Source organism: Bubalus bubalis, chromosome 9 (genome assembly GCF_019923935.1).
Source record: "Bubalus bubalis isolate 160015118507 breed Murrah chromosome 9, NDDB_SH_1, whole genome shotgun sequence".
Classification (NCBI taxonomy): Eukaryota; Metazoa; Chordata; class Mammalia; order Artiodactyla; family Bovidae; genus Bubalus; species Bubalus bubalis.
Window position 1 is genome coordinate 106,838,390 of NC_059165.1, and position 142,600 is coordinate 106,980,989.

The window sequence follows — 142,600 nt, forward strand, 5'->3', positions numbered from 1 at the left end:
AGAAACTAGTGATTTTGGACTATTATTGAATAATGTTTGATGCCATCCTGAGATGTTCTCTAAAATTTTTTTTAGAATTTGTCACTGGTATTTATGTTCACCAATCTATAGAATGCTAATATAAAGGTCAGTTCTTGGTTGCTTAAGGAAAGTAGGATGTGTGTTTTCAGTAAAGAAGGTATGAGGAATGAAATTACATTTTATGAAGGGAAAAGGAAGTAGTTCTGACTTACAGATGGCAGTTTCAGGATGGGAGAACAGAGTAATGGGTACAGAAAGTGATAAGAAGGTTTTATGGAAAGTGGACCCCAAAGGAAGAGTTTTGGGCATAAATACAAGTTTTATTGAGATGTTGAACTGCCTTTGATAATGGATTTTAAGTTTCTTTACCTCTGAAGTGATCTGTTCTATGTTTACCTTTGAAATCTTCTTTGTTACTTTGGCTAAGTGAATATATTTTTTTGCAATGATCTATATGATTCTATCTGACTGAGTATTATAAACCCTTTTGATATTTATTGACAAAACTTCCTAAATAACTTGATTTCTAGCTAACTTTGGGATGCTTCAGAGGGCCCCTGAGACATCCCAAAGAGCTATTAAACTACCTGGGTTCATTGGACATGTTAAATCACGTGGGAAGTACTGTTGAAGGGGTGATAAATCTTCTCAGATTGTATTGTATGGTTGATGTTACTAATATAGATATCCTAGAAATTATGTGAAATTCATGAAAATCTGATATGTCCTGGTAAAATGTTGTCAGTTATAATTCTAGTTATCATGTTAAAGTGTTATAAGTCACAGCAATGACCAGGTTACTTTGTCAATTACAATTTAATCAGATTTTAAACCTGCCTTCTATGGTTTCACTCTGATGCCTTTGCAGGAATACTGCTACTTCAAGATTTATGGAAAAGACTTTTCTAATATTAAGTGATAAACAAATTTTGTTTGTTATCTGGTAACAGACTGGAATTTAGTCTACTCTCTATGTTAAGAGAACAAAGTTTTCTTAAAAAGCAGCTTTTGATAACACATTATGAATTTCTTTGCCTTTAAGTGGTTTATATTTGTTTTAAAAGTCTTTTGTTACTTTGGTAAACTAAATAAACATTATCTAAGATTATGGTACATGTAGACAAAGCTTATTCTGCTTCTACAAAAAAATAAAAAATAAGCCCTCACGGTTAGACTTTTGCTATCCTGATGTCCTTAAAACATGGCAACAGTCTACTCCTGAATTGGGGAATTAAAAATGGGTGAACAGTAGCTGTAAATCAAAGCGTTAGGGCTATGGGAAATCCAAGACGGCTGCTTGGCTTTTCCCGGCTCCCTGACAAACCTGATTTTTATTTGATGGGTTAAAGCCTTCCCTGGCTAAGGGTTAATGCCCTCATAATGAAAAATTATGTTTAATTGAACGTTGAGTTTTGTTAATTGTTAAACTAAGTTTCTAGTTTTTTTAATTAAGGTCTAGTGTTTACTAAGACTCACTTATGAAATAGTTCCTTGTTGTTATGTTATATTGATAAAAGATTTAATAAAGTTATTAAGGACACTCTAAGTTTGTTTCTAAAGCTTATCTCAGTAACCAGTCTTCAGATAAAGATCAGATGCTCTATAATGTACAACCAGGAGATTAACACCAGGCTGTAGTCATTTAATATGCCAGAAAATTTGGAAAACTCAGCAGTGGCCACAGGACTGGAAAAGGTCAGTTTTCATTCTAATCCCAGAGAAAGGCAATGCCAAAGAATGTTCACACTACCACACAATTGCATTCATCTCACATGCTAGCAAACTAATGCTCAAAATTCTCCAAGCCAGGCTTCAACAATATGTGAACTGTGAACTTCCAGATGTTCAAGCTGGATTTAGAAAAGGCAGAGGAACCAGACATCAAATTGCCAACATCCGCTGGATCATCAAAAAAGCAAGAGAATTCCAGAAAAAACATCTACTTCTGCTGGATCACAATAAACTGTGGAAAATTCTGAAACAGATGGGAATACCAGACCACCTGACCTGCCTCTTGAGAAACCTATATGCAGGTCAGGAAGCAACAGTTAGGACAGGACATAGAACAACAGACTGGTTCCAAATAGGAAAAGGAGTATATTCAAGGCTGTATATTGTCACCCTGCTTATTTAACTTATATGCAGAGTACATCATGAGAAACGCTGGGCTGGAAGAAGCACAAGCTGGAATCAAGATTGCCGGGAGAAATATCAATAACCTCAGATATGCAAATGGCACCACCCTTATGGCAGAAAGTGAAGAGGAACTCAAAAGCCTCTTGATGAAAGTGAAAGAGGAGAGTGAAAAAGTTGGCTTAAAGCTCAACATTCAGAAAACGAAGATCATGGCATCCGGTCCCACCACTTCATGGGAAATAGATGGGGAGACAGTGGAAACAGTGGTAGACTTTATTTTTTTTGGGCTCCAAAATCACTGCAGATGGTGACTGCACCCATGAAATGAAAAGACGCTTACTCCTTGGAAGGAAAATTAAGACCAACCTAGATAGAATATTAAAAAGCAGAGATATTACTTTGACAACAAAGGTCTGTCTAGTCAAGGCTATGGTTTTTCCAGTGGTCATGTATGGATGTGAGAGTTGGACTGTGAAGAAAGCTGAGCACTGAAGAATTGATGCTTTTGAACTGTGGTGCTGGAGAAGACTCTTGAGAGTCCCTTGGACTGCAAGGAGATCCAACCAGTCCATTCCGAAGGAGATCAGCCCTGGGTGTTCATTGGAAGGGCTGATGCTGAGGCTGAAACTCCAGTACTTTGGCCGCCTCATGCGAAGAGTTGACTCATTGGAAAAGACTCTGGTGCTGGGAGGGATTGGGGGCAGGAGGAGAAGGGGACGACAGAGGATGAGATGGCTGGATGGCATCACCTACTCAACGCACATGAGTTTGGGTGAACTCTGGGAGTTGGTGATGGACGGGAGGCCTGGCGTGCTGCGATTCATGGGGTTGCAAAGAGTTGGACACTACTGAGCGACTGAATTGAACTGAACTGAACTGAATTGATATATATAATATCCTTTCCCTCTTGAGCCTCCATCACCTGCCCCTGATATCACCCTCTAGACCATCACAGACTGACAGCCTGGGCTCCCTGTGCTATACAGCAGCTTCCTACTACTATCTATAGCTATCTATTTTACACATTGTAGTGTAGACCTGGCATCACTGACTCAATGGACATGAGCTGGAGCAAGCTGCAGGAGATGGTGAAGGACAGAAAAACCTGGTGTGCTGTGGTCCATGGGGTCACAAAGAGTCAGACACGACTGAGTGACTGAACAGCAACAATGACAACAAATATATACACGTCAGTGCTACTCTCTCAATTCTTCTTATCCTCCTTCTCCCACTGTGTCTACCAGACCTCTGTGTTTTTTTTTTTTTTTTGAAAAAGACAAAAAAGTATTAAAGAGCAGTTTTAGGTTCACAGCAAGATTGAGAGGAAGATAGAACAATTTTTCACTTATTTTCTACACCAATGTATCATAGCTTCCCTCATTATCAACATCATTCGCTCCAGTGGTATGTTTGTTACAACTGATAAACCTACAGTGACATCCCACTTACTCAAATTCTGTAGTTCACTTTAGGGTTAACTCTTGGTTTTGTATATTCTATCAGATCAGATCAGTCATTCAGTCGTGTCCAACTCTTCGCAACCCCATGAATCGCAGCACGCCAGGATTCCCTGTCCATCACCAACTCCCGGAGTTCACCCAGACTCACGTCCAGCGAGTCAGTGATGCCATCCAGCCATCTCATCCTCTGTCGTCCCCTTCTCCTCCTGCCCCCAATCCCTCCCAGCATCAGAGTCTTTTCCAATGAGTCAACTCTTCGCATGAGGTGGCCAAAGTACTGGAGTTTCAGCTTTAGCATCATTCCTTCCAAAGAAATCCCAGGGCTGATCTCCTTCAGAATGGACTGGTTGGATCTCCTTGCAGTCCAAGGGACTCTCAAGAGTCTTCTCCAACACCACAGTTCAAAAGCATCAATTCTTCTGCGCTCAGCCTTCTTCACAGTCCAACTCTCACATTCATACATGACCACAGGAAAAACCATAGCCTTGACTAGATGAACCTTTGTTGGCAAAGTAATGTCTCTGCTTTTGAATATGCTATCTAGGTTAGTCATAACTTTCCTTCCAAGGAGTAAGCATCTTTTCATTTCATGGCTGCAGTCACCATCTGCAGTGATTTTGGAGCCCAGAAAAATAAAGTCTGACACTGTTTCCACTGTTTCCCCATCTATTTCCCATGAAGTGGTGGGACCGGATGCCATGATCTTCGTTTTCTGAATGTTGAGCTTTAAGCCAACTTTTTCACTCTCCACTTTCACTTTCATCAAGAGGCTTTTGAGTTCCTCTTCACTTTCTGCCATAAGGGTGGTGTCATCTGCATATCTGAGGTTATTGATATTTCTCCCAGCGATCTTGATTCCAGTTTGTGTTTCTTCCAGTCCAGCGTTTCTCATGATGTACTCTGCATATAAGTTAAATAAGCAGGGTGACAATATACAGCCTTGACGAACTCCTTTTCCTATTTGGAACCAGTCTGTTGTTCCATGTCCAGTTCTAACTGTTGCTTCCTGACCTGCATACAAATTTCTCAAGAGGCAGGTCAGGTGGTCTGGTATTCCCATCTCTTTCAGAATTTTCCACAGTTTATTGTGATCCACACAGTCAAAGGCATTGGCATAGTCAATAAAGCAGAAACAGATGTTTTTCTGGAACTCTCTTGCTTTTTCCATGATCCAGCGGATGTTGGCAATTTGATCTCTGATTCCTCTGCCTATTCTATAGGTTTGAACAAATATATAATGAATGACATATCTATGGTTACAGAGTAGTTTCACAGCTTTAAATCCTCTGTGCTCTGCCTGTTCATCCCTCCCTATCCCCTAACTGACAACCACTGATATTTTTACTGTTTCCATAGTTTTGCCTTTTCCAGAATGTCATATAGTTGGTATCACACAGTTTGAAGCCATTTCAAACTGGCTCCTTTCATTTTGTAATATGCATTTATGTTTCCTCTGCATCTTTTTGTGACTTGATTTTGTTGTGACTTGATTTTGTTCACTGAGTTTTAAAGCTGAATGATATTACATTGTCTGAATGTACCATATTTTTTATCTTGTCACCTACTGAAGAGCATCTATATTGCTTACGAGTTTTGACAATTATGAATGCAGCTGCTTTAAATGGCCATGTGCGAGTTTTTGTGTGGACATAGCTTTCAAATTCTCTTTTGAGCATGACCCTTTGGTCATATGAATAAGGAAATGGCAACCCACTCAGTATTCTTGCCTGGGAATCACCACGGACAGAGGAGCCTGGTGGGCTACAGTCCATGGGGTCACAAAGAGTCAAACATGACTGAATGACTAATACTTTCACACCTAGATCATATGGTAAGAGTATGTTTCGTTTTGTAAGAAACTACTAAACTGTCTTCTAAAATGGCTGTCCCATTTTGCATTCCCTTCTGCAAAGTATGAGACTTCCTCTTGCTTCACATCCTTGACAGCATTTGGTATTGTCAGTGTTCTGGATTTTGGCCATTCTAATAGGCATGTGAAGGAATCTCATTGTTATTTTAATATACATTTCCTTAATGACATGTGATGAAGAACATATGATGATCTTTTCATATGCTTATTTACCATAAAAGTCTTTGGCCCATTTTAAAAAATCTTATTATTTTCCTACTACTGAGCTTTAATGGTCTTTGTATAAATAGTTTTTTGCAGATTTTCTCCCAGTCTGTGGCTTTTATTTTCATTAGATTGATGGTGCCTTTCACAGAATAGACATTTTTTAAAAATTTATATTATTTTTGGCTACAGTGGGTCTTCATTGCTGCATACAGGCTTTCCCTAGGCGCAGCAAGCGAGGGCTACCCTTCATTGCAGTGTGTGGGCTTCTCACTGTCGTGGCTCCTCTTGTTGCAGAGCACAGACTCTGGGTATGCTTCAGTAGTTGCAATACTCAGGCTCAGTAGTTGTGGCCTGTGGGCTATAGTTGCTCTGTGGAATGTGGAATCTTCCTGGGCCAGGGATTGAACCTGTGTCTCCTGCATTGCCAGGTGAATTCTTATCCACTGTACCACCAGAGCAGACAGTTTTAATTGTGATGAAGTCCAACTTTACAATTATTTCTGTCACTGATCATGTTTATGGTGTTGTATCTAAAGTCATTACTTTACCCAAGATCGTCTAGGTTTTCTCCTATGTTATCTTTTAAATTTTACATTTTGCGCTTTCATATAGGTTGATTTTGAGTTGATTTTTGTGAAGGATGTAAGATCTGTGTCTAGATTCATTTTATTTGTGCGTGTGTGGATGTTCAATTCTAGCACCATTTGTTGAAGAGACTGTCATTGCTCCATTGTATTTCCCTTGCTCTTTGTCAAACATCAATTGGCTGTATTTATGTGGGATTTCAAGAGTGAACATCAACATTTTAGAAATCAGTGAACTAAAATGGACTGGAATGGGTGAATTTAACACAGATGACCATTCTATCTACTACTGTGGGGAAGAATCCCTTAGAAGAAATGGAGTAGCCATCATAGTCAACAAAAGAGTCCAAAAGGCAGTACTTGGACGCAATCTCAAAAATGACAGAATAACCTCTGTTTGTTTCCAAGGCAAACCATTCAATATCACAGTAATTCAAGTCTATGCCCCAACCAGGAATGCTGAAGCTGAAGTTGAACAGTTCTATGAAGACCTACAAGACTGTCTACTTCTGTTTGGCCTGCAGAATTTCTGCTGAGAAATCAGCTGACAGCTTTATGGGAGTTCCCTTGTATGTGACTTGTTCCTTTTTCCCTTGTTGCTTTTAATATTCTCTTTTCATTTAATATTTTGCCATTTTAATTGCAGTGTATCTTGGTGTGATCATTTTTGAGATGATCCTGTTTGGATTTTCTGTATCTCCTGGACCAGATATCTGTTTCCTTTCCCAAGTTACAGAAGTTTTCAGCTATTATGTCTTGAAATATGCTCTTTACCACTTTTGCTCTCTCTCTCTCTTCTCCTTCTAGGACCCTTATCATGTGAACGTTAGTATGCTCGATGTTGTCTTGAAGAGAAGTCGCTCAGTCGTTTCCGACTCTTTGCGACCCCGTGTACTGTAGCCCACCAGGCTCCTCTGTCCATGGGATTCTCCAGGCAAGAATACTGGAGTGGGTTGCCATTTCCTTCTCCAGAGGATCTTCCCAACCCAAGGATCGAACCCAGGTCTCCTGCATTGCAGGCAGACGCTTTAGCCTCTGAGCCACCAGTTCCTGGCTCAGGAACTGTCCTCATTTCTTTTTTATTTTCTCTGTTCGATTTCAGTGATTTCCATTACTCTGTCTCCAAGTTTACTCATCTGTTCCTCTGTATTGCCTGTTCTCCTGTTGATAACTTCAGTTATTGTATTTTTTCAGCTCTACTCGATTCTTTTTATATCCTCCATGTCTTTTTAACTTCTGTGTTTAATCCATTCTTTTCTTGAGTTCTTTGATCATGTTTACAATCATTACTGGCTTTTATCTTGTTAGCGGTGCCACTAGTGGTAAAGAACCCGCCTGGCAAGGCAGGAGACATTAGAGACGTGGGTTCAATCCCTGGGTCAGGAAGATCCCCTGGTGGTAGATGTGGCAACCCACGTAGCATTCTTGTCTGGATAATCCCATACAGAGGAACCTGGCAGGCTATGGTCCATAGGGTCACAAAGAATTGAGCATGACCGATGTGACTTAGCACAGAGCACACCTCCGTCACCTTTTCCCCTAATTTGCAGTTTATTTCTGTATGTATGGTAGTTTGATACATTTCCCAACCACAGAGAAGTGGCCTATTGTCGGAGATGTGCTGTGCGTGCAAACAGCTCACTCTGCTCTTATCAATAAAGCTAATGCTCTAGCTAATGCTCCCCCTATGTGGGCTGCTCTATTGTGGTGGGCAGATTACTGTGGGTCATCTGGTAGGCGTGACTGGCCTCTGCTCCAATTGGTTGCCAGGACTTGCCTTGTGTGGAGGTTGCTTGCCACTTGTTGGTGGGGTCAGGTCATGAAGCAGGTGGGTGTGGAACCCCAGGGAATTCCAGGGCTAGGCTGACCCACTGGTGGACAGAACTGGGTTCTGGAATGGTAGTTAGGGATGGATTCCTGTATCTAGCATTGGCCTGCTGGTGGGTAAGACCAGTTCCTGACACAGTTGGCTGTGGCTTCTGGGTGCCTTAAAGCTATTGCTGATCCACTGGTGAAAGTGAAGTCGCTCAGTCGTGTCCAACTCTTTGTGACCCCGTGGACTGTAGCCTACCACGATCCTCCGTCCATGGGATTTTCGAGGCGAGAGTACTGGAGTGGGTTGCCATTTCCTTCTCCAGAGGATCTTCCTGACCCAGGGATCAAACCTGGGTCTCCCACATTGTAGGCAGATGCTTTACCTTCTGAGCCACCAGGGAAGTCATAGTCCACTGGTGAGTGGAGCTCTATCCAATATTGGCTGGATGAGGGGTCTAAGGTATCTAGGAGCTGGTATTGGCCTGCTTGTGGACTAAACCCAGGGTCCAGTGGGTCCCCAGGCTAGTTCTGGCTCACTGGTGGGTAGAGCTAGGTCCTAGAGTCACTGACTTCAGGTTCCTGGGGGCCTCAAAGCTGGTCTTAGCTGACCGGTTGGGTGGGGCTGGATTCTGGGCTACTGTTTGAGGGGTCCAAGGTGTTTTGGAGCTGTTGTTGGCCTGCTGTGTGGGTGGATCCAGGGCCTAGGGATTTCCAGGTCTCTTGTCAGCCTGTTGGTGAGCAGGACCAGGGCACAGGAATACCAAGGTTGGTGCTGCCCTGCTAGAGGTTTGTCTGTGTCCTGACATGGCAAGCTGTGGATTGCAGTAGCCTTGGGCTGGTTTTCACAGGATTAGTGGCTTAAGAATTTCTTTTTTTAAACTTTTGGCCATGCTGCATAGCATGCAGAATCTTAGTTCCCTGACCAGAGATCAAACCTGTGTCCCCTGCAGTGGCAACATGGGATCTTAACCACTCCACCAGGGAAGTCCCAGTGTTCAGGGATTCTGGGGCTGGTGCCAACTCACCAGTGGGTGAAAGTGGGTCCTGGGGCTGGTGCTGGCCTACTGACGCGAAGAGTTGGGTTCTGGGCTCTTTGTCTGAAGGAACCTGGAATCTCAGGGCTGGTGCTGGACTTCTGGTTTGTAGGGCTTACACCTACAGTGTTCTGAGGTTAGTACTAGCTCAACCTTTGTTGAATTGGTTGGGACAGTGCTTCCTTGGCAAGACAACGCCAATGACAAATGCTTAATGGTAAAAGAGACCAATCCAGTCAAGGATGGCTGCAAAGAGGGAGCTCTAGGCCATTTAGTGAACTACCCCTATGTGGGTGGGAGGTCTGAGGTCTCTGCCGCACCCTTTCTCAGGACAATAAAGCCCCTCCCTGGGCTGACCACATAGACTTTCAGTAAGTGTATTTACAGAGTGGCAGAGGTCAGAATAGTCATAAAGACATCCACTGAGTACCAGAAGAAAAGCGGAGGGGGAAACAAAGACAGTAAAAGTTGTCTGATGAGCAGAGCTGGAATTTGGAATCTCTGGCTGTAACTCTGCCCTTCTTGCCTGTATTGTTGTGATTCCTTTGTTATATATTTAGTTGTAGAAAATCTTTTCTGCTAAATTTCAATCTTTTTTTTAAATTTTATTTTATTTTTAAACTTTACAATATTGTATTAGTTTTGCCAAATATCGAAAAAAATATGGAACACTTCACGAATTTGCATGTCATCCTTGTGCAGGGGCCATGCTAATCTTCTCTGTATCGTTCCAATTTTAGAATATGTGCTGCCGAAGCGAGCACTAAATTTCAATCTTTATCTTCAATAATTGCTTGGTAACGAGTTGTAATTTTGGTGTGCCTACAGGAGGAGTTGAGCTTAGGCTCTTCCTACTTTGCCATTTTGGCCAAACTTTTGCTAATAATTTTATTAGGATTGTTGTATCTGTGTTCATGAATAAAATTGGCCTATATATTTCCTTTGTCACATTGTCTTAATAGGATTTTGATACCAAATTTTTGTAATCATAAAATTAATTGGGATATGCCCTCTTTTTATATTCCCTAGAAAAATTTCTGTTGGTCAGATTTATATTTTTTCCTTAAGTGTTTAGATAGTTTACTGTTTAAGCTCTCTAGACCTGGGGTTTTCTTTATGGTAAAATTTTCAATTAAGGAATTTTTTTTATTCATTATTCAGTCAGTTCAGTTTAGTTGCTCAGTTGTGTCTGACTCTTTGTGACCCCATGGACTGCAGCACACCAGGCTTCTCTGTCCATCACCAACTCCTGGAGCTTGCTCAAACTCATGTCCACTGAGTCAGTGATGCCATCCAGCCATCTCATTCTCTGTCATCCCCTTCTCCTCCTGCCTTCAATTTTTCCTAGGATCAGGGTCTTTCCCAATAAGTCAGTTCTTCACATCAGTTGGCCAAAGTATTGGAATTTCAGCTTCAGCATCAGTCCTTCCAATGAACACCTAGGACTGATTTCCTTTAGGATTGACTGGTTGGATCTCCTTGCAGTCCAATGTACTCTCAAAAGTCTCCTCCAACACGCCAGTTCAAAAGCATCAATTCTTCGGCATTCAGCTTTCTTTATGGTCCAGCTCTCACATCCATACATGACTACTAGAAAAATGATGGCTTTGACTAGATGGACCTTTCTCAGCAAAGTAATGTCTCTGCTTTTTAATATGCTGTCTAGGTGGAGCTGCTGTTGGGCTTCTCTTGTAGCTCAGTTGGTAAAGAATTGGCCTGCAAAGCAGGAGACCTGGGTTTGATCTCTGGATCAGGAAAATCCCCTGGAGATGGAAATGGCAACCCACTCCAGTATTCTTGCCTGGAAAATCTCATGGACATAGGAGCCTGGCGGGCTACAGTCCATGGAGTCTCAAGAGTTGGACATGACTTAGCTACTTAGACTAGACTAGACTAGGTTGGTCATAGCTTTTCTTTCAAGGAGCAAGTGTCTTTTAATTTCATGGCTGTAGTTAGCATCTGCCGGAGAAGGCAATGGCACCCCACTCCAGTACTCTTGCCTGGAAAATCCCATGGACGGAAGAGCCTGGTAGGCTGCAGTCCATGGGGTCGCGAAGGTTCGGACACAACTGAGCGACTTCACTTTCACTTTTCACTTTCATGCATTGGAGAAGGAAATGGCAACCCACTCCAATGTTCTTGCCTGGAGAATCCCAGGGATGGGGGAGCCTGGTGGGCTGCCGTCTCAGGGGTTGCACAGAGTTGGACACGAATGAAGCGACTTAGCAGCAGCAGCAGTAGCAGTTAGCATCTGCAGTGATTTTGGAGCCTGAGAAAATAAAGTCTGTCACTGTTTCCATTATTTCTCCTTCTATTTTGCCATGACGTGATGGGACTGGATGCCATGATAAAAAAAAATTCAATTTTAACAACTTTGATAAATTTTTACAATAATTTGCCCATTTATAATCATTTTCACAATTTTAGGAAGTTGTTCATAGCCCTCATATTTTAAAGACTACTGGATCTTTAATGGTTTTCCTTTCTGATTTCCTTTATTCATTGCTGCTGCTGCTAAGTCGCTTCAGTCGTGTCCGACTCTGCACGACCCCATAGACGGCAGCCCACCAGGCTCCCCCGTCCCTGGGATTCTCCAGGCAAGAACATTGGAGTGGGTTGCCATTTCCTTCTCCAATGCATGCAAGTGAAAATTGAAAGTGAAGTCGCTTAGTCGTGTCCGACTCTTAGCGACCCCATGGACTGCAGCCCACCAGGCTCCTCCATCCATGGGATTTTCCAGGCAAGAGTACTGGAGTGGGGTGCCATTGCCTTCTCCGCCTTTATTGATTAGTTGCTCTCTTTTTCTTTGGCCTTGTTTCCTGTAGTCAAATTTGTTATCCTTTTCAAAGCCCTATTTATAGTTTTATTTATTCTCTCAATGAGGGGTTTGCTTCAGTAATTTCTAATTTTTTGCTAGAATCATCTTCCTTCTTTTTTCCCCTCAAAAGCAGAACGCTATACAAGGAGACAAGACTGAGGGAACAGGGAGATTGAGACTGAGAAAGCATGAAGGCAATGAAGCATATACTATTTTGCTATTTACTTCTGTGGTCACTATGGGCTAAGTGCTACTGGGGACCCTCTAACATGTGGAATACACCTCAGAATTGTCACCTCAAAGAAGGGAAACTATTTGTCTACTCCTACCCATTGCTTGCTACAGTCCATGGGGTCACAAAGAGTCAGACATGACTGAGCAGCTAAGCACGGCACAGCATTGCTTGATGGTTGTCCCTTGGGCATTAACTCTCCTGCAGTACAGGAGTTGTAGTTTGGTTAGGTCTCGGGGGTTCAGAAAGAGTCCTAAATTAGAAAACCAAAAGATGCAGCAGATATTTGAAGTGGAAAGCCCCTAAGATAGGTAAAACTATTACAGCTGTAGCTGCAGTGAAAGATGGACCAATGAATTTAGAACTGGTCATGGATAGCACCTGCTATTGTTACTGAAGCAAAGCTTGCTGTGCTCACCAACAGCAGGCCAATAAATGTGAGAGACATAGTGTTGAGGCAAGGAATACAACTTTATTCAGAAAGCTGACAGACTGAAAAGATGACAGACTAATGTCTCAAAATAACCATCTTATCGGGGTCTGGAGGCCAGGTTCTTTTATAGAACAGAAAAGGGGGGAGGTGAGGAAATAAAGTAAAAAGACCATTAATCTTCAAATATCTCCTGGAATAGCCAGATTTGGGCAGGGGATGTGTTAATTTCTTCCTTTCTGGAGCCATCCACACATGGACAGGGTCCTAAACAAAGGCATTCTGGTTTAACATTCAGGCAGAGGGGCAGGGTTCCCTGAGGCAGACAGTTATGTATGGACAGTATCCTTGTAGTGAACAAAAGCAATGGGAAGCAAACGTTAAAGTAAAAGAAATGGATCCAACATGGAGTCAAAATTGGCTCTTCTCTGTAATTAACCCACCATTCTTCTGGGGTATCCTTGCCATGGTCTCCAGTATTAGGCTACCAGACCAGCTGTTCACACTGGGTATTGTGAGTGTTCTGAAGTTGGTCTTGGGTGCCAGACTACTTGGTTGACAAGCTGCCTGTCCTTTCTGATCCAAAAGTAGCCTCAGGTATTGAGCTGCTGAATTGATCAATTGTCCATGCCAGGCTTCTTGGGTTTCTTGGACTTGATCTTGGGTGCCCGGATGTTGGGTTGAGAAGCTTCTGTTCCAAGCACCCCAGATATGATCTCATCCACTGGGGTGCTGGGACCTAGACTTGGTTTCCAGTATCATGCTGCCAGGTTGGCTGGCTGTCCATCCCATGCAACTGGGCCTCCCAAGTCAACCATCTGTGACACCCATAGTGCCCTAAACTTGGCCTCCAGTGTCAGGTGGCTGCAGCCAGCTGTGCATCCTATAGCATCTCTGACTTGGCTTTAGGCATCAGGCTTCCAGTTTGACCAGTTGTCCATCCCAGGGTTCCCAGACTTAACCTTTGGAGTTGGGCTTCTGGGTCAACCAGATGTTAGTCTCAGTTCAATTCATTTCAGTTGCTCAGTCTTGTCTGACTCTTTGCGACCCCATGAATCGCAGCACACCAGGCCTCCCTGTCCATCACCAGCTCCCGAAGTTTACTCAAACTCATGTCCATCGAGTCGGTGATGCCATCCAGCCATCTCATCCTCTGTCGTCTGCCAGGGTCCAGCCCCGGTGGATCCAGGGAATTTGAAGCAGGGACGGCATCAGCGATCAGGAAACAATAGATCAATTAAGAGTTAATTAAAGATATAAAGAGTGGTTAAGTAAGGATAGCTCAGTGAGAAAATTCAGTGGAGAAAAGAGGCTGAATAACTTGGTTTACGTGGAAAGGTAATAAAATTCCAAGACAAGGAATTTGCGTCACCTACGTAGGCCGCAGGTGTCCTCCCATTCTCCCAAAGGAGAGGAGACACTAAGGCCTCCCAGGTCAGATCTTAGAAGCTCAGGCATAATTAGTAGGCTTGACGAGCCTCCACGCTCCAGATGGGAATTCAGCCAGAAGGTGAGAGAAAGAATGACATGGGGAGACAAAGCTTCGGTGAACAAGGCCCGCACTTTATTTTCCAAAGTACTTTTTATACCTTAAGTTGTGCATAGGGGATAATGGGGGAAGGTCAGCAGTCCTTGATCCTTATCGAAGCCAGGCTTTCAAACTTATCATATGCAAAAGTTTAGGTGATTTACATCATCTTCTGGCCAGGGGGCCTGTTAACATTTTATGATCCTTTCTTCAGAAAACTTATTTTTCTCTAAAGGTGATTATTCTAAAGTCAGGCGCCAACCTCCAAAAGCATTAGATAAAGTTGCATTCCTATAGGGCAAAGGTGTGCTGGCCTATAACAAGAAAAGAATTAACTCAAGGGTCCAAGGTTACAAACATTAAAGCTACTACTTACATTCCTATACACCAATTATATTAATCAATACACTCCCAGGGACACAGTAGGTAAGGGATACGGAAACTCAGCAGCAAACATTGGCCCAAACAAGTGAAAAACCCTTTACCAATACAATTTCTAATCAATCTTTTAACTGCTCAAAGGAATATGTATTTAGACAGTTTAGAACATCTCATGCCTCTCACGGTTGGGAGGCTGTGAACAATCACGTGTGGCCAGAAGAACCTGTTCAGGCAGGCTAGAGGACTTCCAAAGGAGTTTGTAGGTTGAAACACTCTTGTCACGCCCAAGAACTTTATTAACTGGAGCTGTAAGTTAACTCTTTTTCAGAGAGAGGTGGTGGGGGACAGCCCCCCATAAAGTCAGAGGTGTAGGTGAGAGCACAAGGCAGTAAAGTAGGCAGACTCTGGTTTTGGGGGTAGATGCTCGAGAATTTCCAGGGGGACCCCTGAGGCTTGATCCCGCCTTTGCGTATGCCGAGCCTCCTTCCTCATGACCTTTGCCATGGGTGGAGTTCCTCATGCTGGCTCCCGGCAGTCGTCCCCTTCTTCTCCTGCCCCCAATCCCTTCCAGCATCAGGGTCTTTTCCAATGAGTCAACTCTTCGTGTGAGGTGGCCAAAGTATTGGAGTTTCAGCTTTAGCATCAGTCCTTCCAATGAACACCCAGGACTGATCTCCTTTAGAATGGACTGGTTGGATCTCCTTGCAGTCCAAGGGACTCTCAAGAGTATTCTCCAACACCACAGTTCAAAAGCATCAATTCTTCGGCACTCAGCTTTCTTCACAGTCCAACTCTCACATCCATACATGACCACAGGAAAAACCATAGCTTTGACTAGACGGACCTTTGTTGGCAAAGTAATGTCTCTGCTTTTGAATATGCTATCTAGGTTGGTCATAACTCTCCTTACAAGGAGTAAGCGTCTTTTAATTTCATGGCTGCAATCACCATCTGTAGTGATTTTGGAGTCCCCCAAAATAAAGTCAGCCACTGTTTTCACTGTTTCCCCATCTATTTCCCATGAAGTGATGGGACCAGATGCCATGATCTTCGTTTTCTGAATGTTGAGCTTTAAGCCAACTTTTTCACTCTCCTCTTTCACTTTCAACAAGAGGCTTTTTAGTTCCTCTTCACTTTCTGCCGTAAGAGTGGTGTCATCTGCATATCTGAGGTTATTGATATTTCTCCCAGCAATCTTGATTCCAGCTTGTGCTTCTTCCAGCCCAGCATTTCTCATGATGTACTCTGCATATAAATTAAATAAGCAGGGTAACAATATACAGCCTTGACATACTCCTTTTCCTGTTTGGAACCAGTCTGTTGTTCCATGTCCAGTTCTAACTGTTGCTTCCTGACCTGCATATAGGTTTCTCAAAAGGCAGGTGGTCTGGTATTCCCATCTCTTTCTCTTTCAGAATTTTCCACAGTTTATTGTGATCCACACAGTCAAAGACTTTGGCATAGTCAGTAAAGCAGAAATAGGTGTTTTTCTGGAACTCTCTCACTTTTTTGATGATCCAGCGGATGTTGGCAATTTAATCTCTGGTTCCTCTGCCTTTTCTAAAACCAGCTTGAACATTTGGAAGTTCACGGTTCACGTATTGCTGAAGCCTGGCTTGGAGAATTTTGAGCATTACTTTACTAGCGTGTGCTGCTGCTGCTAAGTCACTTCAGTCGTGTCTGACTCTGTGTGACCCCATAGATGGCAGCCCACCAGGCTCCGCTGTCCCTGGGATTCTCCAGGCAAGATCACTAGCGTGTGAGATGAGTGCAATTGTGCGGGAGTTTGAGCATTCTTTAGCATTGCCTTTCTTTGGGCTTGGAATGAAGACTGACCTTTTCCAGTTCTGTGGCCACTGCTGAGTTTTCCAAATTTGCTGGCATATTGAGTGCAGCACTTTCACAGCATCATCTTTCAGGATTTGAAATAGCTCAACCAGTATTCCATCACCTCCACTAGCTTTGTTCGTAGTGATGCTTTCTAAGGCCCACTTGACTTCACATTCCAGGATGTCTGGCTCTAGGTGAGTGATCACACCATCATGATTATCTGAGTCATGAAGATCTTTTTTGTACAGTTCTTCTGTGTATTCTTGCCACCTCTTCTGAATATCTTCTGCTTTTGTTAAGTCCATACCATTTGTGTCCTTTATTGAGCCCATCTTTGCATGAAATGTTCCCTTGGTATCTCTAATTTTCTTGAAGATATTAGTCTGCTGCTGCTGCTGCTAAGTCACTTCAGTCATGTCCGACTCTTTGCGACCCCATAGATGGAAGCCCACCAGGCTCCCCCGTCCCTGGGATTCTCCAGGCAAGAACACTGGAGTGGGTTGCCATTTCCTTCTCCAATGCATGAAAGTAAAAAGTGAAAGAGAAGTCGCTCAGTTGTGTCCGACCCTCAGCGACCCTATGGACTGCAGCCTTCCAGGCTCCTCCATCCATGGGATTTTCCAGGCAAGAGTACTGGAGTCGGGTGCCATCGACTTCTCCAAGATATTAGTCTAGGGTGTCCCAATTTCCCAGACTTGGCCTTGGTTGCTAGGATTTCAGATTGACCACTTATCAGTTTTGGGGTATCATGAAACTTGGCCTTGTCCACCAGGTCTTGGGGTTCACCAACTGTCAATCTCTGGCATCCTAGACTTGGCTTTGGGTGGCAAGAGTATTGAGTTGACTAGCTTACTCTCCAAGGCATCCAAGAATTGGCTACCAGCATTGAGTTACTGACTCCATCGGCTGTCCATCCCAAACATTCTAGCCTTTTTATATCTGTTTTCCAGTGTCAGGTTGCTGTATCAACTGTGTCCTAGGCATCTTGGTTGTCTCAGACTTGGCCATGAAGAGTGGGTTGCCTGGTCAACCAGCTATCTGTTCAGAGGATCCTGGATCTGGTTCCTCAGTGGGCTGCCAGGTCAACCAGCTGTCCATTTGGGGGTTCCCAAACATCGCATTTGGCATCTGTCTGCCAGGTCAACCAACTGTCTACCCCTAGATGACTTGGCCTCTGGCACTGGCTGTCAGGTTGACCATCTGTTCCTCCAGGATCCAAGACTTGGCCTCTAGCATTGGTCTGCCACATCATCCACCTATCTGACCCAGGATGTCATAGACTTAGCCTCATACATTAGGCTTCTGGGTCCAGCAGCTGTTAATTTGTGGCATCCCAGACATGGCTTGCTGGGTCAAACAGCTGTCTGTCTAGGGTTTCCCAGTCTTGGTCTTGAATGCCAGGGTGCTGGGGTGACCAGCTGTTCATCTCAGGCATCCTTGACTTGGCCTTTAGCATCAGGCTTGTGGGTTTAACATCTGCCCAACTTAGTGATGTCCATGCATCACTGACTGGCCTCAAACACTGAGCTGCCAAGTCAACTTGCTGTCTATTTGTAAGGTCCCAGCCTTGGCCAATATTTTGGTCACCTGATGCGAACAGCTGTCTTATTGGAAAAGACTCTGATGCTGGGAAAGATTGAAGGAAGAAGGAGAAGAGGGCATCAGAGGAGAGATGGCTGGATGGCATCATTGATGTAATGGACATAAACTTTGGCAAACTAGGAGATGGTGAGGGACAGGGAGTGCTGCAGTCCATGGAGTCACAAAGAGTTTGACTTAACTGGGCAACTGAACAACAACAAGCCTTGGCTTAGGGTGTTAACCTACTATGTTGACTAGCTGTCCCTTACGGAGGTCCCTGATTTGATCTCCATGGTTGCAATGCTGGGTCAGCCACCTGTCAGTCCAAGGTTTTCTGGACTATGCCTCAAGCACTGAGCTTCTGAGTTGACCAGCTGTTTGGGGTGGCCCAGAGTTGGCTTTGGTTGCCAGACTGCTGGACTGACAAGTTGTTTATTTTAGGCATTCCAGATGTCCCAGATTTAGTCTTAAGGCTCCAGGTTGCAGAGTCAATCAGCTGTCCTTTTCAGACATCCCAGACTTTGCCTTGGGTGCTGGGGTAACCAAATATTCATCCTAGAAGAGCCAGGCTTGACCTTGGGGGGTGGTAGCCAAGTCAACCAGCTGTTCATTCAGGAACTTGGCACCAGGCTACTGAACTGTCCAATTATTCATCCCAGGTGACCTGAGCTTGGCCTTGGATTCCAAGATTCCAGGTCAATCAAGTGTCCATTTCAGACTTTCCAGATTGACCTCTGGTGTCAGGCTGGCAGGCCCACCAACTCTTTGACCCAGGTATCCCAAAATTGGTCTCAGATACCACTCTGCCAAGTAACTAGCTGTCTTGTTGGGCATCCTGGATTTGGCCTCAAGTGTCAAGTTTCTGGATCAACCACATATGAATCCCAGGCATCCCATGTCTAGTACTCAGACTTGGCCTAGCATACTAGACTATCAAGTAAACCAGCTGACAATCCTAGGAATCCTAGACTTGACATCAGGTACTGGGCTGCCGGGTTGACTTGTTATTCATCGTGGATGTCTCATGTGCCTTGGAAGGTCCCAGACTTTGCCTTGGGCACTGAGCTGCCAGGTCAAGCTATCACTGGTATCTCAGGTTTCCTGAACTTACCCTTGGACATTGTACTGTTGGTCAACCAGTGTCCTGGACCTGGCCTCTAGTGCCAGATTTTAGTTGATCATCTGTGTGTCTTGGGCCTCTCAGACTTGATCTTGGGTGCTCGATCATCCAGCTCTTTGTCCTAGGTGTTCTAGACTTGCCCTTGGGCACTGAGCTGCTATGTCTACCAATTGTTTTCCCCAGGCCTCCCAGACTTGGATTTGGGTATTAGTCTTCTGGTTTGAAGAGCTGTTCATCCTGGGCACCCCAAACTTAGCCTTGGCCACCAGGTTGCTGGGTTGGCCAGCCCTTTCCAGGGTGTCCCAGACTTGGTCCCTTGTGTCAGGCTGCTATGTCAACAACCTATCTAAAGTCTCAGCCATCCTAAACTTGACCTCTAATACTAGAGTGCCAGACCAGCTGTCCTTCACAGGAGTCCTGGAGTTGGCCTTAGGCATTAAGCTGCCGTGTTGACCTTTTGTCTAACCCGATCATCCTAGACTTGGCCTCAAGCACCTGGCTACTAGCTCAGTCACCTGTCTTTCTAAAGTGTTTCAGCCTTGGCCTTGGCCTAGGATGCCTACCTTCTAGGTTGACTAGCTGTCTGTCTGAGGTATCAGTGAGTTGTCCTCAGGTTCTGAGTTGCCAGTCAATTAACTTCTATAACAGTTGTCTCAGATTGACCTTGGCTGGAAATAAAGATGTTTCTTACAAGCTACTTTCAAGGTGCCTTCAGCACAGTGTTCTTTCAATGAATTAAATAATACCCATTTTGTAATGCATGTGGTGAAATGTTTGAGACTTGAAATGGTTTTTAAACAGTCAGTGAAATCTGCAATTGGTATAGTGTTCCATCAGTAAATGGAAGTGTCACCCATTCTATAATGCCTGTAGTGAAGATTTAAGGGACTTGAAATAAAGGTGTTTCTAGAAGCTACTTAGAAGCTGTGTTCCAAACAGTGTTTTGTTAGTGGAAGTGATATTCTGTAATGTGTGAAGTGTTTATAGAGACTTAAAATTGTTTCTAAACCTAACCCTGACCCTAATTCAAATCCCTAACCCCCAATCCATCCCCAATCTAAAATCTAATCCAAACTTTGATTCTTATCCTGATCCTAACCTGAGGCTCAAAGCCAAAACCTGACCCTGATCCTGACACTATTCTTAATTCTGACCCTAACCTACATCCTGATCCTGACCCCCTTAACCCAATTACAAACCCAAGCACAAACACAAACTCAAATCTTAATCTCAGATCTCAATCTTGATCCAGATTTCAATACTGACCCTGACTCTAATGTCCTACACTTGATCCCTAATCCCAACCTCTTATGCCCAACTCTTATCCTGATACCCTTAGTCAACCACTCCCATGGGTTATGTTTTAAGAATGAAATTCAATAGGAATCTGGTGGATTCCTGTTCACCCTCTCCTTAATGGGCCATATTCCTTCAAGTATCCTTCCAATACACACAGAGACTTCCAGGTGGGCATCATAAGTATGGGGGGCAGAGGAAAAGTACACACCTGAAGGTGATAAGAGGAAAAAGAGGTTGGGGGAAGCTCTCTTATGGGGTAGGGACATTTAATCTCCTAGCAGCATGTCCACAGGCCCACAGCATGGGGAGGGGGAGTGATACCAGGCCGATAGGCAGAGGTCCCCCAGGGTTCTGGAATTGGATACCTGTAGAGCATCCTAGACAGGACAGTGCCTGGGGTCTTCTGTCTACTGATATAGGCACCTGGAACTCTTGTTGCTGGGGTCTTGTGTCTACTGATATAGGCATCTGAGCAAAATCCCTTAGTGTGGAGGGGGCTACAGAAATCTTGTTTTCTCCTCTATAAGTTGGGTGCATGGAGTGATCCCAAGAGTTCCACTTCCAAGAGAAGTATCTTTTGGACTTGGTCCTCCATTGATGGTCCACTGTGCTAAGGACACTGGCAATCCTCCAAGCAGAATAGCTTGAGGGCATGGGTGATTGAGGACCAGATATAACTCATAACATAGTTAAGTCCAGAGACATGCCCATCTTTGCTGGAGGCTTGGGGTCCTCATTTGGAAGTGGAGTTAGGTTTACTGTCCAGGCTTGTGAGGTCTCATGAGTGAACTGGACATCCAGGGCCAGAGGAAGCTAATACAGAGACAAGGGAAGATTGAGGTCCTCATCACTCCTGGAGTCTGCACGTCCCACTCCTCTGCCCTGTGAAGGGCCCAGGGAACCACTGTCTGATGACATCCAAAATTGTGTTTTGTTCTCTGGTTTCTTGTCTGGATTATAGTTAGAGTACTGACTTTACCAGTGGGATGGGCTGTACCCACTGCACTCAACAAAGCAACAGTGGCAGGAATGGGACACCCAGGGTCATTCTGGGTAACCCCAAACTTTGTTTCTGACTTTAGTTGTGTCTTCTTTACATTTTTCTTAGCCAATTTATCTAAATGTTTGTCAATTTTTTCATTTCTCCAGAGAAACAATTTTTAGTTTGTTGATTTTTCTCCATTGTTATGTTGTTATTATATTCATCCCTCCTTTTAGTTTTTAGCCTTACTTTGCTCTTTCTCTGGTTCACAAAGGGCATCTTCTGACTCCTGACAGTAGCCAGCCTCAGGATCACCCTCTCCAGAGTGAATTAAAAATTTCCAGACTGAAGTGGCCCAGGTCAACCAGACACTATGCTCCCAACCTGACACCCCAGGCCACCTCCAGGCTTGTTTCACCCCTGAACCTGTTTTCTGGCTGGGCGGTTCACAGGCTAACCTGGCCTCCCATCGGTTTTATTGCCTTAGGTGCCTTCTGCTCTCTGGGAACCAGAAGTCTAGTTAACTTTGGCTGAGCACTGCCAGTGGGCACAGTGCCCTGCCTGCTGCCAGAAACTGCCCTCTATACAGTGCCCTTTACAGGTACCACTCACTGCCAGCTGTGCCCACAGGCTGCCCAGAACCCCATTCACCCACTGGGTCAGACGACTGCAGTTCTCTCCTGTTTTACAGCACCTGCCTATGACCTTTCCAGGGATCCTGGTCCTACCTCCCACTACTTTCTCAGGCTAGATGGAATCTCAGAGATTCTATCATCAAGGCCAACTGAGAGTGACAGTCTTACCCACTTCCCTTCCCCAGTAGAGGAGAGACCCCACTTCACATATCTTGCTCTTCATCTTCATCCCACTGATGTTGTCTGGTGCCACTGCAAGGGCCAAGCACCAAGGACTTACGAGACCACAGGAAAAGGGGCAGTGGGAAGATTTCAGAGGTGAGAGAATAACTGCTTTTTTTTTTGTATAAAAGGTGAAGAAAAAAGTTTTTTTTTTTTTTTTTTTTTACAACTATTGTTGTAAATAGCCAAAGCTGCACTTGAATATTGTACTAAACTCCCATTTTCTACTATAGCCTAGGAGTTGTGATTGTTTCATTTTTTGTGTTTAAAAAGAGACAGACACTCTCATTCCTCATTCAGTAAGTCTTGCAAGGCCATCAGTTTATTGTATGTGGAAGAAAGAAGCATCAGTTATTCTTCTCTGAAGGACATGTCCACATCCATCTTTCACAGAGATGTTTATTTCAGTATCATTAAACTGGACAAGGAGCTGAGAAAGCCCCCTCAGAACTTGGGGAATTTGGAAGCGGAAGGTATTTTCACAGGCATAGCAACAACCACTGAAATGTGGGCATCCTTAAAAGTTAACTCTTGCCAGGATCACTTCCTACCCCAGGACAATGGCTGATTTCTACATTATGGAGGGAGAACTTTCTGCTTCTGTTTTTGAGATATCTTTTGACCACCAATTGGGAAACTGTTGGTCAAACTCTGCAATTCTGTAAGCCCTAAGTGGAGAAACTTGTGAAAAAGAGAAAACATACACCATGGAAAAGAAAAAGGCAGAGGAAGGTTATTAGGAAACAAACTGAGGGCAGGCAAGATTTTCCATCACCCCACTTTGCCAAGGTCAGTACTTCACATAAATTGGAATACTCCTCTGACCTCAGGATTCCTTTCCCTGCTTATTTCTTTTCCAGGGAAAGATTTGTGATGTCATTCTACCAGCACTCCTGCTGCCTGTGTACAAGGATTCCCAGCATCCCTGCAGTGCCCTGCAAACTTTTAATGCAGAAATGTCCTAGATGGTCCCCAGTCCCATATCAGGCACACCAATGGCCACTATTCTCTGCCTGGGGCTTGGTTATGTCATGGAGATGTCAAGCTTTCCTGTAGGAAGGGCTCCAAGATGCAGCCTGATAGGCAGGGAGAAGGTATACCACCAGGACCAACAATCCATGGACAGCACAGACACAGCTCTACCAATTAAACATGAGACTGCTTCCAACCTGGATGGGAACACACATTGCCCTGCCCTCACCAGAGTGCCCTCCTGAGGCTTCTCCTAGGATTGGAAACTAAAGGGTTAATGTCAGGCACAGTGAGGGAGCCCCTGGGATCCTACACAGCCTTCAGACTATACTGTCACGTATTTTCAATACCCTCCCCTGAATATATAGCCTTTAAAGGCAAGAAACAGATGAATTGTGGGGCAATTCTGAGTTACCTTTTCCTTTCTGATGGTTCTGTCACTCAGACACAGTAGGGCTCACCTCTGCCAGGCCCTAAAGGATTCGCGCAAGTGACTGTTGAATGCAAGCTGGAGTGCAGGAAGACATAGGATGAGGAAGATAGAGCTCACCCTACGTCTGATGGCTGAACTATACATAACGACCATAACGGAGTTGACTATTGATGAATGTGGATGGTGCAGAACTAATGTGCAAGGAAAGACTGATAAATTCACAGAAATGTGCAGAGTAGTTGTTTTGCAGTGAGTGTGCAAGCACTGTTAAATGGCACACATGGCTGTGTAGGAGGGGAAGCTGGAAGAGTGAGGGGCATGGGGGGCAGTTGATAACCTGGCCCCAGTGTGTGTGCAGTCTTGCACAGTGTGTGTGCAATAACTTTATAGACTAGCACACAGTAGTGTGTGAGAATAGAAAATTTGATGGTGAGCATGGGAGGAGCGATTGTTAATGCTACAGGAGTGTGCTGGAGTGAAAGTGGGATGCACACGCAAAGACTGGTTGGTGAACTGCACATGGAGAGTATGCAGTGACTCCAGATGGCAAACAGATGTGCAAAGTGACCTGGAAATGACAGTCACCAGCTTTTTAATTACACAGTGAGTGTGCAAGGAGATATTGTTGAGTCTGAGTGGGCATGTAAGAACGGGGCACTGGATGAAGCAGAGTGACCAGTGAATATGTGACGAGTGATTGCAATGGTCCACTTTATGTGCCAGTGTGGTTAGGTCATGGTGCTGTTATTTGGCTAAATGCGTGTCTGGATGTTGCTGTGAAGGCATTTTTAAAATGTGATTAACATTCAACTCAAGAGATTTTAAGCAGATGATCCTCCAAAATGTGGGCAGACCTCATTAAATCAGCTTAAGATCTTAACAGCAAAGGACCTAGGTTTCCCAAAAAGGCAATTCTGCCTCTAGATTGGATCACAGAAGCCCTGCCTGAATTTCCAGCCTCTAGACTCAAGACTGCAATGTCAGCTCTTCCCTGGGTCTGCAGCCTATCATGCAAATTTCACACTCACCAGCCCTTAACACCTCTTTTTCTACATATATTCTATTGGTTCCATTTCTCTGGAGAATCCTGAAACTGTGACTACTGCATATAATATAGGTGTGCAACAAGTGGAAACTGGATGGTACAGACAAGTGTGAAAAGAGTGCAATGATAAATTCTGGACAGGGCAGAATGAGTGCACAAAGAATGGTTGTTGAATCAGTTTGCAAAGTTACTTTAGATGGCCAATAGTGGGTGTGCAATGAATTGAAGTGGGATGATGTATAAGGTGTCGAAGAGACCCAGGCTCCAGCTGGCCTTTGAGTCCTACCTGGCCCGCAGGGAGACCTCAGACAAGGCATTCTCCCTCACTGGGCGTGCAGCTGCAAGGGTGGGCTCAGTCTCTGCAGGGGAAACGTATTGCTGTAGCAAGCAGGAGGGAGACAGACTTTGCCTTGCCCTATTGCCAGGGCCCAAAGAGCACCTGATGTACCTATGACATCTGGGAGACCTGCATGAAGGACAGCACATGAGGCCTGGAGCTCTGACTAACAGGCATCTCAGGATCCTGCTGGGGAGAAGAGGGTCATAGGCCAGAAGAGGGAAGGAACGCTCTATTTAAAGTGATTCCAATGTGGGATGGAGACATAGGCCTTGGATCTTGGGTCTGCCTTGGGCCTCAGTCTCTACCCTACACTGAGGGCCTTCTAGTGGGAGATGTGTGGACTCATGCAGGGCTGTGGTGCTACTGCAGAGGGCCCTGCACTGCTGAGGATGGGAGGTTGTCAGCATGGGTGCTGGCCTTTGCTGAGGGAAGGCTGGCGGGGGGAAGAAGGGGGAAAAAAACCTGGCCCTATGCCACCCCCACTCCTGAGTCCCCAGCACATTCCTAACCTCCTTGCCCTGGGTCCAAATGACCAACACTTCCCCATGCACCCACAAGATCCAGTTCCCAGTCCTGGCTGAGCCTCACAAGGACAAGGGGCCTGGACCTTCTGGATAGGCGTCAGGGCCCCAGGGATGCCAAAAGAGAGCCAGGACATACCAGACCCCTAAGAGCAGGATCTGTGCCTGGGACACTGAAGTGACAGTTCAACGGGGAGGTGACAGGTCCCAGGCCACACAGGAGGGCAGAGCTTTATTTCCAGAAGGGATCCTGGAGCAGGATGACTGCTCTCCACACTGGTGCCTCCAGCATCCCCCAAAGACGTGCTTCACCCAGTCCTCAGAGCACGCACTAAAGGGATGTGGTGGCAGCTACAGCCTCTTGCAGCTGCCGCAGTAGTACCTCTGGCCGTGGTGAGAATGTGCTAGTATCCACCCTCTGGAAGTCAGGGTGGACCACCACGGACTCCAGCACCTCAGCTATGCGGCCAATGTCAAATGCGGACTGCTGGGGGCCCAACCCACTGTCCTCGCCACCCTCTACCTGGCCAGGGCTCATCCCCTTCGCAAGGAGGACAAGCCTCCTTTCAGCAATGATCTTCAGGAAGTGATAAAATTCTTCGAAATTAATCCCAGAGCAGGACTTCATGATGACCTGGGTCAGAAAGAAACAGCCAGTGAGCTGCTGCTCACTCATAGCTCTGGGCAAGCTCTGTTGACCCTATACTGAGTCTAAGCTACAAAGGACCCTGACACAAGTCCAGTCCTTGAGGATGTAGAGACACACCTGGGGGTCAGCCAGTGATCAAAGGGGTCTGAGTCCTGCAGCCTGGAAGCCCCAGACCCTCGCTCGCATAGGTAGGCCTACTTGCCACTGGGCCCCTAAGACTGCAGCTCCGACCTCAGAGACCACACCTCCCTTTAGATTGCAGGCTGTCCCGGGGTTTTTCCCACACCTTTCCCCGACTGAGGCCTTGGCCTAGTGAGCATATTCTTGCCCCGACTGTGGCCCTGGCCCAGGTAGGCCCCTACCCACCTCCTACTCCTACATAGCTGTGGCAAGCCTCACTTACCCTGTGCCCCCCTACTGCTCAGACCAGTTGTCCCACCTGGCAGTGGTGATGCCAGTCAGGCATGGTGTCCCTCCACTCAATGACCTCTTGCTGCACAGCACTGAGCTCCTGCTGCAGGAAGTGCCACATATTGGCCAGGTTACAGCCGTTGACCCAGTTGTGGTTGATGGAGATGGTGTCCTCCTGGGAGGGGCAGGGCACAGGCTGTCCTCATGATCCCACAGGGGGCACTGCCCCCTCCCCCTGTCCTGAGATCCGCTCAGACTTCCTCAGCTGGGAAGAGCCACTCCTATCTCCCAGTGGGAGCCAGCAGAGAAGAGGGAGCTGGGGCTGGGATCATCCTAATCCACAATTATTAACCCATAGTGGGGCTCCCCAAAGGCTGGGACAACCCCATGTGTGTGGATCCCTTGCCCACTGTCACCCAAGAAAGTAACATGTAAGGGAGGCAAAGAGGCTGGGGGCCGTCAGCAGTGCTGCGTGCAGGAACCAACATGGCTACATGCAGCACCAGTCTTGCCCATGGCCTGCCCGCTCCCATACCCAGGCTCTCCCTGCCCACTCTGCAGGATTGCATTCAGGAAGGTGCTGAAGGCAAGGAGAGCTGCTGGGCAGGCCAAAGTGCCCAGCTGAGTGGGTTAAGACTCAGCCCAGTGTAGTACCGTGGTCTGTTTCCCTGACCTGCCCGGGCCATAGGTCGTGGGGTGTGGAGTGCCATCCTACCAGGTTGTGGACTTGGTGGTGCCACCCACTGGGCACAAACACCATCTCGCCTGCCTCCTGTGTGACCTCCAGTGGTGGGCCACAGCGATCTCGCATGGGGTGTATGCGGCTATCCAGGAGGGTGGGGGAGGTCACGTCGTAGGGCAGGCCACCATGGCAATCCCGCAGGGCTTCTTCTTGCCCTGGTGGGAAGAAGAACCACTTTTTCCTCCCGCAGATGTTGACGGACCAGCTGAAGGAGCGGAAAACGTCAGCATGGAACGGCGACCTGTGCAAGAGCTCCTGTTGGTGCCATGTGGCTCGGGTGTGGGCTATGCTTCTTCAGAATAGACTGGCCAGGCTCAGAGGCCTCAGTGGTCCCCAGTTCTCACACCTGGCCTGTGAGCCAGGTGGGAGGGCCAAACCTCCCCAACCCCAGAACATCACAAAGGAGGTGTAGGAGCTCTTTCCATTTGGCTAACAGGGATCTCTGAGAGGCTTTTGGCAAGAGCCAACAGACCAACAGGAAGGTTCAGGAGAGTGACCGGGACAGGGGTGTAGGACGGCGGATGGGAGCAGACAGGCGAGGCAGTTACCAAGTGCCGGTGGGCCCCATGTAAACGAAGCGGTAGTCATCCACGTCTAGGGCGTCCCAGTACTCGTTGAGCCAGTCAGATGAGAAGTATATGGGCAGGGTGAACACGCCTTCTGCCAAGAAGTCCCTTTAGAAAGTGGCATGAAGCTGCAGCATAAGTGGCTACAAGCCAACCTCCCAGCACCCACATCCTGAATACATGAAATATCATGAGAGTTTTGAAATTATGTGAATGACCCCGACCTGCCTTCTGGTCAGCACCAGGAGTGGGGCCACCTCAGACCATCCAGCCATAGCCCAGCCACCAGGTGACTACAGCCCCAAGTGACCCTAGCTGATCCCTGCCCAAATGACTGAACCAGAGATGTAAGCAGATAAAATGGCTTTGGGGGTGCTATGACAGAACCTAGATAACTTTTACAGGCAGTGACCTAGATGTTTAGGGCCCCTTCCACACCCATTCCAGGATCTCAGCCTCTGGCTGAGCTGGCGTTATAAATGCGTCATTTGCATCATGATGGCTTCCCGAGTTTGGGAGCTTCCACTTTTTTACCCACACCAGTGACCCTGACCATCAAGCAGATTCAAAGCCATAAGCCCAGCCATGAGGACAGCCCGGGTACACCAAGCTCCTTTCTGCCTTGTTTCTCAATCCCTCACTCTCCTGGTTCACCCCCACAGCCCAACCGATGGGATCCCAAATAGAGGAACATTCCAAACCAGCCCAAGGGAGAGTGCGCATCTATCTACACGGTCATACAACACTGTCGGTCAGAGGCCATGCTAGGGTACAGCCTTAGGGGTGCCAAACGGCTGGTAGTTTCCCCAACACCACGCAGATTCCTCCGCTGCCATGCCTCTGTACACTAACAGACACCTGCTTACCCTTCAAAACCCTGCTCAGGTATTATCTCCCCTGTGGCTACCCCTGCCTACCTGATGCAGGTCTTCCTCTGCTCTTTTTATTTTTGGGTTGCCCAGGAAAACGCAAGACACTCTGTCAAAACTGAATTTCAAATAAACAGTGAACAAGCTTCTAGGATAAGTATGTAAAAACCACTCATTGCTTATCTGAAGCACAAATTCACAGGACATGAGCGTCTGAGTCTATGAGTCCATCTGGGCTGCTGGAATATGAATCCCTGAGGCCAAGGCCAGAGTTTGGTTGCATCTTAGCATCTATCTGCCAGGTAAGAAACTGTGTGGCAGCTAGTACCAAGGCAAGCTGTGAGCAGGATGCTGCTGATGCCTTTCATGTACTCTTGGATTGCTCTTGGGAATCACAAGGGCCTGAATTCATTTCTTTTTTTTTTTTTTGGAGTCTTAATTCCTGCGTCAGTGAAACAAGAACTCGATTGTTCACTCATTTATTAAATGAGCACCTACTCTGTGCCAAGGACCTGTGCCAGAGAGTGGGGATCTGGGTAGGACCCCTTCTCTGCTTGTGAAAAGCATAACCCTAGCAGGAGAAATGGCTACAAAACCCGAGGACCACCTCAGAGAATGGGAACGCCACAGAAGGGGTGGGATTGCCCACATGAGCGAGATGTTTCTCAGGACAACATCCTTCGAGCTCTCCAGGTGGAAGAAGTATGCAGTGGGTGGGGACAGACCTTGGAAGGCCACATTAAACAGTTGCCATTGCTTGTCAGTGATGGAGATTTTTAAACGGGAAGGACACAGTCCTGCTGGAAAGCTCATTTGGACTTTAGTGGGCCTAGCAGTGGAGTCCAGTACCTGAGGCAGGGCAGTCTGGAGGTTGGCAGCAACCAAGGTGAATGATAAGAGGCCTGACTTAGGGAAGTAGGTTTGGACACGGGAGGCTGGTCCCAGGGCGCCTGAGAAGACAGGCAAAGGCTGGGTGCTGCCAGTTAGATGGCGGTGAAGCTGACAAGGAAGGTTCTGGGCAAAACTGACAACGAAGAGGTGGGTAACCACAGCCATATGCACCTCTGCCAGGCCCACATTCTTCACAGCAGCCAAGCCTGTGATGGCATAGTGAGATGGCCATGACTGGAGAGAATGACACTTTCAACCACTGAAGAGATCACGTTAAATTCCTAAATGGGTTAAAGCCCAGTTCCTCTGCGTGCAGCCAGGGCTCACTCAGAACTGAGAAGCAGTGCTGTGGCCAGTATTCCAGGCCCCTTTACCTGCACAGATGCCAGTCTTTGAGATATAAACAGCCCCGTGAAGAGGAGTAGTTTGCCTGAATGTACTCTTTCCAGTAGCTGATGTAGTCTCTGAGGGGCATGTGTTCTTTGGGGTTGGAGTTGTATTCCTGGACCCCACAGTTTGCAACAGGTACAACCACGTCTCCTGAAAGCAAAGGGTCAAGGCACAAGACTTTTCTGAGAGTCCTCCAGCCTGTCCATCCTCCCTGACCCTGTCCGCCCTCCAATTCACTGCTACACTGTCTCCAGTGAATTCTCATGCCCTGCCTCCCTCAAGCCCTCTCTGGCTCTCCGCATCTCCGCCCTCACAGTCTGACTCAGGTCAGAGTCAAGGCCTGTGCTTGCACTCCAGGGTGTTCCTGCCCAGTCCTTACCATAGTTCTGAAGCAGATAATCGAAGTTGGGCTTTCCGCTGGGTGTCACCCAGAGCCTCCTGCTGCCCCAGTCCTCGGTGAAGGCGCTGGAAAAAACACAGGGCAAGTTGGGGAGCAGGTAGCCCTTGAAAAAGTCGGCGTAGGAAAAGGAGTCCGGCTTCTCGATGAAGTCCACGCGGTCCAATTTCGGACAAACCCTGCTGGGGAGACGCCCCTCGAGGCCTCTGAAGTGGCTCTCGGCGAATACGCGCGTCTCCCTGTCCATCCCCGGCCAGGTTCTGCGTCCGTGGGGTGCAGGGAAATCTGGGCTGGGAGTCTGCCACGGGGGGACGGGGAGTCTGGAGGGCTGCTGGGAACGGGGCGGGGCTCGGGGAATGTCGAAGGAGCAGCGGAGACAGAGGGGCTGGTGCGGAGGATGGAAACAGTGGTGAAGCCTCCGCGCCGCGGACCCGCGAAGGGCGGAAGCCCGGAATCCCACTCGCGCATTCCCACGTCTCTGCTCTTTAAACTGGGAGAAGAAAAAGGAAGTGTTTGCTAAAACTGCTTCCGGAGTAAACGCTCTGGGCGTCCGTGGCTCACAGCCCACAGCCAGAGAGAAACTGGCGAGGTACAGACAGCAAAGCCCGCGGTAGTCCCAGAGCAGTCAAGCGGAACCAAGAGTCTGCACTCGGAGTTCCTGCCGGAGTCTGAAACACGGCGAACCAGGCCCTGCGCGCATGCTCGCTTCATGCTGCGGCCCGCACCCGGTACTGGAACGGCCTGCAGCGGCTTCGACCCAGCTTCGGGTACCCCAGGGCTTCAGAGGTTGTCGAACGGTGCCGGCCCTGAGTCTCGCTGTTTTCTCGTCTTCCCAGCGACTCAGGTAAGCGGTGTCTCCAGTCTGCAGCTGGGTTTGTGCCCTTCCGGCATAATGCCCCCTGACGCTATCAGGGAGGCAAGGACTCTTCTTTCCTTCCTCAACCTTCAAGGACTGCGGAAGGTTGATGGGATGTGGGCAGGGCTAACAAAGAGGTACAAGGGCCAGAGGTAGGATCTGAGGGATGCTGGGGGTCTTTAAGGGATGCTGGGGACCTGGAGGGGATGGAGAGGCCTAGGGAGATGATGGGGACTTGGAAGGAATGCTGTAATTTGCCGGTGAGGGTGGGACCTGGTGGGGATGCTAGGGGTTAGGGGAGTGCTGAGGGCCTAGGGCGATGCTGGGAACGTGGAGGGGATGTATAGACCAAGATAGGATGATGGGACCTGGAGGGGGTGGTGGGAACCTGGAGGAGATGCTGGGGGAATAGCGAGGGTCTGAAGTGAAGGTGTGGGGGTTCAAGTATGGAGATACGAGGCTGTGCACACCAGCAGACCTGAAATGAGGGACAAAAAAGGTGGACTTGAGTGGGGATGACACGTCAGAGTCTCAGCATGTTGGAGAAATACATGTCCCTCCAACTCAAATCTACCTGTATCAGTATGGAGAGAAGAAAACAGTTTCATTACTGTGTGAGCAGATTACATGCATTTAAGGCATCTGCAAGAGAGTAGAGTTGGGCAGAACTTCACATATTTCACACACAAAAAGCAGAGAAACAATTGTGAAGACCTCTGTCATCGCCTTGAGGGAAAAATAGATGCACCTGTGTAGTCTATGCCTGACAAGAGACTCCTGCCTGGGTTCTGGAGGTCCCTGTTTATTTACAGCTCTGAGTCAGCAGGTGGTGACTGTGCCCTGTAAAATCTGAACACTGAGTTTGTTTCATTCCTGACCAAAAGAAACACTCAAAGGGTAGAGAAGGGGCAGCTTCTTCCCCTTTATTGAACAGTGAAGATGTAACCTTGTTTATCCTTATAGGTGGCATAAGGGAGACTCTGGGGATATTGGGGCTCTGAGCTTTGGAGAGGGGTTTGGGGGTGGAGACTCTTTCCAAGGGGTTTAAAGCTTATGCAGAAGAACAGCAAGGACCAGAAGTGGGGTAAGGCAGAGGGGAGGACTAGGAAGAAAGTGAGTTAGGGAGAGTCTGAAGTCCAGGTAGAGGAGGGGTCTAAAGTGGAAGCTGAGAACATGGGTAAGAGGGACAGGTGGTGGAGAGTTTGTGGCGAGCAGAGTAGTGTGAGGGGTTGTGTGATTGTGCACTGTGCACTTTTCCCAGTGTGTCTTATTGTTCCTCACATGGTCAAGCAGTGGAATTCTTCATTGGGCCAGTGCGGGGCAGAAAGTTAGAATGCCTTGGGAAGTTAAAATGGTGGAAAAGAGTCACCCTTAATTCCATCCAGAGATGAGCATTTTTTCATTTCTTGATATAGAGTTATCCTTCCAGTCATGTACTCATTCATTCGTTTTTTTTTTTTCTCTATGTCCCTCTCTGTACACACACACACACACACATACACATAGTCTGTCTTTCTATTTTATATGTAAGTGGATTTACATATGTAAGCTTTTGCTGCTTTTAACTTTTTAGAAAAGATTAACAGTTGTCAGTTTTTTTGGCCACATATTGACTGGATGTTCCTTAGTTATTTGATTTTAGTTGTGGTAAATGCAGAGCATGGAAGGCAAATAGGAAAAGTATGGGCAGCAGAATGTTCATAATTGTCTAAAGATTTGGGAAATATGGTTTAAAGTTTGCCTCATAAGGGAAATATGGAATTCAGATACACATTGCCTGGGAAGAATTCCAGAATTCCAGCTTCTGAAGCTCTGTGGTTGCGACTAAGTTTTATAAGTAAGGGGACGCTTTAGGCCAGCAGGTCCCCATGCTTCCTAGGATTGTTGGGGCAACTGAACGAGTAGCTCATTGTAGGAGAGAATGTCTCCTTTCTCGAGCATTTGCCCTGGGCCAGGCATTTTGTCCTGTATTTTCTCTAGTTTGTATGATGGCTCTCTAGTGTTGACCCTATTACCACCATTGTATGCATGAGTTTCTGACATAGCTATTGAGAACAGGACTGGGACTGGAACACAGGTCTGTGTTCCTCCAAGGCCCCTAGACAACAGCCCTGGTATCACCTGGGCACTGGTGGGGAATGCACATTCCTGAGCTCCACCCAGACCTGAATCAGATCTGGGAGCATGGCATGCCTTATCACATCCCCACAGTGACACACCCCACAGAAGGCCAGAGGAAAAATAGCAGGAGGGGAGTTTAAAAGTTAGCGTTTTAGGAAATGCAGTGGGAATAACATAAAATCCTAGTTCTCGGCTCTGAGAAGTTAAGAAGATGGTGCATGCCATGTGAATAGGCTGTGTTATTGCCATGAAACACCCCAAACCTCCCAGGTTGAAAGTGGGAGCCTCTGAGGAGCGGGAGGTGAAGGTAATGGAAAAGACTGACTGCTGCTGCCTGGAGACACTGCTCCCACTGTTCTGACTCTAATCCTTCTTATGGTCAGGAGTTATTGGAAGGTGTGTAAAATGCTGCTTGGTCTGTTACATTGGAAATTAACTAAAAATAGGGTGTTTACTTGATACTGAGTCTACTCCAGGACACAGGTCTGATGGAAGTGCTAAAAGAGATCCATTATACTAACTGCAGGGTGTTGTAAGTTCAGTCCCTGTGACCACTCATTTCTTCCCCGAGAGCATCGCTGTGTGGGTTACTCTCAGACACTCTTGAGGTGCCTTGCCTTGACCTCCCCTCCCTAATTCAACTCTATCCATAGGTCAGCAGGTGTGTTGTGTTTTCACTGGAGATGTGGGTTCCAGGTTATAGCAGGCGAGGACCAAGTAAGGCCTCCAGGAACTTAGCATAGAATGGGAACCGAATTTAGCATACAGAAAGAAGGCGACTGTCCCCAGTGGACACAGCTGGTGTTTTCCCCTCATATGATTTGCAGTTCACTCAGCCCATATTCACCGGGTTCCTGTTTTGCACCAGTATTGTCCCCAGGGCGCTCTCCTTGTGGTGTTTGCCTTCTCCAGTGTTTGGACCCAGTTGGTCAACATGTACACACATTCACAGGCTCTTTGGAGTTAACGTGAGTGCTGTGGTTGGTGAAGAGGCAAGGATGCCACTGGAACAGAGACCTGGAGCGTGAGGTGGAGTTGGCCATTCAGAGTCCAAAGAGCAGCAGGTGGGGAGCCCTGAGGAACAGAGCAGAGAGAGAGAGGCTGTCTCTACTGGGCTAGGTGGTGTGGCTGTAGTTACTAAAGCCTACCTGACTTAGCTGGGGACTTGCTCAAGGTACACGGGGAAGGGTTTCAGTAGAAGAGTGATATTTTCTCATTTTGTTTTATGGTTGTCACATTGGCTGCTGGATAGAGAATGAGTGGTGGGGGCAGAATGAAACAAGGAGGTCAGTTGGGAAGTTGTCCAGGAGAGTAGTGACAACATTGCCTAGTGTTGTGGCTGTGGGGTGGGGAGTGCAGAGGGCAGGTGTGAGATACAGGACTTGCTGATGGATTGAGAGGGTAAGGCAGAGGGAATCTATGAGAACTCACTGGGCACTGCCTTCACTGAAATGCGGGAGCAGATGGAGGGGCTTGCTAAGTTGGAAATGTCTATTAGATGGTCAGGTGGAAATGCCCAGGCAGTACTCAAGTCTCAGGAGAGTCTGGGCTGGACAGGAAAGTTTGCCAGGCAACAGCTGGAAGGTATATTTAATGCCATGAATCTGTGTTGACTCACTTAAGAACAGAGTATTGATTAAGAGGACCAAGGTTGTGACCTGGTGATTCCAGCATTTAGCAGTCAGGTAGAAGAGGAAGAACCGGCAGAGCAGACTGCAAACAGGCTCCAGGGGGTGGGAGACCAGGGGAGCATGGTATCCAAGGATCCAAGACATGATGTCTCCCAGGAGGTGGGCGGATGTGTTAGAGCTTAGAACAGATGTGTGCATTAGATTTGGCCACCTGGAGGCCTGGGCTGAGAAGTGTCCGTGAGCAGTGGGGACAGGAGCCTGTCTGGAGGGGAACATTCCTGGCTGGTGGCCAAGCACAGGGCCGCATTTGGAGTCTCTTGGAGGAACAGTGAGTGGACTGTGGGGATTGTCTGGCTACTTATAGTCTGCAACAGCAGAATAGTTTAACAGAGACCATGTGCTCACAAAGCCTAAAATATTTATTACTTGGCCCTTCTGCTGCTGCTGCTGCTGCTAAATCACTTTGGTTGTGTCCGACTCTGTGCGACCCCGTAGACAGCAGCCCACCAGGCTTCCCCGTCCCTGGGGTGGGGGGGAAGCATGGCCTCTCCTAGTGGTGAAGGGACAGGGAAGTTATTGCTGCTGGAGAGGGAGGGGGTTGGGATCAAGAGGACTAGAACCTGGTGTTTGAGGGAGTGGGGACACTGCTTCCCATAAACTGTGCGTGGAGAGAGGAAAGGCGGACACCCAGGGACAGGTGTGGTATCCGAGTCCTAGCAGAGGGAAAGGGAGGGTGTCTGTGGGGTCATGCTAATGCACACGGGAATGTTGTTCCTTTGGCTCTTCCACTTAATCGTCATTTATTTTGGTCTGATTGGAAGGCTGCCATGGAAATCGGTTGTAGGAAAAGTTGTGGCCACAGGTTTCTCCTTTTGCTTTTTCCTTGGTATTTGTCAAACCTAAGTACTTTTCTTGTATTTCTTCTGTATACTACAGGAAAGAGGAGTGTTTTTGCTCTTCTCTTGAATTTTCTTTCCTCTCTTCTCTCTTTTTGAGTTTTAGAATAGTTTAGAGCTGCTGTTGTCCTTGGGCCTTTTAGTGATTTTAATGGTTAACAGAGACCCAGAAGGTGAAATAACTTTTCCACAGTCATTAAGTTTGTGATGGAGCTGGCACTGGAACCACAGCATGGTTCCTTGGATGCTGCAATGCCAGACTCAGCAATTCTTTGGGGGATTTGTGCAGAATCTCAGTGTTCAAGGAGTACCTCCCAGAGTACATGCTCGGGAATGACAGCTCAGGTCAGGTGGTTTGTTAATGTGAACTCAGTTTTCATGCTGCGTCAGTCTCTTACGTGCGGGGAGGAGCAGTAAACAAGCTCCGGCCCCGCATCAGCTCTCTTGGGGCTGATGGCGGGCTCAGGGCGGCCAGGTGGCGGGAGGCTGTTTCCAGTCAGAAGGACCAGGTCCTGCCAGTTTCAGAGCTGGAGCCTGACCAGAGCTGTGAGCACACTGGTGACTGAGGCCAGAGGCACCTTGTCTTGGATGTGGAAACACTGAAAAACATGGTTAAATTGTTGGGGTTAGTCGTCCCCTAATTCTCAGAGTAAAAATCTTTTCTCTTGTTCACATCTGAATGACTGCGCAGTGGCCTCACGGCAAGACGGTGCTAGCGGGCTGTGCAGGTGGCTTGCCAGGGTCCTTACAACTCAGGAAGGACGGCAGATGTGTCCGTCATAACAGGCTGAAGGTCTGCACCTCCCTTGCGTCCCAGTCAAGCGATGCTCTGTAGTCTGTTTTATGTCTGTTTCAGAGTACTTGGGTGAGTGTTCTTTCTAGGGAGAAAGGTCTGATGAAGACCCTTTGGCTTTGCAGTTCCTTTGTCCAGTGGGAACTGCTGTTTAAGAGCAAAGGCCCCCTCCCAACTGCTCTGCCCCTTGCTTTCTGCTTCTCCACAATCCTAGCATGTGCCGGGAGGACCTGGGAGGGAGCTCACAGATAAAGCCCGCAAAGAAGATGACACCAGTCTTTGGTACAGAAGGTCAGGAGTTTCAAACAGCTGAGGGGATCTTCGTTAGCTTTCCAGTGACATCAGAGCATGGATTTCCTGGATCGTTTACAGAGCCCTGCCGAGCTGGGAGTATGAGGTTGTTTGTTCAGTGTGTTTTTAGTGTTGGTCTGGCATTGATCATCATGTTGGCTGAGAAGATGGATACTTGGGTTCATGTCTCCTTAAATATGTAGATCCTAAGGCTATTGCTTTCTCAGAATTGACACTCAGAGAAAACACTTGAAGATGCTAATACTCCTGAAAGTATTAGCCAAGCCATCAGCGGACTTTCAATTAAAAAAAAAATTATTTACTTATTTTTGGCTAAACTGAGTCTCCCTTGCCGTGTGTGGGCTTTCTCTAGTTGTGATGGGGGGTGGGGCTACCCTTCGTGGCAGGGCACAGGCTTCTCCCTGCAGTGGCCTCTCCTGCCACAGAGCACGAGCTCCAGGCACACAGTGGTTGTGGTGTCTGGGCTTAGTTGCTCGTGGCGTGTGGGGTCTTCCCAGACCAGGGATCGAACCTGTGTCCCCTGCATTGGCAGGCGGATTCTTGATTACTGGATCTCCAGGAAAGTCCTATCGGTGGACTTTGAGAGCTTTTGCCGTGATAGGGCTGTGCTCATTCATTTGTTGAATGAAGTGAATTGGAGATGATCTCTGTGGTCCCTCCAGCCCTGATACCTTTATATTTATTACTTCCAAGTGCCACGTCTTATTTTGTAGTGATGAGAAAATTCTCATCCTTAGTGTGGCAGCTTTCTTCTAGGCTTGTCCTAATGGCAGGTGTTAGTAATTAGCAGAGCTAGGAAACTGGACTGCTTTGTAGTTGTAACGGGGCTTGACTGGCACATACACGTATCTGGGAAGTTTGGGCCAGCCCTTGCTGTTGTGATTGAGAGAAGTTCTAGAATATATTTGGAAAGTGCTTCAGTTTGATTGACATAGTTAAATTTATTCCTCTCGTAATGGAATCAGGTTGTTTTGACACCTTAATTTTGCGTGTCTACACTCATCCTTCTTTCTTTTCTTCTCCTCTGTTTCACTGGCATGTTTCTTTTTCTGTTCAGGGGCTGTCTGTAGCCAACTCTGATCAGATGGTGAAAACTAATGAGACCAAATGACAGATTCTGAGTATAGTGATGCTTTAGCGGTCGTTAAAGAAGTGCGATCAAGAGAAAACTGTAGACTCTTCACACCTAATAGATGAGCTGGGTTAGCTCTGTAGATACTTTGTAGTATTCATAATTACACTTACAACATATATTAGGTGCCAAGTACTCGTCTAAGCACCTTTCACAGATCGGTTCAGCTAAGCCTCACCACTGCAGTATGAGATACATACAGTGACCTCCATTTACAGATCAGGAGGTGGATGCAGGAGGGCTGAGTCACACACAGAAGGGGTCACACACAGATGAGTGGGAACACCGGCCACTATCTGCAGGAGAGGTTTGTGTTGTAGGCTTCCAGATGCACTGCTACCCAAGGCAGTGATTTTAGATGTTTTTGAAATTGTGACACCCAGCTGATATTTAGTTTTGGTACATCTCTCATGTGTACATACATTTATTATTAATTTTTAATAAAATTTTATTTTATTAGTAAATATTTAGTAAATCCTTCATTGACGTGTTAATGCAGAAAAATTAGCCAATCATAAGCACAGAAAAAGCACAAATCTTGAATTATCACAAAATGAATACACCCAGGGCAAGAAGCAGAACATTACCAGTACCACAGGGTCCTCCTCAGGGCCCCCTTCTCCCCGGCTATAACTACCATTCTGACTCCTGTTTGTGAGCTTTTCATGTACTTATTTTTAAAGTGAATTAAAGTTTGGGGAAAGTCTTGATTCCCTTAAGTCAAATAGAAACATCTTAGGGTATTATGAGTTGATAGAGTTGATTTGTGGAGTTTACTTCCTAAATACTTAGTTTTAATCGAGATTCTGGTATGAAGAACCCATACTCCAAAATAGAATAATCTTGTGGTGCGCATCACTGCTGGGAATCATGAAGAGTCTGAGACTTTATTATAGGTTTGAGAGTGAGCCTGCCTTAGTTTTGCAGATGTGGAAGAAGACAGGAGGCCCTTGGTCAGAGAGAAAGGGCCTGTTGTGTGTAGCAGGATTCTTGTGTACATCTGCCCCTTTGCCCCTAACTTCTAAGGCCCACGTGGATGCTGCACATTCCATGGGTTTGTGGCATAACTTACGGGGGGACTGCTAGCAGACCTGTCTAGCACTTGCCTCAGAGGGGACACTCACTTCTTATCCTGGTCAGGAAACGGGTCTCTCAGCCAGGACGAAGACACGACCCACAGCTACAAGGAAGATATTCTGGGCAGTTTTCATGACATAAAATTTCATATCAGTTTTTGATATAATATGTGGAGAAACACCGTGAAGAATTCCCTCTCTGTAGTGTCCGCACCTTGTATGGAGAGCATTAAGCAGCAGGGTGAGGCCAGCCTGAGCACCAACCACTGCTGTGCTGAGGGTCACAGCTGGACAGACACCATGAGCCATGAGTATCTGCTGCACTCGTTCAGTCTCAAAGTGTTTCCTGAGTCAGGGTTATGAATAAAATATGATCATTGCCCTTTGAGAGCCTGCAGTCAAATAACAAGTGGTCATCCTGCCATTTAACATGTTCTCTAAGTGTGCATAAGTTCTGTACTGCCCCGCAAGGTAGAAAGAGGGGAGGAGGGGTCGGGGTGGGTAAGGCCTCTCTCACTCTGGAAAGAAGGTTTCAGCAGCAGCAGGCGGTGTTTTGGAGTACCAAAGGCGGGAGACCACTTAGATGCCACTGTAGTCCAATTAAGACTTCTTTACATCTCTTTTTATGCCTGTAACCTGTGAGCTTTGGGTTTTTGTTTTCTTGCATTAACTCACTTCATAGTTGATGATGCTCTTCCAAATCTCAAGTGACTTTATTTCTTTATAACCGGGACTCTCAATTCAGCGCAGGCTCCTCAGGTGCAGCTACTGCCTTTTGTGGTGTCTAGCCTTGTGTTGTTCGATGTGGCATGTAGTACAGTAATCACTTTGAAGAGTCTTGAGTCTTTAGAGTATAACTCAGTGAGGAAGTTTCTAGAATTCCAGTGGACTCTTAAGTTCTGTGAGCCAAGGATGTTGTTGTTTCTTTTCTACTTGCAGCCCAGCATAGTATGCTGGGGGACTTAAAACTTGTGGTTTGACCCTGTACAAAGTCTTCATTCTTTCTTGGCCTTATATTCTTTATCTGTATGATGAGAGGGTCTGACTGAGTGTTCTACAAGGGCTGTTTCAGATCTGTCATTCATGACTTTTAAATGCTTTGATAAGGAATTCCCTGCTGGTCCAGTGGGTGGGACTCTGCACTCTCACTACTGAGGGCTTGGGTTCAGTCCTTGGTTGGAGAACTAAGATCCCACAAGCTGTGCAGCGTGTCCAAAAAAAGAAAAAAATGCATCAGTAAATGCAACCTGTAGGTATGAATAGTAAACCTTTGTTACCTCTAACAATATAAAACTATATATAAATATGTACATATAATGATATGGAACTCTATAAAGTTGGTTGGGATTACACAAATGAAAAAGTCTGTAGGATTATTTTATATAGGAAACTAAGTAAACTTATAAAATTGTCCAAAGAAGAGTGTTGGTTTAGAAACTTGTAGGACGTACAGTGGTGGGAGCCCTCGCAGCCAGAGTGGTGCTCCTGTGAAGAATCCGTGGGCAGTCGTTCCCAGTGGTTTTCTCCGTCGGTCGCATCTGGCCACGGATGAGCACCGAGGGTGCTGTGGTGCAGGGCTCCTGGGGACCGTGGTGCTCTGGGACCAGTACAGGCCCGGCCCCAGCCCTCGCTTCTCTTCCGCGTCGGGCGCAGTCTTCATCCTGCCTGGCACAGGTGGTGTGAGAGCCCGTGCAGGTGTGGGCCTGGCCCTGTGCTGGAGTCTCCCGTGGGCTCGGAACCCGGATCACCCCTCAGCGTCCATGTCCTGCTGTCCCTGGTCCAGGTGTCCAGGTCCTGTTGCAGGCTCGTCCGCCCACTAACGTGTGCCCTTTCCTTCAGAGGCAGAGCGACGTTGGCCGTGGTGCAAACCGACCCAGGAACCAGATGAGCGGAGACACCTGTGTCCAAACCTGGCCATGCTCCTATTATTTAGAGCTTGAAAAGCGATGGGTCCCTGGAAGACTGTCATTAACTTCTCTCTCACTAAAGTTTATGACTGATAAAACTAGAGAGACTCTTGTCAGCTTTCCCCTCTCTAGTATAATTGAGATCAAGAAAGAAGCTTCTCATTTTATCTTCAGTTCCATTACCATCCTGGAGAGGGACCACAGCAAGCACTGGTTCAGTTCCTTGCAGCCTAGCCGAAATGCTGTTTTCAGCGTCATCGAGCATTTCTGGAGAGAGCTGCTGTTGTGTGAGTCAGGAGCTGCCGCTGAGGCGGCCTCCTCCTCCATGACCAAGGGGAAGGAGCTGACTTGTCTGATGGCCTGTACCCAGAAGCGTCTGGAAGACACAGCCAGAGTCCTCCACCATCAGGGCGAGCAACTCGACGGTATCTCCAGAGGCCTGGACAAGATGGAATCTGACCTGGATGTGGCTGACAGGTAAGCAAACACTAGAATCCTAGCCTGGCCTTGGAATGGCTGTGGTATGATATCTTTTCCATCATCTTCTATTTATTTCACATTCAACGTCTGAAAACACAAGCTGTACTCCTGGGCAGTTGTGCTGAGCTGACTGCTATGGACATACAAATAAATGAGGGCCAGCATTCACTGAGCGTGCAGTATGTGCCAAGTACAGTTTTAAGTGTTTATGGGGATTACCTCATTCAGTCACCAGACAAGCCAGGAAGAGCATGTTGTTCCTCCTTTTGTCCATGGGGAAACTGAGGCTGAGAGGCCAAATAATTTGTTCAAGGTCACACACACTAAGTTTGTTAGCATAGTTTATCTTTATTTCTTTTTCATACCTGTATAGCAGCAGGGTTTGAGCTAAAGCATTTTGGCTTCAGAAACTGCCATCTTAGCCACTGCACCAAACCACTCTCAAACCTTCAGTCTTGGGGACCATCTCATCCTCCTTAAAAATTGAGTACCCAAAGAGCTTTTGTTTATGTGGGTTGTATATACCAATATGTACCATATTTTTTTAAAAAACTAAGGCATTAAATAATTATTCACTTAAAAAGTACAATGATAAATCCAAGTCCTCAGTTCAGTTGCTCAGTCATGTCCGACTCTTTGCGACCCCATGGACTGCAGCATGCCAGGCTTCTAGTAACATAAATGACATTTTTTTTTTTTAATGAAAAATAACTTTTATAAAGCAAAATGTGTAGTGAGAGGAGTGTCACTGTTTAAGATTTTCTGCACCTCTCTTTAAGGTAAAGCTTAGTATAAAACAGCTGAATTCTCATGCTTGCTTCTGCAATCAGTCTGCTGTGGTATCACAAGTCACATGTGATATTACAAGTCTCTGGAAACGCCACTCTACACTTGTGAGAGAATGAGAGTAAAAAGCTACAGAGCATTGTGGTATTGTATGAAGTAATTTTGACCTCCCAGACTCCTTTGGAGGGTCTCAAAGACCACACTTTGAGAAGTGCTGCGCTAACTATATGACCTATAAAATATGTCAGGGATTTTTGAGTCTAGTAGGAGTAACCTCTCCCTCCCTGATGTCTGGAATGGTTGCTTGAGAGCTCAGGATGAGGTGACAGTCTTATGATGGACTCTGAGTGTGGGTCTCCGTCTCTCAGACCAGGGGTGCATGACTGCTGTTTGTGAGACCCTTGCTTCTGGAGTCACCACCTGTTGCTATTTCTAAGCCCTATGTGGTAAAGGGCTTTGTGCTAGAGCTGCGGGAACTGGGCCCTGCTTCTTATTCTTAAGAGGAGGTGCTTATGGTGAATGAGATGTAACATCATCAGACCTCCGTGGGCTTTCCTTGTGGGAACAAGGCTAGACATTTTCCCGCTCTTCTTGCAGTTCAGGAGTTATACGACTGAGTTGTAACAGAAGTGGTGTTGGTCACTTGCAGGCCTAGACTCTAAAAGCTCTCCTACCCAGTCTCTAAGACTGTCTTCCCCTTTATCTGCTGGAGTCCTCCAGGAGTGGAAGGCGCTAGGAGAGGAACATTAGTTAGATAGGGTTTAGGGCCCCAAGTGGCCTCCCAGAGCAGAACCCTGATCTGAGCCCTCAGTTGGACCGCAGTGTGAACAGGCGATAGTCCTTTACTGGGGCTAGGCCCTAAGGATTCTGGGAGTTGTTTGTTAGAGCAGGCAGCCCTCGTGGAGTAGCACAACAGTCCTGTGGGAAATAGAGACGCCTGGTAAATAGCTTCAACATAGAACAGAACATTGAGATCCGAGATTTAGAGGAATGTTCATCCACACTGGAAATCAAAGAAATGTACACTAAAATAATGGAAATCTAGGTTTTAATGATCAGATTAGTAACAACTAAAAGTAAGAATTTTGTTGTTCTTCTGTTGCTAAGTAGTGTCTGACTCTTTGCGACCCCACGGACTGTGTAGCAGGCCAGGCTCCTCTGTCCTCCACTCTCTCCCAGAGATTGCTTAGATTCGTGTCCATTGAGTTGGTGATGCTATCTATCTTATCCTCTGCTGCCCCATTCTCCTATTGCCTTCAATCTTTCCCAACATCAGAGTCTTTTCCAATGACTCGGCTCTTTGCATCAGGTGGCCAAAGTGTTGGAGCTTCAACTTCAGCAGCAGTCCTTCCAATGAATATTTAGGGTTGATTTCCTTTAGGATGGACTGGTTTGATCTCCTTGCAGTCCAAGGGACTCTGAAGAATCTTCTCTAACACCACAGCTCAAAAGCATCAATTCTTCAGCACTTCCCTGGTGGCTCAGAAGGTAAAGAATATGCCTGCAATGTGGGAAACCCAGGTTTGATCCCTGGGTTGGGAAGCTCCCCTAGAGAAGGGAATGGCTACCCACTTCAATATTCATGCCTGGAGAATTCCATGGACAGAGGATCCTGGCAGGCTACAGTCCATGGGATTGCAAAGAATCAGACACGACTGAGTGACTTAACACTTTCTCACTTAGCCTTCTTTGGGCTTCCCAGGTGGCACTGGTGGTAAGGAACCAACCTGCCAGTGTGGGAGACGTAAGAAACGTGTTCAGTCCCTGAGTTGGGAAGATTCACTGCAGGAGGACATGGCAGCCCACTCCAGTATTTCTGCCTGGAGAAGCCCGTGGACAGAGGAGCCTGACAGGCTATAGTCCATAGGGTTGCAAACAGTCGGGCACAACTGAAGCGACTTAGCACACACACGGGCAACCTTCTTTATGGTCCAGTTCTCACATCTGTACGTGACTGCTGGAACAATCATAGCTTGACTATGTGGACCTTTGTTGGCAAAGTGATGTCTCTGCTTTTTAATATGCTGTCTAGGCTTGTCATAGCTTTCCTTCTAAGGGGCAGGCACCTTTTAACTTCACTGCTGCAGTCACCGTCCACAGTGATTCTGGAGCCCAAGAAAGTAAAATCTGACACTGCTTCCACTTTTTCCTCTTCTGTTTGCCATGAAGTAATGGGACAGGATGTGATAATCTTAGTTTTTTGAATGTTGAATTTCAAGCCAGCTTTTCCCTCTCCTCTTTCACCGTCCTCAAGAGGCTCTTTAGATCCTCTTTGCTTTCTGCCATTAGAGTGGTATCATCTCTGCATCTGAGGTTGTTGATATTTCTCCCAGCAATCTTGATTCCAGCTTGTGATCTATGCAGCCTGGCATTTCCCATGATGTACTCTGCATATAAGTTAAATAAACAGAGTGACACAGTACAGCCTTGCCCTACTCCACTTCCAGTTTTGAACCAGTCCATTGTCTGTGTCTGTGTTGCCTCTTGACCTGCATAAAGGTTTCTCAGGAGACAGGTAAAGTGGTCTGGTATTCCCATCTCTTTGAAAATTTTCCGCAGTTTGTTGTGATCCACACAGTCAAAGGATTTAGTGTAGTCAATGAAGCAGAAGTAGATGCTCTTCTGGAACTCCCTTGCTTTCTCCATGATCCAGCAAATGCTGGCAATTTGATCTCTGGTTCCTCTGCCTCTTCAAAACCCAGCTTGTACATCTGGAAGTTCTCAGTTCATGTACTGCTGGAGCCTGACTTGAAGGATTTTGAGCATAACCTTGCTATCATGTGAAATGAGTGCAGTTGTAGAGTAGTTTGAAGATTCTTTGGCATTGCCCTTCTTTGGGATTGGAAAGAAAACTGACCTTTTCCAGTCCTGTGGCCACTGCTGAGCTTTCTAAATTTGCTGACATACTGAATGCAGCACTTTAACAGCATCATCTTTTAGGATTTTAAATAACTCAGCTGAAATTCCATCAGCTCTACTAGTTTTGTTCATAGTAATGCTTCCTAAGACCCACTTGACTTCACACTCCAGGGTGTCCAGCTCTCGGTGAGTGACCACACCATCGTGATTATCTGGGTCATTAAGAACTTTCTTGCGTAGTTCTTCTGTGTATTGTTGCCATTTCTTCACACTCTCTGCTGTTTCTGTCCTTTATCGTGCCCATTCTTGCGTGAAATGTTCCCTTGATATCGCCCCTTTTCTTGAAGCGATCTCTTGTCTTTCCAGTTCTATTGTTTTCCTCTATTTCTTTGCATTTCTCATTTAAGAAGGGCTTCTTAGCTCTCCTTGCTATTTTCTGGAACTCTGCATTCATTGGGTATGTCTTTCCCTTTCTTGTTTCTCTTCTTTCCTCAGCTATTTATAAAGCCTCTTCAGACTACCACTTTGCCTTCTTACATTTGTTTTTCTTGGGGATGGTTTTGGTCACCGCCTCCTGTACAGTGTTCCAAATCATAATTTTCAGATACTCGTACAAGATCTGATCCCTTGAATCTATTTGTCACCTCAACAGTGTAATCATAAAGGATTTGATTTAGGTCATCCTGGAATGACCTAGCGGTATCCCCTACTTTCTTCATTTAAGCCTGAATTTTGCCTTAAGGAGCTCATGATCTGAGCCACAGTCAGCTCCAGGTCTTGTTTTTATTGATTGTATGGAGCTTCTGCATTTTTGGCTGCAAAGAATATAATCAAAATGACAATTGGCATAATACTTTTGGAGAACAGTTGGGTGGTTTGTAAATCTTCTTTTGACAAAAGACAAAGGGAAAGGATGACCCTGAGGCTGGAAGAGAGTACTTGTGATACCTGCCCGTATCCCAACAAAAGATTAACATCCAGTTAGTTACAGGCTGAATGAGAAGAAGACCATTCAACAGGAACGTTAGGAAAAGTCGTTGATTGGAGTTTAGACTAACAAGCCACTGTAACAGAGATCCAAAAGTATTGTTGGTAAAAGCTAGAAGTTTAATATAATGGTCCAAAGGAAGGTAGGGATCCCAGGCAGATATAAAGCTCTGCTCTACGCCGTCACTTGGGGCTGCATGTTGACTGGAACATCCTCCTATCTTATCACATGGCACCATTACCACATCAGAAGTTGGTGGCATCGATCATTGCCAGCCAGTGGGGAGGGCGAACAGAGAGGGAGCCCAGGGTATACAGCCGTGTCTTTAAGGAGATGACCCCAAAATCGCCCTTATCAGTTCTGCTCATATCCTACTGGCAGGGCTTAATCTTGTAGCTACACTTACGAACAAAGAAGCTGGGTGGTTGTGAGAGGTTACTCAGATATTTCACCATCAAAGGAAAAACAGGAGAATGGATAATAGGGATCATGAGTAGTCTCTGCCACAGTGTCTCGCAATTGAGAAATCCCAAAAGACCAGTAAAAAGGGAGTTCATCATCCCTAGTAATAAGGAAAGGTAAATTAAACCAACAAGTATATTAGTGGGTAACCCCAGCTGTTAGTTCAAATGTGGGGTGATAATAACTCTGAAGTTCCTGTCAAGAATGTGAATTGGCTCAGCCACTTAGGAGAGCAATTGTCAATACCTGGCGAAGCCAGAGGTGCACAGACCCCCTGCTGTGACCTTTCCCTTTCCCATGTGTAACCTGGGAAATGTTGGCTCTCGTGCACAGCATGTGTGGACATGAACTTTAATAAAAGACTCTGGACAGTAGCGAGCAATTACAATCAATGGTCTCTCAAGGGGATTGGGTATATAAGCTATGTTTTAGTCACAAAATAGACTAATTTTTCGTATTAACTTACATATTAGATATCAACTTGAGTAAATCCCAGAGCACTGTTTGAAAAACAAAGCAAGTTGCAAAGAGATGTGTACAGCAGGATACCATTTATATGATTTTTTAACATGCAAAATAATACTGTAGGAAAAATATAGAATTAAAATATAAATACCTGAACAGGAAGGGTACATGCAGACACCATACCGTGTAGCTCTGTGGTGATTTACCCAGAGAGCAGCTGACTGGTGTTCCTAGATGGTGGTCTTGTGGTTCCTGATTCTTCTCGGCATGGGTCCTTTCAAGCTGATTGTGATAGACCCTCAGTAAGCCTATTATTTCCTGTATTATTTCTTTGAAATTTTTTTCACCTCATTTTTTAAAATGTATTTCTTTTGGAACTCCCCCTTTTTGTCATCTGACTTCTTGAACTCTGAACTGATGTTCTAATATTGTTCTCATTTTTCTTTTTCCTCGTCCTGTTGTTCTGCTTTTTATTCAAATTTTAAACTTTTTATTTTGTACTGGGGTATGTGTGTGCTAAGTTGCTCAGTCATGTCCAGCTCTTTGTGATGCCATTGACTAGCCTGCCAGGCTCCTCTGTCCATGGGATTCTCCAGGCATGGATACTAGAGTGGGTTGCCATTTTTTTCTCCAGGGGATCTTCCCAACCCAGGGATCGAACCAGTGTGTCTTGCATCTCCTGCATTGGCAGGCAGGTTCTTCACCACTAGTGCCGCCTGGGAAGCCCTATCGGGGTATAGCCCGTTTAACAATGTTGTGGTAGCTTCAAGTGAACAGCGGAGGGGCTCAGCTGTACATACACATGCATCCATTGTCCCCTAAACCCCTCCCATCCAGGCTGACATATAACATTGAGTAGAGTTCCATGTGTTACACAGTAGGTCTCTGTTGGTTATCCATTTTGAATATAGCAATGTGTACATGACCTTCCCAAACTCCCTAACTGTCCCTTCCCCCGGCAACCATAAGTTTGTTTTCTAAGTCAGTGAGTCTCTTTCTGTTTTGTAAGTTGAACTTTGTATCATTTCTTTTTTGTTGTTGTTTAGTCACTAAGTTGTATCCCACTCTTTGCAGCCCCATGACCTGCAGGACACCAGGCTTCCCTGTCCTTTACCATCTCGCAGAGTTTGCTCAAAGTCACGTCCATTGAGACAATGGTGCCATCCAGCCAACTCATCCTCTGTCGTCCCCTTCTCCTTTTACCCTCAATCTTTCCCGGCATCAGGGTCTTTTCCAATGAGTCGGTTCTTTGAATCGAGTGAACAAAGTATTGGAGCTTCAGCTTCAGCATCTTTGCACATATAGGGGATGTTGGAGAAGGCAACAGCACCCCACTCCAGTACTCTTGCCTGGAAAATCCCATGGACAGAGGAGCCTGGTAGGCTGTAGTCCATGAGGTCGCTAAGAGTCAGACACGACTGAGCGACTTCACTTTCACTTTTCACTTTCATGCATTGGAAAAGGAAATGACAACCCACTCCAGTGTTCTTGCCTGGAGAATCCCAGGGACGGGGGAGCCTGGTGGGCTGCCGTCTGTGGGGTGGCACAGAGTCGGACACGACTGAAGCGACTTAGCAGCAGCAGCAGTAACTAGTGATGTTGAGCTTCTTTTCGTTGCCTTTTGGCCATCTGTATGTCCTCTTTGGAGAGATGTCTGTTCAGGTCTTCTGCCCATTTTTTGAGTCGGGTGTTATTGTTTTGATGCTTCTAAGCATCATAAGTTCTTCGTAAATTTTGGAGACTAATCGCCCATTGGTCACATCATTTGCAAATCTGTGGGTTGTCTTTTCATTTTGTTTATTGTTTCCTTTGCCCATGCAAAACTTTTGAGTTTAATTAGGTCCCATTTGTTTATTTTTATTTCCATTATTCTGAGAGAGAGATTGGAAAAGATGTTCCTGTGATTTATGTCAGAGAGTGTTCTGCCTGTTTTCCTCTAGGAGTTTTATAGTGTCTGGTCTCACATTTAGGTATTTAATCCATTTTGAGCTTATTTTTGTGTATGGAGTTAAAGAATGATCTAATTTCATTTTTTTTACTTGTGGCTGTGCAGCTTTCCCAGTACCGTTTGTTGAAGAGATTGTCTTTCCAGCATTGCGTAGTCTTGCCTCCTTTGTCATAGATTAATTGACTGTAGGTGTTTGGGCATATTTGGGGGTGTTCTATCTTGTTCCATTGATAAATATTTCAATTTTGGGGCCAGTACCATATTGTTTTGATGACTGTAGCTTTGTAGTATAGTCTGAAGTCAGGGAGCCTGATTCCTCCAGCTCTGTTTCTCTTTTTCAGGATTGCTTTGGTTATTCGGGGTCTTTTATGTCTCCATTAAATTTTGAGATTTTTTGTTCTAGTTCTTTGAAAAATGCTATTGATAATTTGATAGGGATTGCATCGAATCTGTAGATTGCCTTGGGTAATATAGTCATTTTGACAGTGTTAATTTTTCCAATCCACGAACATGGTATTTCTTTCCATCTTTTTGTGTCCTCTTTGATATCTTTCATCAGCATCTTATGGTTTTTGGAGTATAGGTCTTTTGTCTCCTTAGGTGTTTTATTCGTTTTGTTGTGATAGTAAATGGAATTGCTTCTTGAATTCCTCTCCTGGATCTTTCATTGTTAGTGTATAGAAATGCAACAGATTTCAGTGTATTGATTTTGTAATCTGCAGCTTTACCAAATTCATTGATGAGCTCTGGTAGTTTTCTGGTAGCATCTTTAGGATCTGCTATGTATAGTATCATGTCATCTGCAGTGGCAGTTTAACTTCTTCTTTTCCCATTTGGATTCCATTTACTTCTTTTACTTCTCTGATTGCTGGAGCTGCTGCTGCTGCTGCTGCTAAGTCGCTTCAGTCGTGTCCGACTCTGTGCCACCCCATAGACGGAAGCCCACCAGGCTCCCCTGTCCCTGGGATTCTCTAGGAAAGAACACTGGAGTGGGTTGCCATTTCCTTCTCCAATGCATGAAAGTGAAAAGTGAAAGGGAAGTCGTTCAGTCATCTCCGACTCTTAGCGACCCCATGGACTACAGCCTACCAGGCTCCTCCATCCATGGGGTTTTCCAGGCAAGAGTACTGGAGTGGGGTGCCATTGCCTTCTCCGTTTCTGGAGCTAGGACTTCCAAAACTATGTTGAATAAAAGTGGCCAGAACGGACATCCTTTCCTGATCTTAGAGGGGATGCTTTCAGCTTTCGACCATCGGGTGTGATATTAGCTGTAGGTTTGTCGTGTATGGTCTTCATTATGTTGAGGTGTGTATCCTCTATTCCCACTCTTTGGAGAATTTTTTTTTTTTATCATAAATGGGTGCTGAATTTTATCAAAAGCTTTTCCCAAATCTAATGAGATGATTATATCGTTCTTGTTCTTCAGTTTGTTGATTTAGTGTTTCACATTGATTGATTGGTGGATGAAAAATCCTTGCATCCCTGGAATGAATCCCTCTTGTTCATGGTCTGTTATCTTTTTAATGTATTGTTGGATACACATTGCTAGTATGTTGTTGAGAACTTTTGCATCTATGTTCATCAGTGATATTGGCCTGTAGTTTTCTTTTTTCCTGTGGTATCTTTGTCTGCTTTTGGTTAGAGTGATAGTGGTCTCATAAAATGAGTTTGGAAGTTTTCCTTCTTCTACAACTTTTTCGAACCATTTCAGAATGATAGGTATTAACTCTTCTCTAAATGTTTGATAAAATTCACCTGTGAAGTCATCAGGTCCTGGACTTTTCTTTGGTGAAAGTGAAAGTTGTGTCTGACTGTTTGTGACCCAATGGATTATACAGTTCCTGGGATTCTCCAGACCAGAATACTGGAGTGGGTAGCCTTTCCCTTCTCCAGGGCATCTTCCCAGCCCAGGGATCGAACCCAGGTCTCCTGTATTACAGGTGGATTCTTTACCAGCTGAGCCACAAGGGAAGCCCAAGAGGTTTTTAATCACAGTTTCAATTTCAGTGCTTGTGATTGGTCTGTTTATTATATTTTCTATTTCTTCCTGGTTTAGTGTAAGGAGACTCTACCTTTCTAAGCACTTGTCTGTTTTTTCCAGGTTGTCCATTTTATTTGCAAACAATTGTTCATAGTATTCTCTTATGATCCTTGGCATTTCTGTGACGTCAATTGTAACTTCTTTTTCATTTCTAATTTTATTGATTTGAATTTTCCTCTTTTTCTTGGTGAGTCTTGCTTAGGGTTTATCAATTTTGTTTATCTTTTTAAAGAACCAGCTTTTAGTTTCATTGATCTTTGCATGTTTTTTTGTCTCCATTTCATTTATTTCTGCTCTGATCTTTATGATTTCCTTCCTTCTACTAACTGTAGGTTTTGTTTGTTCTTTCTCTAGTTGCTTTAGGCACGAGGTTATTTGAAATTTTTCTTATTTCTTGGGGTAGGATAGTATTGCTATAAACTTCCCTCCTAGAACTGCTTTTGTTTCATCCCATACGTTTTGGACTGTTGTGCTTTTGTTTTCATGTGTCTCAGTGTGTGTGTGTGTGTGTGTGTGTGTGTGCGCGCGCGCGCGTGCACTTAATCACTCAGTCGTGTCTGACTCTTTGTGACTCCATGGACTGTAGCCTGCCAGACTCCTTTGTGTAATTCTCTAGGCAAGAATACTGGAGTGGGTAGCCATTTTCTTCTCCAGGGGATCTTTCCAACTTAGGGTTTGAACACTGGTCTGCATCACAGGCACACTCTTTACCATCTGAGACACCAGGGAAGCCCTTCCCTTTCTCTAGGTGTTTTTCACTCCTCTTTGATTTCTTCAGTGGCCCAGTGGTTGTTGAGGAGCATATTGTTTAGCCACCACGTGTTTGTGGTTTTTAGAGGTTTGTTTTTTTCCTTATAATTTATTTCTAATCAGATATGTTGTGATCAGAGAGATGCTTGATATAATTTTGATTTTCTTAAATTTACCAAGGCTCACCTTGTGGCCCAGGGTGTTGTCGGTCCTGGAGAGTATTCCATGTGCACTTGAGAAGAATGCATAGTCTGCTGCTTTTGGGTGAAATGCTCTCTAAGTATCAGTCAAGTCCAGCTCATCTAAAGTGTCATTTAAGGCTCGTGTTTCCTTGTTAATTTTCTGTCTGGATGATCTGTCCATTGATAAAAGTGGGGTGTTAAAGTCCTCCACTATTATTGTGTTACTGTTAATTTCTTCCTTTATATTTGTTAGTATTTGCCTTACATACTGAGGTGCTGCTATGCTGGGTGCATATATATTTATAGTTGTTATGTCTTTTTCTTAGGTTGAACCCTTGATCATTATGTAGTGTCCTTCTTTGTCTCTTACAACAGTCTTTGCTTTAAAGTCTATTTTGTCTGATATGAGTACTGCCACTCCAGCTTTCTTACGAATTCCATTTGCATGGAATACCTTCTCCTATCCCCATACTTTCAGTCTATAAGTGTCCCTAGGTCTGAGATAGGTCTTTTGTAGACAACTATATATATGGGTCTTGTTTTTGTGTTCACTCAGCCAGTCTATGTCTTTTGGTTGGTGCATTTAATCTATTTACATTTAAGGTTATTATTGATACATGTGATCCTATTACCATTTTCTTCGGAGAAGGCAATGGCAACCCACTCCAGTACTGTTGCCTGAAAAACCCCATGGACGGAGGAACCTGGTGGGCTGCAGTCCATGGGGTCACTAGGAGTCGGACACGACTGAGCTACTTCACTTTCACTTTTCCCTTTCATGCATTGGAGAAGGAAATGGCAACCCACTCCAGTGTTCTTGCCTGGAGAATTCCAGGGACGGAGGAGCCTGATGGGCTGCCATCTATGGAGTCGCACAGAGTCGGACACGACTGAAGCGACTTAGCAGTAGCAGCAGCATTACCATTTTCTTAATTGTTTTGGGTTTGTTTTTTGAAGACCTTTTCCTTCTCCTTTCTTGAGTAGAGAAGTTCCTTTAGCATTTGTTGTGAAGCTGATTCAGTGGTGCTGAATTCTCTTCCCCTTGCTTGTCTGGAAAGCTTGATTTCTCCATTAGATCTGATCAAGAGTCTTGCTGGGTAGTGTTCTTAGTTGTAGTCTCTTCCCTTTAATCACTTGGAATATGCCATGCCATTCCCTTCTGGCTTGTAGAGTTTCTTTTGAGAAATCAGCTGATAACTATATGGGATTTCTCTTCTGTGTTATTTTGTCTTTTTTCCCTTGTTGCTTTTAATATTTTATCTTTGTCTTTAATTTTGGTCAGTTTGATGACTATGTGTCTCGGTGTGTTCCTCCTTGGGTTTATTCTTCCTGGGACTGTCTGTGCTTCCTGGACTTGGTTAATAATTTCCTTTCCCATCTTCAGGAAGTTTTCAGCTATTATTGTCTTCAGATGTTTTCTCGGTTCCCTTCTCTCTCTCTTCTCCTTCTGGGACCCCTGTAATGTGAATATTGGTGCATTTAATGTTGTCCCAGAGGTCTCCTAAGCTGCCTTCATTTCTTTTCATTCTTTTTTTCTGTATTCTGTTTTGGGGCAGTGATTTCCAGCATTTTGTCTTCCAGATCTATCCTTTTGTTTGCCTCAGTTATTCTTAATGTATTGTATATCTCTGTTTGTTCTTTAGTTCTTCTTTGGTAAACATTTCTTGCATCTTGTCAGTCTTTGCCTCCATTCTTTTTCCAAGATCCTGGATTATCTTCACTATTATTATTCTGGATTCTTTTTCTGGAAGGTTGCCTATTTCTACTTCATTTAGTTGTTTTTCTGGTAATTTATCTTGTTCCTTTACCTGGGACATAATCCTACTTCTTTTCACTTTGGTTTGCTTTCTGTGATTGTGGTTTCTAGAGGCTATGGCATTGTAGTTCTTGCTTCTTCTGTCTGCCCTCTGGTGAATGAGGATGAGTCTTGTGCAAGCTTTTAGATGGGAGGGACTGGCTGTGGGGAAAACTGGGTCTTGCTCTGGTGACAAGGCCATGCTGTGCTTTGTAAATCTTTAATCCAGTTGTCTGCTGATGAATGGAACTACACTCCCTCCCTTTTAGTTGTTTGGCCTGAGGTGACCCAGTGTTGGAGTCTGCAGGCTCTAAGGTAGGGCTAATGGCTACCTGTAAGAGGACTTAGACCAACACGCACCTCCCAGGACTCCTGCTGCCAGTGCCCCTGTCCCTGCGGCAGGCCACGTGGACCCATGCCTCCACGGGAGACCCTCAAACACTCACAGCTAGATCTGGCTCAGTCTCTTGTGGGGTCACTGCTCCATTCCCCTGGGTCCTGGTACATGCAAGGTCTTATTTGTGCCCTCCCAAGAGTAGAGTCTGCTTGCCCCAGTCTTGTGGAAGTCTGTCTCCTTTGTCCTTTATCCTTGGCGGGTTCCAGTGTCCTCCTGTCGATGGTTGTTCAACAGCTAGTTGCGATTTTGTTGTCCTCACAGGAGAAAATGAGCACATTTCCTTCTGCTCTTCTATCTTGAAGCAGTCTCTGTTCTGCTTTTGTTTCTTGAATTTTATCTTCCTACCTTTTATTTCTGTTATCATATTTTTAATTTCCAAGAATTATTTTTTGTTTTCCAAGTGTTTCTTTTGAGTATCAGCCTGTTATTACTTCATGGATGCCGTGTTCTCTTTTTTCTTGGGTTGTTATGGATAGCCTTGTCTTATTTTTCTGCGTGGGAAGGCCTGAGGTGTACAGCGAAATTTTTGGTTCTGCTGAAAGGAGTGTGGTCCCAGTGTTTGAGAGTAGTGCTTTGTGGTCTGAGAATGTCGGGCCCATCTTCCCATGACAGTCCTAGATTTATGCAGTTAGTGTCTTCAACCATTGGAGAAGGAAATGGCAACCCACTCCAGTACTCAGGCCTGGAAAATTCCATGGACAGAGGAACCTGGCAGGCTGCAGTCCATGGGGTTGCAAAGAGTAGACACGACTAAGCCCACAGGACAGTGGCTTCAACAGTCTTTCCAAAATACGGTCCCTTCCCTTTCTCTCCCCCCACGCCTGCCACGTTTCTCTGGCCCTCTCTGCCTCCCTTTCTATCTCCCTGTTCCCCTTCCTCTTTCATTCTTTTTTTGTACTAAGGGAAGCTGAGTTTTCGGAATTCTACAGATTTTGAAATATAATCTGGTTAGATTTAAAGCGACTAATAACCCTTATTTCAAATGGTATAGGAGACGATGATGTGGCAGTGGTGATACATAAAATATCATCACGGGCTGCGCATAATCAAATATTTGTAAAAGGCTCTGAGTGACCATGCGTTTGATACCTAATAACTTTTTTTTTCTGATAACATTTTTGACATGCTGATAGGTAATGAAGTTGGCTGGCTGCTCTGACTGCACTGGACAAAGTATGGAAAGGAAGGGATGAGTTCAGGTGCCCCATAGTGACCTGAACACTGCTATATCTGCCCTGAAGGGAAACCTTAGCTCCCAGAGCTGCACAACTGAGATGGCTGAAAATCAGATCCAGAGTGTCGTCCTGTGAGTGACTGAATCATAATGTAAACTGAAATCCCAACTTTGCATGGTGTCTGCTGTTAAACCAAGGGTATTAATAGAAATGAAATGGGATCCTGAAAATTAGAATGTGGACACATGGAAAGGTCCTGATGAAACTGAAAGAAGAGAACCTCTAAATTCTGATGAGTCTTCTTTGCCAGTAAAAGCAGCCCTTCCATCCCTATCTGAGGTGATTAACCACACTTTGCCTGAGGAATCTGTAATGGCCTCCCCTGAGATAATTGCTTTGCAGGACAATGCAGATTCTCCTCAAGACCTACCCTCACCATCCCTCTGTGCTTCTAAGTATATTGTTAAGGCTTAAGTCTCAGCAGATCCCAAAAGATGAAGCCCAAAGTGTGACCTACAAAAGGAGGTGCACGACACTTTAAAAGAACCACATGATTTTTCTAATTTTTACAGACAGAGATCTTAAGAATATGTGTGGGTATGGATATCTTGGGTGTGGGTCAGTGGTGAGAGGCATATGAAGTTGGATGAGAGGAATATGAAGTTGGATGTGGCTGAGTTTCCTGAAATGGAGGCTTGCTAAACAGAGATCTTGGATTTGTTGCTGTAGCTCAAGAAGTTAGAAAGGCTCTAACAGTTGGTTGGATGAGATGTGGACTGAAAGGCAGCCTAGACTAAATGAAGTTTGGAATGCTAGAACTGCCTTGGTATACTCCAGAGGAAGCATCTCCGAGGAAGTATAGGAAGTATACTCACAGGAAGACTGGAATGGTAGAGTAGATGTATTATGTGACATCTCTCATCTACCCTGACAGGGTCCAAGGAAGACACACTTTTCACCTTGACTATGGGAAATAAATTTTTAAGAGGAGTCCCAGCATCCTTAAAGAGCTGTGTGGTTGCTCTTCTCTGCAGGTCAGGAATTATAGTGGGAACTGCTGCCACTGAACAGGGATCCTTAAATGAGCAGGGATAATTAGAGTTTGGGGTGGCAGGGCTAAGTGGTAGCACTTAAATCACCAAAGACAAGTGGGGGTGGCTACCATAATCGACAGCAGAGTCAAAGCAAGCAATCAGAATAATCTGATTCCCAGAGACCTGGGAGTCAATTGGCCAGTTGATCATGTGCCCCTAGAAGAGAAATAGTTGGGCAGTTGACTCAATTCTTACTCGATCTGTTAAGCAGAAGAGTTGTAGGTGATTCAACATCTAAATTGAATTTTTTAAAAAAGTCATAGCTTCTTAATTGATTTCTAGACTTGAACCACCTTGAACAATGGGGAAGGTGGGTCCGTCATCTTGTGGAAGGATCTCAGTACGCTATCAAATTTTGTACTGTTCATCTTTATCCCAGCTTTCCCCCCGAGAGACCTGTGGCATTTTACCAGGGTGACCATGCACTGGAAAAAAGGAAATAATCAGATTGTCAGGAAACACTAGACACTTGGAGAAGGAAATGACAACCCACTTCAGTACTCTTGCCTAGAAAATTTCATGGATAGAGGAGCCTGGCAGGCTACAGTCCATGGGGTCTTAAAGAGTCGAACATGACTGAGAGACTAAGCACTTTCACACTAGACACTAGCTCTCAACTAAAACTGATTCTGCTAAGTTGCTGCTAAGTTGCTTCAGTCATGTCCGACTCTGTGCGACCCCATAGACGGCAGCCCACCAGGCTCCCCCATCCCTGGGATTCTCCAAGCAAGAACACTGGAGTGGGTTGCCATTTCCTTCTCCAATGCATGAAAGTGAAAAGTGAAAGTGAAGTTGTGTCTGACTCTTAGCGACCCCATGGATTACAGCCCACCAGGCTCCTCCATCCATGGGATTTTCCAGGCAAGAGTACTAGAGTGGGGTGCCATTGCCTTCTCTAAAACTGATTCTAGGAGACCCAAAACATCACTGTGGTTCATCTAGGGGCTTTTGGAGGTCAGATGATCAGTGGAGTTTTAGCTCAGGTTCATCTCACAATGAGATGACCCCTGACCCATTCTGTGGTCATTTTTCCTAGTTCTGAAGTATGTAATTGGAATAGACATATTCAGGAACTGGCAGAATCCCTACACTGGTTCCATGACCTGTAGAATGAGAGATATTCTGGTGGAAAAGACCTAAGTAAAAACCAGTAGAACTGCTTATGCCTAGCAAATTAGTCAACCAAAAGCAATTTCGCTTCCCTGGAGGGATTATAGAGATGAGTACCACCGTCAAGAACTTGGATGGTAAGTCCTGCCCCATCTCCATCCAGCTCACGTATGTGGCTGTGGGAAAGAATATGGGTCTTGCAGGACGTCTTAAACTTAACCAGGTAGTGGCTGTGATTGCAGTTGGCATTCCAGATGTAGTTGTACTGCCTGAGCAAATGGACAAGCATATCCCCTGGTGCCTGGTATGCAGCATCTGATCTGGTAAGCTTTTTTTTCCATCCCTGTTAGTAAAGACCACGAGAAGCAGTTTTTATCAGCTGACAAGGCCAGCAGTACACCTTCACTGTCCTACTTGAAGGGTGTACCAGCTTTTCAGCCCTGTGTCATGATTTAGTTCACAAAGGTCTTGATGCTTTCTCTTCCACAAGATGACATGATGTTCATGCTGATTGTACTTAGTGAGTAAGCAGTAGCAACTACTCTAGACTCATAAGACATTTGCATATCAGAGGATGGGAAATCTGACAGAAATTCAAGGGCCTTCTACTGCAGTGAAATTTTTAGAAATCCCGTGGGATATGGCTCATTGAAGTATCTCCTGTATGGTGAAGGGTAGGTTGTTGGCATCTGACTCTTCCTACAACCAAAAAGGAGGCGCAGTGCTTCTTAGCATTTGAAGCAACATGTTCCTCATTTGGATGTCTTACTCTGGCACATTTACCAAGTGACTGAGAAGCTGCTGGTTTTGAGTAGGGCCTAGAACAAGAGAAGGCTCTGAAACAGGTCCAGACCACCACAGAGCTGCTCTGCCACTGGGGTCATATGATCCATTGGTATATGATGTGTGAGTGGCAGACAGATGTGCTCTTTGGAGCCTTTTGCAAACCTTTATAGGGAATTTCTGTACACACCTTTAGGATTTTGGAGCAAAGCCCTGCTATCCTCTGCAGATAACTACTCCTTTTGAGAATCAGCTCTTGGCCTGCTACTGGGCATTAGTAAAGACAGAACACAACCACAGGCCACCAAGCTACTATACAAGTTCAGCTGCCCATCTTGAGTGGTTGTTATCTGACTCACCATTCATGAAGTTGGGTATACTTAGCAGTACCCCATCATCAAATGTATCCCACAAAAATTGGGATACAAAAGATTGGGCTCAAGTAGGCCCTGAAGGCACAGGTTAAGATGCATGAGGAATTGGCCCACATGCATGCTCCTCCCACCCTTTTCTGGTACCCTGCCTTCTGTTTCCCAGCCATTTATAATCCATTCCCTACTTGGGGAGTGCCCTGTAATCAGTTGACTGAGGAGGAAACACTGGGGCCTGGTTGCAGGATACGCAGGCACTACCCAGAGGAGGAGAGTAGTAGCAGGAGGCTTTCTCTCTGGGACATCCTAAAGGACTGTGGTGAAGGGAAATCCTCCCAGTGGACAGAACCACAGCAGTGCTTCCGGTTCATTTGTGTTGGGAAACGCAGTCTTGTGTATGCAGTCTTTTTACCCCTACTTTGCCTCTTAAAAGTGGGCCTTGGGGCTAGAACACTTTATTATCAAGAGGTAAAAAAAACCCCACAACCTACGCCATGCTTTTGGGGGAATAACTTTCCTTGTTACAATCTTTACCAGTGATCTTTTGTTCTGCTTAAGCCTGTACATTAGTGGTTCTCAAGCATACCCAGTCTTTTAAGATTTTCAGACTCCGTGGGGGAAGGGGAAGGGTCCTTCCACTATGGTACTGAGGGGTGTGCACGAGCCAATTGCTGTCCACTGGCTGCTGGAGGGACCTGCTGACCATGAGGGAGCTGTGCCCATTATTGGAACTGATCTTGCTCTGTCTCATCTCTGTGTAAATAAAACTCAGTAAGGCGTTGCTCCATCTGGCGCTTAACTGTGTTGTGTTTCATGCTGACTCCAACACCACGGTGCTGTGGGCAGGTGTTTGGAATCCTCTTCTGGGATTAGTGACGATAAGCCGCATTCTGGTCCACAGTCTGCTTGGAAGGAGGGATGGCCAGACACTGAACTGTGTTCTGATTGGTTGTGGCAAAGTGGTTTGGCTGGAGGTTCAGGGACTGGAAGAAACATGATTGGAAACTTGATGACAAGGAGGTCTGGGGTAGAATTGTATGAATAGATCTTTCTGAATGGGCAGAAAGGTGAAGGTATGTCCCACGTGAGTGGTCACCAAAGCATCTCCTCAGCAGAAGAGAATTATAGTAACCAAACAAATAGGAAGACCCATTCTCTGGACACCAGTCAGCCTGTTTCTCCAGTCCATCCTGTTATTGTCCAGTGGGCCCATGAACACAATGGCAACAGGGTGGAGGAGGCTGTGTTTGGGCACTGAAGCATGAACTCCACTTACCAAGGCCAGCTTGGCGATTGCCACTGCCCTGCAATCCAGTGGCAGCAGCGGTCAACACTGAGTCTCCAATATGGCACCCTTCTCCAGGGTGTTCCGTCAGCTACGTGGCGGGTTGGTTACAGTGCACTGTTACTCATTGTGAATTCTTTGTAGATGGTGAGTTACTCTTGCTGCTTTAAATTTTTGTTTTTGTCTTTAAGTTTCAGCAATATGATCATAATGTGTTTCTTTTTTATTCTCCATGGAGTTTGTTGAGCTTCTTGGATGTGTCTATTCATGGTTTTCACCAGATTTGAGAAGTTTCAAATCATACATATTTTCTGCCTCTTTTCTGTCCATCTGGAATTCCTGTAATACATGTGTTGATCTGCTTGATGGTGTCCCATAGTTTCTTTAGGTTCTGTTCATTTTTCTTCCAGAGAACGCAGTGGCACCCCACTCCAGTACTCTTGCCTGGAAAATCCCACGGACAGAGGAGCCTGGTACGCTGCAGTCCGTGGGGTTGCTAAGAGTTGGACACGACTGAGCGACTTCACTTTCACTTTTCACTTTCATGCATTGGAGAAGGAAATGGCAACCCACTCCAGTGTTCTTGCCTGGAGAATCCCAGGGACAGAGGAGCCTGATGGGCTGCCATCTATGGGGTCACACAGAGTTGGACACGACTGAAGTGACTTAGCAGCAGCAGCAGCAGCATTTTTCTTCTTTTTTCTTTCTGCTCCTCAGACTAGAAAATTTCAAATGTTTGACCTTCACATTTGCTTATCCTTTATTCTCCCTGCTCAGATCTGCTGTTGACTTCCTGTAGTGAGTTTTTTATTTCAGGTACTACTGTTACTTTTCAGCTCTAAAATTTGTTTGGTTTCTTTTATTAATTTCTATCTTTTTATTGACATTCTTTGCTCATATATTGTTATTCTGATTTTTTTCAGTTCTTTGTCCATAATTTCCTTTAGCTCTTTGAACATATTTAAGACAGTTGGTGTAATGTCTTTGACTGATAATTCAAATGTCTGGGCTTTCTTTATTTTCTGTGAATGGGGCATATTTTCCTCTTTCTTTGTGTATTTTGTAATTTTCTCTTCAGAACTACATATTTTGAAGATTATGTTTTCAGAACTCTGTTATGGACTGAATGTATGTGTCCCTGAAATTTATGTATTAAGTCTAAACCACCAGTGTGATGGTGTTAGGAGGTGGGGCCTTTGGAAGGTAAAGTTTAGATGAGGTCATGAGGGTGTAGCCTCCATGATGGGATTAGTGTCTTTACAGAGAAGGAAGAAGCTGGAGAGAAAGTGACTGAAAGCCAGGGAAAGAGCTCTGAGCAAAAACCACATCTGTTGTAATGCTGATCTTGGACTTTTTAGCCTCCAAAACTGTAAGAAATAAATATTTGTTGCTTAAGCTACCAGGCTGTTGCAGCTCAAGCTGAATGATAACACTCTGGAAATCTAATTCTCCTGTACCTCAGGGGTTGGTGGTTTTTGCTTGTTGAGGGTTGGAACTGACTTTTTGTGACTACTCCAGACTATTTTTGCAAAGCATGTATTCCTTGTTAAGTGTGGCCACTGAAGCTCCCAAGAAAGAAAAAATAAATAGATCTTGTTTCTTTAAATTCCCTCCCGACTGGGGAGCACTCCAGCCCATGGTGGTAGAGATCTCTGTGCCAGCCTCTCAGCAATTGAAAGCCCCTGTCAAAACTCAACAATCTCAGTTTTTGGAGGAAAGGTCATTGTTGCCCACCCTGGCTCCAACAGGCCGCACTAGGAATACTTGCTGCTGTTCCACAGATGTGAGCTCTGGTTTTGTGGGGTGGGAGATGGTAGCTGCTACTGCTTGAAAGCAGAAGTTGCTTGAAATTCACTGTCTCTGCATCAACTTCCTCTGGATGCTGCAAATGTTCTCCTTGACCAGAGTTCCATGGTAGTTGCTTCAGACAGTTCTGCCAGTTTATTTGTTTTGCTGGAGGGACAGATTCCTGCAGCTTCCTATTCCACCATCTTCCCTGTACTCACTATCTATATGGCTTTTATGAATAGATGATGCCCTTCATGTGACCATTTCATTCTAGAGCAAATTTCATTGTTTTTCTGTATTTAGCAGTTTTGAAAGTAATGATTTTGTTCTTTATCATCATCAGAAAATGTTGGTATAATTTTTAACATCCTTTTGAATTTCTGGATCTAAAAGTATTTGATGAGTTTCAATCCATTGCAATTAGTATACTACTGAATGTTAAGCTGTTCCATCTTTAAGCATGTTGTAACATTTTTAATCCAATAATTTAGCAGGGAGTAATATCTAGGATTGTAAACCTTAAATTATATAACCTCAGGTATTCAGGGACAGCCCCTGTCACCTTTTATTACCTTTTAAATATGACTGTTGGGTGAATGGTCTGCAGACAAATTCCAGGTAAAGCCCGCACTATAGAGCAGAAGCAGGGCGAGGCACAGAAGCTCAGTCACTGCAGAAAGTCTCGTCAGTGCAGGTGGTGTCCAGAGGCTTCATTTCCAGCTGCCTCTTGGGAGGGAGTTAAGAGCCCTGGTTCCCTAATACTCATTTAACAGCCATGCCATTCTTCAATCACATCTTTACCACTTCCTCCCATTCTGTGGTAAAATAAGGATTACATAATGAATTTTTAGAATTCATTATGTTTTCATTGGGTTCTATGAGTAAGTAGCATTGTCTCAGTCTTCATGTATTGGAATATGCCTTTATTTTACTGACACTCTGAATGGTAATTTGGCTTTTCACAGTTAAGCTGAATTCAGCTCAACATTTTGAAGATGTTTTCCATTGTCCTTTTTGCATATGTTATTGCTAAAGAGAATTTATTGTTCCTTTGTGGCTAATGTTTTTTTCTCCCTATTCTAAATGTTCTAATGTTTTACTGCTGTTTGTCTATTGTAGATGTTTTAGAACAGCTTTCTAACTTACATACCATAAAATTCACTCATTTTATGTGAACAATTCAGTGATTTTTAGTTACTTTACAGAGTTAAATGAATGTCACTAGAGTCCAATTTTAGGACACTTCTGTCACCCTCAAAAGTTGCCTCAAGCCCGGTTGCTGTCACTGTCTGTTCTTAGCATAGCCCAGGTCACCACTAATCTGCTCTCTTTGTGTATTGTATGGATTTGTCTTTCTGCAGAGTTAATATATGCCTGGCTCCTTTCAGCTAGCATTGTGGTTTTTGAGATTCATTCATGTTGTAGGATGTACTTTATTACTTTGTATTTCTCAGTAATACTCTGTTTTGTAGATCTGTCACATTTTGTTTATTCATTGACTAGTTTTTAGTCTTTTGCGGGGGAGGGCACCACATGGTTTGTGGAATCTCAAGTCCCCAGACTGAACCTGGCCACGGCAGTGAAAGCACCGAATCCTAACCACTAGACTACCATGGGACTCCCTACCCAATGGTACACGTGTTATTTCTACTTTGTGGTTATTATTAATAATGCTGCTATGGATACTCATGTACAAGTGTTTGTATAGGTACATATTTTCATTTCCCCTGGGTGGGAAGTTGCTGGGTCTTTGTTTAACATTTTTAGAAGCTGAGAAATTGTTTTTCAAAATAGTTGCACCATTTTGCATTCCTGCCAGTAATGTATGAGAGTTCTGTTTTCTCCACATCCTCACTAATACTTGTTATTGCCTTTTTTATAGCCATCCTAGTGGGTGTGAAGTGGTATCTCATTGTGGTATCCATTTTCATTTCCTCACAGTAGTGAGCATCTTTTCATGTGCTTTTTGTTCCTATGTATATATTATTTTCAAGTCCTTTGATCATTTATTATTGTTATTCTAGAGTTAAAAGAATTGTTTATATATTCTGGATATAAGTCCCTTTATCAGACATATGACTTACAGATATTTTCTCCTATTCTGTGGATTGTCATTTCCCTTTCTTGATTGTTTTTTTGAAATATGAAAATTTTTAATTTTGATGAAGTGTGATGTATCTGTTTTTTCCTTAATATTGCTTCACTTTTGATGTCATATCTAAGAATCTCTTGTCTAATCCCAGGTTGCAAAGATTTACTCTTGTACTTTCTTCTAAGAATTTTTATAGTTTTAGCTCTTATATATGATTAACTTCGAGTTCATTTTTGAAAAAGGCATGAGAATGGAACCAGTTTCTTTTCTTTGCCTGTGGATATCCAGTTGTATCAGCAATGTTTGTTGAAAAGATATGTTTCCCCATTGAATTGTCTTGTCACCCTTGTTGATAATCAATTGCCCATAAATGTCAAGGTTTGTTTCTGAACTCTGAATTATTATATTATTATTGAATTATGAAAATTATTATATTTCATTCATATACATAACTATATACCAGCACTACACCATCTTCATTTCTATAGCTTTGTAGTAAGTTTTGCAATCAGGTAATAGGAATCTAACTTTGTTCTTCTATTTCAAGATTGTTGGCTGTTCTGGGTCCCTTGCATTTTCATGTGAATTTTAGGATCAGCTAGCCAGTTGCTACACAAAAGCCAGTTGGGTTTTTGATAGAAATTGGGCTGAATGTGTCATTTTGGGAGAGTTTTGCCATCTTAACAATGTAATTATTGATGAATATAAAATTACTTATGCTGAAATCAAAGAGGACACTAATAGATGGAGAAATATACTGTGTTCATGGATCGGAAGAATCAGTATAGTGAAAATGAGTATACCACCCAAAGCAATCTATAGATTCAATGCAATCCCTATCAAGCTACCAACGGTATTTTTCACAGAGCGAGAACAAATAATTTCACAATTTGTATGGAAATAAAAAACCTCGAATAGCCAAAGCAATCTTGAGAAAGAAGAATGGAACTGGAGGAATCAACCTGCCTGACTTCAGGCTCTACTACAAAGCCACAGTCATCAAGACAGTATGGTACTGGCACAAAGACAGAAATATAGATCATTGGAACAAAATAGAAAGCCCAGAGATAAATCCATACACCTGTGGACACCTTATCTTTGACAAAGGAGGCAAGAATATACAATGGAGAAAAGACAATCTCTTTAACAAGTGGTGCTGGAAAAATGGGTCAACCACTTATAAAAGAATGAAACTAGAACACTTTCTAATACCATACACAAATATAAACTCAAAATGGATTAAAGATCTAAACGTAAGACCAGAAACTATAAAACTCCTAGAGGAGAACATAGGCAAAACACTCTCTGACGTAAATCACAGCAGGATCCTCTATGACCCACCTCCCAGAATATTGGAAATAAAAGCAAAAATAAACAAATGGGACCTAATTAAAATTAAAAGCTTCTGCACAACAAAGGAAACTATAGCAAGGTGAAAAGGCAGCCTTCAGAATGGGAGAAAATAATAGCAAATGAAGCAACTGACAAAAAATTAATCTCAAAAATATACAAGCGACTCCTGCAGCTCAATTCCAGAAAAATAAACAACCCAATCAAAAAATGGGCCAAAGAACTAAACAGACATTTCTCCAAAGAAGACATAGAGATGGCTAACAAACACATGAAAAGATGCTCAACATCACTCATTGTCAGAGAAATGCAAATCAAAACCACAATGAGGTACCATTTCACGCCAATCAGAATGGCTGCTATCCAAAAGTCTACAAACAATAACTGCTGGAGAGGGTGGGGAGAAAAGGGAACCCTCTTATACTGTTGGTGGGAATGCAAACTAGTACAGCCACTATGGAGAACAGTGTGGAGATTCCTTAAAAAACTGGAAATAGAACTGCCATATGATCCAGCAATCCCACTACTGGGCATACACACCGAGGAAACCAGAATTGAAAGAGACACGTGTACCCCAATGTTCATCGCAGCACTGTTTATAATATGCAGGGCATGGAAGCAACCTAGATGTCCATCAGCAGACGAATGGATAAGAAAGCTGTGGTACATATACACAATGGAGTATTACTCAGCCATTAGAAAGAATACATTTGAATCAGTTCTAATGAGGTGGATGAAACTGGAGCCTGTTATACAGAGTGAAGTAAGTCAGAAAGAAAAACACCAATACAGTATACTAACGCATATATATGGGATTTAGAAAGATGGTAATGATAACCCTGTATGCGAGACAGCAAAAGAGACATAGATGTACAGAACAGTCTTTTGGACTCTGTGGGAGAGGGCGAGGGTGGGATGATTTGGGAGAAAGGCATTGAAACATGTATCATATGTGAAACGAATCACCAGTCCAGGTTTGATGCAGGATACTGGATGCTCGGGGCTGGTGCACCGGGATGACCCAGAGGGATGGTATGGGGAGGGAGGTGGGAGGGGGGTTCAGGATGGGGAAGATGTGTACACCCGTGGTGGATTCATGTCGATATATGGCAAAACCAATACAATATTGTAAAGTAATTAGCCTCCAATTAAAATAAATAAAATTTTATTAAAAAATAAAATTACTTAAGTCTATTTTACTTTTTAGGTTGTTTGTTCCCTCTCATTCAATTTTTTTCTTTATTATTTCTTGCTGGGGGTTTAATTTTTAAAATTACTTCAGAGATAATGTTTTGTAATTTTTCTGTGTTCCTTTTCATTGTTTCCTACTTTTCCTTCTACTTTCTTTGTGTATAATTTATAGCTTTTTGAGGTAGAGGCTTAGACCACTGATTTTAAACCTTCCTAAGAAGTTTTCATGATCTCCTGATTGCAAAATTCAGGCTTAAATTGAAGAAAATAGGGAAGAACCACTAGGCCATTCAGGCCTGGCCTAAATAAAATCCCTTATGATTATACAGTGGAGGTGAAGAATAGATTCAAGGGTTAGTTCTGGTAGACAGAATGCCTGAAGAACTATGGGTGGAGGTTCCTAGTATTGTACAGGATGTGTTGATCAAAACCATCCCAATGAAAAAGAAATGCAAGAAGGCAAAGTGGTGGTCTGAGGAGGCTTTACAAATAGCTGAGAAAAGAAGAGAGGTGAAAGGCAAGGGAGAAAGGGAAAGATATATCCAATTGAATGCAGAGTTCCAGAGAATATGAAGGAGATATAAGAAAGCCTTCTTAAGTAAACAATGCAAAGAAATAAAGGAAAACAATAGAATGGGAAAGACTAGAGATCTCTTCCAAAAAATTGGAGATATCAGGGAACATTTTATGCAGAGGTGGATAGGCATGATAAAGGACAGAAACATCGAAGACCTAACAAAAACAGAGGAGATTAAAAAGAAGTGGCAAGAATACACAGAAGAATTATACAAAATACATCTTGATGACCTGGATAACCATGGTGTGATCACTCATCTAGAGCCAGATGTCCTGGATTGTAAAGTTCAGTGGATCTTAGGAGGCATGACTACGAACAAAGCTAATGGAAGTTGTGGAATTCCAACTGAATTATTTAAAATCCTAAAAGATAGTGCTGTTAAAGTGCTGCACTCAGTATGTCAGCAAATTTGGAAAACTCAGCAATGGCCACAGGACTAGAAAAGGTTAGTTTTCATTCCAGTCCCAAAAAAGGGCAACGCCAAACAATGTTCAAACCAGACAGTTGTGCTCATTTCACATGTTAGCAAGGTCATGTTCAAAATCCTTCAAGCTAGCCTTCAACAGTATATGAACTGGGAACTTCCAGATGTATAAGCTGGATATAGAAAAGGCAGAGGAACCAGAGATCAAATTGCCAACATTTGTTGGATCATAGAGAAAGCAAGGGAATTCCAGGAAAACTTCTGCTTCCTCTTCATTGATGATGCTAAAGCCTTTGATTGTATGGATGACAACAAAATGTGGAAAACTCTTAAAGAGATGAGAATACCAGGCCACCTGACCTGTCTCCTGAGAAACCTATATGCAGATCAAAAAGCTATAGTCAGAACTGGACATAGATCAACAGACTAGTTCAAAATTGGGAGAAGAGTATGTCAAGGCTGTATAGTGTCACCCTGCTTATTTAACTTAGATGCAGAGTATGTCATGCAAAATGCCAGGCTGGGATGAATCACAAGCTGGAACCAAGATGGCTGAGAGAATTAGCAACAACCCCAGATAGGCAGATGATACCACTCTAATGGCAGCAAGTGAAGAGGAACTAAAGAGCCGCTTGATGAGGGTGAAAGAGGAGAGTTTCAAGCTGGCTTAAAACTCAGCATTCAGGAAACTAAGATAATGGCGTCTGATCCCATCACTTCATGGCAAATAGAAGGGGAAAAAGTGGAAACAGTGACAGATTTTCTTTTCTTGGGCTCCAAATCACTGCGGACCATGACTGCAGCCATGAAGTTAAGATGCTTGTTCCTTGAAAGGACAGCTGTGACAGACCTAGCGAGTGAAAAGCAGAGACATTGCTTTGCCAACAAAGGTCTGTATAGTCAAAGCTGTGGTTTTTCCAGTAGACATCCTTGGATGTGAGAGTTGGATCATAAAAAGGCTGAGCATCGAAGAACTGATCGTTTTTAATTGTGGTGCTGGAGAAGACTCTTGTGAGTCCCTTGAACTGCAAGGAGATTGAGTAGTCAATCCTAAAGGAAATCAACTCTGAACATTCATTGGAAGGACTGATGCTGAAGCTGAAGCTCCGACATTTTGGCCACCTGCTGGGAAGAGTCGAATCATTAGAAAAGACCCTAATGCTCGGAAAGATTGAGGTCAGGAGGAGAAGGGGGCAGCAGAGGAAGAGATGGTTGGATAACATCACCGACTCAATGAACATGAGTTTGAGCAAACTCCAGGTGATAGTGAAGGACAGAGAAGCCTGGGGGTGTGCTGTAGTCCATAGGGTCTCAAAAAGCCGGATGTGACTGAGCAACTGAATTACAACAAGAGGTTTTCAAATATATGCATTGAGAAAGATGAACTTCCCTCTCATGACTGCTCTGTTTACGTTCCACTATATTTTTGTATATCATGTTTTTAGTTTCATTCACTTCAGATATTTTATAGTTTCCTAGTAGGTGGTGTCTGGTCCCAGTACAGTTGACTTTGGGGCCTACCAGCCTTGGACTGCTGTCTGCAAGAGCTGGCAAGTCCCAATACTTGCTAGTGTGTGAAGCAAGGACTCCTAGGGCTGGTGCCTGCCTGATGATGAGTGGAACCTGTTCCCAGTATAGTTGCCTGTAGGGCCTGGGGTCCCAGAGCTGATTCTTACCTGTTGATGGGTGGTGCCAGATTCTTGTGTGGCTGGCTACAGCTCTGTTGGTCCAGGACTGGGGTCTCTGCCTGCCCGTTGTCAGGGTCATGGCTGTGCAGCGTGGGAGGTCCCAGGACTGTTGGCCACCTGCTGGTGGGTGGAGCCATGCTCCAGTGCCGATAATCTAGACTCCAAACAAGTACATCCACTGGTGCACTTGCAGCTTCAGTATCCTCATGATAGAACCTAAACGGCTCCTACAAACGGCTGCCACCAGCATCTGTGTCCCTAGAAGTTCTGGTGGCTTCCTACCTCCCTGGCAGGCTTCTCCAAGTGTTAACAGGCAGGTCTGATCTAGACTTCCTTTGAAATTACTCAGTCTTTGCTGGGTCTCTGAGCATGTGATACTTTGTATCATTTAAAAGAAGCATTTCTCTTTTCCTAGAGCCCTCTAGCTCTCTCTTACACACAAGACTTGCTGACCTTCCAAGTCAGTTGTTACGGAGCTTATCTTCCAGTATAATACCCCTGGGGTGGGGAGCCCAGTATGGACCCCTTACTTCTTGGGGAGAACCTCTGCAATTGTGATTGCCCACCCTTTTATATGTCACCTACCTGGGGATGTGGGTTTTAACTATACTGCAGCTCCACTGCTCCTACCCATCTCATTGTAGTTCCTTCTTGATATCCTCAGTTGGGGGAAATCTTTTCTGCTAGTCTCCAGGTCGTTCTCACTGATAGTTCCTCTGTAAGTAGTCATAATTTTGGTTTATCTGTGGGAGGAAGTGAAGGTGTTCATTCTGTGCCATCTTGACCACTCTGGTACATAACATATTTTTGTTGTTACTGTTTATGTTCTGAATATACTTCAAAGAGTGCATCCAGCATTTGGAGGTATCATTTGAGATGGTTGAATAGTATTGTTCAAAATTTCTCTATTCTTACTAATTACCTTTGTCTTCATGCTGTATCAGTTGTGGAGAGAAATTTGTTAAACCTGCAACTTGTAGTTTTGTCAGTTTTTGCTGAATGAACTTTGAAGTTCTGTTTACAGATGCATGCATGTTTACTGTCATTGTCTGTTTTTTCAGATGGACCCTTTTATTATTACGCATTGTCCCTCTTTTCCCAGTAGCATTTCTTGTCTTAAAGTTTATTTTTGGCATGTTATTTCATTTTACTTTTGCAGTCCCTTTACTTTCAGTCTGTCGTGTGTCTTTATATTTCACATTGCTTCTTGTCAACAGGATATAACTGTTTTATTTGGACTGACCATGTGCCTTTTAGTTAGAGAATTTAGTCCACTTACATTTGGTATGATTACAAATATGGTTGTGATAATTCTACTATCTCGTTGTTTCGTGTTTATTTGATTTGCTCTTTTGTTCCTTTGCTTTTCCTTTCTTGCTTCCACTGTTTTCCTTTCTAATTTTTTAGATTTATCTCTTGATGTATTAGTGGTTAAATTAGAGCTGTGTTGTCCAATATGATAGCCACTAAGCACATTAAAATTAAAATTCAGTTCATCATTGCTTTGGCTGTATTTCAGGTGCCCAGTAGCCACGTGTCTCCATTACTGGATTAGGAAATACAGATTAGTGCAGAAAGTTCTATTAGATGGCTCTCTAAAGGTTGTGATCAGGATTTATTTTGGTCAAAACTACCCCAGGTCAAGTGTGGAAAGAGCAGCATCCTAGCCAGAAGATGTTTTGCCGTGTGTCTACTCCTGGTGATCTGCGTGTCTGTAGACAAATGTCCCCCTGCTCTTAGCCTCAGTTTTCTCTTTTAAAACATGAGGATAATAATTCCTGCTTTTGCTGCTTCTTGGACTGCTTGTGGAAAAGAAAACTATAAAATGGTAACATTCTTTATAAAGGTCAAAGCAATTTTCAAAAAAAAAAAAAAATTTACAACTGATTGTCTACTTTCTGTGTTTTGTTTGCTTTTTTAGGTTGCTGACTGAACTGGAGTCTCCTTCTTGGTGGCCCTTTAGCTCCAAGCTTTGGAAGACACCATCGGAGACAAAGCCCAAGTGGGACACCTCCATGGCTGATTCCAAAGCTTTCGGAAAAGAAGGGATAGTGATCCAAGTTCCTGCTGTTATTTCCCAAAGAACAGAATCTCATGTTAAACCAGGAAGGCTCACCGTCCTTGTTTCTGGGTTGGAAATCTACAACTCAGATTCTTTGCTCATGCACAGATTTGAAAGAGAAGACGTGGATGACATCAAGGTCCACACACCTTATGAAATTAGCATCCGCCAGCGGTTCATTGGGAAGCCAGACATAAGTTATCGTTTGATATCTGCCAAGATGCCAGAGGTTATCCCCATTTTGGAAGTACAGTTCAGCAAGAAGATCGAGTTATTAGAAGTCGCCATGATGCCCAGAAGCACTAGAACCTCTTCCCTAGCAGAGAAGGGCTACTCAGTCTGGCATGCAGGTGAGTGATTATCAAAACCGTCTGTGCACAAAACCTGTAAAGTCACAGCCAAACTCAGCACACCCATGGTGCATATTGACCATGATGTATCACATACAGCAACTGCTGGTTTCAGCTCACTGGCGACTGCCCATTTGCTTGTAAATAAAAATATTTTCAGACCATTTTTCTTAGTATTTACCCTCTGAATATTAGATCACTCAGTTTTATCATTTCCTTTAGAGCTGTGGTTTCCAAGTAGGTCAGAAAGGTTTTGGTGACACTTTCAGAAGAAGTTAGATGTTTTCACCTCTTTCCTCCGTTTGGTTTGAGAACCAACACTTTAGGGTCTTACCTAGCTTCATCTCCACCTGCTCTGGTGTGTCTCCACCCGGACCCCACATCACTCTCGGTTTTCTTGGCACTTAGTTGAGGTCTTCCAAGCCCACCTTCCAGATGTGCGTTTGGATGTCAGAATTTTTGATAACTATGCGGCATAGTTTTTGTGTGATTTTTAGCGTCTACAAAGATTGTGAAAAACCTTTGCTTTTCTTGGCAGTGTGGCTGCAGTATCCTCTTGCAGATCTCTGTGGGGTGTGGAAGGTATATCTGAGTCTGGCCCCAGGGTCCAGTGTGGGTGGCAGGACATGTGGATGTGAGGGTGTCAAGTGGTATCTTGATGGTATTTTTATTTTTTTGATTGTGAGATGAAATATCAGACACCTTTTAGTTGCTTTTTGGTCTCGCAGATTTTTCTGTGTGGGTTGGTCGTTCTGTTTGTTTTTGTTTTTCTACTAGGCTTTTTTTTTTCTCTCTGATATAATTATAGGGGTTCATTATTCATTCTAGATATTCATTCCTCGTTGATTTAGAAGTGACAAATACGTCTCCCAGATTGTCAGCCTCCGTTACAGAAACCTCTAATTTTGCCGTGGTCAGATCCACCACTTTTCCCCTTAAGTTTATTTTTGAGCCCTGCTTAAGAAATCCCAAAGTCATAAAATATTCTTTTGTTTTCTAATACTAACATTACAGGTGACATTACTTCCTTGTTATAGTGATTTTTCTAATAAGTAATCATCTCTTCTTGTTAACTTCAGTTGTTAGAGTTTGTTTGTAAGAGGTATGTTTGTTTCCAGTTCCTTTCATTTCCTTTTCCTCTTAAGTGACTGATTTCAGTGTGTAATCTGTTTACATAAAAGGACCAAAAAGGGTAGATTGTACTGGGCAACATCAGATGCTGAGCAGAAGGACCCTTCAGGAAAGGCCGTCTGCAAGCTCAGTCTGGTTAGCTCCTCTGATCAGCCACATCTTTGAGTCCTTATCACTGCTGTTTTCCTCTGGGGGCGCCTCAGCAGTGAGAGGAGGAAGGAGGCCCTGGCTGGTGGGACCAGATGCAGAGCACTGTGGGCTACTGGTTTTAACAGTGCTGTTGAGGAATTCACCTATACCAGGTATGATGCCAGGTACCTGTAGTCCTGAAAACCATCCTTCTTCTCATGGAGCTCTAGCACATTCGATTCATGGGTCTTGTTAGGCATGGTGGTTTCAGAGAGAACGTGGCACAGAGAGAACGTGGCACAAATGAGATGGCAGGTGGGATCATGTCTTGTGTGGCACAGAAAGTCATACTGTGCAAGTGAGACGAGTGCAAACTTGCTGGGCCTTACTGTCACGGAGGGCAGACCCCGAGGATGGGATGATAAGCTCTGACTCTAAGCATACAGGTGGCAGATGGGGCTAGAGAGCAGCAGGGAGTGAGCGCCAGGGACTCTGCAGCTGTGATCAGACTGCAGGAAGCTAAGCGACTGCAGATTTGCAGGGCCATCCATCTGGAAGGGGAAAATGGACCTCTTGCTCACAAACTGAGGCTGCTGAGCAGAGGCTGAATGTCTTTCTTCTTAGGGAAGCTGCGGATATTACACCTTTAAGTTTTTTCAGCTGATTGAACCAGGCCCACCAGATTGTCTAGGATAGAACCCCTCCCCTAAAGTTAACAGATGAGCACTTTCACCACATCTACAAACACCTTCCCAGCAACAGCTAGATTAGGGTTGGATTGAATAACTGGGGACTATGGCCTCACCCATCCCAGTAATGGATTGTATATATATGGAATGAGCTGAGCCACATCCACCGTGACAGATTGGTTTTCATTTCAGTGCTAACTTTTGCTTCTGGGTGGGATCCCTGCAGTGTGTCTGGGTTTGCACTGAGCATGAAGTGTGCCATCCTCCCCTTGTGAAGCTGCCTTGCCCAGCAAGGCAGGTGTACCTTACAGCTGTGGATTTGGAGGAATGCAGGTGATGAGGAGTTACGTTTGGAAGAAGCCAGCATGCTGAGCTCAGTAAGCAAGAGGATGTCTTGTTTGCTTGGAACGTCACAGTGGTCCTGCCGGGCGCAGGAATGGGAACTTACCTCTCACCGCTGACCTTTCTTGTTGCTGCATGTGTCAGCACCTCTGTTTTTCCTCTTCTGTGTGGGAAGCAGCAGAAGCAGTGCGGATAGAAACCATGACTGACACCTTAGAAGCCTGTCTCTCCTCAGTGAGCTATTGTAGTAAAATGTGTGGCCAGAAGGTGGCGCTCTAGTAACAGTGGACCAATGTTTGTTAAGAACCAGAGTCCAGAAGAACTTTCCAGAGACTTGTGTTGTAATGTATAGTGTAGACAGATTGAGGGCCTAGGTGGCCAGGCTGGGACTGGGGGAGGAGGAGAGTCTCTTGGGCTTCAGGGGCTGGAAATGGTGCAGGTGGGAAGATTCCACCTTAAGAAAGAGCAGTTGCAAATTGCTGTTTGCCTGCGCAGCATCTTTAGAATAATCTTCTAAATTTTAGAATCGTTTCAGACTTGAGGGAGAGTTGTGAGGATAGCACAGCGTGCCCGTGTCTCCTACACCCAGGTCCCCCGGTTCTTGTCGTCTTACGTTAGTACTGTTCATTGTCACAACTAATGAACCTGTCTGTGTTGATACATCTGTACTCACTAAATTCCATGTTTTATCCAGATTTCCTTAAGTGTTACTGTTCCCGAATCCTATCCAGGTTCCCACATGATATTTTGGAGTCTCATCTTGGACTCCTCTTGACTATTGCAGATTCTCAGACTCCCCTTGTTTTGATGATCTTGACAGTGGTCAGGTTTTGTAGCCTTTTCCCTAGCTGGACCTTGTCTCATGTTGTCTCATGATCCACTGGGGTGATGGGTTTGGGGAGGAAGACCACAGAGTCTTATCATAAGAGCAGGGTCCGTGCATAGCATTTTTAAGGAGTTTTTTGGTACTGAGTTTTGTTTTTACTGTTTGCTAACTGTTGCCTTCTGAGAAGGACCTTCTCTGACCATCTAATTTAAGAAGACTGGTTTCCCATTCACTGACCCTGTAGAAATCTTGCTTAGCACATGCATCTCTGTAAAATGGTAAGTAAACTTCAGGGGCATTGAGGTCTCTGCACAGGGCCATTAATGTAGGACCGTCTTTTGGAGCAGTGAGGTTCTGACCCTGGGACACAGCACCGTGCTTACCACCAGCAGGGCTCCATGTGGCTGCTGGGCCATGGCTGTCAGGCTGACCACCGACAGACCCCCACGTGGCCACTAGGACACGAGCACTGCGCTGACTTCAAACAGGGCCCGTGTGGTTTTTAGGACATGGTGACTCCTGACTGTTGACAGGCCCTCAGAGAGCTGCTTGACCCTCAACCCCTTGACCCCTTCCGAGGACCCAGAGGTCCAAGCTGTGTACCATACAATTTTGTAAATTTGCAAAGTAAGTTTTTTTAAAATTGTAATTAGTTGAGACTACTATCTCTCTCCATTTCAGCTTTCTCTCTCATATACCTCCTGTTACATTGAGGACATGGGGCATTTTGTATGTTTATCTGAAAGGGCTTCCCACTCCAGTTACATAAGCTGCTGGTTAGCGTAGGCATTTTCCTGTGTCATCAGTGGGACATTTGGGGCCCAAGGACAGGGAGAAGGATTTGCTTGTGACTAGACAGACTTGAAGCAGTTTTTCTGCTCGCAGGGCAGGCCCCGGTGGTCTTGCTCTGAACCTGCAGTGAGGCGACCAGTCTGCGTCTGGTGCCAGAGGTGGCTTGTGCGCCTGGGCTGCCCCTGCCAGCCCGGTCCCTGCTCGGGGCCCCCTGATGCCTCCTTGTCCTTAGAAAGTGGACCATCTGTAAGTTCTCAAGTAGCCTCAACAGTTTGTGCTTAGTTTGTTTAACTATTAATGCTGTTGACTTCTGACACAAAAACCATCTTATGCAGCATCAAATTAATTTTTTTCAGAAGATATTTCAAAGTATTAAAGTAACTGAGTCAGCAACCCAGGTCTCAGCACACAGTTCTGAGGGTGGCCGAGTTTTGTGCTAGGCGGGACTCTGGTGATGCCGCAGCTCATTGTGCGAAACATCTCTGATTAGCATGTTCCAGGAAGAAAAGTCCTCAGTTGTGATTTTCTGGTTGTTCAATCCCATTTGTTAAAAATTTTAAAGTAGTGTGTTTCTGCCTGTCATGCAGCTGTAGCTGTTGGAATGGAAACCAGAGTGACAGTGAAGGAGCAGGGCACAAGTGCACGAGTGTGAATCAGATGTGGGCCTTGCTCCCAGAGAAGCCAGCTGGGGGGAGCCCAGTTCCAACAGATGCCGAAAGAGGCAAGCAGCAGCACAGCACCAGGCGAGTCCCTGCCCCTGTGTAAGCTGAACGGCGCCAGGACAGATGAGGGGCTTGCTGTGATGGAAGGGCTGAGCAGAGAACACGTCTCCAGACTCGGGCTAGGGGACATCTGTCTGCATGACACGTGCAGTGGGGTGCATGGTGGGCGGGGCCAGTATGCTGGGGCAGGGTGCCAGGTGGCAGGAGCAGGAGTCTGCAGGGTCAGGGAGCAGACTAGGGAGAAGGATGTAGGCTGACCGAGGAGTTCGCTTTCACCCACTAGGCCAGAGACCCACTGTTAACATAGACAAATGAAGTGCGCTTGGCCGTCAAGTTACCACTGATAACATTTTAAGGTCATGTGCATTAGTTAGCTTTTCCTTTAGGCTGATAATAGTTAGTAGAACACGTCCTCTGTTCTCCAGTTTAGCTCTGATGGTGTTCTGTTGCTAATGTGTTAGAAAATGCTTTTTATTAGGTAACATCTTAGTGACATTCAGGTCTTTTTTTTTTTTTTTTTTTTTTAAAAACATTCAGGTCTCGTAAGACCAACCAACAGTGAGTTGTATGCTGTGGAAAGTTCTTTATTTAATAAGCCCTTAGGATGATGGAGTAGTGGCACTTTGGGGATTGTAGAACACGGGTTGTGAAATCAGTTTGGTTGATTGCAAGCAGCTTTTATATAAAGAATAGAAAAGCAACCCGAGTGCATGGTCTGTACTAAGGTTTGTGTGTTGTGACTCCCAAGGTGTATGTGACGGTGTAGCAGTCGTGTGTAGGTTGCACTTCTCACAGGTGTGCACAGTTAAAGGGCAAGCATCTCTCCTAGGGTCTCCTTCCCAGGGGCGTGCTCAGGTCTGCAGTGTGGACCCCCTGCCCTTGCCTCCATGCAGGTTTTGCTTTGCATCAGCTGGTTCCTGAGCTCACTCTATCTGACCGAGATTCGAGTATCTCAGGAAACACGCTCTCATCCTCATGTCTTCTCTGCTCAGTTAGGGAATTTCAGGGAGTGTTAGTTTGTAAGAAATTTTTTAGGAAACAAGAATACGGGGATACTGTGTGCCTGTTGGAGGTGGCTGTTCTTTCCCCTGGGAGCAGGGACTTGTGCAGTTAGCATACCCTAGAGTTCCCAGCTGTATTCCTACTCTTCAGCCCCAGCAAGAACTGGACCCCAAGATGAATTTCCTTTCCTAACGATGCACTTATCAGCTGCTCTAGGCCACTCTGCCAGAAGGCGGTGCTGCTTACTGCCCTGACGGTCCTTGGAAGGAAGTGGGGGCGTCCCATTTCTGCCCTCCCATTCTGCTGAAGCAGAGCAAGCTGCTCAAAGGAGTTGGTCCTGGAATCCAGATGCTGGTTCTCAGACCAATATGCTTTCATCTTTCCAGCATCCTAATAAACTGGAGAAGGAAATGGCAACCCACTCCAGTGTTCTTGCCTGGGAAATCCCATGGACAGAGGAGCCTGGTGGGCTACACAGTCCATGGGGTCCAAAAGAGTTGGACACAATTTAGTGACTAAATAATATATACTCCTGGATAAAGATCTTTCTTCTCAAAGTCACTTATAGAACAAGATCCCGAGTATTTACCGTGTTGTACACTCTGATCAGTGTTGGGTAAGGAAGCAGCCCTGGGTTGGGATAGAAGGCAAGGCTCAGGCAGGTCCCACATTCGGTCAGCTAAGCAGAGGCTCAGCCAAGTGAGTCCACTACACTTACTGCTCTGGCAAGCACAGGGGCTCTGCGCCCATAGATGACTGCGAGAACACTGTCAACCTAAGAGCTCGGACCGTCTTAAACACCACTTTTTCTGAAGTTCTGAATGTGCTTGTGTTGTTCACACCTTCTGGAAAATGCCACTGTGTTTGACTTTACATTTCAGCATCTGGACTGATGGACCAAGCCACGCACTGTGAATCCTCCTCAGGGAGCCAGGAAGGGAGGCCACTTCAGCTGCAGACAAGTGAGCCAGTAATTTCTGAGGAAGACACCCAGGAACTGGGACAGGTAACATGCATTCATACTGTTATATCCTCCCCTGCAGGCAGCTTCTCTTTCTTGCCTAAAAACAATTTTCCACTGATTACGCTTGCCTCTCACCTACACGGGAATGTTGGGATATCCACCTGATTTGCTCAGCTCCCTGTGGCTTGAAAAAGGAGAATAAAGGCATTGCCCATTCTGATTCCTTTCATTTTGTGGCATGCAGATATACATAGCATTCCTGTGCACACGCAGTAGTCTTGCCTCTTGTATGTGTGTGTGTGCACACATATGCTCTGTACATGTACATGTATGCATGTGTGGTGTATGCACTGTGTGCACACATGTGCAGCACCTGTGTGTGTGTGCACTAGCTGGGCATGTATAGTTAGGGTTAACTAACTATATAGTTAGCGTTCAAGTGTTGAACACCGGTTCTTGAGAAGGCTTGCCACTGTTTGTGCAGGAAATTGAAATTTAAACAATATTCGATAGAAATACTTTCAATTTACCTTCCTATGTTAATGCTGGACAACACAGGGGCCTTTTTTTCTCCTTTTTAATAAGTATGTAGCAAATACCTAGACATTGTGTCATTTCATTCATAAATATTTCAGTAGCTTTAAACGAAAGAACTGTTTTAAAAAATCAGCACAGTACCATACTCACCTTAAAAAAGTAAAAGGTAGGTTCCTTGATGTCATCACACGTCAGCCAGCACTCAGGTTTCCCTTAGTCCCTCATTTAGGAAAATGGGTCACATGTTTGTTCCGATCGGGATCCTCAGAAGGCCCCTGTGTTGCATTAGTGAAGTGCCTTTCATTCACAACTTTCCTCTGTCATCTCTTCTTCTTCTTTTGCACTTTATTTGATGAAAGAAGCTGAATTGTTTCTCTGTCAGAATTTTGCAACTTGCAACATATTACTTCCTTGGTCCCCAGCTCCCAGCAGGCAGCGAGCTGTCTCCTCTGCCTTGGTTCTTGTAGGGCAGTTTGTCGCTCTAGAGGCTCCATCAGATTCAGGCTCCGTTTTGGAGAGACTAATTTGTTGGTGGCACCCCACAAATGTCATCAAAGCCTGTAAGAGACTGTATGGCTTTTAAAACTGTTTTTAGATAATTTTATTCTACATAGTGTCTACATAGGCATAGACTCCTTTAAGCTCAGCTTTTTCCTTTTGGGGGAAAAATGTTCATCTTTTACTATGGGGTATTTTAAACATTTGTCACTTATTCCTTCTGATCTGACTTAATCACTTTTAGTAATGACACGTAGACATGCTGCTTTCTAGCTGCAACTAGCAAATTTTGCAGCTTACTAATCCCTTCTTTTGATGGGCTTATTGACTACAGAACACTACAGATCTTTTCTGTCTTGGGACTTGAGAAAGCTTTGTACCATGAAGGCAAACTTAGCCTGTTTTTGTGAAAGTGAATGAGGGTACATACAGGCCTCAGACTGGTGGGATCTGAGTCCCTTCTCTCACCCTCCAACGAAGATGTCTGTGGCTGAGACGAGCTCTTCTGTGTCCCACCATTGTGCTGAGACTGGAGCAAGAACATGGCTTTTTCATGGGAAATGCATAATCTTATCTGTTAATTCTACTGGTGGCCATGTAGTTTGAGAGGGTCCTTCCAATTTCAAATAAACAATCTCTGCTATCATGTCCAGTGTGTCCTTCCCCTAAAAGCTAGATGGGTAGAATGGGAGAGATCGGGATGGATGCACCAACAGCTAAGAGTAGAAGAAGATTCCTCAGTAACCACTGAGGTCGCCATTCTTCCCCCCAAAGCTTGTGTCTATGTGGTTGGTCCTGACTGTCATCAACAAGTCTCAGTGAGCCCTGTGGCGTCCGTGCTGGGAACAGCAGATGCCATGGTCATGAATCAGGATGCTGGCTTTGGGGCAGAGGACGTGGTGATCCCTGAGCGGTTGGGCTGGCAGGACCTACCCACAAGAGGGGCGGGCCTTTGTGCTAGTTAGCTGTCTCACTCTCCTTCCCTGCAGGGAGAACGTAGTTTCATACGAGGTTGTCTTTTTGAGGTAAAACACATGTTTCATATTTAGAGAAGAATTTTGAGCTGTGTAGCTGAAGCTCAGGCATAGGTAGGAATGAGTTAAATTTCTAGGGAAAATGAAAATGCAAGAAAATCTCCCTCCATTCATCTGTGGTTTCTGCTGCAGATGCTATTAAAGTCATTACGTGAAAATGGATTTTGGTGACTTAAAGTGCAGTTGGGGTGCTAGAGAGAAGACGCGCTGTGATTTCCTCAGGGAGCAGCATGCTCAGCGTGGTGTGCCAGCTCCCTCTGTGCTGGGCCTCTGCAGCAGGCATGTGGGCTACAATTGGGCCCCATCTGCTGCGTAGCTGTGGCTGTCCACCATCCGCTGTGGGAGGGCACGTGGTGGAGGAGGCCGGGAGAGGAATCAGAGTCCCTCAGAGGGGTTTGGCAGAATCCCGTGAATCATTTCCAATGTCTGATGTGCTAACCTTTCCTGCCTCAGAACTCCTGCTCTTTCGTTACTCAGTCTGTGGCTCCCGTGTATTTGATAGAGCATTTGGAAGTGATAAGACAAAAACGGCATGGTTCTGTCCTCAGGACATTGCAATTTTATATAAAGTTTCTTCATAACTTCTTCATCTCCGCTTCTGTGTCTTGTGCTTGTTTTTTCACCCTTCCTCCGTCCCTCACCAAAGAAAGGATCAGAATGGAAAGCTGACTCGGCTCTGGCCTTATGGTTTCTCGGGCTCTTCAGCGTCCCCGGCCGCGGAGCAGCAGTGAAGGGAGACTCGCCCCGGGCGCATCATCGTTTCCAAGAAAAAGGGCTGCACAGAGTGTGGGTTCATGGCAAGTTTTTAGGTCATAGTTTTGAACTTTCTGTTTGATTATATTTGGGCATTTAGCTTGCCTACTGTATGTGGTATCTTTATAAACAATAAGTGCAAAGCACAAAAATTAAAAATGGAGGTGATTCATTCAGTTCAGTCAGAAAGTTGGTTTACTGGAAAACTTAGCTCGTCAGCTGGCATGAGGAGAAGAGTTTATTGAAAAGGCAGTCCTGTGGATGCCTGTGCTGGGGAGATGACTGAGGGCCAGGCCTTTTGTCTCTGCGTTGATTAGCTGAGCCAAGTTCCACATGTATCTGCACTGGTAATTCACTGGATCGTTCCTGAAATAATTCAAGGCCAGAAAGGATGCTATGGCTCTCTCCTTGCTAACTATCTTAAGAAATTAATGTCCTTTTCTTTCTCTCTTTCTATATGTTGTGTGTGTGTCTATTTATATTCTTTTTCACATTGTTTTCCATTATGGTTTATTACAAGATAGTCTTATCTTTTTTTCTTTTTTCTTTCTTCTTTGTAGAAATTATAAAATACATTTCGTCTTCAGTAACTCCACCATTCTGGTCTTTTTCCTTGTACTTTTTCCCCCAGTTATTTAAATTTGTCCCAATTCATGTCTCCTTTCCTAGTCAGGAAAAAAAAGAATCTTTCATTTCTTGCATAACTGATCTTTAGCCTAAAATAAATGTCTGAATTAGTGGGATTGTATAGCCCTGGCTTCAGTGTATTACTTGTTTATTTGGAGAAGACAACACATCTGGGTTTCCTTGAATAATTGTCAGGACAAAGTCTGAGATAATGAGTGAGGGGTGGTAATCCCTGATGCTTCTCATCAGCTGTGGCAGTAGGCTAAACCACACCCCAGAAATGCACATTCTAGAACTGATACTTCTTAGGATGAAGGTGGGAATGGCTAAACTGGTAGGCCTTCAAAAGTAGAAAGGTAGTGGTAATACATTCCACCAGCTATAGGACCGCTGACCAGTGCTGGGAGGGCGTGCCAACACCTGTTTTGGAATGGGCTCTGTGGCGGGGCCTGGGGACAGGGAGCTGGACATGTCCACTCAAAGGAGTCTGGATTTTGTCCTGTAAGTAGCTTGGAATCATTGAAGATTTTTAAATAAGGAGAGATGAGATGATTTCAGGTTTTTACTCATTCTCCTCAGGTTCTCTTGTTATTGTTCTCTGCTGTCTTCTGAATCTTTTTCACACAGTTCATTTCATTTGTTAATTATGGGGCACAGTTAGAAAGTTAGTATTTTTATTTATGGCTTTGATACCAGTCTGAATATTAGAAACGAAGTAGGCCGTTTATTTATATATGTGTTACTCTAATTGTGAATTACTAATAAATGTTTCTGACATCATATCCCATGTCATTTCTAAATGTTAAGCCATTAGAAGAGGAAAAGGTAGCTAGCAGCTTTTGTTGTCCACATACAGGGCACATTTCAGTGAAAGGTCACATGGCCTAGGATGAGCCCTGGCTTAGGAACTGGGCATCCCGGCTCTGGTCCCAGCCTTGCCTGCAGTCTCTGTAGTCCTGGGAAGGCTGCTTCGCTCCCCTGGTCCCAGTCTCCACTTCTGAAAAGCAAAGGCACTGACTTGTAGTGTGTTCCAATACCTACCATCTAATGCAGCATCTGCCACAGTGAAAGGAAAGCTGAGTTACAGAAAACTGCCATGCCTCACTTATTCATTTCTGGTTTTCCTGTCTGCTCTGTTGGTTAGCTGGGTCACTGGTAACCATGAGCACTGCTTTGACAGACAGACAGACACGTGGTGCCCCCACTGCCTAGCCCAGCCCTGCTTGCTGTGGTTTCATGTGCCTCCCACTGATGCCCTCTGTAATTGCCTGGGGCAACCAGCTCTTCTCCATAGCAGCCTTCAGAATTCCAGTATGTTGGGCATGGTCACCATTCTAGCAGAGGCCCTTGTCTGCGACAGTGACTGTTGATGATGAGAGGGTCAGTCCAAGTGCGTGGCTGTGTGCCCTCTGCAGTTGACAGAGAAAGCTGTGTGGGCGCGCTGGACCTCCTCCACACAGAGGCTGTGGTGTGAGCCTGAGCTGCATGGGAGGCACCTGTCCTTTAGGTCCAGATACCCACGCAGATGAATCTTGGGGATGTACTCTGTACTTTCTGTTACCCCTGGGAACTGTGGATGGGAAGAAGCTGCCAGATAAGGAACTCTAAGATTTTGTGATTCCAGAATGTACCAGCATCTCAGGGAACAAATTCTAGAGCAGCTGCTTGTTGGTGCAGAAAGTAGAATGCCAAGGGGCAAGAAACAGATGCTCAGGCATTTCGTTTTGGAGGATGACTTGTTCACCCTTCAGAACATTTTCCTGTGTTCTTGGTCAGCTTTTGAATGAACCTCAAGTCTTAAAATCAAGTGTTTGATTATACTGTTATTGAGTACCTGCCTGTGGAAGGTTTTGTATATTATAACCACGTTTGTTATTGTGGTAGAATATATAGAATAAAATCTTGTCATTTTAACTACTAAAAATTTTTTTTTTCTATTTTAACTATATACATAGTATTAATTACATTCAAAAATGTTTTGCAACCATCACCACTAATGGTTTTATTTCCAGAGTTCTCTTATCACCCCAACAGAATCTGTTATAGTGAAACAATAACTCCACATTTCACCTCTCTCCAGTTCCTGGTAATGTCTAATCTTCTCTCTGTTTCTATGAATTTGCCTATTCTAGGACCCTCCAATGGGCTTTCCAAGTGGTGCAGTGGTAAAGAATCCACTTGCCAATGCAGGAGATGCAGGTTCAATCCCTGGGTCGGGAAGATCCCCTGGAGTAGGAAATGGCAACCCACTCCATATTCTTGCCTGGGAAGTCCCATGACAGAGGAGCCTGGCAGGCTACAGTCCATGGGGTCCAGAGTCAGACATGACTGAGCCGCTGAGCGCAAGCACAGGAACCTCCTGTAAGTATTATAGTCCTTTTGTTTCGGGCTTTTTTCACTTAGCTTAATGTTTTCAAGGCTGATCCATCTTGTAGCATGAATCAGTACTTCTTTCCTTTTTTAGGTGAATAATCTTCTGTTGTATGGATAAAACATGCTTTGTGATATCTGTTCATCGCTGATGGACACTTGGGTTATTTCCAGCCTTTGACCACTGTGAATGCTGCCACACACATTCATGCACGAGTATTTGAGTCTCTGCTTTTGTTCTTTTGTACATATACTTTAGAGTAGAATTGCTTGGTTGTAGGATAATTTTATGTTTAGCTTTTTAATTAGCTGCCATATTATTTCTTTGTCAGGGTTATTTTCTTAATTTCTTTTTCAGATTCTTCATTGCTGCTGTTTAGAAACACAGCTGGTTTTTGTGTGTTGATCCTGTAACTTTGCTAAACGTTTTAATTAGCTTAGCAGCAGCAGCAGCAGCAGCAGCAGCATTCTTTGAGATAGTCTGTGTACAGGATCATGTCATATGAAAATGGGGCTTCCCAAGTGGTGCAGTGGTAAAGAATCTGCCTGTCAAGGCAAGAGATGCAAGAAATGTGGGTTGGGAATATCCCCTGGAGTAGAAAATGGCAACCCACTCCAGTCTTCTTGCCTGTAGAGTTCCATGGACAGATACTGGCGGGCTACAGTCCATGCGCTCACAGAGTCGGACACAGATGAGCACTAGCAAGTGTTACCAGTTAACATGTGAAAAGAGAGACAGTTTTACTTCTTCCTTTTCAGTTTGGTGCCTCCTATTTCTTTTTCTTGCCTACTTGCTCTGTCTAGGACTCGCAGTGCATAGCAGTACTGTGTCGCAGTGGTGAAAGTAGGCATTCTTGTCTCCTAATTTGCAGACGCTTTCAGTCCTTCCCTATTGAGTTTTCTATTAGCTGGATTTTTCATAAGCGCTTTTTTAAAAAATGTTTTTAAGTTTTTACTTTATTACAGGCTCTTCTATTTCTAATCATTACATATGTTCTCAATAATTCATTTATCTCCTATATTATACTCCATTTGTATTTCATTATGATTTCCATCTGTCATACCTTCATGTCATATCTACTGTTTTTATAAGTTCATTTATATCATTTTTTGAGGGGGGTTCTACATATAATTTTCCACATGGAAAATTCTTAAAGAGATGGGAATACCAGACCACTTTTCCTGCAAAACCTGTATGTAGTTCAAGAAGCAGCAGTTAAAACTGGAAATGGAACAACAGACTGGTTCAAAACAGGGAAATGAATACGTCAAGGCTGTATATTGTCACCCTGCTTATATAACTTCTATGCAAAGTGCATCATGAGAAATGCCGGGCTGGATAAAGTACAGTCTGAAATCAAGATTGCCAGGAGAAATATCAATAACCTCAGATACGCAGATGACAGCACCCTTATGGCAGAAAGTGAAGAAGAACTAAAGAGCCTCTTGATGAAGGTGAAAGAAGGTAGTGAAAAGGCTGGCCTAAAACTCAACATTTAGAAAACGAAGATCATGGCATCGGGTCCCGTCACTTCATGGCAAACAGTGGAAACCGTGACAGACCTTATTTTCTTGGGCTCCAAAATCAGTGCAGATGCTGACTGCAGCCATGAAATTAAAAGACACTTGCTCCTTGGAAGAAAAGCTATGACAAACCTAGACAGCATATTAAAAAGTAGAGGCATTATTTTGCCAACAAAGGTCAGTATGGTCAAAGCTGTGGGTTTTCCAGTAATGTATGAATGTGAGAGTTGGCTAAAGAAGGCTAAGTGCTGAAGAATTGATGCTTTTAAACTGTGGTGTTGGAGAAGACTTTTGAGAGTCTCTTGGACTGCAAGGAGATCAAGCTAGTCAATCGTAAAGGAAATCAATCCTGAATATTCATTAGAAGGACTGATGCTGAAGCTGAAACTCCAGTACTTTGGCCACCTGATGCAAAAAGCTGACTCATTAGAGAAACCCTGATGCTGGGAAAGATTGAGGGCAGGAAGAGAAGGGAATGACAGAGGATGAATTGGTTGGATGGTATCACTGACTCAATGGACATGAGTTTGAACAAGCTTAAGGAGATGGTAAAGGACAGGGAAGCCTGGAATGCTGCAGTCCATGGGGTCGCAAAGAGTCAGACACGACTGAGTGACTGAACAACAACTACCAAATATAAACAATATCATATGGAATATCAAAGAAAGATATTTGTATTTCTTTGTCTGACTTTACTTAGTATAATAATCTCCAGGTTCATTCATGTTGCTGCACATGGCATTATTTCATTCTTTTCAATGGCTGAGTAATATTCCATTGTGTGTATATATATGTGTGTGTGTGTGTGTGTGTGTGTGTATATATGTTCCACATCTTCTTTATTCACTTCTCTGTCAGTGGACATTTAGGTTGCTTCTGTGTCCTGGCTATTGTAAATAGTGCTGCAGTGAACACTGGGGTACATGTATCTTTTATTTACTTTTAATTGGAGGATTATTGCTTTACAATGTTGTATTGGCCTGTGCCGTACAACAGCATGAATCAGGTGTAAGTATACGTACATCCCCTTCCTCTTGAGCCTCCCTCCTCCACCCCATCCCAAGCCCCCATCCTTCTAGGTGGTCAGAGAACACTGGCCTGAACTCCCTGTGTCATACAGCAGCTTCCAACTAGTAATCTGTTTTGCGCATGGTAATGCATGTATTTCAGTGTTACTCTCAATTCATCCAGCTCTCTCCTTCCCCTGCTGTGTGCACACATCCGTTCTCTACATCTGCATATCTATTCCTGCCCTGTAGATAGGCTCATCAGCACTATTTCCCTAGATTCCATATATATGTGTTAATATACAATATTTGTCTTTTTCTGACTTACTTCATTTTGTATAACAGGCTCTAAGTTCATCCACCTCAGTTCAACTGACTCAAATTCATTCCTTTTAATAGCTGAGGTATTAACGCTCTGTAATATTCAGTTCAGTTCAGTTCTGTCGCTCAGTCATGTCCGACTCTTTGCGACCCCATGAAATGCAGCACGCCAGGCCTCCCTGTCCATCACCATCTCCCGGAGTTCACTCAGACTCACGTCCATCGAGTCAGTGATGCCATCCAGCCGTCTCATCCTCTGTCGTCCCCTTCTCCTCCTGCCCCCAATCCCTCCCAGCATCAGAGTCTTTTCCAATGAGTCAACTCTTTGCATGAGGTGGCCAAAGTACTGGAGTTTCAGCTTTAGCATCATTCCTTCCAAAGAACACCCAGGGCTGATCTCCTTTAGAATGGACTGGTTGGATCTCCTTGCAGTCCAAGGGACTCTCAAGAGTCTTCTCCAACACCACAGTTCAAAAGCATCAATTCTTCGGTGCTCAGCTTTCCTCACAGTCCAACTCTCACATCTATACATGACTACTGGAAAAACTATAGCCTTGACTAGATGGACCTTTGTTGGCAGAGTAATGTCTCTGCTTTGCAATATGCTATCTAGGTTGGTCATAACTTTCCTTCCAAGGAGTAAGCGTCTTTTAATTTAATTTCACCATCTGCAGTGATTTGGAGCCCCAAGAATAAAGTCTGACACTGTTTCCACTGTTTGCCCATCTATTTCCCATGAAGTGATGGGACTGGGTATTAATGAGCTGTAATATTAATACTAATTATTAATATTAATGAGCTGTAATATTCTATTACATATATGTACAATTTTAAATAAAAAACTTTATTTTGTACTGGGGCATAGCCAGCTAACAGTGTTGTGGCAGTCTCAGGTGAACAGTGAAGGGACTCAGACGTACGTGTGCGTGTATCCATTCTCCCGCAGACTCCCCTGCCATCCACGCTGCCACATCACATGGAGCAGAGTTCCCTGTGCTGTACAGTAGGTCCTTCTTGGATCTCTGTTTTAAATGTGGTGGTGTGTTACCACAACGTCGGTATCTGTCAGTGGACATCTAGCTTGCTTCCATGCCCTGGCTATTGTAAACAGTGCTATAATGAACACTGGGGTTCATGTGTCTTTCTGAATTGTGGTTTTCTCAGGGTATATGTCCAGTAGTGGGATTGCTGGGTCATATGGAGGATGCCCACTCTTGCCACTGTTATTCAACATGGTTTTAGAAGGCCTGGCTGTGGCAATCAGAGAAGAAAAATAAAAGGAATCCAGATTGGAAAAGAAGAAGTAAAACTCTTACTGTTTTCAGATGACATTATACTACACATAGAAAACCCTAAAGGCACCACCAGAAAATTACTAGAGCTAATCAGTGAATTTGGTAAAATCACAAGATATAAAATTAACACATAGAAATGCCTTGTGTTCTATATACTAACAGTGAAAAATCAGAAACAGAAATTAAACAATCCTGCGACACCACTGCAACAACAAGAATAAAACACCTGCAATAAACGTCCCTACAGACACAGAAGACCCGTATGCAGACAGCTGCAAGACACTGCTGAAAGAAAGCAAGGCCACACAAGCAGATGGAGCGCGAGTGCCGTGCTCCTGGATGAGCGGGCTCAATATTGTCAGCACGACTATACTTTCCAAAGCAATCTATGGGTTCAGTGCAATCCTCACCAAATCACCAATGGCATTTTTCACAGAGCTAGAAGTACCAATTTTTGAATTGTATCTTTTAGAATTTTGATTCTTCTCCAGGTATGTGCTCAGGAGTGGGATTGCCGGATCATATAGTATCTCTGTTTTTAGTTTCTTAAGGAACCTCCAAACTGTTCTCCATAATGGCTGTCCCAGTTTACATCCCCACCAACAGTGGGCGGGGCGGGGGCCGCTTCCTCAGGGGCTCAGCGGTAAAGAATCCGCCTGCCTCATGGAATTAGTTTGAAAGTATTTCCTTCTTTTTTTCTTTTTGAAGTGTTTCTTCCTCTGCAGGTTTTTGGAATAGTTTCAGAAGGATAGGTTAGGTTTCTTTTATCATATAAGGAAGTTCTTTTTTAGTCCTGCTTTTCTAAGGTTTTTATCATGAAAGGATGTTGGGTTTTGTCATTGCTGTTTCTGCATCAGTTGAGTTGATTGTATATGTTTTTTCTGTTTGTTCTAACAGTATGGTATATTGCATGAATTGATTTTCTAAGTCTGAACCACCCTTGCATTCTGAGGTAAATTCTACTTGGGTTCAGTTTGCTACTATTTTAGTATGTTGTGGTTTTATTTTCATTTGTCTTAGAGAGTTTACTAATTTCCCTGTTTGACCCATTGGTTGTTAAAGAGTGTTGTATTTCCACATATTTGTAAGTTTTTTTTTATTTTTCCAGATTTCTAGTTTCTTTCCACTGTGAAGGTACTTTCTATTACTTCAGTCTTAAGTTGAGGCTTATTTTGAGGCCTGCCATGTGGTCTGTCCTGGAGGATGTTCTGTGTGCCCTGGAGGGGACTGCGGGTTCCACTGATTCAAGTGGAGTATGCTTTGTACATCTGTTGGGTGCAGATGGTGCACCCAACAGATTTTCTATTGGGATATCTCATCCATTACCAGCATCTTTTTTAACTTTTAAAAAATAGTTAACTAGTATTTGGTGGGTTTTGGTTCAGGCTGGAAAGTTGGTTTTATGCAGTATTTAAATGTAAAATTGCACTGAATACATGGACACGGTACTGGGGAAGCTTCATGGCCTTGGGCAGCGTCCTCTGTCCATCCGATCTGTAGCACAGGGCTGGAGACTACTTGTTGGAGACATAGCTCCCATGGCCAGTAAGTGCCGTTGCCAAGTGAGCCATGTGGCCTTCAGCAGATAAAATGCTACTATCACGTTTTACAAAACAGGGTCCCCTACTTGAGGCTTGCTTTGAAGTGAGGGTGAGGCTGGTATTATATGGAGCAGAATTCTGTTCTGAGCAAATTTACCAGTGGGGTCCCAAATGTTTGTGCCCCAGTCAGCTCTGAAGAACTTCCAAATTAATGCATTTTCTCTTTATTTCGTGTCCTGAGAAGTCCCCACTGAGGCACTTACTTCCTAATGTAAGATGAACCTTCAGTTTATTGAGCATTTCACTTGGTAGGGATTCCATTCCTCTCTTAAAAACATGGTTCTCATCATGGGAAGCTCTGTTTACAGTCTGATAGCAGCTTGGTTCCCAGGACTTCTCTATAGTCCTGGGAGGTGCTTTCCTTGCCCAGGCCGTGAGCTAAAGGGGCCATCTTTGCTGTGGGCCGTTGCGGTGTCTGTAACCACGCTATTCAGCAGACTTCAAGTGAGGGCTAACAGATCCCTGAAGACTCAGCTCTCAAAGTCTTGTACAGACACAGCCCTGGTGCGTAAGGCAGGTTTATGCTCAACTCTCTGTGCTGCGAGAGGGTTATGAAGAGGGGTGCTCCTTAAAAGAGAACCCTTTCCTGCCCCTGTGCATCACAGGTTGCCCTCAGGACCTCAGGGAATGCAGAGAGGGCAGGGTGGGGCACAGGGGTGGCCTGTGAGTGCTGAATGTGACAGATTGTAGCCTAGAATATTCTGTACAGCCTCTAGAGCTTTGGTTGAGAGGGAGCCAATTTTTCCCTCTTTGCCTTCTCTACAGCATGTTAATAGTCCCAAATGGTAGAACTGCAGACAGCTTGATTTATCCCAGCTCTGTTCTTAAATGGTTGCTAGTTTCTTACTGCAAGAAAATTCAGTCTTTCAGTGGGTCAGTTTGATAACAAGATCAAGGCAGACAGTCTAGCTAATATTAAACTGACTCTGTTGTCCAGTCGCTAAGCCATTTCCGACTTCTTTGTTGTGATACCCCTTCACCCCCATGGACTGGAGGCCACCAGGCTCCTCTGTGTATGGGTTCTCAGGCAAGAATACTGGAGTGGGCTGCCGTTTCCTTCTCCTACTCATTTTAGGTACTTAAATAGACTAATAGTCTAAATCCTGGAGTTTTATTGTGAGGTAGAACAAAACACTTTCTTTTTTCAGACTATAAGTGAGGCAACAACTAGCATATTATAGGCTTTGTAGAAACATTAAGGCCATGTCCTTACACAGCGAAAGCACAAGCCTACATGTTCCAGGCTCTACTTACAGCAGAGCTTGGGGCCTCTGATTCCCAGGCTTTCACACCTTGATAGCTGGCGTGAGGCATACGTCTGTTTTGGTAAGGGAGCTTCCTCTACTGGGTGAGCCATTTTTCCATAATTTATTTTCTTTTTTTATAAACAAAGTGAAAATGGTTGGAAAGCTAAAGGATCTCTGTATCTGCTCTTCTGTCGACCCAGATGGTGTCTGTGCCGCTGTTCTGAGGTCTGCGACATGGCAGAGATGGAGGTCACTGTAGCATGTGGCCGAGCAGAAGGTCTTCCTCTTCCAGAGAAGACAGAAACTTCTGCTCTGTCCTGGGGACCATGTGGTACCTCCCACTTCCTGTCTGAGTCATCTCTGCTCTCCCACTTCCTGGTTCCTGAGGCTCGTGAGTGAGGCCAGCATCCTGCCTGTGGGGAACCAAGCCTCCTGCTCTGGCTTTGTTGAGCGCCTGTGACTCCTGAGCTGAAGAGCATTGAGCGTTTCTGTGGTGTTTTCCCAAGGAATCTCTGCTCCCAGAGATACTGGCATACATGTTATTTTGTCTTAACTTGAACTTATGTGCACTATATATTTCTTGGGAATTTATCAAAGTTTTTCCTAAAACTCAATGTACTATTAATCACATAATTTCTGTGTTAGGTACAAATGTAGCTGGATGATGGCTGGCTGCTGGGTTTGTTTATTAGTGGAGCAGAGACTTGGGGAAGAGTCCATTTTGACCCTGGTCTTTGAGTCAGAGCCCAGTGAAGGTTCGTCTGAGAGCCCCGTTGATATTCCAGAGGCTGGCAACATCGTGCATTGATGACTAGACAGCTTGTCATCCTGGGCCACAGAAGTAACAACTGTTTTAAGGTTTGGCCAGACTTCATATTCTCCATTCTTTCCATCCCATGTTATATGGAATGCACACGATGCCATTTAATTACTTCAATCCCTTTCTTAAAGGAAAAAGACACTGAACCAGTATTCCAGAGATACTAGTAGTTTGAAGGTTTACTCAGTAATTTTCTTCGCAGACTTGGTAGCTTTAAAGATCTCACTTGTGTTTTTGCAGTATTAATTAATTTCAAGTGCAGTTTTGGCAGACCAACCAAGGGTCTCAACAGGCTGCATAGAACGAGTGCTATTTTTAAGACCATCTCAGTGAAACTTTTTCCAAATGAAACTCAACAGGAACCAGTCTTTATTTGGACTCATATACTCGGTAAAATGCTCAACTTTTGTAGTCATGTCAGCTGTTCCTGTTCACAAAATAAGTTGTATGTGCCTTTTACTACTGTGTTTATTAAGCATAGACTCAAGAATATAGGTGTTCTTGCTCTTGCCACTGTTTCATTTTGGAAAAGAGGCGGTTGATTCATCCGCTAGAGAAAGATGGCTGTGGAAGTGTAGGACACACAGCATCCGTCACGCAAAGTGGTCCTTGGTGAGAGTGCTGTCGCGTGGCGATACGGGCCTGTGCCAGCTGGCACAGAGGCCACTGGGCACGTGTGGGTCCTGAGCACTTAAAAAGCAGCTGGTCCGAGTTCTCCAAGTAGCTTGTGAGAACTTCATATAAAAAAAGAATGAATATAAAATCTCTCGTTAATGTTTATTGACTTCATGTTTAAATGGGGGGCTTCTCAGGTGGCGCTAGTGGTAAAGAATCCACCTGCCAATTGCAGGAGACGCCAAGGACACGGGTTCGATCTCTGGGTTGGGAAGATCCCCTTGAGAAGGAAATGGTAATCCACTCCAGTATTCTTGCCATGAAAATTCCATGGACAGTAAAGTCCGGTTGGCTACAGTCCTTGGGATTGCAGAGTTGGACACAACTGAGCACCCACTCACATGTTTAAATGATAATGTTTTGGGTTATTTGGTTTAAATAAAATATATTATTAAAATTAATTATACTATTTACTTTTTATTAGAAATTTTGAAATTTCGAGTATGGCTCTCCCTAATTGGATATCTTTCCATGGTCGCTCAGGGCTCTCAGAGCTGGTACAGGTTCTAGGATATGTGAATCAACTGCCTATCCCTGGTGAGAGCCCTGTTGCCGTTTTTTAACGTCTTATGCAGTTTCTTTCAGTGTCTCAGTGATGCGATCTCTGAGTCATGGCCGTGACATCTCTTGTCCATGCAGCGGTTGTCAGGGCCACAGTAGGAGCTAGACCCCAGGAACTCAAGCAAGTTAGCCACCCTTCTCAGCTTCATCTGTGAAACAGAGTTAGATTGAGGATTAGCAGAGAATAGTTAGGGCACATTGTAGGGGTCCCCTAAATTCTATTCTTATTTCAGATAACTGGGGAATGAGAACACAGAAAGCAAAACCACATATATATATACACATACATACATATAGATGAATATCTATGTGGCTTCCCCAGTGGCTCAGCAGTAAAGAATCTGCCTGCAGGGCTGGTTCAGTCTCTCAGTCAGGAAGATCCCCTGGAGGAGGAATGGCCGCCCACTCCAGTATTCTTACCTGAAAAATCCCATGGACAGAGGAGCCTGGCAGGCTACAGTCCAAAGGATTGCAAAGAGTCAGACCCAGATGAGCTCACACGCATACACACACACACACACACACACACTCTCTAATCCCCAGTTTTACTTTCCTCTGAGAGTGTTTGGATGTTGGGATGAGAAAGCAATATTATCAGCAGTGCTTGTCTAACAGGCACTAATTTGGATTTGGGTTTTGGAGGACTTTTATCATCTCTTCTAAGTTCTGTTTCCTGGTTTTCTGTGTGCACTGTTAATATCAGAACAGAACAAAACAGTTGACTGTCTGCAGGGAAGGGAACATGCGGCTCCCTTGCTGAAAGCCCGTCTCCTGCCATCAGTGCATGTGCGAACAGTGGGTGTTTACAGTTTAGAACCTGGTAGTCCTGAAAAACAGTTCAGTTGAAAATATACTTGGCCACGTTTTGATGTGATTGACAAGGATGTAGAGGTTGCAAAGAGAGTCACAGGGTCTGTGTGGCCTAATCACTCAGCCTAGGAGAGAGACCTCCTCAAAGGTGTCACGTAGGATGCAGGTGTCTGACAAAGGGGACATTTTGTGCAAGTTTCTGGTAGAATGGCCTTATTATCACACTAAAATGGAGGTAATAAGGAAGGAACAGTTGACCAGAGAGAACAGCATGGAAGGACCTGCCTAACATAGTGGTGAGTGGTGACTTTTTTATTATGCTGTCTGGGCCTCAGCCATATGAGATCATAGAAATGAGAGATGGAAAAGACCTCCTGTATGAGGTCATCTAGCCCATCCCCTCCAGAGCTGACTGACCCCACGGTATACTTTCCAGAGCTCTGTCCAGTTTTTCAAGTGACTCAACTGATGGAGTTTCCACCAGCTCCCAGAGGGCGCAAAAAGGTAGTGTCTGAGACTGCTAGCTTGGATCAGGATTTATTCTTCTTTCTCATGACGAAGATCCCTGTGATGATGCTTTGTTTGAAGAGAGACGGGGTAAATCCTCCCTCTGTCACTGACTTGCGTATAACTGCGGATGACCTCAGCGGGCCTCATCTCCACATCGCCCTCCAAAATGCGGGGGCGTGTTGCTGGGCTCCTTCAGCCTGAGCATTGGAAGACTTGGCGGCGGCACCTTACACAGCACTGTATGGTTTTCACAGCTTGTTCACATTTGTGATCTCATTTGAGCCCCACCGTTCTTAGGGAACGAGTTGATTGTATTCTCCTCCTGACCATCTCCCTGCCTATTCTGTTTCTTGTTAATCAGATGGAGGAGTTCTCCCAGGCAGTGGGTGGTGGGCCGGGTGCTCAGGCATTCCTTTTTGGTTCGTTTGACCTCACAGGTACTACTATGCCTTCTGAGACACCATGTGGCTGCACTTTATTCTCTTTGAGGTGTGGCCTCCTTTCCCAGGCAGTAGCACTGCTCAGGATTATCCCAGGCCGCCTATGGAGCCCAGAGCTTTCTTGCCCGTGTCTCTGGGTGGGACCTGCGGGGCGTGGCTCTCAGTCTGGAGTGTGATATGTCATCAGCAGGGCTGCACTCGGGGTCCTCCTCTGGTGCTCACCCAGGCTGCTCATCGTCAGGCCCATCCTCCTGTGATAAAGGACTTTGCATGGATCCGTAGGCAGGCTGGTCCATCGGGAGTTAGTAAACCGGGCACCAAGGGCTCGTCTTAATTCAGATTGTGCAGTTCCTTCCTTTTCTGAACCTTTCTTTAAAAGAGGAACAGTATTGATATTTATTGCAAGTAGTTGGTCATTAAGATTTCTCGCAAAATCATTTCTTTTTGTTGTCAAAGACATTAAATTTTTAAACCCCAGTTCAGTAGGTATATAGTTAAAGTACATTTCACAGTAATACAGTGTTGCTCTCAACTAGTTTATAAAACTGTATGAAGTATGACATGAGTCCCGGCAATGGGGCAAGGAGCTGCCGTCCAGCCTGGTCCGCTCCCTTGGTCTGGGAGCCGTCCTTCCCCGGGCTCACTGCGCGCTCTCGGCGTCTCTGTGTGTCCTCCGTGTGTGTGCTCACTGGTGCCTCCTTTGCCTCCCTGGAGGACGCCAGGGCCTGCGCTCGCGGGGCTGTCCCAGCATTTCTGGGTAGGCCCACGGGGCTGTGGTGTGTGCCTGCTTCATCACCTCTGGCTATTTCTCCTGTTTTGTTCTGCCTTTTATATTTGTGTGTGAAATATATCAAATATACAGACAAAAAAGGGGGGTTGCCTTTCTTTTTAAGCTTTGGTTTTCCAGCTTCAGTCTGCAGTTAGGCACTTGGATGCAGAAAGGTAAATGAAGCAGTGATGAGGTGAGAGCTGGGACTCAGATCTGAGTTGTAGCCTCTGGATTCCTGGTTCTGCGCCGTGCCACTACCGTTTGCAGGAATTCCATGTGGATGTGGTAACATTCTCAGCAAGGCGGTCAGCATCGAAATCACGGGTTGGAAACAGCAGTGCCTCAGGGATGTATCTCCTGGGGCTGTGTGGTCAGTCTCCTTGTTTATGGCCTGGAGCAGGGCCAGACAGCGGATGCATCATCTCCCAACAGCCCTACCTCGCTGAAGGTCAGTGCCAGAAAACGGCAGCACTGAGACCCAAAGCCGGGTCAGAGCTGGAGGCTCTGTGCTCAGAGCCTCCCCATTAACTTACACATTGGTTGGTCATCTCCATTAACTTACACATTTTCTGAAGTATTATTGAAAATAATGGAAAGATATATTATCTGTTTTTGAGAGCATCAGAAAAGGCAGCCCCTCCTATCATTTCTGCTTCTCTTGCAGATCCTGAGGAAGCTCAAAAGTCTTGCGTTAGACACCGAAACAGAGCTGGAGAGACAGGATGAGGCCTTGGATGGCATCACTGAAGCTGTGGACCGGACGACCTTAACCATCGACAAGCACAACCGACGAATGAAGAAACTGACTTAGAAGAACAGGCAAGCATAGGGCTGACCGCTGCTGATGAGAATCACTTCAGAGCACGTTGTTCTCAGATCCTGCACGCTTCCTTTGGGATGAAGACCCGGGAAGCCATCCCAGGTGCCTGTCCCGGGAGGGGCACGGCCACCTCAGGATGCAGGGCTGCCGAGAAAGTGGCTCGGGGCGACCGCAGCCGCCACCAGGGACTCCCTTGTAGAGAGCTGGACGTGCAGGGCAGGAGTTCTGCCTACACGTACAGTGAGCTCCTGCCTGCAGGGCCCACCCAGGCTGCCCGGGGAGTCAGGGGCACCCACACATTCAAACACAGGCTGAGCCCTGTGAGGTGGCCACGGCAGCACGGCGTCTTCATTCTGAGGGTGAGCTGGACCCAGGCCTCGGGGACCACTTTGCCTGGCCACAGTCCCAGGTCTCCAGGGCACAACTAGCTGTATTTGCATCCTGTCTCCTCTTGATAACCATAAAAAGGACGATTTACGTCTCTATGAAAGAATCTGCTTATTTCTAACCCTCTGCCTGTTTGAACACTGCAGGCGTATCCTTTGTCAGGAAAATCTCTTCTCCAGAACTACATTCGGTCCTGAGCCTGCCTCTCCTGCATGGCCTGCTCAGCACAGACCTCATTGCCTTCACGTTGTTCCGTTTTTCTCTGATGGACAGGTCAGTTTCTCTTTGGTTATACTGTAAGTTCTAATAAAAGCTAAGAGTACACCTGGTACACCCTGAGATCATCCTGTAGACACCTGAAATATTCTTTAACTGCTCAGTTTTTAGTCAAACATGAAAACAGTACAAACTGCACCTATTTTTTTTTTATTTATTATTATTTTTTTAATATAAATTTATTTAATTGGAGGCTAATTACTTTACAATATTGTATTGTTTTGCCATACATCAACGTGAATCCACCACAGGTGCACACGTGTTCCCCATCCTGAACCCCCCTCCCACCTCCCTCCCCATCCCATCCCTCTGGGTTGTCCCAGTGCACCAGCCCCGAGCATCCAGTATCATGCATCGAACCTGGACTGGCGATTCATTTCACATATGATATTATACATGTTTCAATGCCATTCTCCCAAATCATCCCACCCTCTCCCTCTCCCACAGAGTCCAAAAGACTGTTCTATACATCTGTGTCTCTTGCTGTCTTGCATACAGGGTTATCGTTACCATCTTTCTAAATTCCATACATATGCCTTAGCATACTGTATTAGTGTTTTTCTTTCTGGCTTACTTCACTCTGTATAATAGGCTCCAGTTTCATCCACCTCATTAGAACTGATTCAAATGTATTCTTTTTAATGGCTGAGTAATATTCCATTGTGTATATATGTACCACAGCTTTCTTATCCATTCTTCTGTTGATGGACATATAGGTTGCTTCCACGCCCTGCATATTATAAACAGTGCTGCGATGAACATTGGGGTACACGTGTCTCTTTCAGTTCTGCTTTCCTTGGTGTGTATGCCCAGCAGTGGGATTGCTGGGTTGTATGGCAGTTCTATTTCGAGTTTTTTAAGGAATCTCCACACTGTTCTCCATAGTGGCTGTACTAGTTTGCATTCCTACCAACAGTGTAAGAGGGTTCCCTTTTCTCCACACCCTCTCCAGCATTTATTGCGTGTAGACTTTTGGATAGCAGCCATTCTGATTGGTGAAATTGCACCTATTTTAAATAGTGTTAATTTTTGCTTTTCTGCCCCATTTCTATCCAGAGACAGAAATGCTAGTTTTAGAATGTTGTCTGAAGCTATACATTGATGCCTTTTCGCTTGGTTTGGGATGTCTTAATGTGTCCCCTGGCAGATGAGACAGTGAAGAATCAATCTGCGATGTGGGAGACCTGGATTCAATCCCTGGGTTGAGAAGATCCCCTGGAAGAGGGCATGGCAACCCACCCCAGTATTCCTGCCTGGAGAATCCCCATGGACAGAGGAGACTGATGGACTAAGGGGTCTCAAAGAGTCAGACACGACTGAGTGACTAAGCACAGCACAGCACAGTGTGTGCCTGGGAGAGCCCCTCATGGGAAGAAGAGGGAGAGTAGAGAAGTGGGTGGCGTCCTCCCATTCTCACAACAAGCGCCGTTCAGGCTGCTTTGAAATCACACCGCAAGGAGCCCTGCCCAGAGAAGCTCGCGTAGGCCTTGTACGGGGTTGCTGCGGCGCGCCGTTGCTGCAGCCCTCCTGGGATGGCGCCTGCAAGCCTGTGCTGCCACGGCGCGCCACTCCACTCGCGTGCTGAGTCCTGGGTGGTTGTAAGAATTCATTCACAGATACAGTGTTAGTTTTCTGGGGCTGCCCTAACAAAGTACCACAGACAGGAGGCCTACAGCAGTAGGAATGCATGTTTGGAGGCCACAAATTCAGCGTTGAGGTGTGGGCAGTCTGCGGTCCTTCTGGTGTCTCTAGGAGAGGATCATTTGTGCAATTTCAAGTCACTGGTGCCTCCAGGTATCCCTGGGCTTGTGGCCACATCACCCAGATCTCTGCCTCCATTGTCATGTGGCCATCATCCCACGTTTCTGTGTCTCAAAACTCCCTGTCCTTTCTCTTATGAGGATCCATCCTAATCCAGGGTCATCTCACCTCAAGATCTTTTTACCTTGATGATGACTACAGAGACCCCATTTCCAAATTAGGCCTGAGGTTCCCAGTGGGCATGGATTTTGGGTCACCTAGGGATGCCCAGCCTTGTGACAGCTGATCCATTCCAAAAAGACATGGAAAGTAGCATTTCTAGAAAGTAATGGTCATAAGGGTCTTTCAGTTCTTTTCTTTATTCAGTTTGGTAAATTATATTCCTAGTCTCTGTTTGTCTTCCTTGGTTTGTACTTACTAACCTCCAAGATGAGAAGTGGGCCTGTCCTCTCAAGGTTTCTTGTACCAATGCAGGTGTGTGCAGAGTCGCTCTTGACCTTTCCTTTGCATCAAGTGATGGATGAGCTCAGAGCTCATACCCCTTCCATGGGGTCTGAGCCCCGTGCCGCCCTTTCTTGTGCATGATCCCAGGGAGGTCAGGGAGAACACAGCAGATGGGAAGGTGTGTCAGCAAGGACAGTTACTGAGAGTTCATGCCTAGAGGCAGCCGCAGCTGGATCACATCCCTGTGGAACTTGGAGGAACACTTGAGGAAAGGCAGCCTGTGCCCTGGGCATGGGCTCCCCAGGTAGTGCTAGTGGTAAAGAACCTGCCTGCCAATGCGGGAGACTTAGGAGAGACGGGGTAGATCCCTTAGTTGGGAAGATTTCTGGAGGAGGGCATGGCAACCCACTCCAGTATTCTTGCCTGGAGAATCCCATGGACAGAGGCACCTGGTAGGCTACAGTCCTTGGGGTTGCATAGAATTGGACACGACTGAAGAGATGTAGCACATGTGCCCTGGGCACGGGCAAGTGCAGGTGGGCAGGCTGCACCCAAATACCATAGCTTCTCATGGCAGCCCTTGAAGAGTGTGTCCCCTGGGGTAGAGTACGTGGTTCTCACCATGGCCATGCATGGGGCTCGTGCCTGGGACTCAGAAAACACAGACATACATGCACACAACACACACTGACCTTAGGCCCGGAGTCAGGACGCCTGAGGGTGCGTGCATTACCCAGGTGTCTCAATGAGCAGGTGACTTGCTGCCATCAGGCCTGCGCTCTCTGCATCTAGCTCTGGAGAGCCCTGAGCAGCGGACATGAACACAAATCCGTGCCACTCATGATGCTATTCTGAATACAGGTGGGCACTGGTCAGAGGTCCCCAGCTCAGTCTCCAGCAGCCAGCCAGCCTCTGCTCATCCTGAAAATAGGTAACTCCTCTGGAATTAGGGCCATAGACGCCTCGGCTACCAACAGGCCTCTGGAAAGCAGGGGCCGGGACTCTGCTAGTGATCCCCAGCCAGGAACAAGCCCTGAGCTCTGTGGGCCTCACCCTCTCCTAATCCATCACCAGATACTCTGAGCATGAAGGTGTGTGGTACAGAAGACATTGTACTGTTAGAGGACTATTCTCTGGGCCCTTTCTTGCCCATGAATAGCTAAATTGATGTGGAGACTTAGAGTGTTTTAAAAATTAAAAAAAAAAAAAAGGACCATCAAAGACCATTTTATGCTATTTTTTTTTAAACCTTGACCCCAGAACTAACTTTTTAACCTCAGCACCTTCCTGTAGCAGAAAATCCATCTGCCAAATGGTTAGTCACCAAGGCTGAAGCAAAATTGCCAAGAACTCTGTGAAACCAGGCAGTGACTCCCACGACACACTTACCCCAGAGGAGTAATTCCACCTCCCCTGCTCCCTGCAAGTGTGGTGTACTGGCTCCGCCTCCGTGTTCTGCACATGGGGAGGCCACGGGGGGACAGCTGTTGAGACGCTCCTAGAAGCAGTGCCAAGGGAAGGGGACGAGCAGGTCAGCTGGTGATGTCTCCTGCCACCCTCAGGCGGCCTAGGTGGTAAGTGTGACGGCTGGAACCAAGTGGATGCTACCAGGTGAGTAGACCCTCCGGAGAGTGGCAGGAAAGGCACACCGAGCCCGTGGTCATCACCACTGGTGTTTGGATCAGGACCTGTTGTGTCTTCTATTGTGGTTTTTATTTTCTTGATGTGGAGTTTGTCCTCTAACATTGACTTTGGATTTGTGTGGGGGGGTCAAGCTCACGCATGTGAGTAACAAAATCTACTTGCCCTTTAACCTCTTAACTGAGGGAATGGATTGAGTTAAGTTTGTTGTCACCCCGTAAGGAGTTTGCACTTAAAACACGTAATTCTTTAAGTTCAGTTTTACACTATAAAGGTGGGCAGAATAAGGACCCACATCTAATGCAGCTGTGAGACCAATACTGAGCTGAAATGAAACTGCTTTAACATTTCGTAAAAAATGGCTGATTCTTTTGTTTAGGGCAGAGGTCAGCAGACTTTTTCAATAAAAGGCCAGGTAAAAAATACTTCATCTTTCAAGCCACGTGGTATCTGTTGAAATGTCTCAGGTCTACAGTTAAATGAAGGCAGCCTGGACTTAGGAACAAATGGTCATGCTATGTTCCATCAAAACTACCTGTGAAGTTAGAATTTCATATATTTCATGTGTTCCAAAATGTTATTCTTGTTCTGATTTTCTTTCAACCATTTGAACATTTAGACACGTCCCCAGCTTGCAAGCCATAGGAGAACAGACTGCAGGGCTTTGCACTCACCTGCCCAGATGGGTGTGTTCCTTTGAAGTTTCACATCAGAGTCTTCAAGCATTGTCTGGAGGGCATCTAACTTCCCTCCTTAGCCCCAAACTCAAGCGTGGCTTGAGCCCTTCACATGGCATTCCTGCTGGTGGCCAGCACTGAGTCTAGGGTTGCAGCTGGGAGGGTTTTGGGTATTTTTGCCATAAAAGATAAAAAGGCAAAAATGACAATGAAACATGAAAAACTAATGACAAAATCTTTAAAAGATTTTATTTTGGAAAAATGAAAATGCTAAAAATATTTGAATGTCATTAAAATGTGTGTAGATTCATGGTTATACTTGTATTTGGGCATAACTTAAGAGAAAGTGTGATTTCCCTGGTGGCTCAGAGGTTAAAGCGTCTGCCTGGAATGCGGGAGACCCCGGTTCAATCCCTGGGTCGGGAAGATCCCCTGGAGAAGGAAATGGCAGCCCACTCCAGTATTCTTGCCTGGAGAATCCCATGGAGGAAGGAGCCTGGTGGGCTACAGTCCACGGGGTCGCAAAGAGTCGGACACGACTGAGCTACTTCACTTTCACTTTAAGAGAAAGTGATGATACTTCCTTTTTCACAGTCGATCATTTAAGGATTCAGGATCTAATGTCAGTTGTATGTTCTTTACGATATAAAAAAATCTGAAATCTTTTGGCATTTTTCTGGAAGTAAAATGAACAGATGATATTGTGTATAATTGGTAGTACATACATGGACTATATTTAAGTGTTCCATCATATGTCCAGTCCTTATATTAATACTTAACCAAATCATGTAAGCCAGATTCAGTGCCAAATACCAAAATTCTAGCTACATCATGTACTTCTGCTATCAAATAACGTCTCCATTTTTAAGAAACTTATGCTCGTGAGGAATCACATAACCATGTATTTTGGGTTTGGGGGGAATAGGAGGTCCTTGCTTCTTCTTTCCCTCCAGTTTCTAAGATTGCGTAATTTGGTTAAGACAGCATTAGAAAACAAGCTGCTGTATCTAAATTAGCTAAAGAATCGATAGTTAATGCTCTGCAAGACTGTAGTAGATTATCTTTCATGGAACAGTTGCCTTACAGCCAATTGTGAGGCCAAACGGCGCAGCGACGTTGCTTACAGCACAAGTGCCGGCCTGCGGCCGGGGACGCGCACCGGCTTGTTGCCTGACTCCCCGCTGCTCAGGGCTGCGCGGGCTGCGCTGACGGCGCTGCTCGGTCCCCTCCCTTTAAGGCAGAAGTGGGGGCAGTGGAGCGAATGAGGTGGAGATGGCAGGTCATGGTTTCCACAGGTCATCTCTGGAGGCTGCAAAACGGCACACACACACATTTTAGGAGAGAAAAAGAGAGCAAGCAATCCTAGAGACATTCAAATAACACAGGAAACTTGACTACAGGCAGGCAGTTGGGGTGGGGGGCTTTGGTTTTGGGTTTGATGAAATGCCCTCTTGGAAGAAGTTGTATTGATTGGGATGTCAGCCGTGGCATGAGACCATGCTGCAAGCTTCCAAGGCCCCACTGGCCTCACCTATGAGGAGTCCTCTCCCCTCTCACTGCTCCTGATTTAATTATTAGTTACGGGTTTGAATACAACTTGCAAATTGTAATCAGTTTTCACATTTGCAGTTGATTTCCACAGCCACATAGTATCTCAAGCTTTTGGCACCCATCTGGAAACAGAACAGCAGTGGGTTTACCCAGGAGGTAATTTTCCCTGATTCATTTTGAAAGTAAAAAGCCACAAGGTTGGTCCTTCAGCTAGTCTGAAGACGAGGGTGGTCCTGCTTCCCAGAAGGACTGCTCAGTCTCATCCCTCAGCCTCCTCAGTGAGAAACAGACCAGCAGGGGCAGAGAAGGCATCAATTCAAAGATAGCAGGGGCTGCTTGTCCACCCAGGGGCCACTCAAGGCCCGTGTGCAGCGTCCAGGTGAGGAGATCCCGGCTTCAGGAGTGGGGAGCTGTGAGCACGACCACGGTCAAGGCTGTGTTCTTTGAGCCTGACTCACGTCCTGGGCTCTTGCTGGGTAGGCAGCCATGTTCAGGCCGTCCCACCATGAGCAGCTACTGTCCCAGGGCACAGTAGTGCCACGCTGTCCCACGTGCTCTCCCACCAGGTCCGAGGCAGCACTGGTTCCTCAGTGACCTCTGGATTTTACCTTCATCTTCTATCATAACCTCTGTCCCTTTCTCTCACCCTGGGGAGGGAGGTGTGAGCTAGGGAATGGCAGCTCATTTCCGCCATCTATCTCTTCTGGAGGCTGGAGGGTTAGTAGGTCTAGGGCATGTTCCCTAGAATGAGTAAAGGGCAGGATGCAGAAACCCAGCTATCCATAAAGGAGGATTGGGCCCTCCCAGGGTGTGCAAACAGCCCAAGCCTGCTGCCCATGCCTCTTCCTCCACACTCAGGCGGCTTCCCCCATGCAGTGGCTGTTCTGTCCCCACTTCTGGGCAGTGGAACTGGTGCTGGGATTAATGAGGCTGGACCCTTTTTTAGAGGCTCGGGACCAGTGCCCTGGAAAAGAGTGACAGGTGGGGTGCAGGCACTGGGTTCTCCTACCATGGAAGGTGAGGACAAGCAGAGAATGCACAGCCTTGTGAAGTCTCTTACATGGAGTTGTTTGGACCTTCTGCTGCGTTTTCCAATGGAAGTGATGCTTTAGAGGGCGGTTCGTTTCCTAATGCGATGGCAGCATAGAGATACACAATTTGGGAATAGAGATTAGGAATGAAGATGATGGAAGTGGGTCAGAAGACGAGACCAGGGATCCCATTCCTAAGTGCCCAGTAAGTGGTTCGTCTGTGAATCAGACGCACAAGCCTGTTGGCTTTGCAGAGTGCTCACAGAAGTTCCCCAGAGGGGATCTGTGTTTCTTTCTGACAAGTGAGGAAACAAAATACCTAACACCCTCCAGGGTCTATAGTCAAGGCTCTGCTGAGATCCTGACTGCCCAACAGGAGTGAGCCCGCAGGAAGAACAGTGTGGAGAGAAGGGAAGTGTCCCAGGTCATGGGGTGTGGTCTGAATGAACCAGGGTTACTTACAGATCCAAACCCACCCATTTTATGCGCCGTGTCATAGAAAATTGGTTTCTTTTTGGAAGCAGTAGCTGCTTGCTAAACTTAGAGACCACCTGTCTTCCCAACTGGCTTATTCATGTAGAACATTGCTTCAGCACGGGAGGGTCACAGAGGGGGTTGAAGCAATAGCTGGGGAGGCAACAAGATGCCTTCTTGGTCACTCACTGTCCTGTCAGCTTAACCCAAAATGAGGAGATGCCTGAACCTGCAGCCTCACTTGCTCTGTGTGCTTGTTGGAGCATGGGGTCATAAGAAAAGACACCACTGCATCTTGTTCAAGCCCACTCTGACCTCTGGATCCTGTGAAGTAAGCAGTCTGCCCTCTTGGCCTCATAAACTAGCCTGAGGCTGCTCACAGATCCACCCACTCCTGCTTGCTCAGCTCTCCCTTGTCACACTGCCCAGCACAGGAACATCATCATGGGTGGGGTGTCCATGTTACTCTGCTCTCACAGTCCACAGACCTCAGAGGGGTGGGGTCTCCGCATCACCCAGCCCTTCACTCACAGACCTCACAGCATGGGCTAGGATCTCCCCATTACCTGGCCTGTCTGCAAACTGTACATAAGAGTAGATGGAGGTGTATGGTCTTCTGGGGCTGCTGTAGCAAAATACCACAAACTGGGTGGCCTGAAACAACAGAATTTAAGCTCTCTCAGTTCTAGAGTTCCGAATTCTGGAGTCAAGGTGTCAGCAGAGCCCTGGTCTCCTCAGAGGCTCTAGGGGAGAATCTTTGCCTCTCCACTTCCTGAAGCCACATTTCACCATTTCCACTGCATCTTCCCATTACCGCTTCCTCTTCTGTGTGTCTGCCTCAAACTTCCCGGTGCTTCTTTCTTACAAGGACACTTGTCAGTGGATTTTGCATCCACTAAAATATCCCATATGACCTGGTCATCTCAAGATTCGTGACCTAACTGCATATGTAGAGACACTTTTTCCAAGTAGGTCATATTTACAGGTTCCTGGAATTAGGACTTGGACATGTCTTTTGAGGGCAATAGTTCAGCCTGTTATAATCTGTCCGATGTTCCTCCTAAATTCACATTCATCCCACATAGAAAATATATTCGTCCATCCCAACATCTGCAAAAGTCTCAACCCATTACATGACAGCTCTTCATCCAAAGTCTCATCTAAATGTCATCAGCTCTGACCTCATCATCTGAATCATTTACATCTAGTATTGGTGAGACACTTGGTATGGTCCATCCGGGGGCAAAATTTCCCTCCATCTCTGACCTGTGAAGCCAGAAAACAGATTGTCTGCTTCTAACTACAGTTAGATAAGTGGCTGTTCCTACTCCAAAAGAGGGGAAGGGGATATGGAAGTTAGGAAGGGTCACCAGAGTTCAACATTCAAGGTTCAACATTTTAAAAAATCAATATAATCCATCACATCAACAGATGAAAAAAATCACATGATCATATCAATAGATACAGAAAAACCATATGATAAATCCTATACTCATTCATGATAAAAAAAAAATCTTCCAACAAACTAGGAACAGAAGGGAATTTTCTCAACTTCATAAGTAACATCTACAAAAAAATCTAAAGCAAATACTATACATAATAGTGAGAAGCTTGAAGTTTTTCTGCTAAGAGCAGGCACAAGGCAAAAGTGTTCCTTCTCACAATTCCTGTTCAACATTGTTCTAAAAGTTAATGCAATGAAACTAAAAAAGAAAATAAGTATAGTGACTGGAAAGGAAAAATAAAACTTTTTTTGCTTGCAGAGGTTACGATTTTCTGTGTAGAAAATTAGAATTGACCAAAACAAATAAACTGCTGAAACCAATAAACAATTATAGCAAAGTTGCAGGATACAGTGTTAATATGCAAAAGTTAATCACTTTCCTAGATACCATTGATGAACATGTGGAATTTGAAGTTAACAATGTCGTTTACTTTAGCACACCGCCCCCCAATATAAATCTAACAAAATATATATAAGAGCTCTATGAGAGAAATTACAATATACTCAGTTCTGTTCAGCTCAGTTGTTGTGTCCGACTCTTTGCAACCCCATGAATTGCAGCATGCCAGGCCTCCCTGTCCATCACCAACTCCTGGAATTCACTCAAACTCAACGTCCATCAAGTTGGTGATGCCATCCAGCCATCTCATCCTCTGTCGTCCCCTTCTCCTCCTGCCCCCAATCCCTCCCAGCATCAGAGTCTTTTCCAATGAGTCAACTCTTTGCATGAGGTGGCCAAAGTACTGGAGTTTCAGCTTTAGCATCATTGCTTCCAAAGAAATCCCAGGGCTGATCTCCTTCAGAATGGACTGGTTGGATCTCCTTGCAGTCCAAGGGACTCTCACGAGTCTTCTCCAACACCACAGTTCAAAAGCATCAATTCTTGGGCGCTCAGCTTTCTTCACAGTCCAACTCTCACATCCATACATGACCACTGGAAAAACCATAGCCTTGACTAGTCAGACCTTTGTTCTCTGCTTTTGAATATGCTATCTAGGTTGGTCATAACTTTCCTTCCAAGGACTAAGCATCTTTTAATTTCATGGCTGCTAATGAAAAATTAAAGAAGAGCTAAATACACTCTATGTTCATGGATAGGAAGAGTCACTATTGTTACCATATCAGTATTTTCCAACTTGATCTATAAATTTAATGCAATTCCAATCAAAATCCCAGTAAGTCATTCTGTGGATATCAGCAAACTGATTCTACAGTTTATCTAGAGAATCAAAAGACTCAGAATAGGCAACTCAATACTGAATGAGAAGAACAGAGTCTGAGGACTGACTTCAAGATGACTATAATGTGATAGTAATCCAGACAGTGTGGTATTGTTGAAAAATTAGGCAAATCAATGAAACAGTAGAGGGCCTGGAAGTAGATTCACCTGAAAGTAGTAAGTGAATCTTTGACAAAGGAGCAAAGGCGACAGAATGTAGCAAATATACGCTTCAACAAATGGTGCTGGAACAACTGGACACCCACATGAAAAAAAATTAATCTTTAGACACAGACTTTGTTCACAAAAATTTAACTCCAAATGGATCACAGGCTTAAATGTAATGTGCGAAACTATACCTAGAAGATAACATAGGAGAAAACCTAGATCTTAGGAAAGATACAACCCCAAAGTCATGATCCGTGAAAGGAAGAATGGATAAGTTGGGTTTCATTACAATTTAAATCTTCAGGTCTGTGAAATATACTGTCAAGAGAATGGGAAGTCAAGCCACAGACTGGGGAAAAAAATATTTGCAAAAGACATACCTGATAAGGACTATAATACAAAGGACAACATGAACACACTGTGGTACATCTAGATAATGAAGTGTTAGCATTAAAAAGAAATGAGCTATGAAGTATGAAGTGACATCGAAAAAGCTTAAATGTATATTAACTAACTGAAAGAAAATCTGAGAATATACGTACTATATAATTCCAATTATATAATGTTCTGGAAAAGGCAGGACCACGGAGGCAGTAAAAAGATCAATGGTTCCCAGGGATTGGGGATGGGGAGGAGAACGGGATGGATAGGCAGGGCACAGAGGATTTTTAGGGCAGTGAAACCACTTTGTGTGATACTGCTAAAAAGTAGGGTTATGTTTGTCAAAACCCATCGATTGTGTAAGACCGAGAGGGAACCCTCATGTGAACTTTGGATGGTAGTGATGCGTCAGTGTGGGCTTACTAATTATAACGAGTGTGCCCTCTGTTGTGGGGTTGTGGTGGTAGGAGACACTGTGAACGTCAGGCCAGGGATTACTTTCTCTATACCTTGCACTCCGTTTTGCTGTGAACCTAAAACCGCTCTAAGAAACAAAGACCACTAGGAAAAACTAAGGGAAAGAGGGAAGGAGATAAAGGAAGGAAGTCCAGCAAGGCAAATCCCACTCAGTTTCAAGACCTGAGAAGAATCCTCTGTGGTTCAAGGCTTCATCTTCTGGGCCCAGCACACTCTTCCTTTTTCTTGAAGGGTGGAACACGTCAATCGCTCAGTAGCTCTATCAGCCTGGTTCCTGCCTGTAGAATTTTAGAAGTCCAACAGCCCTTTCCCACTTCATCCTTTTCAGTCCCAGCTGGCAGTGTTTCTGCTGATTGACATTCTCAAAACACGTGTGGGTCTCCTGTGTTTGTCACGGGGATCCACACCAGACAAGAAGATCCTCCATTAGATCTTTCCTGGGTAACCCCATCTCTGTGCCTTGCTTCTTCGGAGATGGTTGAGTCACACCCTTAATCTCTTCAGCCACACTCGGCTTTCTCACCAGTGCATACCTTACTAACCATGACGAATCTCCTAATTTTAGCCTCTTTTGCTGTCAGAACAGGCTGAGAGTTTCCCACATCAGCAGATGCTCATCATTTCTGTTTAACAAGTCTTACTATAAACAGCAAGGAGGTACCAGGCTGCACCTTCGAGACTTTGCTTAGAAATCTCCTTGTGTTCGTTTACCAGTTCTGCTTTTCACCCCACAGTGGAACACAGTTCAGCTGAGTTCTCTGCCACTTTATAATACGTTTCCTCCAGTTTCCAATAACATGTTACTCATTTCCTTCTGAGTACTCACTGGCAGAGTTGTTAACATCCATATTTCTACCAATAGTCTGTTCAAGGCGGTTTAGGCTTTTTCTATCATGCGTCTCTAAACTTTTCAAGGCATTACCTAATTCTAAAGCCACTTCCATGTTTTTAGGTATTTGTTGCAGTGGCGTACCACTCCCAAGTAATACAATCTGTGTTTGTTTCCCAGGGCTGCCATAACAAAGTGCTACAAGCTGGGTGGCTTGAAACAACAGAAATTTCCTCTCACAGTCTTGGAGGCCAGAATTCTGAAATCAGGGTGTTAGCCAGGCTGCATCCTCCTATGGGCTCATCCGGGGCTCTTCCAGGCTCATCCAGGTCGTTGGCAGAATTCGTCTCCCTGTAGCAGTGAGACCGAGGTTTTTGTTTCCTTTCTGGCTCTCAGTTGGGCTGCTCTGAGCCCCTAGAGGTGACCCATGTTCCTTGCCCCATGGCCTCCTCCATCTTCATACCAGCAGAAGCAGGCCAAATCCTTTTCATGCTGTGAACCTAGGACTCTTCCTCTGCAACCAGGTAGAGAAGTCCCCTCATCCTATCTACAAAATCTCTATGCAGCAACACCTTATCAGTGTTTGATCAAATAGCTGGGCAAGCCTGTGTGAACACAAGGGCAGGAATGTTGAGGGTGTCTTAGGAACTACCCCTGGCTGTTTCCTGCATCCAGGAAAGCGGTAGAGCAGCCCTCATTCCTCACCCACAGGGCCGATGCATAAGCTCACAGTGCTGGTTCTCCTTGCTGTCTGTCTGTAGGACTTCTGTAAGTTACTTCCCACCTCTGAAGTGGGAAGTAACTTACTTCTGCATCTATAACATACGGGTTCTAAACGCCCACTGTTACAACCAGCCAGAGCCCCTGGCCCAAGCCATTACCTCCTATCTGCTTATCTGTGAGACTTCCCCACCCCTGGTGGCTGTGAGATGTCCTTACAGTGGCTTCAGGAGCTAGGAGACAGCGAACAAAGGGCTTTGTGAAGCCACTCCTTTTCCAGGAGGTCTTTAGTGCTGAGGTCCTGGGAGAAGTCCCTTCCTCTCCATCACACATTTGAGGAGACAGAAGGAGTATGATGAAGGCAGTCATGAGGGCCACAGCTGTGGGGAGGAAACCCCCTCACCCTCTCAGCCTGGGGACCAGGTGTCCTTGTCATCGCAAAAGGAACCTCTTGCTGTGGTTCCAGCAGGCTATTTTCAAGGTGACAGCCAGACCAGAACCTGCAGTGGGCCAGGGAGGTACAGCAGGGGATTTAAAATGCAGATGGCCAGCTGGACAGCAGCCCCATCTATGGAAATGTTCCTATTTGTTCCCCGTGTTCAGCATGTTTTTAGTTTAATGGTTTCTATCGTGGTGCCTGGTGTTTACAGCAGTAAAGTCAGGAGAGACAGGAAGTAGTAGTGGACCCAGGACCCCCATAGAGTGAGTAGGGCGCTGTCCAGTTACCAGTGACCAGTGGAGTAAGCGTCTGAGAGGGGACATCATGGTTTGCTGCTGTTTGTGGGTGCAGCGTGCTCCATCGGCAGGGCAGTGTGAGGCGAGAAGACAGCAAGAAGAGTGCTGAGGCCTCGATGGAGCCCGCTCTGCTCATGCAGGGTCCCTCCACTCTCTGCACACTGTAGATGTGTGGCGGAGACAGGCAGGCTAATGCTGGCCAAGTGTTTTTGATGCTCCCTGATTGGAGAGCAAACTCAGAGCACCCTGCCCTCTGGGGCTTGCATCTTGTCTGTTTTGAAAGCAGGACCCCCTGAGTTTAGTTCCTTCCCACTAGGGACAGTAAGCATTTCTGACATGTTCCCATCACTGGAGGTGTTCCAGAAGCCAGGGCACTCCTGACACTGCTAAAGATGGTCTCACTTTTTTTTTTTCCTCCTGAGAAATGGCCACAGGGACCTGTACATCACATAACGTCATGAAATGCTGTGGTTCAACAGCCCGTCTTTCTGCCTGCTTGTTCAGTTCAGTTCAATTCAGTCGCTCACTTGTGTCCAACTCTTTGCAACCCCATGAATCGCAGCATGCCAGGCCTCCCTGTCCATCACCAACTCCCAGAGTTCACCCAGACTCACGTCCAGCGAGTCAGTGATGCCATCCAGCCATCTCATCATCTGTCATCCCCTTCTCCTCCTGCTCCCAATCCCTCCCAGCGTCAGAGTCTTTTCCAATGAGTCAACTCTTCGCATGAGGTGGCCAAAGTACTGGAGTTTCAGCTTTAGCATCATTGCTTCCAAAGAAATCCCAGGGCTGATCTCCTTCAGAATGGACTGGTTGGATCTCCTTGCAGTCCAAGGGACTCGCAAGAGTCTTCTCCAACACCACAGTTCAAAAGCATCAATTCTTCGGCGCTCAGCCTTCTTCACAGTCCAACTCTCACATCCATACATGACCACAGGAAAAACCATAGCCTTGACTAGACGGACCTTTGTTGGCAAAGTAATGTCTCTGCTTTTTAATATGATATCTAGGTTGGTCGTAACTTTCCTTCCAAGGAGTAAGTGTCTTTTAATTTCATGGCTGCAGTCACCATCTGCAGTGATTTTGGAGCCCCCCAAAATAAAGTCTGACACTGTTTCCACTGTTTCCCCATCTATTTCCCATGAAGTGATGGGACCAGATGCCATGATCTTCGTTTTCTGAATGTTGAGCTTTAAGCCAACTTTTTCACTCTCCACTTTCACTTTCATCAAGAGGCTTTTTAGTTCCTCTTCACTTTCTGCTGTAAGGGTGGTGTCATCTTGTTACGAGAGGGTATTTGTTGTTCAGTTGCTGTGTCCCCCACTATCTCCTGGAGTTTGTTCAAATTCATGTCCATTGAGTTGGTGATGCTCTCCAGGTAACCTAAATGCCCATCAACTGAGAAATGGATAAAGAAGATGTGGTACATATGAATATTACTCAGCCGTAAAACAGAACAAAATTGTGTTGTCTGCAGAGACGTGAATGGACCTAGAGAGTATCACACAGAGTGAAGTAAGTCAGAAAGAGGAAAACAAACATCATGTACTAACACATATACGTAGAATCTAGAAAAATGGTACTTTTGTTGTTCAGTGGCTAAGTCATGTCCGACTCTTTGTGACACAATGGACTGTAGCATGCCAGGCTCCTCTGACCTTCACCATCTCCTGGAGTTTGCTTGAACTCATGTCCTTTGAGTCAGAGATGTCATCCAGCCATCTCACCCTGTCATCCCCTTCTCCTCCTGCCCTCAGTCTTTCCAGCATCACAGTCTTTTCCAATCAGTCAAGAGGGTCCCTGACTCAAATTGCTCATGTTTAAACCTGAGACAAGTCTGGCCCTCCTGGCTTGTCCTGAGATCATGAATTTGTTCAACAAAAACCCTTTGCCTTCCGGGAGGGAAGAGAGGCTCTTCCATCCATGGAGAGAGGGGGCAAGGCCAAAATGGGGCAGAGATCATCTGATGGCACCCAGGGCACTAGGAAGCTGCCTCTGAGTGATACAGAATGGAGAGAACAAGCTGGGTGTCTGAAATTCTGTGCGTGACAAGGACTCAGTGCTGTTGACAGATCTTGTGTTGAATTGACTGATTGCACGGAGCAAAGCTCATCTGTCATCTGTCCAGTGCCTGAGAGACTTTTTGGAAATTGCCATGAAGCGTGTCTCTGGGAGACAGAGATGGAGACTCTCAAGCCCTCAGGACTACAGTCTTCCCTCTCCTCTTTACACTAGGACTACAGGAACTCCATGTGGGGGGACAGGAGATCGGGCAGGTAGCTTGCAGCTTGTTGGCATTCAGGGTGAGCCCCAAGCAGGCCCAGAGGTGATTCTGGAGCCCTCATTAGGATCTGGGTGTGTCAGCTATACCCGCCTGCAGCTGCGCTTCTCCACTCTTCCAGTGGGGCCTCCCAGGGGTCAAGTGGGCACCATTTGCACCCATAAGGGCATGCCTGGCACACAGTTCATACCAAAACCCATTTAGGGTCCTGGCTACATGAAGTTCAGATGGATGATATAGGGGAGAGCTTCTGAGGGGTATGCCACTGGGAGAGGTTACTTTTTATTGCCCCACGCCTTCAGCCTTCAGCTTGGGTGTTTCTGAGCAGGGGAGTGGTGAGCATGGAATTGCAGGAGTGAGGAGGCAGTAAAGCAGAAGGCCTGGGATAGGGTCCTGGGGAGAGGGCAGGATAGACATTCCTAAGGCCTCTTCCTGTAAAGAAGACCCGTTGCCTGGGACAAGCTCCATCACAGGAGGATGTGGAAGGGCTCCACACTTGGCTCCCACCTCTGACCATTCTCTTATTTTAGAAAGAGGGCCAGATATTTTGTGCTTTTGCACGCCTGAAGTTGCTGTGTGCCTGGCATGACTAAATTGCAGACTCTCACCAAAAGCAGATGTTTATCTCCAGATGCCATCCCAGCGAGCACATGGCCTGAATAAATAAATAAATTACTCTGCAATTTCAGAAGAAAGCATGCCTGTCAGTTTTGGCTTTTGGTAATTTTCAAGGGAGAAAGTTCCAAAACAAAAATCTGCTTAAATTTGGAAATGATACCTCCTTCAAAGCTTAATTCTTTCCTTATGTTCAGAGTCTGATAAAAATTAGGTACAGTCTGAGGCCTATTTTAATACAGTCCTTCTATCTGTATAGTGCTAAAGGATCCAGATGAAAATTTTGTGCGGGGAGTATTAATATTTTGCTCATTCATATGTTGAGCTCTGTCATCTCTGCGTATGGGCTTGTCTGGGCCCCACTGGTCTCCAGACCACTGGGAAGGTGTGAGAGTGAGCTTACAGCCGCAACGAGGCAGAAGGGGCCGAGCAGTGTGGGCTGGGCAATGGATGGTCAGGTGGCAGGGGATTTGGGCATGGCAGCAGGAGGGCATCCAAGTGGAGGGGACAGGTGATAGAAGGGGCAGCGTATAGCACTGGGGTGGCATCTCCCAGCAGTTGAAGTCTGAAGATGGGAAGGGACGATGCACCGAGCTCCCTTTCTTTAGGAGGGAGGTCTTTGGTAAGCAGCAAAGGATAGGGGGAGGGGAGCAAAGGATCCGCACCCTCCAGGCACCAAGCCTAGGCAGAGAGACAGGGTGAAACCCTGACGGTGTTCTGGAAACAGTACCTGAGGTGATACAGTGGTACCTGCACACTCTGTGGAGCCCTCCAGACAAGTATGTCTGCATGCAGGCTGCCCACAGCCTGGGCAGACATCAGCTGACCATGGGAAGCTCCCAGCTCCTTCCCGAGGGTCCTGCCTTCTGACGAGCCCTGTGGCCTCCTCAGGCCTTGGCCACCAGGATTTGCATAGGATACTGACTAGCAGCCCTGCTCAGCATTGGCTTCTTTTCCTCCTCGTTCCGGAGCTGGGTTTGGTCTGGGGATGCATGCCTAGGGCTGTCCAAGGACGCAGTGGGAACAGCTTCATGAGGTAGAAGAGGGAGGGCTAGCCTGGCTCCAGGGCAGGGGAGCCAGTGGGAGAGAGTGCTCTGACCTGTAGCTCACCAAGCTCCCTCTGCGCTGTTGCTGTGAGTGTTCCTGATTCTGGATGAAGACACACCACAGGACAAGCGGTGTGGATACATGAGCGTGTGTGTGTGGGGTGTGTGTGTGTGTACACACCACAGGACAAGTGGTGTGGATATATGAGTGTGTGTGTGTGTGGGGTGTGTGTACACCATATGTGGAGTCATATGTGCAATGGAGGGTGTGTGAGTGGATTTGGAGGTGTGTGTGCAAGGGTATGTGTGTGAGTTTAGGCGTGTATGAGTTTGTATGTGCATGAAAGTGAAAGTCGCTCAGTCATGTCTGACTCTTTGAGACCCCATGAACTATACTATCCATGGCATTCTCCAGGCCAGAATACTGGAGTGGGTAGTCTTTCTGTTCTCCAGGGGATCTTCCCAACCCAGGGATCAAACCCAGGTCTCCCACATTGCAGGTGGATTCTTTACCAGCTGAGCCACAAAGGAAGCCCAAGAATACTGGAGTGGGTAGCCTATCTCTTCTCCAGCAGATCTTCCCGACCCAGGAATTGAACTGGGGTTTCCTGCACTGCAGGCAGATTCTTTAGCAACTGAGCTATCAGGGAAGCCCTACATGTGCATGGGTGTATGTATATGTGTGTGCAAGAGTTTGGGTGTGTGTGTGCATGTGAATGAATGTACACATAAGTATGTACATGGGTTTGGGTGTGGGGTATATGTGCATATGAAGGGGCCGGGGTGTGACTGTGTGCACATGTGTGTGTCAGAGAGTCCGGGTGGGTTGGGAGCCTGGCCCAGGCTGCCCTGTGCCAGGACAAGGAGTTCTGACTCCCAGTAGCTGAGGTCAGCCATGCCCCATTCTGTCGTCAGGCAGTACCTCCCCGAGAAGATGTGCACAGCCCTGGGCAGGGATAGATCTGGGGCTGTCTACTCCAAATTTTCCCCTCTACCACCCACAGGACATTAGTCGCAACCTCTGAATTAGGAAATGTGCGTATTCTCAGCCAGGGCAGTAAAGGGAACGGTGCTCGTTTGGGTGGTGTGTCCAAGACGCCTAGCAGCCACCACTCTCAGCTGCACGTGGGGTCCCTCAGGGAGATGAAACCCACGCCTGGGCAGAAGTGCTGCCGTCTGAGGGACTGGGCTTTGGTTTCCACGTGTGTGGCCAACTCTTGCTCCTCACCCACTCCAGACCCAGCATATGGTGCGTGTGCTCTGGGTGAGCTCTGGCTTCTTAGCCAGGTGTGTGGTCCTTCTGTCTGACGCCGAAGCCTTCCTTTTGGTGACAGCCAGGTTGTCCTGGCGCTAGTAAGCATCATTCTCTCTTTCATCCTCTGTGATTCCCTGGGCAACAGTTAACTAGTACGCCTCAGCACAGACTGCAACAGCGAGCCCTTGGACTGCGTCCCTGCAGCGTGAACCTTATTTGGCCCCTTGCAGTGAAGGCCTGCGAACACAGGACCGGGGCTGGGGACCCGCTGCAGGTCGCAGCGTCCTGTCCCTGTGAAAGATCAGCAGTCTGTGCCCTATCCACCAGGCACTAGACAGGGCTGCTTTCACCACGTTTGGGGCCACCATATGACCTTTTCACTCTTCTCCCAGTCTTCTGCTTCAATCAAAGACCCTGCACCTTTCACGCGCCTGGGAGAAGCTTCCCAGTGTGTGGGACTTGGTCATGAACACTAGGATGGTACGTTCTCATCCTGGGACCTGAGGGACCCTAGAGGATGCACCGTCCATACAGTCCCCCTGGAGGGGCACAGTGGTAAAGAAACCATTAGCCAGAATGGCTTCACAGAATTCAAACCTCCCACCTGCGTTTCTCAAGCAAGGCACACCCTCTGTGGGGCCTGCTGGTTTCCTGTGCCCTCCCAACTCCAGCCCAGCTGTTTCCTCCCTCCAAGGGGGAGGGACTGTGTCCTCATCAGGGCACCCCGAGGGTCAGCTAGGAAGGGCGCGGGCTGTGCACACCACGGGGTTCCCTTCGGCCCATCTGCGGCTGGCTTCAAGAGGCCCAAGGCCCCACGTGATACCAGGAGTCCTGTTCTCAATGCACCACCCAGGGAAACTTGGGGCGAGCGGTGAAAGACTGGAGGAGGCTGGGTCAGACGTGGAATTTCTCCTGGAAGGACAGGAGCTGTGGCTCCCCAAGTTTTCTGCAGGCCAGCAGGAGTCCATCTTCCTCAGTCCATAGTGTGAACTGGCCACAGGCGGCCCAGGGCCTCCCCGTGGTGAGAATCAAAAACATACAGTCTTACCCGAGAAGGAGCATGCGGCCGACAGCCTCTGAGTCCACCCTCTGTACCGTCCTATCCTCCCGCCCCTGAGGTGGCTGCGACTCCGTTGAGAAGCAAGGATGGGAGAAGGGAAGGTCCAGTAAGGCAGTTACACAATCCCACCTGGGCCCAGGCTCCGGTCGAGATGGTGACCCCTACAGCTGGGCCTCCACCCAGATCCTCACTTCAGGGGGCAGCAGGACCCTCACACCCTCATCCCTCAGACCCCGTCCTCCCCGAGTGCTGTCAGCTCCTCTCCAGTTCCTCGCTGCAGCCATGCAGAGCTTTCTCATGGCCAAAGGAAGCCTTTGGGCCAGGTTTCCACTGAAGAAAGCGAGGCTGCTGCCCACCCACCCTCCTTTCCTAAGCCTGGCTCATCTTCTCTTTGAGTGCTGGACGACACTGCAAGAGCTGAAGGAGAGGCCGCAGGGCAGGGTTGAGGGGGCAGAAAGGCACCCGGTTTAACCCCCACCCTTGGCAGCGCTGAGGCTCTGCAGAGGTGGAGCGAACTGTTCCAAGGCGGCCCACGGCCTCGCCGTGCTGAGAGCCAAAAACATACAGTCTTACCCGAGAAGGAGCATGGGGCCGATGGCCTCTGAGTCCACCCTCTGGGCAGGACCGTCCCGCCCAGGTCAGGCGCTGCTCCCCAGCCCCGGTCCTGTGTTCGCAGGCCTTCACTGCAAGGGGCCAAATAAGGTTCAAAAAGGGAAATCAGCACTAAAAAGTAGGAAAATTCACAAATACAGAGCCTGCAAATAAGGAGGGGTCACGATAACCAGATAACGTACCAGTCAACAAATTAATGGTTTGTGTTTACTTTCTCTCAGAAAGGATCATGCTGGCTTAAAATAAAAACATGTATATGGAACGCTTAAAACTGGAAAAAAGCTTAGGAAACTCTGTCTTGTGGAGAAGGAAACAAACCAGGAGACTGGGTGAAGTCACCTCAGGAGCCTGGGCCAAGGCCAAATGGCATGTAAATACCTACTTTTGTCATATCTCTGGATGGATGTGGGCAAGCTGAAGAGTTTATGGGAGAAGTGGGTTTTTTTCCACCTGCCGCCTTCCACGCAGAGCTGCCTGGAGTCTTCCTTTAAGGTGCTAACTGCGTGCTGCTTTTCTGGAGCTCTCTTGGTTCTTCCGTGACCCACAAACATTGGAACTAAATGTGTGCATGGATTAGGGATGGTTCCATGGTCCTTGCAAGTGTTGGGTGCTTCTTGCTGACTTTTGTTATTTATAATTAAAAATACAAGCAGCTGTGTGGAGCTTTGCAACACAAGTTTTCCTTCCCTGGAGCTTCTGGATCAGTGTTTTGATATTGCAAGGCAAACTTAAAACATTGAATTTACTGTAAAACCAACAAAATAAATTGGAGCTGAGACTGGCCCTAAAACAGCCTCTTCCTTGGCTACCTCTGTAAAAGTCACAGTTTAAACATATGGTGGTAAGTGCATCATTAGATTTATTTGAAATCAAGCTTGAAATCCATAACCTCCTCTCTGGGATTGTTCCTCAGTCGCAATTTTTATCTTATTTATGGGTTGACCATTAAACACTAATTCCCGAAGAACCATCTGCAGTAGTAACCATGTAGACACATTCTCACCAGGTACCCTGCAGGGTGGGAGTCTGCACCTCCTCTCCAAAACTGATGTTTGCTTTTTAGTACACCTTGGAGTGATATTCTCAAAACCTGTGTTAGTAGATATTCTTCTTGAAAGGAAAGAAGAGGGGAAATTTATGCTGGAAAAATAGTTTTCTTCCCTAGTTACTTTTTAATCTTTATAAGGAAATGGAGGTTATTTTCAGGCAAAACTCTGACTTGTAGACACAGCTAGAGTGTGTGAGTCTAGAAACCCGTGCTCCAAGGGCCATCAGAAGAACCTTCTGGCCACGCATGCAATGGCCACCGTGGGCTGCTGGCCAGCTTCCTGTCTTCCTGTGATGTCAGGAACATTTGTAATGTTGTGCAATGTTTCTGTGTATTCAAGGTTTTGTCACACGAACTTCCTTCCCTTGGAACTGGGCCCAGAAGGAGGAGGCTGTGTCTCAGTTACCTTTGGTGGCCACTCCATGGAAGCAAGCCTTCTATCACACGGGCTCCTGGAGCATGTGCTAACTCACTAAAATCAACGTGGGAGAGTTGCTTGGGGACTTCATCCCCCAGCAACTCAGATGTAATTACACAGTTATTTCTTCACATGTGCATTTATGTGCGCACGCAGAGGCACAGAGACACACAGAGACACACGTGTGCAGGCAGACTCAGGCACGGGATGCTCACGGAGACACACACATGAAGAGACCTGCAGACGCACGCAGACACACGGAGACCTGCCGGCACATGCAGGCAGGCACGCACACAGCACGTACTCAGCACACCTTGTTGTTTAGTTTTGGAGAAGCTTGTAAAGGATGCATAAAATATCTCACACAATAAATAAGTTACAAGAAAGAACATTTGGGAAAAGTATTGTGGCATCAGATTGGAGGTAGGAAAAAGAGTTAACAGAAAGTATCACTCACCGTGTGCCTGGGTGAGGCCTGTGGGATTATCCTGCGTGTCACAGGTGAGAAGCTGCAGGCCCAGTCACCTGTCCTGGCATCTTTAGATGGTGTATCCACGTGAAGTACAGGCCCCTCCATCAGGAACCGCCCCCGACCCCCACCCCAAGTCCTGCTGTGAGCATGGCACCAAGCAGTGCCTGGCACATGTCGGAGCCACTTGGTGAGAGAACAGGATTCCTTCCCGAGGCCTCTGTGGGTGCACTCTGCTCCCATAGCCGGTGTCTGGTGCCTCTCGTGCCCCTGATGAATACGGAGGCTTTGGTGTTAACAAAGGCCGTTGGTGGAGTATTGTGGGCTGTTCTCTTGGGCCCAGATATGGTTTGGAGATCAGAGAGGGTATTTTAAGGAGGGATGGGGGAACTCATGTTAGGACACCCTCTGTGTTGCCATCTCTGCCCTTTTTGTTCAGAGCAATGATTGGTAGCCAAGAGACCTGTCCCAGCTGGGCAGCCCTGTGGTGCCAGGCATTTCCTTCCCTCTCTAGGCCTTCCCAGCCTGGCCATCTGGTCAGTAAGGGTCTGCTACTTCTTGGGCCCTTTAAGTGAGTTTGATTTCCTGGTCAGGCCAGCCTCCACACTCACACAGTAGGAATAGAGACCACAGGTAAGACCTCAGACCAGAACAGGTGCAAGTTCTCAACTGGCGGAGGCCATCTGACAGCTTGGAAAAGTTATCGTGGAAGAGAAGAAAAACTAAGGTAACTACCTACCTAGTGACAGGCTTCTCATGGGGCAGGTGCCTGATGAGGAGCCCGCCAGGGTCTCTGTAGCAATCATCCTGTCTGAGACTCCCCTGTTTGTTTAAATCCTTATCTGTCCCCACCCAACAACTGCAGTGTAAAACCCATAGGATCTGAGACTTTCTCCAAAATTATTGATATTTTTGATGACTAAGTTGGAGGCTCCATCTCAGGTGCATAGGGTCTCATTGGCAGCCTGAGTGAGGAGGAGCAGCCCAGGTGAGGTGGATCAGGCGGTGAGACAGAGGCCCCAGAAGAGGAGCAGGCCCAAGGCCTGCGTGTGTGCTTCAGTCTCTGAGCAACATTGCGCTGAGCTGAGTCACGGCTATAGCTCCCCAGGGGCAATATGAAGGTGCTCAGCTGTCACACTCGGTTGTGTCCACCCAAAGCTCATCAACCACTCAGTTTCCTTTAATTAGGACAAGAGCAGATCCTGTGAATCTTTCCCAGCCTCTCCAGTGGCCCCCGCTGAGTTTAATCGAGCTGGTTATGGTCTCTGTTACTACTACATACTTGACCCTGCTGCAGTAGAGTAGAAGCAGCCAGCGACAATATGGAGACAAAGGGGTGTGGTTCTTCCAATAAAATTTCATTTATAAGACAGGTGGCAGCCAGACGTGGTCCATGAGCCATAACTCATCAACCCCTGTCCTAGATCATCTCATCAGTTTACACACACACCCTTGCTGCTGCTGCTAAGTCGCTTCAGTCGTGTCCGACTCTGTGCGGCCCCATCCCTGGGATTCTCCAGGCAAGAACACTGGAGTGGGTTGCCATTTCCTTCTCCAATGCGTGAAAGTGAAAAGTGAAAGGGAAGTTGCTCAGTCGTGTCCGACTCTTAGCGACCCCATGGACTGCAGCCTACCAGGCTCCTCTGTCCATGGGATTTTCCAGGCAAGAGTACTGGAGTGGGGTGCCATTGCCTTCTCTGATCTAAGCCCACCCTTAGATCATCCTAAAACAAACACCCTTCCCACATCCTCACAGTCCTCTCCACTTACCGCTTCTCTAGCCTCCCAACCGTCACCCGGGAACCTCCCCCTCTAGACATGCTCCTATCCCTATCATTCAGGGATACCTAAGATCTACTGTGAGGTGCTTGGAGGGTTCCACTCATGACGTCTACCTGTGATGTCTTTAGAAGGGACTGAGCAACAGGATCCAGGATGGGCTCACTCCTGCACGGAGGTGCACACTCACAGTTGGGTTCTCTGCAGTGAGGAAGGGGAGGCCTGGGAGCTCCTGAGCAGCGCGGGACTCTGGGTGCTGACCAAGGGGTGCAGCCCCGGATGCCCATGAAGTGCTGACAAAGTGCTGGGATGTGACAGGGCTTGCAGGGGGTGGCAGAGGGGCCTTGGCTCAGGAAGACATGCTGGAACTTCCCTAGTCAGAGACAGCAGGGGAGGCAAGGCCCAGGGACTGGGAAGTCACCTTGAATTCCTCTTGGCAGAATCCAGACTCAGGTCCCCAGATGCTGGAGGGGCACCCGGTGGGCTCTGTGGGGGCAGAGCAGCAGCAGTGGAACCTCAGTGTCTGAGCTGTAGTCTGGAGGAGAGAGGGAAGGGCCCAGGTCCCGCCTGTTCCTCATGCCTCCTCTGACCCATGTGATGGATCCAGTAACATAATTTGGAAAATCCTCATGACATCACTGGAACTAGACAGGCCTGCTGCTCCCAGGAAGGGTGGAGCTGCCCTCTTGTCCCCTGGGGTGGGCCAGGACCTTTGGGGCCACCAGAGATGACTCACAGGAGGGCCAAAGGCCCACAGCCAGGCCCAGCCTTCAGTTATGCTGCTTCCTAGGTAATCGTGCCTGGGTTCTGCAGTGGGGGTTTTCATTTGTTTAGGTAACCCCTGGGTTGGCTGGGACTGACATACACATCACCTCCTTTAACTTGCCCCCTCTTGCTGTTGGAGGGGTTCCTATGCCCCAGGCTGATTGCACTCTCTCTGGGCAGGAATGGGACTCCTGAATGAATGAGTGGTGCATGAAAGAGAACCAGCTGTACCAGAAGGAAAATGAAAAGTGAAAGTGTTAGTTGCTCAGTTGTATCTGACTCTTTGCAGTCCCATGGACTGTAGCCCACCGGGCTCCTCTGTCCATGGAATTCTTCAGTCAAGAATACTGGAGTGGGTTGCCATTCCCTTCTCCAGGGGATCATCCCGACCCAGGGATTGAACCTAGGTCTCCTGCATTGGAGGCAGATTCTTCAGCATCTGAGCCATCAGCTGGAGAGAGGCTCAAGTTTGCTCCAGGTGGTCAGGAGCTGCCCAGGTACCCCCAGCATCTCATCCTTTGGACCAGTGGGTCTTACAGCCCCAACTTGGCTACCATATCCCACCCTTGCCCTGCCCTGCCGCACTCTTGCCTGGGTTCCACACCCCAAGGATGCTAAACTCATCAGCCCCTCTTGGCCCTGCCCCACCTAACCAGAGACCCCTCCCAGGCAGGGGCCCTATCTCTCTCTGTCAGCAGTTCCTGGCCCCCTGCTCCTACCTTCTCCTGCTATAGAAGCTTGGCCAAGACCCCAGCCTACCTGGACAGCTCCTTCTCTCAGAGCTTAGCTCAGACTGTTCCTCCGTGTAACCCCCTGGCCCACTGGACCCCAGAGTCTCATCCCTCAGAAGGCCTGAAAAGAGGTGGGCTGCTGTCTAGGGTCTCACTCAATGCTGCTGCCTCTGGCTCTGTATCATTTCTTGAAAGTCTTGGAAAGTCCCGAATGGTAAGATACTCAAAGTATCTGATTCCACGTATCCTCAACAGACTTCAAGAACAGGAGTGGCAGGACCTCTTCTTGCTTCTCTGGAGTAAGCCTGCCTTAGCGTCCAAAGTGGGCTGCTTGAGGGCAGTGGTGGTTTGCTGGGTGCCCTTCACTCAGAGAGTCAGTTGAAAGAGGAGGCTGAGCAGCAGCACCCAGCACAGCAGCAGGAGCTTCTGGGTCATGAAGGAAAAGGCTTCAGGGATGCAGCGAAGATGGCAGGGGAGGGAGTGATGCCCTCCAGTCCCTGAGGCTCAGCCCATCAGAGTCTAGGGCTCAGATCGGCCCTGCCCCCCGCACATGGGTTTCAAGGCATAAATACAGATTCCTGGGCCCCACAGCAGGCCAGAGCCAGAACCCTATGGGTCCCAGAGATCTGAATTTGTAGCCTAATGATTCTGAGGCCTGTGACATGGGAACCTTTTTCTCCAGAAGCAAAAGAACCTAGCTGTTAAGACATATCCCCCAAAGAAAGACCAACAGAAGTATTCCTTGCTCCATTAGACCCGCACAGCCAGGGAGTGATCGCCCATCATGGCAGTGTGCCGTGGCCATGGGCTTCAGGACTGGGGTCAGGGTAGAGGGGGCCAGAGGACTCACTTGCAGTAGGGGGTGGAGGGTGTGGCCTGGGGCCACGGGGTGCAGTGGAGGAGCCAAGGGAGATTGCTGAGAAGACCACAGAGTGGCCAGGCCCCTGGGAGGGGAGGGTGCTTCAGAGTGCTGGCCAGTATGGACACCTCTGAGCTCCCCTGAGGGTTGGCCCACAGGCACCAAGAGATAGCACTCAACTTCTGTGGGCCAGCTCGCCTACCTGGGATGGGAAGTGGCTCCTGGCAGGCCTAGATGGGCCTGACGCTGGGTACCGGGGCCAGGGGCTTCCAAGGCCTGGGCCCCACCCTCAGGCAGCAGTGTGGTGTCCACTGGAGGAAGCGAACACTAAGGGAGAGCTGTGCTGATACTCCCCGTCTCCATTCTGCCCCCTGGCTACCTACCCTACCCTAGGCAGTTGTGGCCTGGCCCTGTCTGACTCTTCTCCAGCTCCTCGCCTGTGGGGTCTGGGGTGCAGAGGTGTTGGTGAGGCCAAGGTGCTCTGCGAGAGGTCCCACCCCTTCTGGGACTCCGGCCCACGCTGAGTGGGCTGTCAGCAGTCTTTCTGAGGGGACCACTGCTGGTCCCCCTGCTCCTACAGGGCAGTTTCTGTTCCTGTTCTCCTGCGCTGTCTCTCTCTGTACCCTGTCTTGGTCACCCTCAACTACCCCACATGCCCTTACACTTTTTATTGAGGTGTTCAGTTCAGTCGCTCAGTCATGTCCAACTCTTTGCAACCCCATGGACTGCAGCACACCAGGCTTCCCTGTCCATCACCAACTCCTGGAGCTTACTCAAACTCATGTCCATCGAGTTGGTGATGCCATCCAGCCATCTCATCCTCTGTCGTCCCCTTCTCCTCCTGCCTTCTCTCTTTCCCAGCATCAGGGTCTTTTCCAATGAGTTAGTTATTTGCATCAGGTGGCCAAAGTATTGGAGTTTCAGCTTCAGTATCAGACCTTCCAATGGACATCCAGGACTGATCTCCTTTAGGATGGACTGGTTGGATCTCCTTGCAGTCCAATTTGTATAAAATGAAAGTAACTGTTTTTAGGTAACCATTTCAAGTTCGGTGGTATTTGGTGCATTCACAATGCTGTGAAGTCCCATCTTTATCTAGTTTCAGAACGTTTTGTTACCCCCCAAATTAAACACCAATAAGCAGTTTCTCCTGCTTCCTTTCCCCCTGGTCTCTGGCAGCCACCAACTTGCTTTCTGTCTTTGTGGATTTGCCCACTCTGGACACTTCATATAAACGGAATCAAATAATATGTGGCCTTTTGCACCTGGTGTCTTTCATTTAGCACAATACCTGCCAGGCTCCTCTGAAATTTTCCAGGCAAGACTACTGGAGTGGATTGCCATTCCCTTCTCCAGGGGACCTTCCTTACCCAGGATTGAACCTGGGTCTCCTGCATTGCAGGCTGATTCTTTACCATCTGAGCCATCAGGGAAGTCCTTTTATGGCTGAATGATATTCCACTGTACGTTTTATCCGTTGGTGGATGTTAGGCTGTTTCTACTTTTGGCTATTGTGAATAGCACTGCTGTGAACAAGGGTGTATATGTATTTGCTCAGGTCCCTGCTTTCAGTCCAAAGACTCCATTCGCTAGGAGTGAAATTGCTAGATCATATGGTTATTCTCTATTTAACATTTAGAGAAACCACCATTCTGGTTTCCACAGTGGATACACCATGTTACCTTCTCACTAGCAGTTACACAGATTCCAATTCCTACACATTCTTGCTGACACTAGTTACTTTCCTCCTTTTTTAGTATCTCAGCAGGTGTAAAGTAGTATTTTGTCATGGTTTTAATTTGTATGACCCTAACGACTGGTAATGGTGTTGGAGAAGACTTTGAGAGTCCCTTGGACTGCAAGAAGATCCAACCAGTCCATCCTAAAGGAGATCAGTCCTGGGTGTTCATTGGAAGGACTGATGATGAAGCTGAAACTCCAATAATTTGGCCACCTCATGCGAAGAGTTGACTCATTGGAAAAGACCCTGATGCTGGGAGGGACTGGGGGCAGGAGGAGAAGGGGACGGCAGAGGATGAGGTGGCTGGATGGCATCACCGACTCAATGGGCATGAGTTTGAGTGAACTCTGGGAGTTGGCGATGGACAGGGAGGCCTGGTATGCTGTGATACATGGGGTCGCAAAAAGTCGGACACAACTGAGCGACTGAACTGAACTGAATGATAATAATGAACTTCTTATCATGTGCTTGCTGAACATTTGTTATATCTTCTTTAAAGTGTCTGTTCACGTCTTTTGCCCATTTTTAACTGGGGTGTTTGTCCTTTTGTTGGTGGATTGAAAGACATCCTTTTAAATTCTGCATACTAGACTCTTATCATATATATGATTTGCAAAACTTTTCCCATTCTGCGCATTGTCTTTGACTTTATTAATAATATCCTCTGATACACAAAAGTTTATTTTGATGAGATCTTATTTTTCTTTTATTACTTATATGTCATACCTAAGAATTCATTGCCAAATCCCAGATCATGAAGATTTATCCCTGTGTTTTCTCCTAAGCGTTTTATAGCTTTACATCCATGATCCATTTTGGTTAACTGGGTGGGTGGTTAATTGAGATTGGGGTCCAACTCCATCCTTTGTGTGTGGCCATCCAGTTGTTTCTGCATCATTTGTGGATGAGATTCTTCTTTACCCTAGATGATCTTTGTATTCCTGGTGAAATCCGTTGGCCATAGAGGCTCTGTGTGTCCCTGGACTCCCAGCTCCATCCCGTTGGTCCTATGTCTGTCCCGGTGCAATGATCTGCCTTGGGTTTGAACCACAGCTGTTCCCTCAGCCTCACCAGGACTCCCATTCTTCCTGGGTATCTGGGTCCTGAGCTTCTGCTCAGCTTTACCTCTGATTCACTGTCCCTGCCTGGACCTCAGTCTTCTACCTGCAAGAAGAGGGGTTAGACCTGCTTCACTCTGAGTCTATTCCAGCTGTGGCCTGAGGGTGTCTGTGCTGGCCCTTCTCCATGGTTACCTGCATCCATCCCGAGTAGTGCCCCGCTGATGAGGGCACTGAGTTCTTCTCCCCCTCCCCCTCTCCTCCCGCCTTCATGCAGCTGGCTCTTTCCTGAGCAGGGCTGGGCCTGGGTCCCTGCTCCATGCGCATGACCCAGAGCACAGGTCCAGCCACCCTTGTCCATGACCATCTTGGTTGGAAGTGTGGCCCCATCAAAGCCCTGGGATGATGGGGGCGCCCCAGCTCTGGGAACGCAGCACTTGTTGGTGAGCCTGTGTGTGCATACATAAAGGGTCAGTTCTGACACCCACACCCGTGGGCTCAGCTCCCAGCCTGACCACTTCTGTGGTCTGACCCCGGCTGCTCACCCTGTAGTGAAGGGTGACCTAGTGCCATGAGGAGCTGAGCCATGAGGGGCTGAGCCCATCATTTCTACTCCCATATGGGCCTGAGCCCCTGGGGAGATGGCAGTCAGGCTAAGTCACTACTGATTAAGCCAGGCAGGTATTTTCTGGGTAGAGTTATATGTCTGGAACAGTCCTGTCCTCAAGAGGCATATGGGGACAGATAACCACTGCTATAGGGGTTCACATGAAAGGCTTGGCATTGCACAGTGGAAGCTCTTAGGAACTGGACCCTATGGGCTTACCACAAGCTGACCAGATAGAGGGGACAGGTAGGGTATGGGAGGCAACTGAAACTCAAAGTCCAGAGAAGGAAAGAGGATGGCTTGTATGGGAGAAGGTGGGCACAGCTGGTCTTGCCAGAGCACAAGTGAACCTGAATTCTTATGAGTTCTTGTGAGTGTCATCACATGTGTGTAAGTGGGCCTGTGCATGTGCAAATGTGTGCATATGTGTACAAGTGTGCATACTTGCAGGTGTTTGTGTGTGATCGCATGCATGTGGGTGTAATGTATACATATGATTGCATGTGTGCAAGTATGCCAGAGTGTGTGCAGTGAGTATGTGTTCATGCAGGTGAATGCATCCATGAAAATCCTCGTGTGTGTGTGCTGTGTGTTCTGTGCACTTGACTGCATGTGTGCCACTGTGCCCACACATGCAAGAGTGTTAGTGTGAGTGAAGGCTTGTGTGAGTGCAAGTGTGTGAGTGTGTTGTATAAGTGCACATACAAGTGCATGTGTGTGCATATGCAGGTGTTCATTTGCACATGTGTGGGTGCAAGGGTGTGAATATGTGTGCACAGTGCATACATACGAGCATGTGCGTGCATTCCCAAGTGCCTGCCTGTGTGTCCAGTATGGACCAATGCTCTAGATGGTTGATAAATGGTAGGGGCTCCAGCAAAACCCTCGAGGTGGACATCCTGCAACATCAGTGAGGCCTAGAGTGTGGAGCAGAATCGCTATGGGTTGGTGCAGACAGACTCAGGAGTCAGGGGGTGGGGACCAGGGTCAGATGGAGGCTGAGAGCCATGGTCCAAACAGTAAGAGGCACATGCCCAGAGCACAAGTGAAATGGGCAGATAGGTGGTACCCGAGGGAAATGGTGATCCTTAGTTGATAGTCAAGAGGTCTTGGGACTTGGGAGCTAGAGACCCTGCTCTGCCAGATTCTGAGTAATCTGGAATCACAGAATGCCATGCCTAGGGTGGACCTGGGCCTGAAGAGTCCCACTCAAGGAGGGGTCCTGACTGGGTCGCATTGTACAACATGGTGGGCCAGGGCCAACCCCACTTCCTGAGTCCCTGGTGGTGTCAGCTAACATTTGGGCCACTCCTTCAGCACAGCCTGGATGGCTCTGGTCTCCAGAGTCCTGAGCCCCACGACCTCCCAGGGTCAGCAGTCACCCAATCTGTGCTGCCTCAGGTCCTCCCCTACAGCTACAAGAGCCCTGATGCCTGAAGATGAAAGGTCCCAGGACCTAAAACAGTCTCCAGATCTCTCTTCCATGAGACCTAGTGCAACACTAGGAGGCCATGGGGTCAGAAAGCCCTGGGGTTGTGCCCCAGGAGGAGCAGCATGTTTGGCCAGGTGCAAGCTTCATTTCCTGTTCGATAGAATGAATACTCATGGCAGTTTCCCTCATAGGCCTCAGAGGGAGTGACCAAGGCCTCTGCTCTCTGGAGGGACATGCCAGTGTGAACCTCCCCATTACCTGGGTCAATCGAGGGGCCGAGAGCCAGGGTCAAGGCACTAAATGCCCCTTCATGGTGCCCCCAAGAAAAGCACACAGGTACAACCCCTGTACCCACACATGGTACCCACACACAGTTTACACATATGTGCAAAGCATGACCACAATCCCTGCTGTGCATGTATGGCATGTCCTGAGGACCAGCTTCCCTGGGGTGAGTTCTTCTCTGTCCCTTTAACCTTCACCTGTACAATGCCAAAGAGCCCTCACAGTGGTATAGGAAAGATGTAGCAGCCTCCAGGCAGGTGGGGCAGGGAGCTCTGCAGCAAGCAAGGACACTGGGTCCTGGTCATTCCAGTTTGGGTGTCCCGGCAAGAGAATGCCCCATGGCTTGGCCAGGCTGGGGGCAGACACAGGCCAGGTGGGCAGAACGGGGAGAGAAGACAGCTGGGCCAGGTGGAGAGGAGGGGCTACAGCACAGTGTGTGTGGTGCTGAGCTATAGTTCTATAGGCACAAGAAGGGTGGGCTTCCAGGGCTCCTGGGGCAGCTTCTGCCCTTCCTTCTCACTGGGCGGGCCCTCTCAGAGTAAGGGGTTGGATATATATCTCTCACAGCAGAGGGCAGGGCGGTGTTTAGTTCCTGGAAGGGAGGCAAGCATCCCAGCCTCTCTTAGGGCTGTAAAAAAAAAGTAATCAACAGAAACCTTAATTAAATAGTCAGGAGACCAGAAGGGGGAGCTCTTGTTCCCTGCAACTCTTCTTTCCTGGCAAGGACTCAGCCAAGGAATGATCATACACACTTTGCTTACTATAGCCCTCCTGAAGTCCTTTCCCCCTCTATAAAAGCGTTCTCCTACACTAGCCAGACAGGGACTTGCATGACATGGTTTCAGACCCCAAAATTCAATTCTTTGCTGATTCCAAGTAAACATATTTTTGCTGGAGAAATAACTGGCGGTCAACATTTTGGTAGCCCATATGGAGGGTAGAGAAGGCTCCAGAGCTGGGAAGCAAACAGGTGTAGGACCCCACCGTCACTCATGGCTTTTCTTGCTGACCTTGGGGCTTGAAGATACATCTTTCTCCTGGATCCAAATTCATGCTCTCTTTGTATTTTGAAGCTCTCCAGTTTTCATTTGAGATCAATTTAAAGTTTTATCCTTTCTGTTCTGTACACGAGTACTCATTTTTGGCATCATGTGCTAGCCTTCAACAAATTCCCTTTGGAACAGGGGTTGTTTCCCCTGGAACTGGCTAGTCTTCAACCCATTCCTTTGGGAATGGGGTGAGCGTGGTGGGGAAGAGGGGAGAGTGGGAGGCTAATTAATTGGAGCTGTGCCAGTTCAGCCTTTGGCCCATTCATTTGTCATAGGGGTTGGCCAGTGGGAACTGGGCTCCTCCTTCAGCTTGGCTCCCTCAGGCAAAGCTGTTTCCTTAGAACTGGCTGGTATTAGGCCTGCAGGCCATTTGAGTTGCAAGCTGCCTGAGCTAGCTGAACTGTTTAAACTGTTTGAACTCTAAGCTGTTAGAGCTGTAGGCTGTTTGGCCATTTGAAAATCATTCTTCCACTCTAGAGAAGAAATCCTAATAAATGGGATGCTAATTACCTGTATATTTTGAGCTTGTCCCCCTGACACAGGGACTTGGGCTAATTTTATGTTTAAAAACCACAGTCCTTCCTTATGCACAATTCTAACTAAATGGACCAACCTAACCAAGACAATTTAGAACATTAATAACCATTATGGGAAAATTTGAAATCCCTAAAATTAATTTTCTTAAAACCGAATTAGACTACCATAGCTCTCAAATTTTCCAAACTGAATGGAATGCCTATTTCAATTGGTACTTTGAGGCCATCCTCTCAATTCTCCTATTGTAATTCTTTCACCAAATTTCCTTTTTCTCTGAAACTCTCTCCACTCCCCTTTCCTTTGAAGTTGTTAGAATCTGTTCCTTTAAAATTAAGCCTTCTGAGGACCCAGAGGCTAAATCTTTAATATCTTGTATTCCCTAGACTAAAGCTTAACTGTGAATCATAGTTAAGGAATTTCCCAAAGTAACCAAAAATCCTCAGATATTTTCTGAGGAATTTAATATAGTCATTCAAACTTACCAGCCTGGTTTCTGTGACTTACATTAGCTAATTCATGTGCTTGTCACTGAGGGTCAGATCCAGCAATGGATGAGAACTGCTAACTGGGAAAACCTTGAAAAGGCTCTAGTATTACAACCAGGAGCTCAGCCTGCTAACAATCACTAGGCAACGTCATCAAATAATTCCTAGGGCTTTTCCAAAGCCTTTTGATTGGAATAAAAGTCAGGCTTGAACACAAATATCTGAAGAACATCTTCATGACTATTATAATTCACTTCAGGTTATTTTTAAAGAAAATTCTGGTCTTCCTTCAGATGTTGATTCCACCAGGGTAGCTTTTAATTCTATGTTTATTAATGGACTGAATCAAAGTCTTTCTTTTCTAGTCAAATGAACCAGGACAGAATGAGAAATTATGCCTATCCACATCTAGTTAATCTGGAAAACAAACTTTATCACACTCTAAATGAGTCACCCAAAAGGAAGACAGCTTCCCAGGTGGTGCTAGTGGTCAAGAATCTGCCTGCCAATGCAGGAGCCTCAGGAGGACGCAGGTTTGATCCCTGGGTCGGGAAGACCTCCTGGAGGGGGAGACGGCAACCCACTCCAGGGTTCTTGCTGGGATAAGCCCACGGACAGTTGTCCATTGGGTCACAAAGCGTCAGACACGACTGAAGTGACAGCACACACACACGATGTTGGAAAAGAGATTGTTTCAAATTTCAGGCTTCAGGCTCCTGGAGCCCCTTAACCAATCTTTCCAATGTCCGCCCAGTTTTCAGTGACAAGATTGAAGGAACTACAGAAGCACTTCCTGACATATCCTCTTAATCAACTTGCAGAAATACTTCTTCAGATTAGGAATGTGTCTCTTCCAGTCCTAACTGACAAGAGAACCACACTCTCAGTGCTCAACCTACTACAATAAAGCAGCCCTTACCCTGGGGTACCAAAACAGTTTAAAAAGACGGGATCTCTAATGAACCACTACAGGTTCCTGTTAATGAAACTAGTCTTTTTTTGCTTAAGCACTATGAAAGATCCACACCCTTTTCTCTTTAGTTTCTCTGCCCCTATCTAGTTATTAGGCCAAGACTTTTTTTTTTTTACTTTTTATTTTGCATTGGAGTATAGCTGATTGACAATGTTGTGATTGTTCCAGGTGGACAGCAATAGAGACTTCCTAAAGAAATATCGTGCTAGAATTTTCTCAAAAAAAGAGAGGAAATAATTCCAGAATTTGGCAGCAGTCATCAAAGTGGTCAATCAGGTAAATTAAATGACCTTCTGACACCTTTTATTTGCTCTGTCTCTGATGGCAGAGCTGATTCTTTGTCAGTCAAACACTTGATAATTTGTCCATATTGGATTAGGTACCATCTTCCTTTGGACAAAATGTCCAACTGATTTTGGAAAAATTCACATGTATCTCCCATCAAGATTCAAATATATCCCTCAAAACTTCTTCCCAGAATGTACATATATAGCACTATGAAGTGAAATGAAGTCGCTCAGTCGTGTCCCACTCTTTGCGACCCCATGGACTCAAATGGAGGACCCCTACTGGGCTCCTCCGTCCATGGGATTTTCCAGGCAATAGTACTGGAGTGGGTTGCCATTTCCTTCTCCAATATAGCACTATAAGAAGCCCTTAAAGGCATAAAGCCCATTATCTGCTGCTAAGTCATTTCAGTCATGTCCGACTCTGTGCGATCCCATAGACAGCAGCCCACCAGGCTCCCCATCCCTGGATTCTCCAGGCAAAAACGCTGGAGTGGGTTCCCATTTCCTTCTCCAGTGCATGAAAGTGAAAAGTGAAAGTGAAGTCACTCAGTCGTGTCCGACCCTCAGCGACTCCAAGGACTGCAGCCTTCCAGGCTCCTCCATCCATGGGATTTTCCAGGCAAGAGTACTGGAGTAGGGTGCCATTGCCTTCTCCGAAAGCCCATTATAGAAGCTTACAAAGTTCAAGGCCTTGTTATCTCCTGCACTAGACCCTGTAGCACTCCTGTTTTATCACTGGTAAAACCTAAGGGCCAAGGGTGGAGGTGTGTCCAAACCTCTGAGCAATAAACAACATTGTCATTGTTATCCCTTGACACCCTGTTCTTCCTAACCCTCGTCCTAACGTCCATTCCCCCTGGAAGCCAATTCTTTACTGTAACTGATTTGTGCTGTGCTTCAGTTATTCCATATTTCAGTTGGTGAACACAAACGTGAAGTTGCTCAGCCGTGTCTGACTCTTTGTGATCCCATGGACTGTAGCCTACCAGGCTCCTCCGCCCATGGGATTTTCCAGGCAAGAATACTGGAGTGGGTTGCCATTTCCTCCTCCAGGGGATCTTCCCGACCCAGGGATTGAACCCGGGTCTACCACATTGTAGGCAGACGCTTTACCATCTAAGCCACCAGGGAAATCCTCCAACTTCAGTTGGTAGAGCTAGCTGATACATTTTGCCCTCACTTGGGAAGAAAATTAATTCACCTGGAACAGTAATGCCTCGGGGTTTTACTGGGAGTCTCATAAATCCTAAAGGCTGTATGACTTAGATTCCCAAGAGGTTCTGTTCAATTGCAATATGTGCATGATTTGCATCTTTGCTCTCTTTCTCAAGCCTCCTCACGGAAGACACTCTCCACTTGCTAAAACTTTTAGCCTTAAAGGGATATAAGATCACCAAAGAAAAATTGCAATTTGGTCAAACCCAGTTTTGATATTTAGGGCATCTGATATCAGAAGAAGGGCTACACCTTGATCCAGAGAGGCTTCATGGTGTCCTAAATTTCCCAAAACCCAACTGCAAGGTTTTCTTGGGCTTAGTCAGTTATTAGTGAAATTGGATTCCAAATTTCTGTTTTATGGCCAAACCTCTGTACTTTTTTTTTTTTTTAACTAAAGAATAATAACCCCTACCCAATTTTATGGGAAGAACTGAATAATATAACCTTTAAGGCCTTAAAGGAGAGTTTGATGAACCAACCTATTGTTGGGAATAGTAATGATCAGATTCCATTTTTCTTTTTTGTATGTGAAAAGAAAGGGAATGCTCTTGAGGTACTCACCCAAAAACAAAGGAACCATCATCAACCCACAGAACATTTTTTTTTTAAACAAGAACCCAGTTTTTTAATTTCATCATTTCTTACGTTTGAAGTACTCTTGGGTGACATCCTTGGCCTGAGACTCTTTGCCATAGTCCTTAACCACCACACAACCGCAACCAACCACTTTACAGGGGTGTTCTCTCTCTGTCACTTTTACAGAGGCCTACCCATTTCCTTAGTTTCTTGTTGTCATCAACCTTAATCAGGTTGATTTGGTGCTCAACACGAAGGGCCTCCACCAGCTTGACATCACGGCTGGATGCACGCACACACAGATGGGCTTGGTGCTTACCTAAGGCTGTGGCAGCTGTGTGGACTTCATGTGCTAGGCCACAGTGGATGAGGGCTGTCTTCAGCACATCTTGCAGGGCAGTATGAACATCCATGGCACCTCCAGCAGCAATGCCTTCCTTGGCCATGGCAGTGGGTGACGGGTAGAGCTGAATCCTGAATGCACCGAAGCCTCTGCCTCCAGGCAAAGAGCAACCCATAGAGTGTTACAGCCAGAAGCTGGACCTTGCCACATGGGGATAACCCACTTTGCCATTACTTCCATTGCTTTTTTGATGAAGGCCACTGAGAAAATCATTGTGGGATCTTCTTTAACCAATTTTGTACCTCCATCAGTAGAAGCCCTCCTGAATTTTCATCACACTTAACATTTCTCAGCCAGCTGCCTCACATCCTGTGAAGTCCTTTTGCTAACTGCTCCGCTTGTACTGCTGTTATGCTGGGATGACTTTAACCCTGTTACTCTTCTTCAGTTGCGTAATGCTGATGGGTCACCTCCTGACTCCTTTACAGGGAGTGATGAAGCTCCTCTGGGTAATGCTGAGTCTCATGGCTCAGAGCTCTTATTTAAAAGGTAACAAGGGTCACCACAGAGCACTGAGTAGAGTTCCCTGTGTTATACAGTAGGTTCTCATTAGTGATCTATTTTATAATACACAGCAGTGAGTTTATGACAGACAGTCGTAATCTCCCAGTTCATCCCACCCCTCCTTCCCCTCTTGGTATCCATAAATTTGTTCTCTACATCTATGTCTCTATTTCTGCTTTTTCTGTATCATTTTCCTAGATTCCACATATAAGTACTATTATACAATATTTTTTTTTCTCTTTCTGACTTACTTCACTGTGTATGACAGTCTCTAGGTCCATCCACAACAAATGGCATGATTTTGTTCCATTTATGGCTAAGTAACATTCCATTGCATACCTGTTTCACACCTTTATCCATTTCTCTTTGGATGGACGTTTAGGTTGCTTCCATGTCCTGGCAATTGTAAATAGTGCTGCAGTGAATATTCGGGTGCATATATCTTTTTGATTATGGTTTTCTTTGGGTATATGCTCAGGAATGGGATTGAAGGAAATCCAGAAAAGAGGGGATATATGTATACATGTAGCTGATTCACTTTGCCGTACAGCAGAAACTAACACAACTCTGTAAAGCAACTATGCATGTGTGCTCAGTCGCTCAGTCATGTCCAACTCTTTGTGACCCAGTGGGCTGTAGCCCGCCAGGCTCCTCTGTCCATGGGATTCTCCAGGCAAGAATACTGGAGTGGGTTGCCATTTCCTCCTCCAGGGGATCTTCCCGACCCAGGGATCGGACCCAGGTCTCTTATGTCTCCTGCACTGGCAGGGGGGTTCTTTACCACTAATACCCCCTGGGAAGCCCCTATACTCCAATAAAAGTTAATAAAAAGTAAATTTTAAAATGAGGTTTAATATCATCTTAGAAGTAATATCATCATATTATAATGCCAGATAGCCATCAGTTTATACATTTTTCTTTTACCTTTCTGGGGATAATCACATAATTCAGGATTAAAATGTAGCAGCCTTGGGACTTCCCTGGTGAACCAGGGGTTAAGAATCTTCCTGCCAATACAGTGAACATGGGTTTGATCCCTGGTCCGGGAAGACTGCACACGTTATGAGGCAGCTAAGCCTGTGTGCCGTAACTGCTGAAACTACGGGCCACAAGTACTGAAGCCCACACACCCTGCAGCCCTTGTTCTGCAACAAGAGAAGCCACTGCAATGAGAAGAAGCTTATGCGCCACAAGTAGAGAATATCCCCTGCTTGCTGCCACTAAAGAAAAGTCTGCACACAGCATTGGAAAAAAAAAAAAGTAGCAGCTTTTTATTTTAAAAAGTGTTTTTTTTTTTTTTAAAGTTAAAGGTAACATTGGTAAGTATTGTGTTGGGTATGCTATTGCAACTCCTTTTGAGGTTGTTGAGGCAGTATCTTTACCTATGGCTACCTCGGCCTGATACATTCTTACACGGGCTTGCACTTCAGCCAAGGACTAACTGCCAATATCTATGGTGATGGTAGATATGCTTTCAGAGTAGCCCATGATCTGGGGATATTGTGCAAGCAATGTGACTTCCTTACTTCCAGCAGAAATAAAATTTAAAATGGCCCCTAGGTCCAGGAATTATTGGATAGAACATTGTACCTGATGTTTTAGCTATTATTAAGATTCTGGGGCATCCTAAAATTGACTTCTGGAAGCTAAGGGGAATCACCTTGCTGACATTTCTGCAAGGAATGTTGTCCTTAAAGGAACCAACAGCAGCCAAACCTCTGTCATGGTCCAAAGGAATATTTCCCCCAAAGGAAAACTTAGAAAAACTGGCTAGAGAAGCCCAATAATTGGCCTCAGAAAGGGAAAAATGAGATTGGAAATCCAACAACTGTTGGTTCAACAAAAAGGGAAAGCTCTGGTTCAACCCAAATAACAGCCCAATCCTACTAGAGACTCTAAAATTCTCACTCCTCACCACTGTACATGCAGCAATCCATTGATCTACTGAAAAAAGAATCATGAATCCATATCAGTGGGGAAGCATTAACAAGGCTGCAAAAAACACCGACCTCACTTGCCCTGCTTGTCCAAAACACAGCCCGAGGAAGCCTGTTCATACTGCTTCGGGGCATTTTAAACTGTCTAATGGACCATTTGAGTTCTGGCAAAGCAGTCACATATGGAAGTGAGAACTGGACTATAAAGCAGGCTGAGCACCGAAGAACTAATGCCTTCAAATTGTGGTGCTGGAGAAGACTCTTGAGAGGTCCTTGGACAGCACTGAGATCAAACCAGTCCATCCTAAAGGAAATGAACCCTGAATATTCATTGGAAGGCCTGCTGCTGAAGATGAAGCTCCAAAACTTTAGCCACCTGATTCAAAGAGCTGACTCATTGGAAAAGACCCTGATGCTGGGAAAGATTGATGGCAAAAGGATGAGCTGATTAGATAGCATCACTGACTCAGTGGGCATGAATCTGAGTAAACTCCAGGAGATAGTGAAGGACAGGGAAGACTGGCATGCTGCAGTCCATGGGGTTGCAAACAGTCAGACATGTTTCCAACTCAGCAACTGAACAACAGCAACAGATGGCTTTCATACAACTTTCTCTGTCGATTGAATATAAGTATGTTTTAATCATGGTCTATTTTCACTTTGGACTGAAGCTTTCCCATACAGACAGGCTACTACCTCTTGTGGCTAAAACTCTTTTGGAAAAAATTATCCTGCATGAGGAATTCCTCTTGAATCACAGTGATCAAGGTACCCATTTTATTGGTCAGGTGCTTCAACAGGTCTCTACAGGTTGGCTGGTTTTATGACACTTTTACTGGACTTGCATGCCTGTGTCTGCTCAATCACGTCTGACTCTTTGCTCTCTTAGAACTGTAGCCTGCCAGGCTTCCCTGTTCATGTTTTTTTTTTTTTTTTTTTTCCAGGAAAGAATATTGGAGTGGGTGGCCATTCCTCCTCCAGGGAATCTTCCTGACCCAGGGATCAAACAAGCGCCATTGTAGAAGGATTCTTCCCCGCTGAGCCACTAAAGCAGCCCCTTTCCTGCGCTTACCGCCCTCAGTGCTCTGCTTTAGCTGAATGGCACTATTAAGACGCACTTGGTAAAGTTCATGGAGATTCTCTAAATATCAAAAGCATTTTGGAACTCATGAACTGTTACCCACAGAGATAGTCACAGGATGCCCAATGTACTTACCTCCTATCACTTTTTACCCACTACTGATAAAATGAGAGATACTCCAATATTGCAAAGACCTAAGTGGTCCTATTTAAAATTGCCATGTTTTGATAGAACAATCTTTTCCAGTGCATTTTCAAGAGATGAAGACTTTAAGCATCATACCTTCAAACCTGGAGACTTTGTCTCTTGGAAAAGATACCTTCAGAAGGACACTTTTCAACCTCACTAAAAAGGCCCCACTAAATATTTCTAACCAACTCTTGTGCCAAAAATCTCCAAGAAATAGGTGCTTGGATTCACACGACACACGAAAAGAAAGCAGCTGACTGGACCTGCTCATCGTCTGGCGACCTGGAAGTATTTCCTGGAATTGAAGCCAATGACATCTGAACAGACAACCTTCCCAAGATATTCAGACTAGGCCTCGATCTGATCTTTTCTTGTGGCTGTTGTTGGAGTTTAGTTGCTTTAGTTGTGTTGTTTCAAGCTACACAGCAAAGCGAATCAGCTATATGTATACATATATCCCCTCTTTGTCACAACCCGAGCATTGAGTAGAGTTCCCTGGGCTATACAGTAGGTTCTTACTAGTTATCTGTTTTAAGCATAGTAGTGTATATATGTCAATCGCAATCTCCTTGATATACTCTTGATAACATATGGACTTTGGATAAAAAAGGCCTGAGAACTCTCCCTCTTACCCTCCCTTGTTACTCAAGTGCAACTTCAATAGCTTTCCAATCTGTGTACTTACCCTCCAACATGGGGCACTAAATCCAGGAAAGGTCCTTCTTGGCACTGAGGGACAAAAAGCTGCTGAAACTGGAAAACCTGACTCTTGATCTGTGATACTTTCAAAGTTCAAAAGTGGAGCAATGTGAAAAACTAATAAACAGAAACCTGACTTAAATTGAGTTGGGACCTCAGAAAGAGGAGCTCTCCCTCTCTGTGACAACAATACAGCCCAAGAGGAAGAAGAAAAACTCCTCTTTATTTCTGGCCAGGACTCAGCCAATGAAAAGTCATAGACTCCTTGTTTACTGTAGCCCTCCAGACTTTCTTTTGCTTTCTATAAAAGAGTTCTCCTCCCCTGGCTGTCCAAGAACTTGCACATGGCCTGCCATGGTTGCAGACCCTGAATTTCAATTCTCTGTTGATCCCAAATAAACCCATCTTTGCTGGAGAAATAGCTGGCAGTCTATTTGTTTTAGGTCAACATTACTCCAGTCAAAAGCCAGTGGCCCCAGAAGCTGGGCTACAAAAAGCTGTGCTGTGCTCAGTCATGTCTGACTCTTTACGACCCCATGGAGCTCCAGTCCACCAGGCTCCTCTCCATGGGATTAAATGGGAATGGGTTGCCATTTAGAGGAGGAGGCTCTAAGAAGGGGGTCTCCAAATTGCTCTCTTACTGGAATGGGCCAGATCCAGGGCTCTTTTTTCCTGGGAGTCCCTGCCTGCCCTCTGGAGTCGGCTGAGAGTCAAGGTCCAGAAGGGCAGGGTTGAGGAGACAGGAGCATGCTGCTCCTGCCTGCTCCCAAGGCTGGAATGTGGAATGAGCGAAGGATCAGGTTTCCTCATTTGCCTGACAAGTTCGCTTAACCAGTGGGATCCAAGCCTTGTTCTAATGGGAACCAGCTGTGGGAGGGGGAAGCTGTGTCTGGAAGGAGCACAGGCCACGTACTCTCTGCTCAAGTCATCTCCCGGGGAAGACTTGTTAGCCCTCCTTTTACAGCTGGGGAAACTGAGGCCCAGGGAGGTGAGCCACAAGAGATCCATGTCCAGGGCTCCTCCACACAGACTGTAGTCGGGGATCCTTGAGCCAGGCTCCAGATGGCTTCTCTTTGAGGTCACTGCCCAGGGGGACCGTCCTCAGGCCCCAGCAAAGCTCTCCAGCAGGGCTGACCTGGCTCCTGGTCTGGGTGCCTCCCACCTGGCCCTCCTTGCCCCTCTGGTTTCCGTGCTCCCCAGGGTGAGACCTGGATCTTCTGCTTGTTCCTGTTTGCTTCACTTTCTTTTAGTACAGTCGCAGCTTCCCCTCAGGTTGGGGCACTCAGGAGTAATTCACAGGTCTGTCTGTGAAGGGTTGTTCCCGGGAAGGTTGACAGGCATGATGCAGGGGCTTCCCAGCAGGGGGCAGGGGGGAGCCGAAGTGCCAGTCTCTGTGTCCAGGCTCTGAGTAGAGGGGCATGGATCAGACCTGGATCAGGCCTGAGGAGCAGTGATGACCACTCCTGGTGCTCATGCCTGGACCTGAGACGCTCCGGCCACTCACAGTCACGCAGGACCTATTGCAGGACCAGGCCTCTCCTTCCTGGCCTCTAGGTATGTCCTGGGTCTGTCTGGTGTGGAGTTCACGGGGCGGAGGGTGGGCAGCGGACACTGAGGGCAAGACCCATGTGGGCCTTGGTCCCTGGGCAGGAGCCCAGTACTGTTTATGACATTTTCCTGCTATGCTGGCCTCAGATAGTGACTTCGGGGGATCAGAGTCAGCCTGATCTGAGCCTACCTTGCAGCTCATACACCCCATCCACCCTGACAAGGGCCCACGAGGCCCAGCCTTATCCTCAGAATTGATCCTGGGAGAGGTCGCCTAGCAGAAAGCCTCCACAGGGCAGGCTCCTGGGGATGGCCTGAGTCTTCCCATCCAGGGGCACCATCTATCCTAGCCGGAGGCCAGGGTGGCTCTGCAGAAATAGGCACATGAAGTAGAAAGGCAGTCAGGAAAGTCTATGGAGCCACGGTGGACGGAGGAAGAGCCATAACGCAGGGGTGGGAAGCACCAGTAGGGGACAGCCTGGGGTAGAAGGAGCAGGTCTGTGGGGACAAGTGAAGGGAAGAGGAGGGAACATGGAGGAGGGAAGAAGTAGGCCTGTGGGTGAAAGTCAGAGGTCAGAAGGGGACCTGAGGGTAGAAAGAGTAGGACCTCCCCACGAGGACGGAAGGAGACGTGAAGTATGTGGGAGGCCTGGGATGGTAGGGGGAAGGCCTGCAGGGAAGTTAGTGAGAAGGGAAGGAGACACGCGGGCTGGAAGGAGCAGGCCTGTGGGAAAGAGTTAGGGGCTTCAGCAGGGGAAATGGGGGATGGAAGGAGCAGCCTTCACAAGAGGACCCAGTCTCACAAACAACAGTGAATGCTTACGGTTTTCATGAGCTGTGTCAGGGGTCAGCAAGTCTTTTCTCTGAAGGGCCAGAGACCTGGGCCCTGCAGTCACAACTCTTCCCTTCGTGGCTGTCTCAGAAAAGCATAAGTGATTGAGCATGACTAGGTTCAATACAACCTTATTCATGCACACTGTAATTTGAATTTCATGTAATTTTCACACCATGATATATTTTTTTCATTCATTTAAAAACATAAAATCACTCTTGCTGCCTCTGCTGCGCTCTTAGATGGCAAGAAATCCCAAAGAACACTCTGGTGTAAACCAGAGTGTTCACTTGAGCTAGAATAGTAAAGTTTTTAAAAATAATAACACGCAAATGTAACAATATGCAATACTCAGCTGCCCATGGAGATGTGCAACTGCGTGCACTGCTGGTAAATGTTGTCAAGCAGCCCAGATTCTTCTAGGAAACTCCTTGGCAGTGTATTGGTGGGAGTTTAAGCTAGAACAGTCATTTTAGGGGAATTTGACAGTGCCCACCAACTTTTAAATATGCTCTCCTTCCAACCAGCAATTGCCATTTTCAAAAAATCCATCCCACAGGAATATGTGTTGTGAGTGCAAGAATGTGGCATCATTTGTAAAAGTAGAACACTGTGATTTTATTAGGGAGTTGAGATAATATCTGTGAAAGGATGTGTTGGTTCTGTGGAGCATACTTCTGTGTGTTAAGTGGGTCCACATCCATTTCCACCTGTGTCTACACATTATCCCCCTCGTGATGGGCGTGAGGGTTGGGGCCTCTCCCTGGTCGTGGAGGAACTGGGACAGTCTTAGTTGGGAGATGGTGGAGCTGGAGCAGTGGAGGGGAGGGGGCCTCACCCGTGGCTGGCTGACCCGGGAGGCGGATTAGAGAACATTCCGCGGATGCCGCTGCCCGGCCTTCCTAGCCTGCCTGGCGGCAGCCTTTTGAGGCCTCTGGCTGACCCGGCTCCTGGCTCCTCCTCGGAAGGCCGCCAGGAGTTCCCGTCAGCAAGCACCTGGCCGGGCCCCACCTCACAATGCGATGCTCATCTCTGAACGCCTTTGCGGAGGGAACTCTGCCAGGTGAGGGGTCGGAGGAGGGAAGGGGAGGAACTTCTTCAGGTCACGCATGCCTGGACAGCCTATCTGTGCGGCCCCTAGGGACAGTAGTCTCTGACAGCTCCGTGAATAGCTGCCCGCTGTCCTGGGTGAGGGCACAGGCCAGCGCAGCGCACAGAACCCTTGCAGCCCTGGCAAGGGCAACAGCCTCTCAAGTCCCTCTGCCAACCCCAAAGTAACAGAAGTCTTTGCAATGACGCTCTATTTTGTCGTCACTGCCGCTCCGATCCCAATCCCCAAAACTCATGGAGGTTCAATGGAAAACAGGGATGAAAGTACCAGGAAGAAGTCAGCATAGCCAGCTACTGGCCCTCAGTATCCCATCATCAGACACCTTTTTGATCGCAGATGTCTGCCCCCTGTTTTTCCAAGTTCAAAGGCAGGTGGCTGATCCCCGTGT

At 46.1% G+C, this 142,600-nt stretch overlaps 2 protein-coding genes, 1 long non-coding RNA gene, 1 other non-coding gene and 1 pseudogene across 10 annotated transcripts; 1 reads left to right on the top strand and 4 right to left on the bottom strand.

Annotated features, from left to right (window-relative positions):
- Positions 1-9,784: 9,784 nt before the first annotated feature.
- LOC112587204 lies at positions 9,785-9,891 on the bottom strand. Its single transcript, XR_003111720.2, has one exon. It is a non-coding gene; the product is annotated as a U6 spliceosomal RNA (small nuclear RNA).
- Positions 9,892-22,473: 12,582 nt separating this feature from the next.
- On the bottom strand, positions 22,474-30,911 carry JMJD4 (jumonji domain containing 4). 4 transcript variants are annotated; one of them, XM_044948400.2, is made up of 6 exons: positions 30,394-30,911; positions 29,999-30,191; positions 27,847-27,972; positions 27,272-27,503; positions 26,585-26,731; positions 22,474-26,130 (listed from the first exon to the last, which is right to left on the bottom strand). In XM_044948400.2, exons 1-6 carry the CDS (start codon positions 30,656-30,658, stop codon positions 25,828-25,830), a joined length of 1,266 nt encoding a protein of 421 aa, XP_044804335.1. In that variant the 5' UTR covers positions 30,659-30,911; the 3' UTR covers positions 22,474-25,827. The 4 variants fall into 4 exon arrangements, with proteins under 4 accessions (XP_044804335.1, XP_044804334.1, XP_044804337.1 ...); XM_044948399.2 differs by having other exon boundaries at positions 27,272-27,539; positions 30,394-30,910; XM_044948402.2 differs by having other exon boundaries at positions 29,999-30,164; positions 30,394-30,908.
- A 75-nt stretch (positions 30,912-30,986) lies between these two features.
- SNAP47 (synaptosome associated protein 47) lies at positions 30,987-97,170 on the top strand. 4 transcript variants are annotated; one of them, XM_044948398.2, is made up of 6 exons: positions 30,987-31,255; positions 41,068-41,612; positions 71,138-71,628; positions 78,143-78,267; positions 80,941-81,080; positions 96,289-96,418. In XM_044948398.2, exons 1-6 carry the CDS (start codon positions 31,121-31,123, stop codon positions 96,293-96,295), a joined length of 1,443 nt encoding a protein of 480 aa, XP_044804333.1. In that variant the 5' UTR covers positions 30,987-31,120; the 3' UTR covers positions 96,296-96,418. The 4 variants fall into 4 exon arrangements, 2 of the variants coding, with proteins under 2 accessions (XP_044804333.1, XP_025149723.1); XR_006553580.2 differs by having other exon boundaries at positions 80,945-81,080; XM_025293938.3 differs by lacking the exon at positions 80,941-81,080 and having other exon boundaries at positions 96,289-97,170.
- Positions 97,171-102,802: 5,632 nt separating this feature from the next.
- On the bottom strand, positions 102,803-108,793 carry LOC112587022. Its single transcript, XR_006553581.2, has 4 exons — positions 108,598-108,793; positions 105,253-105,340; positions 104,242-104,308; positions 102,803-102,939 (listed from the first exon to the last, which is right to left on the bottom strand). It is a non-coding gene; the product is annotated as an uncharacterized LOC112587022 (long non-coding RNA).
- A 24,849-nt stretch (positions 108,794-133,642) lies between these two features.
- Positions 133,643-134,922, bottom strand: LOC112587134 (annotated as a pseudogene).
- Positions 134,923-142,600: the final 7,678 nt, after the last annotated feature.

Excerpts from the sequence above, each read along its gene's own strand:
- JMJD4 (XM_044948399.2), bottom strand. The coding sequence starts at position 30,658 with ATGGACAGGGAGACGCGCGTATTCGCCGAGAGCCACTTCAGAGGCCTC. Across the intron at positions 27,973-29,998 it reads AAAGACTGGCATCTGTGCAG|GGACTTCTTGGCAGAAGGCG; the intron begins GTAAAGGGGCCT and ends CACTTTCTAAAG. Across the intron at positions 26,732-27,271 it reads ACCACCAAGTCCACAACCTG|GAGGACACCATCTCCATCAA; the intron begins GTAGGATGGCAC and ends TGCCCCTCCCAG.
- SNAP47 (XM_025293938.3), top strand. The coding sequence starts at position 31,121 with ATGCTGCGGCCCGCACCCGGTACTGGAACGGCCTGCAGCGGCTTCGAC. Across the intron at positions 31,256-41,067 it reads TCGTCTTCCCAGCGACTCAG|AGGCAGAGCGACGTTGGCCG; the intron begins GTAAGCGGTGTC and ends CCTTTCCTTCAG. Across the intron at positions 78,268-96,288 it reads ACACCCAGGAACTGGGACAG|ATCCTGAGGAAGCTCAAAAG; the intron begins GTAACATGCATT and ends CTTCTCTTGCAG.